Source organism: Erythrolamprus reginae, chromosome 3 (assembly GCF_031021105.1).
Source record: "Erythrolamprus reginae isolate rEryReg1 chromosome 3, rEryReg1.hap1, whole genome shotgun sequence".
Taxonomy (NCBI): Eukaryota; Metazoa; Chordata; class Lepidosauria; order Squamata; family Dipsadidae; genus Erythrolamprus; species Erythrolamprus reginae.
In genome coordinates this window covers 1,883,038-2,025,535 of record NC_091952.1, presented here as the reverse complement: position 1 = coordinate 2,025,535, position 142,498 = coordinate 1,883,038, and the positions used below count along the sequence as shown (strand labels likewise).

The window sequence follows — 142,498 nt, the reverse complement described above, 5'->3', positions numbered from 1 at the left end:
ACCTTTGTGACATAGTCAAAGAAATCAATGAGATTAGTCTGACATGATTTGCCTTCAGTAAAGCCATGCTGATTTGGGTCCAATAAGTTATTGTTTTTTAGGTGCTGATTTATCCTCTTTTTGAGTAGAGTCTCCATCATTTTAACTACCACTGATGTCAAGCTAACTGGCCTGTAGTTACCAGCTTCTTCTCTACTGCCCTTCTTGTGGATAGGCACAACACTGGCCATTCTCCAATCCTCAGGAACTTCTCCTGTTAACAAGGATTGGTTAAACAAATCAGTCAGGGGGGTAGCAATGACAGATCTGAGTTCTTTAAGAACTCTGGGGTGGATGCCATCTGGACCCATTGCCTTATTTATCTTTAATCGTTCAAGTTCTTCTAAGACATCGGCTTCTAAGATCACTGGAGCTGAATCCGTACAGCTGGAAGCAATGCTATATCCCTCTATAGTATTATTTTGTAAGGTGTCTTTTGAGAAAACTGAACAGAAGTAGCTATTGAAATGTTCAGCGATCTCCTTATTCCCATTAATGCATGTATTATTCCCAGTACTAAGCTTCGTGATGCCGCAGTTTTTCTTCTTCTTATCACTAATATATCTGAAGAAGGTTTTATCCCCCTTCTTTACAGATTTGGCAATTTCTTCCTCTTTTGAGGCTTTAGCAGCATATATTATCTGTTTCGCCTCCTTCTGTCTCATTTTATACACCTCTCTATCAGCTATACTTCCAGACTCTTTATACCTCCTATAGGCAGCCTTTTTTTTTTCATTGACTATAGCCCTTACATCATTGCTAAACCATAGCGGTTTCTTCTTCCTTTTACCTTTAGTTATTTGTCTTACATACAGTCCAGTGGCTTTTAAGATGGCCTTTTTTAATACAGTCCACTGGGTGCTCACTCCTGCCATTTTATCCCTCCCCTTTAATTCATTATCTAAATATTCCCCCGTTGCATTAAAATTTGTTTTTCTGAAATCCAATACTTTGGTTGCATTATAGGATTGCTCACAATGAGTTTTTACATCAAACCACAAACATAGATGGTCACTGCAACCTAAATTTTCTCCCACCTTGACCTCTCATACCCAATTCCCATTCGTAAAAACTAAATCTAGAATATTCTCCCCTCTAGTTGGTGTCTTAACCAGCTGTGCCAGAGCTGCTCCTGTAAAGGCCTCTACTATATTCTTACTCTTTATATATAATACTACATGTCTATTCTCTTCAATATGTATTGTGTATCGGACAAAATAAATAAATAAATAAAAAATAAATACAACTAGGAAAAGTTGGGTATGAGCCATTGCTGTTAACAAAGACAGAGCTGAAGAAGATGTTAAAGAGGTTGACTTTAGTTTTTTCGTCATTACATTCTTTATCGTTTGGTCCTTTAAGGGGTGGGATGGATCTGGAGTCTTTGAGTTTATTGTTTACAAAATTATAGAAGGCACAAGTGGACTTAGAGCATAGGAGGTTTTCTTCTTGAGTGCTGAGATAGTTGGTACATTTGGTTTTTATTTGATGACACACATTTTTATAGCGGCTTTTAAAGTTTGCAACATAGCCTGTTTTATTTTTGCACCACAGTAATCTTTTTTTCTTTCTTCTTTTGGATTGCAGCTTTCTTATTTTTATGGGTAAATTATTTTTTTCTGATTTTGGCGAATATTAGAAGTACATATAAATTTATGACTCTTTGGATTTCGAGCAGAAACATATTGTAATAGCCATCTGCAGTGATACAACCAGAGAATATTGTATTCCAATCAAGAGATAAGAAGTCAGATTCTATGTTATCGTAGTTGGCCTTTTTTAAAGTTGTAATTGAGTGTCCTGTCATTGAACTTGTTTCTGTGAGGATATACGTTGAGGCAAAAGTCAAATGTGCTGTGGTCACTGTTAGAAAAGGGTTCTTTTATTTAAAGTCCATAAATTTTGCAGAAGATGAGGTCTAGGCAGTTGTTGAGTCTGGTATTGTCAGTAACTAGTTGTTCTAGTCCTAGACGAGTAATATCATTGTAGAGAGTTGAGTGAATTGGTTCAGTTGTGCATTCATTTAGGGACCAGTTAATATGTGGTAGGTTTAGGTCGCCAAGAAATATGAGACGATGTGGGTATGAGGTTGCCCACGATAGTAATGAGGTTTGTTTGTTCACATGTGAGATGTCATAGTCAGGGGCTCTCTAGCATAGGATATCATAGCTCTTCTCATAAAGTATCTCTGAACATTTTCTAGAGTGTTTATGTCCGAAATGTGGTGTGGGTTCCGGACAGATGAGCTGTATTCGAGGATTGGTCTGGCAAAAGTTTTGTATGCTCTGGTTAGTAATGTGAGATTACCGGAGCAGAAGCTATGTAGGATTAGGTTAAATCTAATAAATGAAATGAAATATTTCTTGGGGGGCTCCTCGCTGGGACAGAACAGTTCTGGAAGACCAACAACACACACACACACACACCGTGGAAAGTGGAGACGGAGGTTCTGCAGAAGTCCTCTTGTCTCAGGGCTTCTCTCCATCCCCAAACTGCCTTCTGCAACTGAGCTTCCTTCTTTTTCGACAGAGGACTCCACGTACATGGAGGACGAGGAGGAGCGGGTTGAGTACGTGTTAACCCAACAAGGCCTGATCTACCAAGGATCGAAGGACTACATCATCTCCAACCCATGGAACTTTGGACAGGTGAGATGTTCCCTTGTCCCTCTATGGCTGGGGCCACCTTCCCCACCAGGTCAGGTGGGATGGAAGAATGTCAGTTCCCTTCCATTAAACATGACCACCTGGTAGGACCACTCTTTGGGTGGTGGCCAATCTTTGGATAGTCTCTTACCAAGATTTGAAGCTTCCTCTATGCTGCTAGCCTTCCAGAAGACCTGGATCTTCACCCAGGCACAAGGCTAGAAGTGAAGTGAACCCCCGAATGTGCTTTCAGATGTTTTATCGATGGGATGTTATGTCTCTGGGATGCGATGTGTGATGTTGTTGTGGGGTTTTCTGGATTTAGTTTATTCCGATTTTGTGCATGAAGTGGGAAGCGATGTAGGACTGTTGTACATAAGAGAGGAAGCCTCTCTTTCTCTTCAGAGGTAGGAAAGTGAGGACAAATCAAGGGAAATATTTCTTCACCCAGAGGGTGGTTGGTTGATGGAATTCCCTTCCAGAAGAGGTCGTGACAGCTGTCAGCCTGGAGAGCTTCAAGGCAGGATGAGACAGATTCATGGATGCCAAGTGTATCATAGGTGGTGATTGAAATGGATGTCCAAGTGCCGCCTCTATGTTGGTTGAGGCAGGCAGGGTTCCCTTGGGTCCCATTTGTTGGAGGTCAAGGGAAAGGGGGGGTCTTGCCTTCTCTTTCTGCTGAAGACCCCCATGGACAACTGGGGAGCCACTGTGGGACACAGAATGCTGGACTCGATGGGCTTTGGCCTGATTCAGCATGGCTCTTCTTAGGTTCTTATAATAATAATAACAATAATAAAAATAATAATAATAATAATTTATTAGATTTGTATGCTGCCCCTCTCCGAAGACTCAGGGCGGCTCACAAAAATAATAAAAACAATATTATAGTAGAACAAATCTAATATTAAAAACATATAAAACCCTATCATTATTTTAAAAACCAAACAACACATTCATACCAAACATAAAACAAAGTATAAAAGAGCCTGGGGGAAAGGTGTCTCTACTCCCCCATGCCTGGCGGTATAAGTGAGTCTTGAGTAGTTTACGAAAGACAGGGATGGTGGGGGCAATTCTAATCTCCGGGGGGAGTTGATTCCAGAGGGCCGGGGCCGCCACAGAGAAGGCTCTTCCCCTGGGGCCCGCCAAACAACATTGTTTAGTCGACGGGACCCAGAGAAGGCCAACTCTGTGGGACCTTATCGGTCGCTGGGATTCGTGCAGTAGCAGGCAGTTCCGGAGGTACTCTGGTCCAATGCCATGTAGGGCTTTAAAGGTCATGACCAACACTTTGAATTGTGACTGGAAACTGATCGGAAACTAATAAAAACATCATTAAAAAAGGCAGACTGCCCCCCCCACGCACTGTGCAATGGCAGAGAAGGTGCTCTTCCTGGATCCCCCCAAGTCTGAGTTTTTTAAGTGATGGAGTGTACAACATGCTCTTCTTGCCTGAACAGGTGAGATGGGGTGATGTAAAGGGAGAAAAAAGGCCCCGTAGACAACCTGGTGCTGTGCCATGGAGGACCTTCTGGGCACCTTGAAGGGCTGTTGAAGCAAACTGGCACCTCATAGTGTTTGCAGAGCAGTGAGAGTGTGTGTGTATGTGTGTGTGTTTATATTTGTCCTTCTCTGGGCCCTCAAAATTGTGTGCACAATTACATTCTGCTCCAGATGAAGCTTGCAAATACTCTTCAAGGGCAAGAACATAAGAACATAAGAAGAGGAGCCCTGCTGAATGGGGCCAAAGCCCATGGAGTCCAGCATTCTATGTCCCCGAGTGGGCCCCCAATTGTCCATGGGGATCTTGAGCAGAAAGAGAAGGCAAGACCCTCCCTTTCCCTCGACCCCCAACAAATGGGACCCAAGGGAAACCTGCCTGCCTCAACCAACATAGAGGCGGCACTTGGACATCCGTTTCAATAACCACCTATGATACACTTGGCATCCATGAATCTGTCTCATCCTGCCTTGAAGCTATCCAGGCTGACAGCTGTCACGACCTCTTCTGGAAGGGAATCTCATCAACCAAGGACCCTCTGGGTGAAGAAATATTCCCCTTTATTTATCCTCACTTTCTTACCTGTGAGCTTTAGGGAGGGGCCCCTCGTCCAAGTATTGTGTGATAGAGAAGAGAATTTTTCTCTCTCCACCTTTTCTATCCCATGCAGGATTTTATACACTTTGATCAAGTCCCCCCTTCAATGCCGTCTTTCAAGGCTGAAGAGACCAAGGCCTTGCAACCTGGTTTCCTAAGGGAGGGGCTCCATTTCCTTGATCATACTAGTTGCCCCTTTTTTCACCTTTTCCATTCCCATGTAGGACACGTTGAAGTAGCCAAGGCAGGACATGATCTATTTTGGGGAACGTGTTCGGTGTCATCTTGGCACCAAAGTAACCAACCAACCCAACGGTCCATTTAGGAATTTGGCCATGTGTCAACACTGTAAATTCTGGGTGGTGTTGACATTTTGCAGTGAACCTGGCTAGAACGAAGCACCATCAGCGCTGTTTCAGATGAGTGCCAACCAGGGTTGGGTTTTCTCTGCTATTCCTTTTTAATGTACTGGCAATGTAATGCTTTGACTTCCCATGCCACCTTCCTCTTCTTTATTTATTTTTTTCTTGTAGGCCAGTTTAATTTTGCCAGAATTCAGTAGACTCTCTGTTCCACTAGTTTCCATGCATCCTTTTCACTTTCCTTTGGATATTCTTTGACTATGTCAAAAAGGTGTTGGATGAAGGTGGTGCCGTGGATATTGCCTACCTGGACTTCAGCAAAGCCTTTGATACGGTTCCACATAAAGAGCTGATAGATAAATTAGTGAAGATTGGACTTAATCCCTGGATAGTTCAGTGGATTTCAAGCTGGCTGAAGCGTAGACATCAGAGAGTTATTGTTAATGGCGAGTATTCTGAGCAGAGACAGGTTACAAGCGGTGTGCCACAAGGGTCTGTTCTGGGTCCTATTCTTTTTAATATGTTTGTGAGTAACATAGGGGAAGGTTTGGTAGGGAAGGTTTGCCTATTTGCCGATGACTCTAAAGTGTGCAATAGGGTTGATATTCCTGGAGGCGTCTGTAATATGGTAAATGATTTAGCTTTACTAGATAAATGGTCAAAGCAATGGAAACTGCAGTTTAATGCACTTGGGCAAAAGGAATCCTCAATCTGAGTATTGTATTGGCAGTTCTGTGTTAGCAAAAACTTCAGAAGGGAAGGATTTAGGGGTAGTGATGTCTGACAGTCTCAAAATGGGTGAGCATTGTGGTCGGGCGGTAGAAAAAGCAAGTAGGATCCTTGGCTGCATAGCTGGAGGTATAACAAGCAGGAAGAGGAAGATTGTGATCCCGCTGTATAGAGCACTGGTGAGACCACATTTGGAATACTGTGTTCAGTTCTGGAGACCTCACCTACAAAAAGATATTGACAAAATTGAACGGGTCCAAAGACGGGCTACAAGAATGGTGGAAGGTCTTAAGCATAAAACGTATCAGGAAAGACTTAATGAACTCCATCTGTAGAGTCTGGAGGACAGAAGGGAAAGGGGGGACATGATCGAAACATTTAAATATGTTAAAGGGTTCAATAGGGTTCAGGAGGGAAGTGTTTTTAACAGGAAAGTGAACACAAGAACAAGGGGACACAATCTGAAGTTAGTTGGGGGAAAGATCAAAGGCAACATGAGAAAAAATTATTTTACTGAAAGAGTAGTAGATTCTTGGAACAAAATTCCAGCAGACATTGTTGGTAAATCCACAGGAACTGAATGTAAACATGCCTGGGATAAATATAGATCCATCCTAAGATATAATGCAGGAAATAGTATAAGGGCAGACTAGATGGACCAGGAGGCCTTTTTCTGCCGTCAATCTTCTATGATAAAGTTAGAATTTTTAAAGATTATTTTTATGTATATTAATTGGATTAATTGTTCTATTGTGTCTTTGTATATGCTGTGAGCCACCCCGAATCCTCGGAGAGGCACGGCATACAAATCCAATGAAAGTAACCGAAACTAAACGATGTTTCTATGTTCTTCCAATGCCCTTTAATTTATTCTTCAATCATCTCATGTTCTTGCAATGTTCCACGCCCACCGATTTTGCTGGTCATTTGCAAGGGCCTGATTCATTGTCATTATTTTTCTGGTCTCCCTAGCTGGGCCTTTTAATTCTGCTTGAGTCCACTGTTCCAGCTGTGTCTCTAATGACTGGAATTTGCTAAGTATTAATTGCCTTGATGGTGTTTCCTCCACTGAGTTTGGACTTTAAGATCTTCTTCGCTCTCTTGATCTAGTCACTTCTCTTCCTCAGCTTCTCTGGGCTTCCTGTTGTCAGTTTGAAGATGCCCAGTTGCAAATTTCATTCAGGCTTTTGATGTTATTTCTCCAGGGCATCTTGATTCCTTCAATTTTACTATTTTTCCCATTCGAGACGGTAAGCGTGGTGCATTTGTCCAGTCCAAACTCCACTGCAGTATCTTGGCTATACATACGGACAGTAACAGGATAGCAGAGTGGGAAGGGACCTTAGAGGTCATCTAGTCCACCACCCCACCCAAGCAGGAGACCCTACACCTGTGATGGTGAACCTATGGCATGCCATAGGTGGCACGTGGAGCCATATCGGAAGGCACGTGAAACTTTGCCCTGTGTCAGCTCCAATGTGCATGCACGCATTGGCCAGCTGATTTTGGGGCTTGGGAAAGGCCGTATCATCCTCCAGACGGAAGTTTGGAAAAACACACTTCTGGTTTGCCATTGTGCTGTTTTTTGTATTTCAGAGGGTTTGTTTATTTATTTTATTTATTTATTTATTTATTTATTTATTTATTTATTTTGTCCAATACACAATGAGAGTTTTAGTGTGTGTGTGTGTGTGTGTGTATATGTGTGTGTGTGTGTGTGTATACACATAGTAAAATACATGATGAAGGTTATAGAGGAGATACTCATAGAGAAATATATCTAAGAAAGAATAGAAAAGAAGATATAGGAATAGAACATATCAATGAAAGAATAGAAGAAGAGATATAGGAATAGAAAGGTATAGGAGATATAGGAGAGCAACAGGACAGGGGACGGAAGGCACTCTAGTGCACTTGTATTCGCCCCTTACTGACCTCTTAGGAATCTGGAGAGGTCAACCGTGGATAATCCAAGGGTAAAGTGTTGGGGGTTCAGGGAAGCTTCCTGAACCCCTGGCGGCAGTGGTGGGCAGCAGGCAGGATGGGGTGGAATGCAGTTCCAATGGCGGAAATGAAGATACATACGCAGCTCCAGCTGATTGGCGGCTGTCACTTCCTGGATTACTGGTCTCAGCTCGGATCTCCTTTTTTTCCCTGCTGCTGCTGCTGAGTCTGGGCTCCTTGCTTTTTTCCTCTTTCCTCCTTCCTGGCCTCGGACAAGCTTTCCTCTCTCCTGCCCAGCTCCCCTCCAGCCTCCCGTGGCCCCCTCCCGCCTGAGGTGCAAGCAGAAGGCCTGGGTGGAAGCGGCGCTGGTAGCATTGATGTTTCTGGCAGCACCCGTTGGCCTAGCTGCCCAGCCTGAGGCAGGGTGGTGACCCAGGAAGGAGAGCGCGGGAAATGCGAAGCAAAGTTGTCAGTCCAGTGAGCGACACTGGTAAGGCTGTAAGTCGAGGACTTAACAGTTTGCTTGAACGATGATGATAAATTTAGATTTAAATTTAGATAAATTTCTAAGATCCAATTATTTTATTTATTTATTTATTTTATTACTTGGACTTTTACGCCACCCCTCTCGGAGGACTCAGGGCGGCTCACAACATATAATAAAACAATGTATAACATCCTAAATACAATTAATTAAATATAAAATATAAAAAACCTAAAAAAAACCCCAAACCATAAAAAAATGTTCATTCCCATTCATCGGCCAGGGGGTCAGGATCTAACGGCCCCAAGCCTAGTAGCACAAATGAATCTTTAGACTCTTATGGAAGGTGAGGAGGGTGGGAGCAGTACGAATCTCTGGGGAGAGCTGATTCGAGAGGGCCGGGGCCCCCACAGAGAAGGCTCTTCCCCTGGGTCCTGCCAAACGACATTGTCTAGTTGATGGGACCTGGAGAAGGCCGACTCTCTGGGACCTGACCGGTCGCTGGGACTCATGCGGCAGAAGGCGGTCCTACAAGTAATCTGGTCACATGCCATTTTTTTTTAGTTGATGAAGATGTTGAAGAATGTTGGGCAGCAATTCCATTTCGGGTGATGTTTTTTTCCCCATACAGTTCTTTATTGGTTAGTTTCCATCCATTGTTTCATGGGGGATGAGGAATTCTGGCAGTTGAAGTCCACAGCAGGTGTGATGGACTATAAGTAGGTGGATGACAAGAGGGAGGAAGGCAGAACGATCTCAGCCCGGACGTCCCGTGTGAGAGAAAGAGGCTGGAGACAGTAGTTCCCAGAGTATATTGTAGGTGCAGATAATTGAAGTGTTTACTCTGGCGTGATTTTGCCCAAAGGTGTGAAATGATAAAAAATTCAACAGGGAAGAATTACTACTTGTCATCCTCAGCTGGAACAAAGGCAGAGTTTTTCCTACTTGTTGTATTTTTTGGCAAAAGACACCCGGAAGAGTTCAGCCTGGCTGACCTGACAATCCAATCGAAGCTTCCTCTCAACTCATATTTTAAAAGCAGCTAAAAAAATGTTTTCTCCAGGTTCTGGCAAACCACCAGTTTTCCGTGCTTAATCCGATCCAGAATCAGGAGATATAAATTGCATTTGCAGAAGATATAAACTGCATGTCACATTTTGAGATAGATGGGGAACTCATCAAATTTGCAGGTGACACCAAACTGGTAGGAATAGCCAACACTCCAGAAGAAAGGCGCAAAATATAGAAGGATCTTGATAGACTTGAACAATGGGTGCTATCTAACAAAATGAAATTCAGTGGTGAAAAAAGGAAGGTTCTACATTTAGGCAAGAAAAATATAATGTACAGGTACAGTCTATGTGGTACATTGCTCAACAGTAGTAACTGTGAGAGGGACCTTGGAGTCCTAGTGGACGACCATTGAAATAGGAGCCAGCCGTGTGCAGCAGCTGCCAAAAAAGCCAACACAGTTCTCGGCTGCATCAACAGAGGGAGAGAATCAAGATCACGTGAAGGGTTAACACCACTTTATTAGGCCTTGGGAAGGCCACACTTGGAATCCGGCATTCAGTTTTGGTCGCCACGAGGCAAAAAGGATGTTGAGACTCTAAAAAGAGTGCATGGAAGAGCGACAAAGAGGATGAGGGGACTGGAGGCTAAAACATAGGAAGAACGGTTTCAGGAACTGAGCCTGGCTAGTTTAATGAAAAGAAGGACCAGGGGAGACCCAATAGCAGCCTTCCAATATCTCAGGGGTGGCCCCAAAGAAGGGGGAGTCAAGCTATCCTCCAAAGCACTTGAGCGTAAGACAAGAAGCAATGAGTGGAAACTAAACAATGAGAGAAGCAACTTAGAACTAAGGAGGAATTTACTGACAGATAGAACAATTAACCAATGGAACAACTTGCCACCAGAAGTTGTGAATGCTCCAATACTGGAAGTTTTTAATATGTTGGATAACCATCTGTCTGAAGTGGTGTAGGAAAGAGTTCAGCGTAGGCAGGGGATTGGACTAGAAGACCTCCAAGGTCCCTTTCAAGTTCCAACTCTGTTGTTGCTGTTGTTGTTGTTGTTGTTATTATTATTTTATTTATTATTTATATATTGTTTGTTTGTTTGTTTGTTTGTTTGTTTGTTTATTTATTCATTCATTCATTTATTTATTTATTTATTTATTTATTTATTTATTTATTAGATTTGTATGCCGCCCCTCTCCAAGGACTCCGGCTCACAATATTATTATTATTATGTCAGTACAACACAGCAAACGAGATCACTATGCTGGATTTCGTATTTCATCACCAGTCGGGCGCTTCCCAAGCACCTAGGACTGCGTGATGTAGTGGCGAATTATGTTTGCCGATCCCAGTAAGCGGCCTTTTGCTATTATTATTATTATTATTATTATTATTATTATTATTATTATTATTATTACTATTACTACTACTACTACTACTACTACTACTACTACTACTACTACTACTACTATCATCCTTTCTATTTGCTTCCCTGGTGTTTCCCTTCCCTCCGAGTCCACAGAGAGGGGCAGCATATAAGTCCAATTCATAATTATCCCTTTATTTGGAATATTCAAGTGTCTAAAAAAACCCTTCCTCTTCCCCAAATGAGAGTAAACATCCCACCAGTCAAAGTCAGGACTGGCTATTTCAAAATGTTCTGTCCGGCAGAAAGAGACGTCCTGGTGTCCAGTGAAATTCCTCTTGTAAAAAGGGTAAATAAACTTTTTAAAAAAGAGAGCATTCGTACATCCTTGCCAAGGTTCGAAGGAGCGAAAGAAGGAAGAGATTCATAGAAGCAGGGGGTTATGGCGAGTTTGAGGTTTGCAAGCAGGAAGTTTAGATGTTCTTGGAGACATTTGGCTCTCTGTCCTCCTTTTCTGGACAGGGCCAATGAATGCAAGATCTATTTTTAAAAACCTGCCGATAGTCTCGCATCTAAATCCCTCTCTTAAATTTCATCCCCAGCTAATTTTTTTAAAAAAGCATTGAAAGGGCCTTTCATGGCCAGAGATAATCCTACAGAGGGAGCTTTGCTCTGTGTTTATTTTTTCATTCCACTCAGGTGACCTCTCCGTTGAAAATGCTGGGAGGAGGAGGAGGGGGATGAAGGAGGGAGAGGGAGGGGAGGTGGAGAAGGAGAGGAGGAAGAGCAGGGGGAAAGGGAGAGGAGGAGGAGAGGAAGAAAGGGAGAAGAGGAGGAATAGGGGGAGGAGAAAGAGGAGGAGGAGGAGAGGAAGAGGAGGCAGAAGAGCAGGAAGAGAGCAGGGAAAGAGGGAGAGGAGGAGGAGAGAAAGAGGAGAGGGAGAAAGAGGAGGAGGAGGAGAAAGAGGAGTAAAAGAAGGGGAGGAAGAAGAGGGGAGTAAAGAAAGAGGGAAAGAAGGAGGAGAGGAGAGGAAGAGAAGGAAAAGAAGAGGAGCAGAAGGAGAGAGGGAGGAGGAAGAGATGAAGGAGTGCGAGAGAAAGAAGAGGAAAAGGAGAAGAGGAAAAGAAGGGGAGGAGGAAGAGGAGGAGAGCAAGTGGAAAGGAAGAGGAGGAGGAGAAGGAGAGGAAGAGAGAAAAGAGGGAATGAGGAAGAGGAGGAGGAGGAGAAGTGTGGAGGAGGAGGCCTTGATTCCCAGAGGCAGGATGGAGTTTGAATCACTAGGGAACTGTGTGAACCTACTTAAGGACAGAAAAATCCCACCAGCCTGCAGGGCCTTCCACACTGTTTGCATTGGACACACAAAGCCTACACAAACATGTGTTTCCTGAAGGATGGATTTCCCTGGAGATTTTCTGATCTGGGATGGGAGTGGGAAATTCACCCTTTTGTGGAAGAATCCGTCTTTCTCAGCCTTGGTCCCATGAAGATGGGTGGACATCAACTCCCAGGATTCCCCAGCCAGGATCCTCCTCCTCCTCCTCAAAGGAGACCCATGTGTCGTTCCTGAAAGATCTCACCTGGCACCTGAGGACTTGCTCGGAGGAGAGCTGGGGGCCTGTTTGAGACTTGGTATCTCCAGGCCTTCAGAAGCAGCTTTGGTTCTTCTCAAAAATGCCCATGTGGGACTTTTGGTGACATATTTCTGTAACAAAAAGTTTTTTTATTTTCTTGGAGTCACGAGTAAAGATGAAAAACTATTGGTTGTTTTGTTTTCAAAGTTGAACGCACCACCAGCAGTCTGCTAATAAAATTGTTCATTATTTTAACTTACTAGGTTGGAAGACACTTTGGGGAAAGTATTAGAAGGTTCAAGAGGAAGTAGAAAGGGAGGAAGAGAAGGAGAGTTTATTTATTTACTTTATTTATTTATTTATTTAGTTTATATATATATATGATACTGGTAAGAGAGAAACATTAGGACAGGGGACGGAAGGCACGCTGGTGCACTTATGCACGACCCTTACTGACCTCTGAGGTCTAGTTGCATAGGGTATTCTGTTGCGAGTGGAGGATTGGAGGGCTCTTCTTGTAAAGTATCTCTGGACATTTTCTAGTGTGTTTATGTCCGAAATGTGGTGTGGGTTCCAGAGAGATGAGCTGTATTCAAGGATTGGTCTGGGGAAAGTTTTGTATGCTCTGGTTAGTAGTGTGAGATTCCCAGAACAGAAGCTACGTAGGATTAAGTTAACAACTCTTAAATAGTGATGGGCGAACCCGACGGTGTTCGGGTTCGGCAAGTTCAGACAAACTTTACTCAAAATTCGGCCGAACCCGAACCGAACCTGAACTCGAACGGGGAAACCCTCCCACGAAGAGATTCCGGGGGCGGAGCTTTGACGTCACTGGCAGGTTGCTAAGGACACCAAGGTGATCACTTCCTGGATTCCATGGAATCCAGGAAGTGATCACCTTGGCGTCCTTAGCAACCTGCCAGAGATGTCAAAGCTCCGAACGCCAAACACGACCCCGAACTTTGCCTGAAGTTTGAAAAAAGTTTGGTTTCGTGTTCGGCATACTGAACACCGCAAAATTCGGTACGGACCCAATTGTGCGGGTTCAGTTCGCCCATCACTACTCTTAAAGCCTTTTTGGCAATGTTGTTGCAGTGGGCTTTGGCACTGAGGTCATTGGATAGGAGTATTCTCAGGTCTTTTATGGAGTGAGGGCTGTCTGTAAGATCTTGTTTATTCAGCTTGGATTTGGAGTTCTGGTTCTTTTGCCAATGTGTAGGTTGAAGAGGAGTGAAGGGAAAGTAGGTAGGAGGAGGGAAGGGAGTGCGAGAGAAAACAGTCAGAGGGGCTGACTGCTGTTGGTTAAAAAATTAAACAAGATATTGGCTTATGAACAATGGTAAAAATGTATAATTATGAATTATGTATGGTGTATATAACATTGGAAGGTTATATGCATGTTACATTTTTATGTAAGAAGCCCGAGGAAAAAAAAAATTGGGGGGGAAATGCCGACAGGTCAAAGCCCCATTCTCTCCTGCAGGAAATCCGCTCAGCACAATGTTGTCTTTCAGCTGTAGGGAACAAAAGGCAGGTGAACTAACATTTTTTCTTTCCTGATGAAAAAAAAGTTGACTTTCTGCCAGAGAGAACTTGGCGGAGAGCGAGAAGAAGATCTTGTTTAAAACTGGAACAGGCCAATGGCTCTTCTAACTGGATCCATCAGATCCAGAGAAGCCTAATTTTTAAAAAATAAACTTTATTGATTTTCAAACTTTCCTTTTAAAAACAAATTGTTACACTATTTCTTAGAGTAATTCCACATTGGTACCAAGTTCTATTTTCTTTTTACCTATTCACATTATACTAGTTCTTCTTTATCCAACTTTATTTCTTCCTTTCAAATTTGTTCACCTATACTTTTATATCTTTTCTTCTATTTGTTTCTTTAGTTATATTACTACATATCTATTCTCTTCAATGTGTATTATGTATTGGACTAAATACATAAAAAAAATTATACATCTGCCTTTACATATTATACATTATACATGACGTAGCTGCATGTCATGGTTCTTATTTTTGCTTTGCTTTTTTTCTGCGTTCAATCCAATGATACCATTGTTCCCAGGTTTCATAATAAACTGAATATTTTTGGCCCCTTAGCTCTATTATGAATCTATCCATTTCAGCACATTCATATATATACTGTATATTAATTATTATACTTTCTGTCGGGATTTCTGGATTTTTCCAAAATTGTACAAAGACAATCCTAGCTGCAGTAGTGATAGCGGTAGGAAATTCCTGTTACTGGTTCAATAGAATTGGAAGCAACCCACTTCTGATCGTACCCCGTCTTCTTTGTGGCAGCCCCTCAAATGTCCTGCCTGTAAAAGACTACTTCAGCTTCAACCACAACAACACAAGAGCACACCACAGATTCAAGCTTAATATTAACCGCTCCAAACTTGACTGTAAAAAATATGACTTTAATAATAGAGTCGTGGAAGCGTGGAACTCATTACCGGACTCCATAGTATCATCCCCTAACCCCCAACATTTTACCCTTAGACTATCCATGGTTGACCTCTCCAGATTCCAAAGAGGTCAGTAAGGGGCCTACATAAGCGCACTAGAGTGCCTTCCGTCCCCTGTCCTATAGTCTCTCCTATATCTCGTATTTCTTCTCTACTATATCCTCTAGAACCTTCATTGTGTATTATTGTGTATTGGACAAAATAAATAAAATAAATAACTAACTAAAATAATCTTGGAAGACTGCTACAAATCCACAGGTCTCCCTTCTGGATCTTAGACCAGTGGACATTTTTTGAAGGGCTTGGAAGTGATCGAGGACACACTAAGTGACCGTAGATGACACAAGATTAGGAGATATGAGTAAGGCTTCCCAAAAGACGGAGAAGGTTCAAAATATCGAGTCAGATTTAAAGTGATCTCAGACAAACAGAAGAAAAAAGAAGGTCAACGTGGAAGTTTTTAAGCAGATGTTAGATAACCCATCTGTTTGAAGTAGTGCAGGGGGTTGGACTAGAAGACCTCCAAGGTCCCTTCCAACTCTGTTGTTGTTGTTGTTGTTGTTGTTATTTCAACAAGACAACACAGCAAATGAGATCACTATGCTGGATTTCGTATTTCATCACCAGTCGGGCGCTTCCCAAGCTCCTAGGACTGCATGATGTAGCGGCAAATTATGTTTGCCGATCCCAGTAAAGCCGCCTTTTGCAATTGACAGATGGAGATTTTGTCAATTCTGATGGTTTTCAAATGACCGCTGAGATCCTTTGGCCCTGCGCCCAGCGTGCCAAGGACCACTGGGACCACTTTCACTGGCTTATGCCAGAGTCGTTGCAGCTCGATTTTTAGATCTTCGTATTTCACTAATTTCTCTAGCTGCTTCTCCTCAATTCTGCTGTCTCCTGGGATTGTGATGTCAATGATCCCTACTTTCTTTTTCTCCACAAAAAATTGTTGTTGTTGTTGCGATGATGATGATGATGATGATGATCTGGTTCTATCTAGTTTAATGAAAAGAAGGGCCAGGGGAGATAGGATAGCAGCCTTCCAATATCTCAGGGGTTACCCCAAAGAAGAAGGAGTCAACCTCTTCTCCAAAGCACCTGAGGACAAGACAAGAAGCAATATTATTATCGAGGGTGAGAAAGAGGCAAAGCCTGAGTCCAATGTGGGTGTTTTTTCCAATCCAAAGCTGAAGCCAAGCCAGTCCTGGAAGGCCATTGCTAAAAAGGCCAGCCCTATTTTTAGATGTACCAACAAGTGCAGAAAGTCCACCAACTTCAGTAGGCTATTTTACCTTCATAGAAACATAGAGTTGTAGGGATGGAAGGGACCTTAGAGATCTTCTAATCCAATAAATTGATTTTAAAAAATATTATAAGGGCAGACTAGATGGACCAGGAGGTCTTTTTCTGCCGTCAATCTTCTAGGTTTCTATGTTTCTTTGTTGACCACAGGCTTTCTTCAGGGGTGTTTTTGTGGCAACTTCTCTGATTGGTCAACTTCTCTTAGGACTTGAAGCTACTTGGATACCCATTAAAAATGCATAATTTTTTTTTTAGAAAAACTTTCAAATTGTTTAATTGCTGATTTTAAATTGTTTCTGAACTGTTTTTCGTGGATTTGGTGGCAGTCTGTTGGGCAGGAAGTGTCTCAGTTTCTGGCAACGTTTTTGGACTTTGTGGTCAGGAGGGGATTTTTGGGTGAGATTTGTTGTTTCCTCCAGGTACGTTCCAGGTGATTGACAGAACAAAAGGCAGCTTCTTCTGGCTAATTGCTTACGAGAAACGCCAAATATTTTTCAAGTTCTGTCCTGCTCCACTCCGGAGGCAGCTTCAAATCCGTGTCTGAGAGGGAAACATCTGTAATCCTGGGCACACAAAGCGCTTGGAAGGAAATGTATATGTTAGGTGATGGAGTTGAACGCTTGGCTGCCCTCTCCCTCAGCCCGGTTTAACAGAGAATGAGAAAATGAAGGTTGGCTTGACAGATAGATTGACAGACAGATAGATATAAATCCCCCTTACAATAGCAATAGCATTTAGACATATACAGCTACCTAGTGCTTTTGCAGCCCTCTCCAAGCAGTTTACAGAATCAGCCTCTTGCCCCCAACAATATGGGTCCTCATTTGACCCACCAAGGAAGGAAGGGAGGGAGGGAGGGGAAGGAGGGAGGGAGGGAGGAAGACAAGAAAGAAAGAAATAGCAATAGCACTTAGACTTATCTACTGCTTCACAGTGCTTTTTCAGCCCTAAGTGGTTTACAGAATCAATCTCTTGCCCCCAACAATCTGGGTCCTCATTTTGTCCACCATGGAAGGAAGGAAGGAATGGAGGGAGGGAGGGAGGGTGGAAGGAAGGAAGGAAGGAAGGAATAGAAATAGCATTTAGACTGCTTCCCCAGTGCTTTTACAGCCCCCTCTAAGCAGTTTACAGAATCAGCCTCTTGCCCCCAACAATCTGGGTCCTCATTTGACCCACCTTGGAAGGAAGGAAGGAAGGAAGGAAGGAAGGAAGGAAGGAAGGAAGGAAGGAAGGGAGTGTGAAGTCAACTTTCAATGTGAGTGATGGATGATCGGAGATGGATGTGGGACTATTTAGTTTAATTATGTTGAATTACCAACCATGAAGAATGGAATTCTTATCTCAGGGACTTCTGCCGATTCTAAGGGAGTCAGTCAAAATTAGAGCTGTGAGATCAATGCTCCTCCTCATTCTCTGGCTATTTAGGGTTCAGCCGCAAGGTGAGGACTCCATTGATGAGTTTCGTGACTATCGGAGGACTCGATGTTTCTGTTTGAAGGCCACCAGCTCCATCTCACTTCTCTCATCTTCTTGTCTCCCCAAAATAGTTTGAAGAGGACATTTTGAACATCAGCCTGCAGGTCCTGGACACCAACCCCAAGTTCCTCCTCAATCAAGACAAGGACTGTTCTCGCCGCAACAGCCCAGTCTATGTCAGCAGGGTGGTGAGCGCCATGGTAAGACCACACAAATCTTTGACCTCCACTAAAGGACAAAGGGCAGAAGGGATTCCTGGGCCGGGTTGGACCAGCCCTTTGGTCCAAGTTCCAGGTCACATCCGAACTAAATCAAAGTCCGAGTCAAAGTGCTCTTCAAAAGTTCCAATTTATTTCTGGAGCCATCCTGGCCCCCACACTGGGAACAGTCCCCCCCCAGTTGAAAGTTCACCTCCCTTGTCTAAAGTGATCAGGTTTTAAGATTGGGAAAGAGGAAAGAAGGACACCATTGAGCGGGGGGGGGGGGGGGGGGGGGGCTGAAAAAAATTTAGCCAAAAAAAATTAGAAAAAAATTCTCTCTCTCTTCCTCCCTTTCTCTCTATTTCTTTCTCTCTCTTCCTTCCTTCCTTTCTCTCCCTCCTTCCCTCCCACGCTCTCTTTCTCTCTCTCCCTCCCTCCCTCCCTTTCTATTTCTCTCTCTTTCTCTCTCCCTCTTTCTCTCTCTCCCTCTTTTTCTCTTCCTTCCCTCCCTCTTGCTCTCTTTCTTTCTCTCTCTCTCTCTCCCTCCTTCCCTCCCTCTCTCTCTTTCTCTCTCTCCCTCCCTCTCTTTCTATTTTTCTCTCTTTCTCTCTCCCTCTTTCTTTCTCTCTCTCTTTCTCTCTTCCTTCCCTCCCTCTTGTTCTCTTTCTTTCTCTCTTCCTCCATTTCTCTCTCTTTCCCTTCCTCCCCAGTGCTGCGCTTTAAAGGTAGGCTGCTCTACTGAAAGGAACTTTCCTTGGGAATCATGTCCTGAGTGCGGACTCTCTCCTGTTGAGACACAGTCGGGGGGGTATGATGGGCTGACAAGCCCCCCCCCACACGCCTCGCACCCTCCCCTCCGCCCCAAGAATCCCCTGGCTCTGCACAGTGTTTCCCAGGAGGGGGCAAGGCGTGGGTGGGAGGGAGAGGTCAATTGGAAAGCCAGTTCGCTGACCTCAAAGGCGGCCATTTCCGAGTCGAGTGCTGCGGGGACCAAGGCTGCAAGTTCAAAGGCCTGGTTGTACTTCTGCCCATGTTACACCAACACTTTGCAGTCTGCATAGGTTGCTGATCAGTTTCTGGTCACAATTCACAGTGTTGGTTATGACCTATAAAGCCCTTCATGGCATCGGACCAGAATATCTCCGGGACCGCCTTCTGCTGCACGAATCCCAGCGACCAGTTAGGTCCCACAGAGTTGGCGTTCTCCGGGTCCCATCGACTAAACAATGCCGTCTGGCGGGACCCAGGGGAAGAGCCTTCTCTGTGGCAGCCCCGACCCTCTGGAACCAGCTCCCCCCCAGAGATCAGAATTGCCCCCACCCTCCTTGCCTTTCATAAACTCCTTAAAATCCACCTCTGTCGTCAGGCATGGGGGAACTGAGACATCTCCCCCAGGCCTATACAGTTTATGCATGGTATGTTGTGTGTATGTTTCCTTTTAATAATGGGGTTTTTAGTGTCTTTTAATTATTAGATTTGTTATATACGGTGTTATTACTGTTGTGAGCCGCCCCGAGTCTACGGAGAGGGGCGGCATACAAATCTAATAAATTGAATTGAATTCTCCAAAGCGCCCGCTAGCTTCTGTTTCTCCCGCAAGGCTTCCATTTTTCCAGCAAGCCGCCCAGCACCACATTTACGGGGAGGTCGGCAGGGGTTTGGCCAGCCATGCTGGGGGCCGTGGGAGAGGCACAGGTGGAGACGGGACACTGGACGGCACGGCAGGCACACTGGCCACCACCACCGCTCCAGGCGCTGTGCTCGTTGCAGGCACGAAGGGCAGCCAAGCGGAGGGCGGAGTGGGGAAGTGGGCCCGAAGGCTCAGCCCCTGCTTCCCTTCTCCCGCGGAGTCTCTGCCTAGTGGACCTGGACAGCCACCTGACCCGTCCTCCGAGTTCCTCACACGGGCGAGCCAAGACCCTGCACAGCTGGCCGGAAGTCAAGCCAAGCTGGGTTAGGGGTGGGGTGGGCGAGGCAGCAGCGGAGAGCCCAGAATCCCCTCCCTCCAGCCTCTTCCCAAGGGGGCTGGTTGGGAGAAAAAAAAGCGGGACATTTTTCAAACGGAGCGGGACGCGGGACAAATAATCAAAAAGCGTGACTGTCCCGCTGAAAGTGGGATGTCTGGTCATTTTACCCTTGTCCCACCCACCCACAAGCCTGTCACATTGCCCACTCAGGTTGTGCCAGTGGGGCCAGTCCTCCTTCCACTTCCACCCAGGTGGGTGGGCCTAGGATGTCCTTGAACCCCTCGAAAGGAGGCTTTGTGCCTGCATCTGCTCCCTCATGAAAATCCCCCTCCTAAATTCCCATCAACATCAGGCCTTCTACAGACAGTGTGTGATTGATCACCAATGTCTGCACGGGCTTGACACCTTCCTTGACGGAGGAGATCGAATTCAAAACCATCCTGCCACCTTTTCTCCTTTTGCTGAATTCCTCCTGCATTGAAACCCACAAGCTTTGACATTTATCCAAGACTGGACATGATGGACCCGCACAAACTATTTTTGTAAACTTGTTTGGAGGCAAATGTGTGTTGAGGGGTCCACAGACGGTCCTGGATGCTGCCTGAGCTTGCAGACATTTCATGACCAAACTAGGGAACATCATCGGTGGTGGAAGGGAGGGGGATTTGTGGAGAGGAGGGGGAGGGGGAGGCCAGTTACAGTCTCTCAGCTTGGTTGTTTTCTTGTAGACATTTCATTACCAAGCTAGAGAACGTTGTCAGTGCTAGAAGGGAGTGGGGTTTGTGGAGAGGAGGAGGAGGTGGAGGAAGAGGAGGTGGAAAAAGGGAAGAGGAGGAGGAGGATGAAGATGAAGAGGAGGAGGAGAAAGAGGAGGAAATGGAGGAGGAGGGGGAGGAGGAAGAGGAGGAGAAGGAAGAGGAAGAGGAGGAAGAGGAAGAGGAGGAAGAGGAGGAGGAAGAGGAAGATTAGGAAGAGGAGGAGGTAGAAGAAGAGGAGGAGGAAGAGGAGGAGGAGAAGAGTGAGGTCCTTGATACTAACTGAGCTTGGTTGTTTTCTTGTAGAGATTTCATTGCCAAACCAGGTAACATCACCGATTCTAAACAGGAGGGAGGTTTGCTATCAATTTACCCTAATCCCTACTAGAACTGATGACGTTATCTAGTTTGGTAGTGAAAGGTCTACATCTATGCTCAGAGAATACCAAGGACCCCTCCGTTCAACTCTGAGTTACAAACATTCTTCTTTCTCCGTCGCAACTTGCCTTGTGTCACACTGAGCCGTTGCTTCCTCGGCTGCAGGTCAACTGCAACGATGACCAAGGCATCCTGTACGGACGCTGGGACAACCACTACAACGATGGGGTCAGCCCCAGCACCTGGAGCGGGAGCGTGGACATCCTTCGCAGGTGGCAGAAGTATGGATGCCAGCCCGTCCGGTACGGGCAGTGCTGGGTCTTTGCCGCCGTGGCCTGCACAGGTGAGAAACCACAAACACCACCACGGTGGGGGCACCATGGAGACCTCCCCAACCTCCAAGGCAAAAGCCGCACGTTGGGTGCAGGGAAGCCGGTTTCGACAGGCAAATGCCCATGTACAACCAGGCCGGCTTTCCAGAGGGAGTCTGGGGTAGTGGGTGTAGTCTGCCCGGAGACAGGAGAGATGCTGACCATGGTGTTTTCTCTCTCTCTCACCACCCCCCCCCCCGCCTGCCCAGTGCTCCGCTGCCTCGGGATCCCTGCCCGCGTGGTGACCAACTACAACTCGGCCCACGACACGAACGGGAACATGGTCATCGAGATCTACTTGGATGAGAATGGGAAGCTGCAGAGGGGAACAAAGGACCTCATCTGGTGAGTGACCGACGGGAGGGGGGAGACTGGCAGGGGCGGGGGGACGAACTGCCCCTCCTCCTCTTGTCAAATGGCCCTTCCTATTGGCATGGATCATGTTACCTACTTGGCTCATGAAACGTCTGCAAAAAAATAACCCTACTTGGAGAGACCAAGGACCTATAGTTCTCCTCCTCCTCCTCCTCTCCACTGCAAATCCCACTCCCTTCTAGCACTGATCATGTTAGCTAGTTGGGTCATGCAAGGGAACAACCAAGTTCAGAGAGCTCCAAGGCCCCTACAGTCCTGCCACTCCCCTCCCTCCTCCCTCCTCCCTCCCTCCCTTCCTTAGTGAGTCAAATGAGGACCCAGATTGTGGAGGGCAAGAGGCTGATTCTGTAAACCGCTTAGAGAGGGCTGTAAAAGCACCAGGAAGTGGTATATAGGTCTAAGTGCTATTGCTATTCCTTCCTTCCTTCCTTCCATCCTCCCTCCCTCCCTGCCTCCCTCCCTCCCTTCCTTCCTTCCTATCTTCCTCCCTCCCTCCCTTCCTTCCTTCCTTGGTGGGTCGAATGAGGACCCAGATTGTCCCTTCCAGCTCTAATAATAAACAAACAAACAAACAAACAAACAAACAAACTCATCCTTTTCTGCAGGGAGCCACCCTTACAAGCTGCCCCTGTATTTCAGGACAGGGAGAAGCTGGGCTTGCCTGCACAACTCTCCGTCCGTCCTATCTGCACCGCAGGCGAGACAGAGTGACTCAGCCCCCAGACAGCCAACACACACAGACACTGTTCTCCCCCCACTTCCTCTCTCCCTTTTCTTCCTCCTCCCCCAACAAGGTTTTGCAGCTGCAGCCTTGAACTCAGCACTCTGTTTGCTCAATAGCCATGGCATTAGCAATAGTCCTTAGACTTATCTACTGCTTCCTCATGCTTTCACAGCCTTCTCTAAGGGGTTTACAGAATCAGCCTCTTGCCCCCAACAATCTGGGTCCCCATTTGACCCAGCATAGATAGGAAGGATAGATAGAAAGAAGGAAGGAAAGGTGGGAGGGAGGGAGGAAGCAAGCCTCTTGCCCCCAACCATCTGGGTCCTCATTTGACCCACCAAGGAAGTAAGTAAGCAAATAAGGAAAGAAGGGAGGGAGGAAGGAAGGAATAGCAATAGCCCTTAGACTTACATAGTGCTATTCCAGCCCCCTCTAAGCGGTTTAGAGAATCAGCCTCTTGCCCCCAACCATCTGGGTCCCGATTTGACCCACCTGGGAAGGATGGGAGGCTGAGTTAACCTGGAGCCAGTGGTGAGATTTGAACTGCTGAACTACATCTGGAAGTTAACTGGAGGAGCCTGCGGCACTGCACTCTAACCACTGCGCCATCTCAGCTCTCAAACCTCCCACGGCTGTCCAGTGGGTGGCAAGCCCCAGTCGGAATGCAGAAAAGTATTAATTTCCCCCCCCAGATGTGTGATTGATAATCTCCTAGTCCATAAATTTTAACATCTGTTTCATGAGTTGGTGTAAGAGCCGGGGGTGGTGTTGCCGTTCCCTCCCTAAGCGATGGAAGCTCTGTGTTTAATTTGCATATTTATTTGTTTGTTGTTTGCTTTATGCCTGTTTACTCGTCACCAGGGAATTTTCTCTTCCCCCAAATCGATCTTGCCAGCATGAGGCCTCTGCTACCTCCGAATCGCCTTCACCATCCTGGATAACGTCCTTTTTCTCTAAACATTTTTAAGAAAATGTCAGGGCTTCTTGGAAATCAGCACCGTTGCTTTTTATTTATCCTTTTTTTAAAAAAAAATATCTTTATTAGATATTTGCATATAAAAACAGACAAAAGATCATCAAATGCAAATACAAAAACAGGCAAAATGAAAAGAGGGAAGGAAAAGAAGAAAAGAAGAAAGAAAGAAAGTATAGAGAAGGAAAGAAAGAAAAGAGAAAAAGAGTATTGTATCTGAGTATTGTATTGGCAGTTCTGTGTTAGCAAAAACTTCAGATGAGAAGGATTGAGGGGTCGTGATTTCTGACAGTCTCCAAATGGGTGAGCAGTGTGGTCGGGCGGTAGGGAAAGGGATGCTTGGCTAAATAGTTAGAGGTATAACAAGGAGGAAGAGGGAGATTGTGATCCCGCTGTATAGAGTGCTGGTGAGACCACATTTGGAATACTGTGTCCAGTTCTGGAGACCTCACCTACAAAAAGAGATGTATCAAATTGAAGGGGTCCAAAGACGGGCTACAAGAATGGTGGAAGGTCTTAAGCATAAAACTTATCGGGAAAGACTTCATGACCTCAACCTGTATAGTCTGGAGGACAGAAGGAAAAGGGGGGACATGATCGAAATATTTAAATATGCTAAAGGGTTAAATAAGGTCCAGGAGGGAAGTGTTTTTAATAGGAAAGTGAACACAAGGACAAGGGGACACAATCTGAAGTTAGTTGGGGGACAGATCAGAAGCAACATGAGAAAATGTGATTTGACTGAAAGAGGAGTAGATGCTTGGAACAAACTTCCAGCAGACGTGGTAGATAAATCCACAGTAACTGAATGGAAACATGCCTGGGAAAAACATAGATCCATCCTAAGATAAAATACAGGAAATAGTAGAAGGGCAGACTAGATGGATCAGGAGGTCTTTTTCTGCTGTCAATCTTCTATGTTTCTATGCTTATTCTGCTGTTTTGAAGAGGTGGCACTTGCTGTCTGTTGGTGTCTTCTCAGTTCTGGTTTTGTATACATTTGTTCTAAGGTCTTGGTCTTATTATTGCTATTTTGTCTTTATGGATACCAGGAGGAGGAGGAGCACCAGTATTTTCTGTCCTTTTCTTTCATATTTATGATGAGAGCACTTTGTTCTGTAGATCAATGTTTCCCAACCTTGGCAACTTGAAGATATCTGGACTTCAACTCCCAGAATTCTGGGAGCGAAGGCTGGCTGGGGAATTCTGGGAGTTGAAGTCCAGATATCTTCAAGTTGCCAAGGTTGGGAAACACTGCTGTAGATGATGGAGGATGTGCAATGAATCCAGGCTTCTTATCACTGGGACATACCTGGTGGACATTTCCACCCTGTATAACCTCAGAAGGAATGTGGAAGAGGAGGAGAAGGAGGCTGTCCAGGGATGTCCTCAATCCTCCTTTCTCCTTCCCTTCTTGACCCAGGAATTATCACTGCTGGGTGGAATGTTGGATGACCCGTCCAGACCTTCCAAGCGGCTATGACGGCTGGCAAGCCTTGGACCCAACTCCGCAGGAAAAGAGTGAAGGTAAGAAGGGATGGAAAGCTCATGTTACCAGGTCTCTCCTATTTTTTTATTATTATAATTTTTATTCATTTTAAAATATAGAATATAAAACACACACAAAACATACTCAGTAATTGGTTACCACCACCAGACAAACATTCACACCCCACCAACAAATTGGGGGTATTTCTTATCTATACCATTTTAACTGAAGAGCAATATATCTATTTACATATTATAAAGTGATTCCAATTTATTCCTTGTAGCTTGGTCTCGGATTCTGCTGACCATACATCATCTTACCTTGTCCCATCATCCCAACAGTTGTCGCAAATCAGTTTCATTAACCGAGTTCATCCTTTTGTCCATAATCTCAAATTGAATATGATCCACCATGTACCAGTACCAATTTTGCATTGTCCATTTTGTCGCATCCTTCCAACCCAAGACTATGACCGCCTGAGCGCTTTCTGTCACTGCTTGTTTTATTTCTCTAAATTCTCCCGTCGCATTGCTTTTAACTAATACAGTGATACCTTGTCTTACAAACTTAATTGGTTCCGGGACAAGGTTCTTAAGATGAAAAGTTTGTAAGATGAAACAATGTTTCCCATAGGAATCAATGGAAAAGCGATTAATGCGTGCAAGCCCAAAATTCACCCCTTTTGCCAGCCGAAGCGCTTGTTTTTGCACTGCTGGGATTTCACTGAGGCTCCCCTCCATGGGAAACCCCACCTCCGGACTTCCGTTGCCAGAGAAGCGCCCGTTTTTACGCTGCTGGGATCCCCCTGCAGCATCACAAAAACATGGAAGTCCAGAGGTAGGGTTTCCCATGGAGGGGAGCCTCAGGGGAATCCCAGCAGCGCAAAAACGGGTGCTTCGCTGGCAACGGAAGTCCAGAGGCAGGGCATCCCAGCGGCAGCAGTGGGTTTGTAAGGTGAAAATAGTTTGTAAGAAGAGACAAAAAAATCTTAAACCCCGGGTTTGTGAACCTATGGCGTAGGTAACACAGGTGGCATGCAAAGCCATATTTGCTGGCACATGAGCCATTGCCCCAGCTCAGCTCCAACGTGCATGTGTGTGCCGGCCAGCTGATTTTTGGCTCACACAGAGGTTCTGAGAGGGCGTTTTGGCCTCCAGAGAGTCTCCAGGGGAAGGGGGGAGGGCGTTTTTACCCTCACGCAGCTCCAGGGAAGCCTTTGGAGCCTGGGGCGGGCGAAAGACGAGCCTACTGGACCCACCAGAAGTTGGCTTAAAGGCCATTTCCAGCCTCCAGAGGGCCTCCGGGGGACAGGGGAAGCTGTTTTCGCTCTCCCCAGGCATTGAATTATGGGTGTGAGCACTCACACATGCATGGTATCACATGCCCATGCTCTTTCGACACCCGAGGGAAGAAAGGTTCTCCATCACTGATACAGGGCTTCCTGCTCCAGAAGAAGGTGAGACTAGCAGACCTCCATGGTCCCTCCCAACCCTCTCCTTCTGTGTCCTACGTGCTCCCCCCACAGGCGTCTTCTGCTGTGGGCCAGTCCCGGTGAAAGCCGTCAAGAAGGCAGATCTGGATTTCAAGTACGACGCGAAGTTCGTTTTTGCCGAGGTCAACGCCCAAGTTGCCTACTTGATGCTCCAGAGTGACATGTCCCGGAAGAAGACCATGCACCCCACCCTTGTGGGCAAGAACATCAGCACCAAGAGTGTGGGCAAGGACACCAAGGAAGACATCACGCACACCTACAAGTATCACAAAGGTACTCGGAGGGGGCCGTGGGAAAGCTGGGTGGTGTTGTGGTTGGCTCTGGGCCAGCTCCTGCTCCGAAGACAGTGGGGGTTGGTGTGGGAGAATCCTCACATTATCAGAGGCCGGTTTTACTGCCAACAGCTTCCGACAGTAAAGCTTTTGTGTCAGGGGAAGAGGGTGGAGTCTCCGGAGAGGGGTGGCATACAAATCCAATAAATAATAATAATAATAATAATAATAATAATAATAATAATAATAATTATTATTATTATTATTATTATTATTATTATTATTATTATTATTATTATTATTATTATTATTATTATTCTGGGAGTGAAGCGGGATTGGATGAGGAGGTAATTACAGGCAGCCCATTAGCTAATTACCCCATTAGTGAGCCATAGATGCTCACAGACGCAGGTTTATGACAAGGAAGGAACAATGGCGCAAGTATTATAGAAAATAAGGGAGAACACCTGTGGCTGGGGCAATTAGGCTAATGGGGCTGCTGATAAATTGCCAGCGTTGTTGCCTCTCGGCGTGGGAGATTATCTGTTTGGTGAGAGAGAGACTTGTGGTTTGCTTCAGGATTTCCAAAGACTTTTGTGAACGGCTTCAGGATTTCCAAGGACTTTGTGGAACAATTCAAGTGTGAGGACTCTTGAAGGGGGGTGGCTGTGACGTCTTCATAGCTGCCTTTGATCTGCTTTGCTTTTGTTTTATGTTTTTCACAGCCTTCAAGGCTTGTGGGTTGTGGGAGAGCACTTTGGCTGATTAAAGTGCGTTTGGACAATATTTTCCTTTTGATAAACCAATTTTGTTTACTTTACAACCGTGTGTGTTTGAATTTCTACTTTGGACTTAATTGGGGGTTCGTAACGTGTAGCCCGGCATAACAGGTGGGCACCCTTGAACGCATCCTGGTAGGAAAGGCGACCGTAATTGAGCCTGGAATTACAGTCATAACTCATGCCAATCCTTATGAACAGGATCGAATTTGTTTATTTATTTTTAAAGTTTTTAAAAAAGAAAATATAATCTTTATTGCAGATAAATAGGGGAGGGGATACATAAAGCTAAAGGACTATGCGAATATTAGTACAAATGTATATGAATTTAGAGTTATAGAACAAAATACACACTTACATAAGGGAAGAAAATAAAGAAGAAAAGCTAAAGAGAGAGAAAGAAAAAGAGAGGAAAGTGGGAGGGAAAGAGAAGAGGAAAAATTAAAAAGAAAAAAGAAAGAAGAGATAAATTCATATCTATAAATTTATCAGATGTCGTAAGTAGTGTCAACTTATCAGTTGACACAATTACTCTACAGCTTTTAAGATCTTTACTATCAATATAGATGAAATTTTTAGATTTCTAAACTTGAGTTAGAATTTGTTCACCCCTTTTTTCAATGATTCATAATATTATTTTATAAGTTTGTCGGATAATTGTTTGGGTGAAGGGTAAAAAGATCATGATGGAGTTATACATTGTCTTTCATCCAGCCAGATGTACCATTTATTCCACGCTTTGTAGAACTCTGATTCCTCTTTGTCCTGTAGTTCAAGGGTCATTTTCGTCATCTCAGCACATTCATGAGTTTTGTTAATACATTTAGAGTAGATGGAGTGTGATCCAATTTCCAAGATTTATTTATTTTCTTATTTTTCTCCACCATACATCACATAATTACATCCATATAAACCAAGCATAATAATAATAAGAAAGAAAGCAATAATACCAACAACATTAAACTTTATTAATAAATTATACGAAATGGCTGAAATAAGCAAATTAACTCTAAAAGACAAAGATGACAGGGAATATCATAAAATATGGGACAGGTGGTCCAACCGGTTGAAACAAAAGAAGTATCTAAAAACATTAAAACTCCCCTATAGCCTAACTGCTATTCATAAGAAATATTGACCATAAACTTAGATATGTAATCTTACAATTCTACTGATAGGAATTAATTTGAAAAACAACTACTGGGATAAACATAGATCCATCCTAAGATAAAATGCAGAAAATAGTATAAGGGCAGACTAGATGGATCATGAGGTCTTTTTCTGCCGTCAGTCTTCTATGTTTCTATGTTAAATTCACGTAATACAGTACTTGTACAAAATGAAAAAATAGTTACGAGGATTAAAATATTTCTCTTTAAATAATAACAAAGAGTTAAGGAAAGATATATTATGCTACTAAAAGGCTGTGTATCATTTTATATCTGATGGATAATTATATTGTAGTTTTATTTTTCTTTTCTTATTTTTAACCATTCATAAAATGTGTTCCAGGTTTTATAATATTCTGAGTCTTCTTTGTTGTTTAGTTTTAATGTTAACATATCTACTTCTGCACAATCCATGATTTTCTTAATCAATATTTGTTCATCAGGTAATTTATTTTGTTTCCAATTTTTTGTAACTTTGAAAAACAGTCACAGATAAGTCACTTTCCCCTTTGAATGGTCACTGTTGTAAGTCAGGGACATAATTTGAGTAATACAGTGGTACATCTACTTACGAACTTAATTTGTTCAGTGACCAGGTTCTTAAGTAGAAAAGTTTGTAAGAAGAAGCAATTTTTCCCATAGGAATCAAAGTAAAAGCAAATAATGCGTGCGATTGGGGAAACCACAGGGAGGGTGGAGGCCCTGTTTCCTCCCAGGAGATTCCTAGAGGGGCCCCATGGAGGCTTCTCCCCACCTTTTGTGGCCCTGTTTCTGCCCAGGAGATTCCCAGGGAGGCCCCACGGAGGCTTCTCCCCACCTTTTCTGGCCCTGTTTCCTCCCAGAGAGGCCCCACAGAGACTTCTCCCCACCTTTTCCAGCACTGTTTCCTTTCAGGATATTCCTAGTGAGGCCCCACGGAGGCTTCTCCCCGCCTTTTCCAGCCCTGTTTCCTCCCAGGAGATTCCTAGAGAGGCCCCACGGAGGCTTCTCCCCACCTTTTCTGGCCCTGTTTCCTCCCAGAGAGGCCCCACAGAGGCTTCTCCCCACCTTTTCCAGCACTGTTTCCTTTCAGGATATTCCTAGTGAGGCCCCACGGAGGCTTCTCCCCGCCTTTTCCAGCCCTGTTTCCTCCCAGGAGATTCCTAGAGAGGCCCCACGGAGGCTTCTCCCCACCTTTTCTGGCCCTATTTCCTCCCAGAGAGGCCCCACAGAGACTTCTCCCCACCTTTTCCAGCACTGTTTCCTTTCAGGATATTCCTAGTGAGGCCCCACGGAGGCTTCTCCCCGCCTTTTCCAGCCCTGTTTCCTCCCAGGAGATTCCTAGAGAGGCCCCACGGAGGCTTCTCCCCACCTTTTCTGGCCCTGTTTCCTCCCAGAGAGGCCCCACAGAGGCTTCTCCCCACCTTTTCCAGCACTGTTTCCTTTCAGGATATTCCTAGTGAGGCCCCACGGAGGCTTCTCCCCGCCTTTTCCAGCCCTGTTTCCTCCCAGGAGATTCCCAGGGAGGCCCCACGGAGGCTTCTCCCCACCTTTTCTGGCCCTATTTCCTCCCAGAGAGGCCCCACAGAGGCTTCTCCCCACCTTTTCCAGCACTGTTTCCTTTCAGGATATTCCTAGTGAGGCCCCACGGAGGCTTCTCCCCGCCTTTTCCAGCCCTGTTTCCTCCCAGGAGATTCCTAGAGAGGCCCCACGGAGGCTTCTCCCCACCTTTTCTGGCCCTGTTTCCTCCCAGAGAGGCCCCACAGAGACTTCTCCCCACCTTTTCCAGCCCTGTTTCCTCCCAGGAGATTCCTAGAGAGGCCCCAAAGAGGCTTCCCCCTGCCTTTTCCGGTTACAATTTTGGAGGCTGGGGTTTATAAGTGGAAAATGGTTCTTGAGAAGAGACAAAAGTATCTTGAACACCTGGTTGTTATCTAGAAAAATTCGTAAGTAGAAGCGTTCTTAGGTAGAGGGGTCACTCTATTGGGATTTGGCAGCATTCCTGCTCCACTGGTGGAGGGAGAGAAGCTGCCCTCTGGGTGCCCTTCCACACCTCAAAAAGAGGACATTTCCCAGGTTTCTCTGCTCCTGTCTTGGCTGCAGATGCGGAGGAGGAGAAGGAGCAGCAGGTGAAGACTCAGGTCTCCATGGAGGAAGGTTTGGCCCTCAGGATCAAGGCCTCCGAGGGGATGAACAACGGCTGTGACTTTGACGTCTTCGTGGTCATCAACAACAACACGTCCGAGGAGCGGATCTGCCGGCTGAAGATTTCGGCCGCCAGCACCAGCTACAACGGGAAGTTGGGCCCCGAATGCGGCTACAAGGACCTGTTGAATGTCAGCCTGGAGCCCAACGCAGGTAACCATCAGAGAGGAAGAATGCGGGCTTCCAAACCCAGCAGGGGATTGTGCAGGAGTAAATCAAAATGAAATCCAGACAACTGACACAAGGACAGTTTTTGCCCAAACGCCCTCACTCTGCTAAGCAAATAATTCCCTCGACACTGTCAGACTATTTACTAAGTCTGCACTACTATTAATACTAGTTTTTTCTCATCATTCCTATCACCCATTTCCTCCCACTTAGGACTGTAGGACTAACTTGTTGCTTGTATCCTCAAGATTTTTATTATTTATTATTATTTATTAATCAGATTTGTATGCCGTCCCTCTCCGCAGACTCGGGGCGGCTCACAGCAATAATAATACAATGTAAACAAATCTAATATTTAAGTTAATTTAAAACTCCAATTTTAGAAACCAATCATACATACTAGCATACCATGCATAAATTTTATAAGCCTAGGGGGAGGGAAAGTCTCAATTCCCCCATGCCTGACGACAGAGGTGGGTTTTAAGGAGCTTATGAAAGGCAAGGAGGGTGGGGGCAACTCTGATATCTGGGGGGAGTTGGTCCCAAAGGGTCGGGGCCACCACAGAGAAGGCTCTTCCCCTGGGTCCCGCCAAACGACATTGTTTAGTTGACGGGACCCGGAGAAGGCCAACTCTGTGGGACCTAACTGGTCGCTGGGATTCGTGCGGCAGAAGGCGGTCTCGGAGATAACCTGGTCCGGTGCCATGAAGGGCTTTATAGGTCATAACCAACACTTTGAATTGTGACCGGAAACTGATCGGCAACCAATGCAGACTGCGGAGTGTTGGTGTGACATAATTGGTGTGAAATAATTTATTAATATTGTTTCCTCTTTGCTTATTTGCTTAATAATAATAATAGTAATAATAATAATAATAACAATATTAATAATAATAAAGGACCCCTACATGAATCTCAACAAGCGTCCCACAAACATGCAAGGTATCGAAACATAAAATGCCACGAAAGGAAATTTAATCTTGATGAAAGTCCCACCGTATCCCTCCGTTTCCTCCTCTGCAGAAAGGACGGTCCCCCTGCGCATCCTCTACGAGAAATACGGACACTGCCTGACCCCGGACAACATGATCAAGGTCACAGCGGTCCTGCAGCAGGCGGAGAACCAGAAGATCCTCCTCGGGGTGCGGGACTTCCACGTCAAGAACCCCGACGTCAAAATCAGGGTAGGGCAGTTTGGGGGGAAAGCTGGGCAGGCAGGGAGGGTCCCTTGCATGAGGAGGAGGAGGGAAGGGGGGCTGAGGCACGTCAGGCAGCTGGTGGGGGAGGGGATGAAATTATGGGATGCTCACTCTCATCCATCCATCCATCTCTAGACATCTGTCCATCCATCCATCCATCCATCCATCCATCCATCCCTATCATCTATCCATCTATCCATCCTTCCATCCTTCCATCCATCTATCCATCTATCCATCCATCTATCCATCTCTGTCCTTCTATCCACATCCATCTATCCATCTCTATCCATTTATCCATCTATTCATCCTTCCATCCTTCCTTCCATCCATCCATATCATCTATCCGTCTATCCATCCTTCCATACATCCATCTCTATCCATCTATTCATTTATCCATCTATCCATCCATCCTTCCTTCTTTCCATCCATCCAACCATCTCTATCCATTTATCCAACTATCCATCCATTCATTCTTCCATCCTTAATTCCATCCATCTATCTCTATCCATCCATCCACCTGTCCTTCCTTCCTTCCTTCCTTCTTTCCTTCCCTTCCTTCCATGTCTGTCTGTCTGTCTTTCTGTCTGTCTGTCTGTGTCACTTAGCAAGAGAAAATCTGGGGCAGGATTCGCACTGAGGGCGCTGCTTTCCTTCTTCCCGGTCTGCAGGTTTTGGGGGAGCCGATGCAGAAGCGCAAACTGGTGGGCGAGCTGACCCTGAGGAACCCCCTCCCCACCCCCCTGACCGGCTGCGTCTTCACCATGGAGGGGGCCGGACTGACCGGGGGACAGAAGGTCCAGCCGCTGTAAGTCTGACCGTGAACATCCCAAGGGGCTCTGGGTGCGAATGGCGGACTGCCCGGGAAGCTTTCCTTGCCTTAATAAAACAAAAAAAAACAAAAATTAAAATAAATAGAATAAAATAAATAAAATGAAAATGAAAAACCTATAATATAAAATAATAAAACACTGTAATAAAATAAAATATTTTTTAAAAGAAATGAAATAATAAATAACATTTAATAACAATGAAATAATAAAATGTAATAAAATAAAACAAAACAAAATAAATAAAAATAAAATAAAACTATAATATAAAATAATAAAACATAAAATAATAAAATAATGAAATGAAATAATTAATAACATTTAATAACATAAAATGAAACAATAAAATGTAAGACAACAAAACCAAACCAAGCAATAAAATAAGTAGAATAAAATAAAATAAAAGTATAATATAAAACAATAAAACATTAAATAATAAATTAAAATAAAGAAATGAAATAATAAATCACATTTAATAACATAAAATAAAATAGTAAAATGTAATAAAAGAAAACAATAAAATAAGTAGAATACTTATCCATCCATTCTTCCTTCCATCCATCTATCTCTATCCATCCATCTACCCACCCACCCACCCACCTGTCCTTCCTTCCTTCCTTCCTTCCTTCTTTCCTTCCCTCCCTCCCTCCCTCCCTCTCTCCCCCCCTCCCTCCTTATCTGCCTGCCTGCCTGCCTGCATCTATCTATCTATCTATCTATCTATCTATCTATCTATGTCACTTAGCAAGAGAAAATCTGGGGCAGAATTCGCGCTGAGGGCGCATTGAGTACTTATTCTGTACTAGAATAAGTAGAATAAAATATAACTATGATATGAAATAATAAAACATTAAATAATAAAATAAAATAATGAAAAAAAAAGAAATAATAAAACGAAAGAATGAAACAAAACGATGAAAGAAAGAGAGTAAAACAGAAGTAAGGGAAATAAGAGGAACTAAAGAGAAAACAGGTGACCCCACCCAGGAGAGGAATGATCCAGGACACATATTCCGACAACACCACCATCGGATGTTCCAGATGTTAAAGTTAAAAATAGGCCCAATTAGGAGAGGCGAAGAAAAGGACAAGCAGATGTTTGCAACTAAGCAGTGGGTGGGTGGGTCAGCCCCTGAGCGTGCAACGGAGGGGCTGCCTTCGCTTGCGTCATTTCCTAAAAATAGTCAATAATGCATTTTATTTCCAATTTCAGTCCCGTTATTCTTTTTCCAAAATTCTTTTATCACTATTTATTTTTTCTTTCTTTAAAAAAGTATATAAATAAATAAATAAATAAATATTTACAATTAAAACATGTAATGTAAAGAAGCACATAGATACAGACTAAATAGAGACACGGAAATAAAGTATAGGTACAATACATGCAATATATCTCTATCATATTGGGAATGTAACACAAACCAAACAAGGTGTCAGTTAATGAGTTGACTAGAAACATAGAATATTGAATCCTGGTCCATCTAATCTGCCCTTATACTATTTCCTGTATTTTATCTTAGGATGGATATAGGATGGACTATCGTTTTGAACGGCCTATATGAAATACCCTTTTCTCCTTTATTGTACTATTTTTGTTAATTAGATATTTGCCTTATCCATTCTAGAGTAGAGTAGAGTAGAATAGAATAGAATTTTATTGGCCAAGGGTGATTGGACACACAAGGAATTTGTCTTGGTACAGATGCTCTCAGCGTACAGAAAAGAAAGATACATTTGTCAATACTAGTTATGAAAAAAAGGAGCATTGAAGTAAATTTAATAGCAACTAATATTAGTATGTATCAATTTATTGTAAGGATTGTAAGATTACGTATCTTCATAACTTTTGGCAATTCTTTTCAAATCATGCGGGGATTAATAAAGCTTTTATTTTTCCATATTTTTCAATAACCTTTTTGCTTCAATCATGAATGAGCCAATTTAAGTAATAAAGTACTGTACACCACGTAGCTGAAATGAATGTCACTAGAGCTTATGGATAAAGAGGTTATTTAGTCTTCGGAGAGGGGTGGCATACAAATATAATAAACTATAACTATTTTTTTTCTTATACATGCTCATTATCACATATGTTGATATGACTACTTCACCTTTAGGAACAACAACACAAGAGCGCGTAATAGATACAAACTGAATGTAAATCGCTCCAAACTTGACTGCAGAAAATACGATTTCGGCAATAGAGTGGCCACTGCCTGGAACTCATTACCTGACTCTGTTTATTTATTATTTATTATTTGGATTTGTATGCCGCCCCTCTCCGAAGACTCGGGGCGGCTGTTGTTGCTTCCCCCAACCCCAAAACCTGCAACCTTACATTATCTACAATCGACCTCTCCCCTTTTCTAAGAGGTCTGTAAGGGGCGTGCATAAGTGCACTTATGTGCCTAATGTCCCTGTCCTACTGTCTTATTATCCTTTTTATTACTACGTTCCACTTATGTTATGTTATGTTAATATGTACTATAATACTATACTTGATTGACAAATAAAATAAATAAATAAAATAAATACAATGTTGCTAATTACCGCCACTACTGGTGCAATGCGCGTGGAACTTTGGGCTGCTGGCGTGCACATGTGCGCATCCCAGCAAGATTTTGCTCCGGCCCATGCGCAGGAAGCAACCTTTGGTGAGAGGATGCGCATGCAAGATTTCGGTGAATTTTTTTTGTTTCCACACATGCACAGAAGCAAAAAATTGCCAAAATCTTGTGCGCACACGTGCACAAATCTCGTAAGATTTTGCTTCCTGTGCACGCGCAGATAATAATAGTAATAATAATAATAACAATAATAATAATTCATTAATTACTTATTGATCTTATTTCAATTGTACATACACAAAGAATCGCTTTTCAAACAATTTTTAATACAATTCGTTTTCTTCTCCAACATACTCAAAATCACTACACCATTATATGCCCTTAATTTTCTTATCTCGCTTGATAACCAATTATTTCACACATTTTCCATCCCTCAGTGATAGCTTACTTCACTTTAACATCAATATGGACCTCACTTCCTACTTCTTAATTTTAGTATTATTATTATTGCTATTATTCTTCTGGTGACAAGCTGTTCCACTGGTTCATTGTTCTAACATTTCTATTTCCCCCTCCTGCTCCAGAGATTCGCCCGTTGAGCCTGGCGAGGAAGCCAAAGTGAAAGTCGACTTCGTGCCCCAACAATCCGGTCTGCGGAAATTGGTGGTGGATTTCGAGAGCGACCAATTGAAGGGGGTGAAGGGCTACCGGAACGTCATCATCGCCCCCCTGCGCAAATAAAACCGGAAGCCCCCCAGCTGAAAAAGCCAAACGACTCCAGGAGCCCCCCCAGATGTCCAGGGAGGGTGGGGGTCTCTTCTTTCCTGCAACCCCAGCTACACCCAGATGCTTCTTCTCTGCTCCTGCCACCACCAAAGCCTGGCACTGCCACACCCCACAGCTGGTTGGAGGGCACCAACCAAATACCTTAAACCTGACAGGCTGCTATTGGGGAGGGGGTTGCAAGTCCCTACTCGGGATGGGCCCCTTTGCAATGTGACTTCAAGGGAGTGTCCTGCTGTGGGTCCTTTCGATCCTATTCAGATGTTGAACCTCAATCCTGGTTACCTGAGCTAGCTGGGAGGTGAGTCAGGTTGAAGAGGGAGGGCAGGGAGGGTCCAACCTTGGCAGCTTTAAGACTTAAGGATCTCAACTATGAGACTATAAGCTTCAACTCTAGAGTTGAGACTTTCAACTCAACTATAAGTTGAATTTCTAGAGTTGAGAATTCTCAACTATATAGTTGAGTTGAGAATTTCAACTCAACTATAAGATTGGTGAATTTCAACTCTAGAGTTGAGAATTTCAACTCAACTATAATTTGAATTTCTAGAGTTGAGAATTCTTAACTGAACTATATAGTTGAGTTGAGAATTTCAACTCAACTTTAAGACTAGTGAACTTCAACTCTAGAGACTCTGGATTGTTCCTTTCTAACTGCCCTCCCAATCATTGGTACCCTTTGAAAGCCTCCAGAGAAAGACCCAGAAACCCTCCACTACGAGAGGACCATGTCAACAACCCAACTCATGCCTCCCCCTGGCACAACAGCCCATAGAAACAGGGAGTGAGGTCAGCTGGGGAGAACAATCTGCCTTGTCCATTTGGCTTTATCATCTCCTTCTTCTCTTATTCCTCCCCCGGCAAGCTTTGGCTATGATGGCACACTGGCATGAAAAAAACCCACCATTGCTTGCATGACTACACAATCCCTAATGCACTCCGATGGCTTATTGTTTAGAGAGGACCTATCTTTTCTCAGAGCCTGAAACTCCTGGGTTTGCTTGTTTGACCGTCAATGGATTTTTTCCTGTCAGAATTTGATGGCTGGTCACCAGTTCTTTGACCACAAAGTACCAGTCTTTGGGGCCTCCACAAACCATGTTCCCTGAAGCAACCTGGTTATAGAGCAGTCTTTCTCAACCTTGACCGCTTGAAGCCAAGATGGACCAACTCCTAGCATTCCACAGCCAGCAGAATTCTGGGAGTTGGAAATCCACTCGTCTTCACGTTTGACCAATGCCGACTTAGAAAGACAGCAAGATCTCAAGAACCTCTACTTGGAAGAAGAGGGAGAAATTTCCTAATTTTTTTGACAGTTGCCTGTCTCCTGAGGGTGTGTATATCTTTGGTTCCTTCAGTCCTTGGGAATTGAGCAGGCAATTGAGCAGGCAAAGGACTAGGAAGCAGAATATAAATTAACCATGGCTAGAGAGCATCTAAACCTTCATCAAACTATCTACCAGAATGTATATTTGAAAGAAGGAAGGTGTCACATGGTGCATATTGCTATTTGGCCTCCTCACTGAGACCCATGGAGGGGGTTTCTTCCTTTTAAAGCCTCATTTAAAAAACAACTGTTCCAGGCAGACAACAAACCCATCATGGCTTGCAGAAGAGTGCCATCAAAGCTGTTGGCAGTTGGTCAACCCTGTCTTGACCACCTTCAGAGTTTTTCACAAAAAACATTTGTGAAGATGGGTGGATTTCGACTCCCAGAATTTGCCCTGGGGCCTCTGCAAACCATGTTTCCTGAAGATCTAAACCTGGTTAGATCAGTGTTTCTGAACCTTGGTCACTTGAGGATGGGTGGACTTTAACTCCTAGCATTCCCCTTCTGGCAAATCCTGGGAGCGGAATTCCACTCATCAAGTGCTGGGCTGAAGAGATAGCAAGATGCCTACTGGACTCCAGTGGCTCTCTACTACCAACAACCATGCTGGATGGGGAACATGGAGCCTGAGAAGGCAACAGAAAAAAGGGGTAGAGATGTGAAAAGTTTAGGAGTGTGTCTAAACCATTTCTGGACAAGATCAGACTAGGTTTTTGGGGAAGCCGGTAGTCACTTGCCTAAGGTGTGGCTTATTGTGAATGCCAGCTGTTTGGGCACCTGTGCTTTTCCAGCTGTGTTACTGGTTGTGAGTCAAGTCAGCGTGTTTTAGTTCCCTTATCAAGTTAGGTGCTTGGCAACCATTCAGCAACACACCCAGAGATGGGCAAGGCAAGCACAAATGATGGATGGATGGATAGATGGATAGATAAATTAGCAGAGGAGATCAGGGATGGGTGGCCAACCAACCAAGAAGAACCAGTTGAGAAGATCCAGACCAACCTTTTCCAGTTCTGGTGGTCTACAGGATGAGTAGAGGAGGTGAGGGACAGTTGGCCAATTAAAAAAGACCAGTTGAGAAGATCCAGGCCAACCTTTTCCAGTTCTGGTGGTCTACAGGATGAGCACAGTTGGCCAACTAAGAAAGACCAGTTGAGAAGATCCAGACCAGCCTTTTCCAGTTCTGATGGTCCACATGATGAGTAGAAGGGGTCAGGGATAATTGGGCAACTAAAAAAGACCAATTGAGAAGATCCAGACCAGCTTTTTCCAGTTCTGGTGATCCACAGGATGAGTAGAGGAGGTCAGGGACACTTGACAGTTGAAAGACATAAGAACCTAAGAAGAGGTATGCTGAATCAGGCCAAAGCCCATCGAGTCCAGCCTTCTGTGTCCCACAGTGGCCCACCAATTGTCCATGGGGATCTTGAGCAGAAAGAGAAGGCAAAACTCTCCCTTTCCCTTGACCCCCTAAAAATGGTACCTGAGGGAACCTTGCCTGCCTCAACCAACATAGAGGCGGCACTTGGACATCCGGTTGAGAAGATCCAGAACAGCCTTTTCCAATTCCGATGGTCTAAAGGATGAGTAGAGGAGGTCAGGGACAGTTGGCCAACTAAGAAGGACCGTGTGGGCAACCTTTTCCAGCTCTGGTGGTCTACAGCCATTCTTCTCAGATGGATTGGGGGGAAATGAGCCCAGCCCAGGCCAGCTGGGTTGTATCAAGTGGTGGAGTCAGCCTCTAGGTCTCCACCTCTTTCAAGCTTCCAGGGAACGTGATGTCCCTTCTTTCTTGGGGCTGAGTAGAGCCCAACCACGTTACCTTTTGGCCCGAGCTCTGGTACTTTCTGCAGGCTCTGGTTTCCTAATCGCTTGGCTGCTGCTGAGCCCCACCCTACTTAGCCCACATTTCCAAACCCATCCTGAGAACCTCCACAAATGCATTTATAGAGAGACGAGAGGCAGATGTGGTTTGTAAGCCATCAAAAGTTGTGTTTTTTAAACAAATCTTGTCAGATGTTTACTTGCACTGCGGCTCTTCTGGGGCTAATCACCTTTGCGAATGTACGGAGCGCTAATGGGAAATTTATTTTGCAATCACTCAATAAAAAAGTTTATATTTTTCTCCTTGCAATTGTTTAGAGGTTTCTTTTTGTCCAGCCGATACTCCACTGGCTCTCTGCTGCCAACAGCCCTGCTGGGTGGGGATGATGGGCGCTGTGATCCAGCAGTTCTATCCCTGAAAGGACCCCCCAAGTCTTCAAGGGTAGCCACCTCGGAGGGCCTTCTGCGGCAGGCAATCCAGTCGCCAGGACTCTTCTGAAGTGGAGCTGTAGGAGAGAACGTTGGTGCATCCATTGTAAATGGTAGGGCCCTTGGTGCTCCTGGAGCTTAGTAGGTTTTTTTGTACAGGGGAGAGGAAGACCAGGAGGAGGAGGAGGAGAAGGAGAAGAGGAGAAGGAGGAAGAAGAGGAGGAAAAAGAGAAGGAGGAGAAGGAGGAAGAGGAGGAGGAGAAGGAGGAAGAGGAGGAGAAGGAGGAGGAGGAGGAGAAGGAGGAGCAGGGGAGGAGGAAGGAGGGGAGGAGGAGGAAGAAGAGGAATAGGAAAAGGAGAGGAGAGGAGGAAGGAGAAGGTGGAGGAAGAGGAGGAGGAAGAGGAGGAGAAGGAGGAAGAGGAGGAGAAGGAGAGGAGGAGGAGAAGGGGAGGAGGAAGAAGAGGAGGAGGAGGAGCAGAAGGAGGAAGAGGAGGAGAGGAGGAGGAAGAAGGAGAGGAGGAGAAAGAAGTGGAAGAGGAAAAGGAGAGGAGAGGAGGAAGAAGAGGAGGAAGAGGAGAGGAGGAGGAGAAGGTGGAAGAGGAGGAGGAGTTGAGGAGGAGGAGAAGAAGGGGGGAGGAAGAAGAGGAGGAGGAGGAAGAAGAGGAAGAGGAAAAGGAGAGGAGGAAGAGAAGTAGAACTGCGGGGTCATTTGTGATTTCTGAGCTCGGTGGTTTTCTTCCAGAAGTTCCATCACTTGACTAGCTAACATCAGTGCTAGAAGGAAATGGGCTTGATAGAGGAAGGAGGAGGAAGAGGAGGGAAGAGGAGAACTATGTGGGTGCTTTCTCAGCTTGGTGGTTTTCTTGCAAGTAATCATGTATCACAATGGTCTGATAACTGGCAACTTCAAAACTCGATGTCTTGCACATTGGCAAAAAGAGTCAGAACACAGAATACAAACTTGAAGGATAGGAATTTCTAGACGACCCTCACTCTGTTAAGGACCTTAGAGCACTCATATCTAATGGCCTGAGTGCCAGAGCCCATTGTAACAACATTGCCAAAAAGGCACCAAGAGTTGTTAACCTAATGTTGCATAGCTTCTTTCTCTGGCAATATTCCACTGCTAACCAGAGCCTACAAAACATTTGCTAGACCAATTTTTGAATACAGCTCACCAGTCTGGAACCTACACTGCATATCAGACATTAATACAATCGAGAGAGTCCCGAAATATTTCATGAGAAGAGTCCTCCACTCCTCTGCTCACAACAGAATACCTTGAAATTTTGGGCTTGGAAAACCTAGAGCTAAATCTCCTCCAATCTAATCTAAATGTAATTCATAAAATCATCTACCACAATGTCCAACCGGTCAATGAATACTTCAGCTTCAACCACAACAACACATGCTCACAAAATAGATTCAAACTCAATGTCAACTGCTCCAAACCCGACTACAGAAAATACGACTTCAGCAACAGAGGGATCAAGGCCTGGAACTCACTCCCTGACTCGGTGGTTTCTTTATTATTTTATTATCTATTATTTATTAGATTTGTATGCCGCCCCTCTGCGTAGACTCGGGGCGGCTCAAAACAACAATAAAACAATTCAAGACAAATCTAATAATTTTAAAACATTTTAAAAACCCTGTTATTAAAGCAGACATACATACAAACATACCATACATGAATTGTATAGGCCCGGGGGAGATGTCTCAGTTCCCCCATGCCTGATGGCAGAGGTGGGTTTTAAGGAGTTTATGAAAGGCAAGGAGGGTGGGGGCAATCCTAATCTCCGGGGGGAGCTGGTTCCAGAGGGTCGGGGCTGCCACAGAAAAGGCTGGGTCCCGCCAAACGACATTGTTGAGTCGACGGGACAAATAACCCTCACTCGGTTAAAGACCTCGGTATACTAACAACAAAAGATTTAAGTGCCAAAGCCCACTGCAACAACATAGCCAAGAAGGCTTCAAGAGTTGTAAACCTAATCCTATTTAGCTTCTGCTCTGGCAATCTCACACTACTTACCAGAGCTTACAAAATGTTTGCCAGACCCATCCTCGAATACAGCTCATCTGTTTGGAACTCATACAGCATCTCAGACATCAACACCCTTGAAAATGTCCAAAGATACTTCACCAGAAGAGCCCTTCACTCCTCCACTCGAAACAGAATACCCTATGAGACTAGACTTTCAATCCTGGGCCTAGAAAGCCTAGAACTAAGACACCTTAAACATGATCTAAGTATTGCCCACAAGATCATATGCTGCAGCATTCTACCTGTCAATGACTACTTCAGTTTCAACCACAACAACACAAGAGCACACAACAGATTTAAACTTAATATTAACCACTCCAAGCTTGACTGTAAAAAATATGACTTCAGTCACCGAGTTGTCGAAGCGTGGAACTCATTACCGGACTCCATAATGTCACCCCCAAACCCCCAACATTTTACCGTTGGACTGTCCACGGTTGACCTATCCAGATTCCTAAGAGGTCAGTAAGGAGCGAGTACAAGTGCACTAGAGTGCCTTCCGTCCCCTGTCCTATTGCTCTCCTATATCTCCTATACCTTTCTTCTATTCCTATATCTCTTCTTCTATTCTTTCATTGATATGTTCTATTACTATACCTTCTTTTCTATTCTTACTGTCAATGACTACTTCAGCTTCAACCACAACAACGCATGACCACACAACAGATACAAACTTAAAGAAAACCGCCCCAAGCTTGACTGCAGGAAATATGACTTTAGTAACCAAGTAGCTGATGCATGGAACTCACTATCTGACTCCGTGGTTTCTTCATCAAACCCCCAAAACTTGACCCTTCGACTCTCCACCATTGACCTCACCCGATTCCTAAGAGGTCAGTAAAGGGCATGCATAGGTACACCAGCGTGCCTTCCGTCCCCTGTCCAATTGTTCCCTCTTATTATTGGAAGAGCCTCGTTGGTGCAGTGGTTAGAGTGCAGTTCTACAATCGACTTCTGCTGATCACCAGCTGCCAGCAATTTGGTAGTTCGAAGGGGGAGGAGGAAGAAAGATGGAGATGAGGAGAAAGAGGAGAAGAAAAGAAGGTAGAGAAGGAGAAGGAGGAGAAAGAGGAGGAGGAGAAAGAGAAGAGGGAGAAGAAAAGGTGGAGACAGAAGGAGAAAGAGAGAAAGGAAGGAAGATAGAGACAAGAAGGAGGAGGAGAAAGAGGGAGAAGAAAAGAAGATGGAGACAGAAGGATAAAGAGAAGAAGGAAGAAAGATGAAGGCAAGAAGGAGAAGGAGAAGTAGGAGGAGAAAAAGTAGAGGGAAGAGAAAAGAAGATGGAGACAGAGGGAGAAAGAGAAGAAGAAAAATGGAGACAAGGAGGAGGAGAAAGAGGGAGAAGAAAAGAAGATGGAGACAGAAGGAGAAAGAGAAGAAGGAAGGAAGATGGAGGCAAGAAGGAGAAGAAAAGAAGATGAAGATGAGGAAAAGAAAAGAAGATGGAGAATGAGAAGGAGGAAGAGAAAGACTGTGAAGATCTTGATGCTTGAGCTTGGTGGTTTTCTTGAAGGCCCAACTAGGGAACGTCATCAGTGCTAGAAGTGGGGTTTGCGCAGAGGAAACTACGAGGACTTTGGTACTATCTGAGCTTGGGATTTCCTCCCCCCCGCCTTCAAACATTTTATGACCCAACTAGACGGCAACATCAGTGCTAATCCTCCTCTTCCTCCTTTCTTCAAACCCCATGTCCTTCTAATTATTTTTCTTAATTAAAAAAGGTTTTTATTTTAAAAACATTTAAAAAACATAACACATACATCACAATATAACACAATACGGATGGATAACGAAAAAAGAAAAGGTACATGATGGTCTATTCAGTATTCACTTTGAACCAAGATTAAAGGCTAGAAATTATGAAGAAGAAATTACAAATTAAAATGTAAACAGATATTGCTGGGGGTTGGGGAAGGGAACAATCCTTTTCCTTCTCAGGATGATCTCACACGAAGAACACAAGGAATCTGCCAGGTCAACAACCCTGAGCTACAATAGAAGAGAGTTCTTTCTTGGCCAAGTGGGATTGGACACACAAGGAATTGGTCTTTGGTGCAGATGCTCTCATTGTACATCAAAGGATAAGATACATTTGTCAAGAATCATGTGATACAACACTTAATGATCATCATAGGGGTCAAATAAGCAATGAAGAAACAATCAATATTAATAAAAATCTTAAGGATACAAGCAACAAGTGACAATCACACAGTCCTAAGTGGGAGGAAAAGGGTGATAGGAATGATGAGAAAAAACTAGTAGAAATAGAAGTGCAGACTTAGTAAAAAGTTTGACAGTGTTAGGGAATTATTTGTTTAGTAGAGTGATGGCGTTTGGGGGGAAAACTGTTCTTGGGTTTAGTCTCTTCTTTTGATCTAAATTTATCCTCGTTTTGCTTTGAGATGGTGCCTGAAGCTCTGTGTTGTGTCAACGTGACCCTCCGTCCCAGCCCATAAATAATCCAGATGTTCTTCTTCAACCCACCTCACCTCCTTTCCATTGGAATTCCTCCTCCTCCTCCTGTGCTGGTGACTGAACCTTGAGTTTTTTTGGCCCAGCCTCTGCCTTGCCTCTTCAAAGCGGGGTGGGGTGGGGTGGACCCCATTGGATGGGCTTTCCTGGACCCACCAGCTCATGCTCATGCTTTTGAACCTTGTGAGGAGGACACTATCAAACCCACATTTAACAGAATAGCAGAGTTGAAAGGGACCTTGGAGGTCTTCTAGTCCAACCCCCTGCTTAGGCAGGAAACCCTCCACTACTTCAGACAAATCATTGTTCAACATCTTCTTTAAAAATTTCAGTGTTGGGGCATTCACAACTTCTGGAGGCAAGCTGTTCCACTGATCAACCGTTTTGTCAGGAATTTTCTCCTTAGTTCTAAGTTGCTTCTCTCCTTGGTTAGTTTCCACCCATCGCTTCTTGTTCTACCCTCGGGTGCTTTGGAGAATAGCTTGACTCCCTCTTCTTTGTGGCAACCCCTGAGATACTGGATACTATCATGTCTCCGCTGGTCCTTCTCTTCATTAAACTAGCCATGTCCAGTTCCTGCAACCGTTCTTTGTATGTTTTAGCCTCCAGTCCCCTAATCATCTTTGTTTATTTTATTTATTTATTACTTAGATTTGTATGCCGCCCCTCTCCGAAGACTCGGGGCGGCTCACAACACGTGGAAACAAATCATAAATAATCTGACAATTTAAAATATTAAAGATTTAAAAAAGACCCCATATACTAACAGACATACACACAAGCATACCATACATAAATTAAACATGCCCAGGGGAAGATGTTTCAGTTCCCCAATGCCTGACGGCAAAGGTGGGTTTTAAGGAGTTTACGGAAGGCAGGAAGAGTAGGGGCAGTTCTAATCTCCGGGGGGAGTTGGTTCCAGAGGGCCGGTGCCGCCACAGAGAAGGCTCTTCCCCTGGGGCCCGCCAACTGACATTGTTTAGTTGACGGGACCCAGAGAAGGCCCACTCTGTGGGACCGAACCGGTCGCTGGGATTCGTGCAGCAGAAGGCGGTCCCGGAGATATTCTGGTCCAATGCCATGAAGGGCTTTATAGGTCATAACCAACACTTTGAATTGTGACCGGAAGTTGATCGGCAACCAATGCAGACTGCGGAGTGTTGGTGTAACATGGGCATATTTGGGAAAGCCCATGATTGCCCTCGCAGCTGCATTCTGCACGATCTGAAGTTTCTGAACACTTTTCAAAGGTAGCCCCATGTAGAGAGCATTACAGTAGTCGAGCCTCGAGGTGATGTTGCTCTTTCCCTGCTCTCTTCCTAGACTGTCAATATCCTTTTTGCATCGTGGTAAGCAAAACTGAATGCAGGATTCCCAGTGTGGACTCACCAAGGCCTTATAAAGTGGTTTTAACCCTTCACATGATCTTGATTCCCTCCCTCTGCTAATGCAGCCTAGAACTGTGTTGGCTTTTTTGGCAGCTGCTGCACACGGCTGGCTCCTATTTCAATGGTTGTCCACTAGGACTCTAAGATCCCTCTCACACTTACGACTGTTGAGCAAAGTACCACCTATACTGTACCTGTGTGTTTTGTTTTTCTTGCCTAAATGTAGAACCTGACTATTTTCACCACTGATTTTGTTAGATAGCGCCCATTGTTCAAGTCTGTCAAGATCCTTCTGTATTTTGTACCTGTCGTCTGAAGTGCTGGCCATTCCTGCCAGTCAGGTGTCATCTGCAAATTTGATGAGTTCCCCATCTATCCCCTCGTCCAAGTCATTGATGAAGATGTTGAAGAGTCCTGGGCCTAATACAGAGCCTTGGGGTTCTCCGCTGCAGTGTGTGTGTGTGCATAAGCGTACGTATTCCTGTTATCTTGTACATGTTTGACAAACTAACTAACTAAATAATAAATGTACCCTTGTTGTGAAATGTCTGCAAAAAAAGCAGTTTTTTGATGTATCCCCTTTTGGCCGGTAAGATTTGTGTGTGGTTATGATTGGGTAGTGTTGACTATTTTTAAATGATAGGTTTTTAGCTTTAATTATTGGATTTGTACCACATTGTTCATTGTTGTTGTGAGCCTCTCCGAGTCTTCAGAGAGGGGCGGCATTCAAGTCTAATAAATAATAATTATTATTATTTTTCTTGGCCTGCCTTCTGACGCTTTGGAGAATAGCTTGAGCCCCTCTTCTTTGGGGCAATCCCTCAAATATTGGAAGATGCCCTCATGTCACCCCCTACTCCTTCTTCTCACTAGACTAAATATACCTAGTTCGTGCTACAGTTCATTATATGTTATACCTGTATCATTTTTAGGGATATTTTTCCCTTAAAAAAAAAAATAAGAGCAGAGATTTTTGTCCCAAAGTTGTCCTTTTTTCAAAAGAAATTGGACTTTCTTGTCCTCGGCCCCCTCTTCTTCGAAGACATGTCTCTTCCCATTCAAGAAACGTCTTCAGAATCAAATAAGCTTCTTGGATAAGAAGGGAAACATTTTCAAAGAAAACCTCAATACAGTCCCATCTGCCTTTTGGGAAAAAAAATAACCTTTATGATGGGTGGACTTGCATCCTGGGAGTTGAAGTCCACCCCTTAGTTGACTAGGGAATTCTGGGAGTTGGAAATCTGTAGGTCTTTTTAAGTTGCCAAAGTTGAATATTCTTGCTTTAGATTTTGAAAAGCTATGACTTCATCTTCAGGGTCTGTTTGACCTTGAACTATTGGGGCACAGTGGTTAGAGTGTAGTACTGCAAGCTGCTTCTGCTGACTCCTAGCTGTAGTTCAGCAGTTCAAATCTCCCCACCGGCTCCAGGTTGACTTAGACTTCCATCCCTCCGAGGTGGGTCAAATGAGGACCGAGATTGTTGGGGGCAAGGGGATGATTCCTTAAACCGCTTAGAGGGCTGTAAATGCATTGGGAAGTGGTATATAAGTGGTATAGGTCTAGGTGCTATTGCTATTCCTTCCTTTCTTCCTCCCTCCCTTCTTTCCTTCCTTCCTTCCGAGGTGGGTCAAATGAGGACCCAGATTGTTGGGGGCAAGAGGCCGATTCTGTGAACTGCTTAGAGAGGGTGGGAAAGCACTAAGAAGCAGTAGATAAGTCTAAATGCTATTGCTATTCTTTCTTCCCTTTTTCCTTCCTTCCATCCTCCCTCTTCCCTCCTTTCCTCCCTCCCTCCTTGCATCCATCCTCTCTCCTTCCTTCCTTCCTTCCTTCCAGGGGTGGCGCAGTAGTTAGAGTGCAGTACTGCAGGCTATTTCAGCTAACTGCCAGCTGTAGTTCAGCAGTTCAAATCTCCCCACCAGCTCCAGGTTGACTCAGCCTTCCGTCCTTCTGAGGTGGGTCAAATGAGGACCCTGATTGTTGGGGGCAAGAGGCGGATTCTGTAAACCGCTTAGAGAGGGCTGGAAAAGCACCAAGAAGCAGTATACAAGTCTGAGCGCTATTGCTATTGTTTGGCTACAGGACGGAGGGAGGGGGGAGTAAAAAAGGAGGCACGGAGGCGGCTTTCTTGCCCACCGAACGACACCCTCTTTATTCAAAAATATATTTATGAGACATTTCAGAATATACCGCGTCTAAGAGGACAGACAGCCTGTCCCTCTAAATCTCTAAATCGATTCATGTACAGGTTTAAGAAAATGCCTCGTGGAGGAGGGGTGGGAACGGATCAGATCTGAGCCAAAAGACCACCCAGTGCAGAGGTTGGAGGGGGGGTGTAGGGAGAGGAAGGGTCTTTGTCACAGGTCCCGCCTCGACCTCAAAAATCAAGTGGAATTCAATTACCGTGAAACCCAAGGATGGGGAGCGTCTGGGCTGGTCCGAAGTGGGAACACGGAGATTTGGAAATGCTCGGTCACATATTCACGTGCACAAATGGGGAGGGGGCGTAATGGCTGTTTTTTGGGGGGGTTGTCTACGAAGGAGGATCAGCCCCACTTGCTTCCTGACTCAAAAGCCCCCTGGACGTTGTGCTTCTTCCACCAGGGACCGCTGGACAGACTTTTGGGGGCCACGTCTACCAAATTGGGCTGAGCTGACGGAGAAAGTGGCGTCTCATGTCCCAAACTGCCCACCCCGAGAAAGGGATTTGAGACTGGATCCGGACACCAAGCAGAAACCCCAACCCTTCCGCGGAAGGAGAGCCAAAGGGATTGGATCAACAGGTCTTCTAAAGCAGGAATCTCTTGTAATCCTTTCCTCTGCAATCTCTCCGCTCAAAGAGAGCCAGCAGCTGGGGAATTCTGAGAGTCGAAGTCACTTTATAGGACTGGTGGACTTTGAATTCCCAGAATTCCTCAGCCAGCTGTGGCTGGTTGTTTGTTTTTTTTTTTCCTGCCAGTGGAGAGATTGCAGAGGAAAGGATCGCAAGAGAGTAAGCAGGCCACAAGGAGGGGCGGCGTGGGAAAAGGAATGCATTTGTGCCGAGGAATTCTGGGAGGTGAAGTCCACAAGTCTTTCAAGTTGGCCAGGTGTGGAGATCCCAATCTAAAGCTTGAGCGGAGAGATTACAGAGGAAAGGATCACAAGAGAGTAAGCAGGCCACAAAGAGGCCCTGGGTGAAAAGGAATGCATTAGTGCCAGGGAATATTGGGGAGGTGAAATCCATAAGTGTTGACAGTTGCCAGGATTGGAGACTTTTTGCTCTAAAGAAGAGGGGAGATGACAACTCCTATGGCCCCCCAAATATGCACAAAAAGAGCAGAAGCCCCCCGCCCCATCCCAGGGGTGACGTTAATGCTTGGCTACGTTGCAAAAAGGAAACCGCCCGCATACAGGGCATAGTCAGACCTGGGGAGGGGGTAGATCCAGGGCCATATCCTTCTGTGCTGACCCTGTTTTGATGCTGCGGAAGGCGAGACCTGAGAAAGTGGGGAGGGGGAGGGTCCTAGGGCTGCAAGCAGGGGAAGGGGTCCCCCCCCCCGAGCTGATTTGGGGGAAGGGAGGGGTAAGTGATCTGGGTGTCCCACTGAAGCAGCTGCCCGGGGCTGATCCGTCAAAAAGCTGCCTCTACCATCCCTGGCTCAAAGGGGGTCCCTCCCCACCAACGCAAAAAAAAAAAAAATCGACACTGACCCACCCCTCAAAACAATCCAGTTTTTGTTTTTGCTTTTTCTCAAATACAGAAGAAGGAAAAAAATAAAAAAATAAAACCAACACAGAACTCCAAAAAAAAATAAAAGATTCTTCGAAGGCCCTGGGCACACATGATTTGCGACTCTCGCAAGGGCCCAGAATTTTCCTCCAGGAACAAAAAAACTTTCGGGGGGGCCCCTCCCGAAAGAAAAAGGCGGTGCCCCTTTGGTGCCCGCCTTCCTTCCCCCTCCCCTGTGGTCGCCTGGCTGGCCACCAGCCCCTGTGGAGATGGAGATGGGGGCACGGAGGGGTCTCCGCCATTCATTCCTTCGGAGCTCAGCTTCCCGCCAGGATCTCTCCTCCTGGCGTTGGGGGGGGGGGATCTGGTACCGGTGCCGGTGGGCAGGCAAATCAGACCCTCCCCCTGGTTTTGTGTCCTAGTCAGTAGAGAAAAGGTCCCCGGCAGAGGGGAGAGGCGCCAACCCGCCTGTGACGTTGGGCAGAAGCGACAGGTCCGGCAGGCTTTGGATGTGGGACTTCAACTCTTTGCGCACCTGAGTTACTCGGGCGAGTTTCTGCTTGTATTCCTGCGAGAGAGAGAGAGAGAGAAAGGAGGAGAAGGTGTTGCATTGGTAATTCTGTGTTAGCAAAAACTTCAGAAGAGAAGGATTTAGGGGTCGTGATTTCTGACAGTCTCAAAATGGGTGGACAGTGCGGTTGGGCGGTAGGGAAAGCAAGTAGGATGCTTGGCTGCATAGCTAGAGGTATAACAAGTAGGAAGAGGGAGATTGTGATCCCCTTATATAGAGCGCTGGTGAGACCACATTTGGAAGACTGTGTTCAGTTCTGGAGACCTCACCTACAAAAAGATATTGACAAAATTGAACGGGTCCAAAGACGGGCTACAAGAATGGTGGAAGGTCTTAAGCATAAAACGTATCAGGAAAGACTTCATGAACTCCATCTGTAGAGTCTGCAGGACAGAAGGGAAAGGGGGGACATGATAGAAACTTTTAAATGTGTTAAAGGGTTATATAATGTTCAGGAGGGAAGTGTTTTTACTAGGAAAGTGAACACAAGAACAAGGGGACACAATCTGAGGTTAGTTGGGGGAAAGATCAAAAGCAACATGAGAAAATATTTGACTGAAAGAGTAGTAGATGCTTGGAACAAACTCCCAGCAGACGTGGTTAGTAAATCCACAGGAACTGAATTTAAACATGCCTGGGATAAAGATATATCCACCCTAAAATAAAATACAGGAAATAATATAAGGATAGACTAGATGGACCATGATGTCTTTTTCTGCTGTCAATCTTCTATGTTTCTATGTTTCATTTAGGTATTTATTTTGTCACACTTCTGAACTTCGGGGGGGGGGGGGGGGGAGTTCCGAACTGCCCACCTCCCTGAAAAAGAGAGACTCTTTAAGCCCTAAAACATCTGAATGCAAAAACAGTCCCTAAAAATCAAAACCTTGTTTTGTTAACTGGGTAGGCTAATTATTATGGAAACTGGCTGGTACAAGCTGTTGGGTGAAGGCAAAGCGTCGTCTTCTCTGTGCTCGAGAGAACTGGAAGTCTACTTGTTTTGTTGGTCGTTTGTGTTGGGAGGAACCCAGGGGCAGGGGACCCTATTCCAACCCAGACACATGATGGTCCCGTCTCTTCTTGACGGTCTGCAGTCTCTAAGGAAGAGGGGGACAAAGGGGGGAAGAAGAAAAGAATGAAAGAAAGGAGGAGAGGGAAAAGGAAGGAGAGGAAAGGAAAGGGAAAAGGAAAGAGGAAAGGAAGAATGGAAGGAGAAAGGAAAAGGAAAGGAGGGAGGGAAAAAGGAAAGAAAGGGAACTGGAGGAAGGAAACAGAAAGGAGGAAAAGAAAGAAGGGGAGGGAAGAAGGAAAGAAGGGGAAAAGAAAGGAGGGAAGAAGAAAAGGAAAGAAAAAGGAAGCAAAAGAAAGATAGATAGGATCATCCGCTTCTTAAAATCAGCAGCGGAACCTATGGATAAATCACTCAGGACAGAGGGCAGCCTACAGGGACTCCTCCTCTTGTGAATTACACCCTCCAAGAAGCCTCCATCCTTCAGACCAAGCACACACACACACACACACACACACACACACACACAGGCTTCCTCTGGGCTAAAGTGGGTCTATTAACGGCAGCTCGGAAAATATTCTTAGCCGTTGCAGCCGCAAACAGTTCCTGAGTCCTCTGCCTGGTTCTATTTCGGCTGCGGCAGGGAGCCAGGGGTCAAGGTTTTCCAACCCAGCCCAGCACACACATCTCTCCCCGCAAGCCGCCCCCCCCCCCCCCGCTCAGTGTGAGGCCCGTGGGGGCAGAACCGAGCAGCCCCCGTCCCTGCAGGCGGAAGAGGGATGAGTTCATGGTTGATTTTGGAGTTTTATTTGGGGAGGAGGGAGATCTCTGGAGACTCTCAATCACCCAGGCCACGGCTGTCCCAGGGGGGCTTTTTTTTCCACCCCCCCCCCAACACAAAAAGGCAACTGGGTTGTGTTTTCCTTTTCCTTAGCAAAGGAGACGCTTCAGAACTGAAGAAGCTTCCTGGCTGAGAAGCGAAACATCTTCAGGGAAAAAACAGAGCCCGGTTGCCTTTGGACACAAGGCCCCTTTGGGACCCTCTGGACACCTGGGGAGACAAAAGGGCGGATACAGCTGAGATGACCCGTCGTCCCCCACCTGAAACTGCCTTTCTAGACATGACCTTGATCCCCAAGCCAAGATGGAGGCTGCCCTGGGACACGGAGGGCAGGAAGGAAGCAAGGAGGGAGAGAAGGAAGGAAAGGAGAAAGAAAAGAAAAGGAGGTGCAGAGAAAGGAAGGAGGGAGATAATTAATGAAGCAAAGAAGGAAGAAAGGAAGGAGGGACAGAGGGAAGGAAGTAAAGAAGAAAAGAGGGAGAGGAAGGAAGGAAGTAAAGAAGGAAGGAGAGAGGGAAAGAAGGAGGGACAGAGGGAGGGAAAGAAGGAAGCAAGCAAGGAAGGAAAGGACACACAGAGGAAGGGGGGAAAGAAGGAAGGAAGGGAAGTGGGAGGAAGGGAGAGAAATAAGAGGATGAGTGGATGGAGGCAGATGAATTTATTGCTCCTGCTTGACCCAAATCCAAGAGGACGGAGGGTAAATCAGGCGGAAGGGCTTGAGCGCATCTAAAATAATAGCAAGCCTTCCATTGGTACGTCTTCCCTAAATCTGCATCCTGTTTTTGTTGGAGAACAGCCCCCCCCCCCTGCTTCCCCCATAAAAGCACCAGTCAGCAGCTTTGCGGGGTGTGTGTGTGTATTAACGGAGACCCTCACTTCCCTCTCATCTCATAAAGGTCTTTTCTTAACCTTGACAACTTTAAGGTAGGCAAGAGTTCAATTCCCAGAATCCTCCAACTAGTTCTCTCCCTCCCTCCTTCCTTCCTTCCTTCCTTCCTTCCCTGCCTCCCTCCCAAAGGGAAATGACATGAAGGCTTTGTCCTGAGAGCTTTTCTGGAGTGTTTAGATGGGATGACCTCTGTTTAGCAGACGAGCAGAGTTGGAAGGGGCCTTGCAGGTCATCTAGCCCACCCCCCCTGCCCAAGCCAGAGAATGCTCTTTCTAATGAAGAAGACTGAAGGCGATGGAACAGAGCCCTCCGTTTTCTCACCTTCCATCAGCTTCATTTTTATTTCTTTAGAAAGAGCCCGTGTTTTTCTATCCTATATGTTGTTTTTGGGATGGTTTCTTTTCAAATAAGGCTTCAATTTCATCTGGTCCACTTGACAAAGAATGACCCAGCTGGAAACAGGCAGGAAAAACTCACGGTGATGACCGGGACTTCCCTTTCTATTGAGCTTTCTGATCCAGTCTCAAAATTCCCAACTCCACAAATACAAATAATAAAAAAAGGCAGGGATGATCCTTGGAAACCCTCACGGCACCGATGGATTCCTCCCCTGAGTCTGAGTCTGGGATAGTTTTGGTCTCCATCCACGAGAGGCTTCAAAATCCCCTTAAAAGGAAGCAACTGCAGCAGGCGAAGCGAAGCCCCAGGATGGCAGGTGTTCAGAGTCCATGGGTAACAATGGGGCCCCTTCCGCTTCATAGCCCCAGCCGGAGCCCTTAGGTTTACGTGCTGCTTCACGGGGCTTTTACAGCCTTTTTCTAAGCAGTTTACAGAGTCTTGCAAACCCCAATAATCTGGAAGGATGGAAGGCCGAGTTGATTTTTATGAAGAAGGAATGAGGGAGGAGGAAGGGAGGGAGGGATGGAAAGAAGGAAGGAAGGAAGGAAAGAAGGAAGGATGGAAGGAAAGAAGGAAGGATGGAAAGAAGGAAGGAAGGAAGGAAAGAAGGAAGGATGGAAGGAAGGAAGGAAGGATGGAAAGAAGGAAGGAAGGATGGAAGGAAAGAAGGAAGGATGGAAAGAAGGAAGGAAGGTAGGAAGGAAGGAATAGCAATAGCATATACTGCTTCATAATGCTTTTCCAGCCCCGTCTAAGCAGTTTACAGAGAGCAACCATATTGCCCCCAACAATCTGGGTCCTCTTTTTACCCACCAAGGAAGAAGGGAGGGAGGGAGGGAGGTAGGGAGGGAGGAAGGGCAATATCCCTTAGACCAGAGGTCCCCAAACTTGGCAACTTTAAGATTTGTGGACTTCAACTCCTAGAATTATCCAGCCAGCATAACTGGCTGGAGAATTCTGGGAGTTGAAGTCCACAAGTCTTAAAATTGCCAACTTTGGGGACCCCTGACTTAGACTTACCTACCACTTCACGGTGCTTTCCACCCTCTCTAAGCATCTGGATTTTGATCACGTGACGGAGGGGATGATGCAAGGGTGAGGGTAAGTGTGAAAAACAAGTGACCTTTTTGGTGCAATTGTTAACTTTGAGCGGGGGTTAAATGAAATGTTATAAGTCAAGGGCTCCCTGTGGTCAACTGAGGCCAGAATTACGATCTTTAGCTTGCAAGCCGTCATAAAGCAGGAGTCCTGGACTTACAAACGTCACACCAATATATCAAAAGGGAGTCCAGCATTTCTTCAATGTTGCTCCCGTAAAACGAGGCCCCTTCCCATGCAATCCCAGCTCTCCGCATTGCAGTCACTATGCAGAGCATGGGCTGGTTGAGGGGCTGGCAGAGGGCCTGGGTTGCTGGATGAATGGTCGTTAAGTCGAGGATGTAAGTTGAGCCAGGGTGGCGCAGTGGTTAGAGGGCAGCCCTGCAGGCTCCTTCCGCTGACTGGTAGCTGTAGTTCAGCAGTTCAAATTTCACCACCAGCTACAGGTTGACTCAGCCTTCAGTCCTTCTGAGGTGGGTCAAATGGGGACCCAGATTGTTGGGGGCAAGAGGTTGACTCTCTGTAAACCGGTTAGAGAGGGCTGGAAAAAGCACTGTGAAGTGGTATATAACTCTAAGTGCTATTGCTATTCCTTCCTTCCTTCCTTCCTTCCTTCCTTCCTCCTTCCATAAGGCGTTAAGACAGAGCAACCTTGGTGCAGTAGTTAGATTGCAGCACTGCAAGATACTTTTGCTGATCACTGGCTGCCAGCAGTTCAAATCTCACCACTGGCTCCAGGTGGACTCAGCCTCCCGTCCTTCCCAGGTGGGAAAAATGAGGAGCCAGATTGTTTGGGGCAAGAGGCTGAAACTGCTTAGAGAGGGCTGTAAAAGCACTAGGAAGCGGTATATAAGTCTAAGTGCTATTGTTCCTCCCTCCCTCCCTCCTTCCTGACCCAGATTGTTTGGGGCAAGAGGCTGAAACTGCTTAGAGAGGGCTGTAAAAGCACTAGGAAGCAGTATATAAATCTAAGTGTTATTGTTCCTTCCTTCCTCCCTCCCTCCTTCCTGACCCAGATTGTTGGGGGCAAAAGGCTGATTCTGTCAATCGTTCGGAGGGCTGTAGAAGCAGTATATAAGTCTAAATGCTAGTTTTTACTTCTGGAAACCGGATGTGACCCTCTCACGTTTTTCTTGATCTGGTTGCAACCCAGAGTAAATAATCCCTGCCTCATTTTCTCCACCAGGTCCTTTCCAACTTTCCAAAAGGAAATGCATGCAGCCCTCCCTTCTCCTGTCTGTGGCTTACATGGATGCATTTCTGAGCCCCCCCACCCCCAGCCCATTTGGGGCAGACCCCCACCCGCCTCATTCACCCACCCAGGAGCGAATCCAAGCGTGACTCACGCCTGGGAAAAGCAGCGGTCCCAGTCCAGAGGGGCTCAAGAGTTCAGGAACAGAATAAACCCACGGGAGGCATTTGATGGGAATCCCAGGGATTTGCAACTGGCCTGGGCCAAGGAATGACCAAGCCACCAGCAGCCTCTACATTTGAATTTTAACAATTAAATCGCCAGCCCCAAGAGGCTTCCTGAAGCACACGAAATTGACAGAGTCAGGGCCGCCCGAGAATTTCTTGACCATTTGGAGATTGAAGGTGAGGCTTTTCTCCACTGGAAAGTGACAGGAGATGAAACCTGGGCTTATCCCCCTACTCCAGAGTCAATGCAGTGGCGCCTTATCCATTCTCCTTCAGCTCCCAAAAATTCAAAACTCAGCAATCGGCAAGAAAAATCTCGGGCCCCCATCGCAGCAGCATTCCTGCCCTTCGCATTCAGGTAGCGCATGTATGACAGCGCGCACTTTGCCCTTGGAGGGAAATGGACCGAGGACGCTCATCTCTAACCTTAACTACAATGTCAGTCGATGACCTACTGACCTCTGGCCCTGCTCTTCCTCTTCCGCTGGCTTCCCACTACACGATAGTAACACCAACCTCCCCTGCGGAAATTCCCCGCCAGAGCTACATGCTTTGTAACCTGAAAAAGACCTCCAGGTCCATCTAGTCTTCCCTTATACTATTTCCTGTATTTTATTTTGAACGGGTCCAAAGACGGGCTACAAGTATGGTGGAAGGTCTGAAGCGTAAAACGTATCAGGAAAGACTTCATGAACTCAATCTGTATAGTCTGGAGGACAGAAGGGAAAGGGGGGACATGATCGAAACATTTAAATATGTTAAAGGGTTAAATAAGGTCCAGGAGGGAAGTGTTTTTAATAGGAAAGTGAACACAAGAACAAGGGGACACAATCTGAGGTTAGTTGGGGGAAAGATCAAAAGCAACATGAGAAAATATTATTTCACTGAAAGAGGAGTAGATCCTTGGAACAAACTTCCAGCAGACGTGGTTGGTAAATCCACAGTAACTGAATGTAAACCTGCCTGGGATAACCATAGATCCATCCTAAGATAAAATACAGAAAATAGTATAAGGGCAGAACTAGATGGACCATGAGGTCTTTTTCTGCTGTCAATCTTCTAGGTTTCTACGTTTTCTGGATAATCCTCTGTTCTTTGTGGCAACTCCTCAAATATCGAAACGTAACCATCGTATTAGCTGCACATATTAAAAAACAGTTGAGTTTATTAGGTAGGTCGTATTTTGGGGACAACATGGTATTTTAATAACTGGATAGCTGAACAATTACTTGGGAATGTTGGAAACTGTAGACAATGGACGGCAGAAAAAAAGAGCCAGCGGTCTGCTGAGCTTGACCCTTTTTCAGTTTTGAGTTTATTCTTTTAAAATCCTGGTCGGATGAGGGTGTGCGTTTTATCCCGAGTGTGTTTAGGCTCAGTTGATGATAAATGACCCCGCTATCTCTGCTGGAAGTTGGCTCTGAGCTTGGTCTCTTTCTTTGAAGTCCTGTTTTCTGAGATCTGGGACGATCGCAAGATCTGCAGAGGTTTCCCTTATTTGGTCAAGGTATTAAGCACCCTGGCGAAATTAATGGGAGCCTGCTAATGTCTGCTGGGCGCTCATCTCGCAAGGGATGTTTCGGGTGCAGGTAGAGGCAGTTCTCGACTTACGCCGTACCCATAAGGATCGTTCGGAGGCTACAATTAACGTACAGAACGAAACAAGGGTGTTTAGCTTTATTAAAACGTGTAAAGAGATGAAGAAGGCACCATGGCTTAATGATTAATAAGCTAGAACGGTTTTGATTTGTATTAAATGTTGGAAGAAATATTAAAAATGAAATTTAATTATAAGATAATGGGCCTAACGGTGAAATAAATTAGAAGACAATTGGTGAATCCGGAATGCAAAATTAGATCGGGGGGAAAAAAAAAGTTATTGATACCGACATTAAACGGAGTTAATGATTTTTTTTGTGATTTTTATATGATGTGCTAATCAAATTGCCTTTTGTCGTACTAAAAAGAGAAGGTATTTTGTATGGTATGTTTTGTGATGGAGGAGAGAAAAAATGCACCCACACAACACCCACACTCTACGAGCTGCACCGGCTTCCAATTGGTCTCCGGATGCAATTGAAGGTGTTGGTTATCACCTATCAATCCCTACATGGCTCAGGGCCAGACTACCTACGGGACTGGCTTCCCAGCAACTGATGAGAGCTCACAGGGCTGGCCTTCTCTGGGTCGCATCGGCCAAATAATGCCGACTGGCTCTCAGGAACCAGCTTCCCATGGAGACCTGTACTGTCCCCGCCCTCCTGGAAAGCCTTAAAAACGTGACTCTGCCAGCAGGCCTGGGGTTACTAAGCAACAGCATCTAGAACCTAAGAAGAGCCCTGCTGAGTCGGGCCAAAGCCCATTGCGTCCAGCATTCTGTGTCCCGCAGTGGCCCCCCAATTTCCATGGGGTTCTTGAGCAGAAGGAGAAGGCCAGGCCCTCCCTTTCCCTGGACCCCCAACAAATGATACTCAAGGGAATCCTGTCTGCCTCAACCAACATAGAGGCGGTACATGGACATCTGTTTTAATAACCACCATGGATACACTTGGAATCCATGAATCTGTCTCATCCTGCCTTGAAGCTCTCCACGACCTCTTCTGGAAGGGAATCCCATAAACCAACAACCCTCTGGGTGAAGAAATTTCCCTTTATTTGTCCTCGCTTTCTTACCTGTGAGCTTTAGGGAGGGGCCCCTCGTCCTAGCATTGTGTGAGAGAGAAAAGAATTTTTCTCTATCACACAATGGAGGGAAATATTTTTTCTCCGTCCACCTTTTCTATCCCATGCAGGATTTCATACCCTTCGACCAAGTCCCCCCTCAAACGCCGTCTTCCAAGGCTGAAGAGACCAAGGCCTTGCAACCTGGTTTCCTAAGGGAGGGGCTCCATTTCCTTGACCATTCTTGTGGCCCTTTTTTCCACCTTTCCCAGTTCCACTATATCCTCCTTGAGGTGCGGTGACCAGAACTGTACACGTGGTCCAAGCGTGGTCTCCCCATCGATTTGTACAGAGGCAATACAACGCTTGCTGACCTGTTTTCGATTCCCTTCCTAATCCTGCCAAGCATGGAATTTGCTTTTTTTACTGCTGCTGCGCACTGGGTTGACCTCTTCATTGAGCTACGACCTAGAAGCGACGAATGTTCTTATTAAAGGGGTTTTTTTTAATTGTTGCATATTATTTTTATTTGTTGTACACAGCTGAGAGTCCGACAGGAGTGGGCAGCCTATAAATGTAATAATAAATTAATGAAATTAATTAAACAGAGGCCAAAGTTTCTGTTGTTCAGCGAGACATTTGCTAAGTGGTTTTTGTTTGCCCCGGTTCACGGCTTTCCTAGCCATGGTCGCCTTTCGTAAAGTTCTTAAGACCCCGGGCCTATACAGTTTATACATGGTATGTTTGCTTTTAATAATGGGGGGTTTCATGTTTTTAAAATTATTAGATTTGTTCTTATATTGTCTTTGTTATTGTTGTGAGCCGCCCCGAGTCTATGGAGAGGGGCGGCATACAAATCTAATAAATAATAATAATAATAATAATAATAATAATAATAAGTGGATCATTGCAGTTGATAAGTCAATAACCTGGTTGTTAAGGGGGTGCGGCTCCCCCATTGACTTTGCCTGGGCAGTGCAACAGTTATACATAGGAGTCGGCTACCAAAGGCTTTCAGATCATGGGACCACGCAGGGATGCTTCAATGCCGTTTGTAATCTTAAACAGTCACTAAAGCGAACCCTTGTAAGTTGAGCACTGCCTCCTGGCAGAGGGTCCAGGCAAGCAGGACAATGGAATGCCTTCCAATGCCTGCTACAATGCGCCATGGAGGCCAGGCCTGTTTCAGAGCAAATGACCCAGGGCCAAAGCAATGTCCTGTCCTGCTTCTCTTAGAGCGCCCCCCCCCCCAAAGCAGCCAGTTTTGACCATTTCCCTCCCAGGGGCTTCTGCAAGGCCTGGGGAGGCTGGGACGAGGCCACCCTGGCCTGGATCTCAAAGGCCGGGAGGGTGGGCAAGAGGACACTGTTGTGGCTGGTCATCAGCTGGGAGTCAGGGTCAGCATCAAGGCACCCAGAGAGGAAGGAGTTAAGGGGGGAGTGGAGCTAGCACAGAGAGAGAGAGAGAGAGGAGAGAGAGAGGCAGAGCCTGGACTGTCTGTCAAGACTGGAGGTGGCGGATGAGGAAGAGGAGGAATGGCTGGGTCCTGTGCCTGATGCACAGATTGACAGAAGGCAGAGTAGAGGAGAGCAGGGGAAATCTATGGGTCAGTCCTCGGGACCGAAGAGCCACTGCTGCTAGCAAAGCCCCACCCTGGCTCTGGGGACAAAAGGCAGGGGGCAGAAATGAATAGATGGGTCTGTCTCTGGCGGACAGACTTGTTAGCCTGCAGTGAGAGAGAAACCTTTTGCCAACCCCAGAGGGTTTCCTGTGTTTGGGTTGGTGGTCAGAAGAGCCCAGCTCACCTCTAGCTTCTTCTCCTTCTCCGTCAGCACATCCTTCTGGGTCTGCGTGTATTCAATCAGCATGCGGGCCAGCTGGCGCCGGTCTTCCAGTTCCGCAGCTAGCCGCCCGTTGTATTCCGCCAGCAGCAAACACGCCTCGTCCACCGTCTTCGACAGCCGCTCCGCCGCCTCTTTGTCTGCGCACGGAAGCAGTAAGCGTGTTACGGGGGGGCCACAACGCACCTTCTGCGTGGCTATCAAGCGGCAGCCGTCCTTCTCTACACACCCACAATCGGACAGCAGAGGTCAGTGGTGGCGAACCTTTGTTTCCTCGCATGCCGAAAGAACCTGAGTGTGTGCTATGGCACATGTATGAGTGCTCACACCCATAATTCAATACCTGGGGAGGGCAAAAACAGCTTCCCCCACCCCTGGAGGCCTTCTGGAGGCCAGAAATGGCCTGTTTCCCAACTTCTGGTGGGCCCATTAGGCTCGTGTTTTGCCCTCCCCAGGCTCCAAAGGCTTCGCTGAAGCTGGGGGGAGAGTAAAAACGCCCTCCCCTGTTCCCCCGGAGGCTCTCTGGAAGCCAAAAACGCCCTCCCAGAGCCACTCTGCAAACCAAAAATCAGCTGGCCGGCACATACATGCACGTTGGAGCTGAGCTAGGGCAACGGCTCACGTGCCAGCAGATATGGTCAATGACTACTTCAGCTTCAACCACAACAACACAAGAGCACACAACAGATTCAAACTTAATATTAACCACTCCAAACTTGACTGTAAAAAATATGACTTTAACAATCAAGTTGTCGAAGCGTGGAACTCATTACCGGACTCAATTGTGTCAACCCCTAACCCCCAACATTTCTCCCTTAGACTCTCCACGATTGACCTCTCCAGGTTCCTAAGAGGCCAGTAAGGGGTGTACATAAGTGCACTGGTGTGCCTTTCGTCCCCTGTCCAATTGTCTTTCCTTTCTCTCACTTATCATATATATTTTCTTCCTTTCATATATCTTCTCCTCTATTTTTACATATTATCTTTATATATACAGTGGAACCTCAAGATACGAACCTAATTGGTTCCAGGGGGAGGTTCGTAACACAAAAGGTTCGTAAGACGAAACATTATTTCCCATAGGAAACAATGTAAAGTCAATTAATCCGTGCAACCAAAAAAACCCCGCAAAAAAACTGCTGCCGCCAGGCTGTGACCTTTTAAAACAGCCGCGCGGCTTCCCAGCCGGCCTGGGGGGCTTCCCAGCAACCCCCCAGCCCGGCTGTGACCTTTTAAAACAGCCGCGCGGCTTCCCAGCTGTCTCCCGAAGCCGAACGCCAAAGCCGAACTTCCGCGTTTGGCGTTCGGAGAGAGATGGGAAGCCGCGCGGCTGTTTTAAAAGGTCACAGCCGGGCTGGGGGGCTTCCCAGCAACCTCCCGAACCGAACCCGGGGTTCAGAAAAATTTTGTCTCTTCTTACAAACTTTTTTCGAGTTACGAACCGGCGTTCGGGAGGCTGCTGGGAAGCCCCGCCGCCCGGCTGTCACCTTTTAAAACAGCCGCGCGGCTTCCCATCTCTCTCCGAACGCCGGTTCGTAACTCGAAAAAAGTTCGTAAGAAGAGGCAAAATTTTTCTGAACCCTGGGTTCGTATCACGAGTTGTTCGTAAGACGAGGGGTTTGTATCTTGAGGTACCACTGTATTACTTCATGTCTATTCTCTTCCATATGTATTGTGTATTGGACAAATGAATACATAAAAAATAAATAAAAAATAAAATAAAGTACCACCTGTGACACCCGTGCCATAGGTGCGCCATCACTGGCATAGGTAGTCCTCAGCTTACAGGAGCTCAAAATATAGGTTGCTAAATGAGACATTGGTTAAGAGCCTTGGTGGTGGAGTGGTTAGAGTACAGCCCTGCAGGCTCCTTCAGCTAACAGGCAGCTGTAGTTCAGCAGTTCAAATCTCACCACCGGCTCCAGGTTGACTCAGACTTCCTTCCTTCCTTGGTGGTTAAAATGAGGACCCAGGTTGTTGGGGGCAAGAGGCTGATTCTGTAGATGACTTAAAGGGGGCTGTAAAAGCACTAGGAAGTGGTATTTAAGTCTACGTGCTATTGCTATCCTTCCTTCCAACAAATATATACAACCTTTATAACATTTCTACAGTAATTTGTCTTTATGTTAAGTTAAGCTGTATTTACTTTACTTTATTCAATTAACATGTTGATCTTCATATATAGTATATTGTTCCTAATGTTTATATATCCTTACTTATGTATATACATTTTTAAATCTAAGACATATATTTTCCTTTAAGATCATATTTATAAATCCCCCGTTTCCTCCCCCCCAATCATTTCTAAAACCTATTGCAAACTGTTTCAACCCCTACCCTCAAAACGTCACTACAGAGCCCTGCACACCAAGACAACTAGACACAAGAACAGTTTTTTCCCGAACACCATCACTCTGCTAAACAAATAATTCCCTCAACACTGTCAGACTTTCTACTAAATCTGCACTTCTATTCTACTAGTTTTTCTCATCATTCCTATCACCCATTTCCTCCCATGTTGACTGTATGACTGTAACTTGTTGCTTATATCCTAAGGTTTTTATTAATATTGCTTCTTCATTGCTTATTTTACCCCTATGACAATCATTAAGTGTTGTACCACATGATTCTTGACAAATGTCTCTTTTTCTTTTATGTCCACTGAGAGCATCTGCACCAAGATAAATTCCTTGTGTGTCCAATCCCACTTGGCCAATAAAATTCTATTCTATTCTATTCAAACCTTGAAGTATTCTGTATCCTCATTTTGATTGTTTGGTTTGTCTAGTTCTTCACATTCCAAAACTCTTAGCCACCCAGAACCCTTCCAAAGTTTTTTTGGGTTTCTCTCCACTGGCCGGCTCTGGCCCCTGGATCCAGAGGCTCACCTGTGATCTTCTCCAGCAGGGAGACATCCTGGACCTCCTGGGGAAGAGACGCGATCTTCTGCCGCACGGTGGCATCGCCCGAGGCTGCGTTCTCCAAGTCCTGCAGAGCTTTGACCAAGTCCTCCGCCTGCCCGGGTGAGAGAGAACAAGGTGGCCGCTGTGGCTTCCCCAAAGACCCCCAGCACCCTCCTTCTCTGGGGCGCCTTCCCCCCCACCCCCAAATCACTACCTGCCCCACAGGCCCCTTGGAGGCCTTCTAGTCCTCCTTGTTCAAGCAGTAGACCCTAGACCGGGAGTTTTAAGAGTTGTGGACTTTAATTGTAAACCAGTGGTGCAGTGGCCTAGTGGCGGAGCTCTCGCCTCCCAATCAGGAGACTTGTGAGTTCGATCCTAGGTAGAGACAGATATTTCCTCTCTCTGGGCACAATGAGAATATATATCTGCTGAATGAAATTGAACGGGTCCAAAGACGGGCTACAAGAATGGTGGAAGGTCTTAAGCATAGAACTGATCAGGACTTCATGAACTCAACCTGTTTAGTCTGGAGGACAGAAGGGAAAGGGGGGACATGATCGAAACATTTAAATATGTTAAAAGATTAAATAAGGTCCAGGAGGGAAGTGTTTTTAATAGGAAAGTGAACACAAGGACAAGGGGACACAATCTGAGGTGAGTTGGGGGAAAGATCAGAAGCATCGTGAGAAAATATTGTTTTACTGAAATAGTAGTAGATGCTTGGAACAAACCTCCAGCAGACATGGTTGGTAAATCATACATCCATCCTAAGATAAAATACAGGAAATAGTATAAGGCAGGGATGGGGGGGGATGGGGACACAGATGGACGGACGCAGTGGGGTAACGAAAATGGAGCTCCATTTGAACTTGATGTGTATGTCTGTATATGGAGTCTTTAACACTTAGCAATTTGTATCATTTTTAAAAAAGTAAATTAGATTTCTTTTATATATGGTTGCATTTATAATATTGTACACCGCCCTGAGTTGCTTTGAGAAGGGTGGCGTGGAAATCTAATTAATAAAATAAATAAATATTTAAACGATCCCAATGAGCTGCTCAATTCCTTTCTCAAAAACTCTTAATATTCCACCCCTCTGGCCAGCTATGAGCAAAGCCTTCTCCGGCCTGCTGCTCGGGAGCCTGGGCTTCCTCGCCAAGAGGTTCAAAAGTTGTGTTTCTACAGGGGGAAAGCCAGAACTTTAGGCGTGTGTGTGGGTGTACACGTGCCAGGTGCCTGCCTAGAAAGTTCAAAGGAAGATGGGTGATGCTTTTCAGAGATACGTTTTGTGCCAAATACGTGTGGTATTCCTTTGAAGCCAAGGGCCCTCCTCCTCCTCCTCCTCGGTGGAATAAATGGAATTTAAGGCCAAGGTTCCATATCCCAGGAAACCTACATACACCGAGAGCATCTGCACCGAAAGACAAATTCCTTGTGTGTGCAATCACCCTTGGCCAAGAAAGGATTCTATTTCTAAGAGACCCTTCCCTCCAAGGGGGAACCAGAGAGAAGCTGCTCTCCTGCTTAACGGAAGGACAGCTGTATTTCAAGCCTTCTGCCCCTTTGAAGGGGAGATGGGGGGCTGGGGGGGGAGATGGGGGTGTGTGTTAAAGGCTCTGCAAAGTGCTCCAGATTGGCCAGGGAACGCAGGGCAGGCAGCCAGACAAGCAACTGGGAGATAACTGGACTTATCTGGCCAGCTCTTGAAATTCCAGCCTCTGTTATTTTGGGTGGGGGGCTGGGGGGGGATGCCAGGGATGAGACTGGGCTGCCCTCAATGCTCAGCCAAGTGGCAGCTGCCCAGCCGAAGGAAAAGGGAGAAGCTGCTTCCCAGAATCCCCACCACCCCCTGCTGGGCCCTGATGGAGACTACATGGGTCACTCTCCCCCCCTCCCTCTCTCCCCCCCTCTCTCATCTAGCCACACGTATCTTTATGCCTATCTCTAGCATCTAATCTAATTCATATAGGAAAGATGGATGGTATAAAATATTTTAATTAAAAAGGAAAACCTAAAGCCATCTCTATCACTTATTTCTCTCTCTCTTTATCATCTGCCTAACTACCCACCTACCTACCTACTGCCTCTCTCTCCATCCACCCATCCATCCACACACCTCACACTAGATCTGTCTGACTATATGTCTTGCTTACCTGCCTATCTGTCTATCTATCCATCTATCATCTACCTACCTGTCCTCTGCAACTATCTATCTATCTGTCTGTCTGTCTACCTATCTATTCATCCATCCACCCATCCACACAAGTCTCACATTATATCTGACTATTGCCTGCCTGCCTATCTGTCTGTCTATCCATCTATCCGATCTATCATCTACTTACCTACCTTCCTGTCATATCCATCCATCCATCCTATAATCATCTCTTTCTCTCCCTCCCGCCTTCTCTCCACCTACTTTGTCTGTCTGTCTGAGGAAGGGAGGGCGACCCCCTCGTCTGTCCTCCTGCTGCGCGTATTCAGGGCTCCCCCTGGTGGCTGCTTGTTGACCCATCCTCCCCGTGGGGCTGCCCTCTTGCCAGCGTACCAGAAGGGGCCCGGGGTTGGCGTCCTGCGGGGAGTAGCTCCCGGGGTAGTCGTCGTCCTCCTCTTCCTGCATCTGCTGGAACGTCCTCTTCAGGGACTTCTTCTCCTCCGTAACTGAGAAGGAAGCGAAAGAGGGGCTTTGTCTTTGCAACATGGAAAGGTTGGGGGGACAGGATCGAAACACTGAAATATGTTAAAGTGTTAAATAAGGTTCAGGAGGGACGTGTTTTTAATAGGAAAGTGAACACCAAGAACAAGGGGTCACAATCTGAAGTTAGTTGGGGGAAAGATCAAAAGCAACGTGAGGAAATATGATTTGACTGAAAGAGTCGTAGATGCTTGGAACAAACTTCCAGCAGATGTGGTTGGTAAATCCACAGGTTCAAATCACCAAGGGCAGAGCTCACACTACACACTCTTCCCCTGAATGTCACACATTTTAATTGCAATCCAGATCTCATAGAAACATAGAATATTGATGGCAGAAAAAGACCTCCTGGTCCATCCACTCTGCCCTTCTACTATTTCCTGTATTTTATCTTAGGATGGATATATGTTTATCCCAGGCAGGTTTACATTCAGTTCCTGTGGATTTACCAACCATGTCTCTGGAAGTTTGTTCCAAGCATCTACGACACTTTCAGTAAAACAATATTTTCACACGTTACTTACCGGACCCGGATTGTAGGGGCAATTTATTTATTTATGTATTAGATTTGTATGCCGCCCCTCTCTGTAGACTCGGGGGCGGGGCAATAGTCTGGCTCTGTTAAAAAAGTGCTATTGCTAACATGTAAGCTGCCCTGAGTCTAAGGAGAAGGGCGGCATTAAAAAAAATTGAATAAATGAATAAATTTCAGAGGAGCGAGTAGGTCATTAGTCAAAGCCTCAAATTAGGCAGGAGACCACCCCATCCACCCTCCCTCCCTCCCCCCAATAACCCCTGCATGAGAATTTGGAGGCTTCTGGGCAGGTGTCAAGGTGGACGGAGGCAGATGGCTGGCAGCTGTAGCAGGAAGCGATGCCAGGAACCAGGCCTGGCAGAGAAGCCGCGGCAGCAGCTGGCAAGCGCCCAGGGAAGAGGGAGCCCGAGCTGGTCCAGGGAGCATCTGCTGCCACTTTCTACAAAAAGATTTGGTGCTCCTGGCTGCCTTCCACAGAGGCAGGCGGCTTCGTCGCTCACCCAACACACAGGCAAAGCCAGATGTTCTAACGCCATTCTCTCTCGAGCACTGATAGAGGCGCCGTGGAGGAGGAAACATCTGCGTCTCAGGTCCAAGCACATGTCAATAATAACAATAATAACAACAACAGAGCTGGAAGGGACCCTGGAGGTCTTCTAGTCCAGCCCCCTGCTTAGGAGGAACCCCTACACTACTTCAGACAAATGGTTATCCAACATCTTCTTAAAGACTTCCAGTGTTGGAACATTCACAACTTCTGGAGGCAGGCTGTTCCACTGGTTAATGGTTCTCACTGCCAAATAATTCTCTCAACACTGTCAAACTATATACTAAGTCTGCGTTACTATTACTTTTCATCACTCACCTCCCTTGACGTATGACTGTAATTTGTTGCTTGTATCCTTAAGATTTTTATTAGATGTCTGACAGCAGAAAAAGATCTCCTGGTCCATCTAGTCTGCCCTTATATTACTTCCTGTATTTTATCTCAGGATGGATATATATTTATCCCAGGAATGTTTAAATTCAGTTCCTGTGGATTTATCTACCACGTCTGCTGGAAGTTTGTTCCAAGGATCTACTACTCTTTCAGTAAAATAATATTTTCTCACGTTGCTTTTGATCTTTCCCCCAACTAACTTCAGATTGTGTCCCCTTATTAATATTGTTTCCTCATTGCTAATTTGACCCCTATGACAATCATTAAGTGTTGTGCCTCACGATTCTTGACAAATGTATATTTTCTTTTATGTCCACTGAGAGCATCTGCACAAAAGACAAATTCCTTGTGTGTCCAATCACCCTTGGCCAATAAAGAATTCTATTCTATTCTATTCTATTTATTCTATTCTACTCTATTCTATCTTCTCCTTTTATGTACACTGAGAGTATATGCACCAAAGACAAATTCCCTGTGTGTCCAATCACCCTTGGCCAATATTTTATTCCTATTCTATTCTTCGCTATTTAAATTCTATTCTATTCTTTATTCCTTATTCCATTCTATTCTATGAGGGCTCCTGGATTGGGCCCGAAAGGTGAAAACGAAAGAGGAACCCCCCACTCGACCTACCTTTGGGTTGGGGGCTATTGGAGTCCTCCATGGATAGCTTCAGCTGCTGTATGAACTCCCCGCCATAGACGCTCCTCTCCTGCCAGATGTTGAGCAGCCGTTCCAGGGGCTTCTTGCAGCCCTCGTCTGCCTCCCTGGAAGGTGGGGGGAAGGGCAAAGCTTAGAAAGCAGGAACAGGACATGGAGAGACCAGTGGCAAAGGGATTTTAGAAACATAGAAACATAGGAGACTGACGGCAGAAAAAGACCTCCTGGTCCATCTAGTCTGCCCTTATACTATTTCCTGTATTTTATCTTACAATGGATAGATGTTTATCCCAGGCCTGTTTCAATTCAGTGACTGTGGATTTACCAACCACGTCTGCTGGAAGTTTGTTCCAAGCATCTACTACTGTTTCAGTCAAAGAATATTTTCTCATGCTGCTTTTGACCTTTCCCCCAACTAACCTCAGATTGTGCCCCCATGTTCTTGTGTTCACTTTCCTGTTAAAAACACTTCTCTCCGGGACCTTATTTAACCCTTTAACATATTTAAATGTTTCGATCATGTCCCCCCTTTTCCTTCCGTCCTCCAGACTCTACAGATTGAGTTCATGAAGTCTTTCCTGATACGTTTTATGCTTAAGACCTTCCACCATTTTTGGAGCCCGTCTTTGGACCCGTTCAATTTTGTCAATATCTTTTTGTAGGTGAGTTCTCCAGAACTGAACACAATGTTATTCCAAATGTGGTCTCACCAGCATTCTATATAGCGGGATCACAATCTCCCTCTTCCTGCTTGTTATACCTCTAGCTATGCAGCCAAGCATCCTACTTGCTTTTCCTACCGCCCAAGATACAGCCACAAAGCATCCTTTCGAGGGGTTCAAGGCCATCCTATGCCCACCCACCTGGGCGGAAGCAGAGGGAGGACTGGCCACGCTGGCACAATCTGAGAGGGCAACTTGACATGTTTGTGGATGGGATGTGAACTTTCAACTGGGTGAGAAACTGAGATCCAGGTTCCCCAGCGTGGGTGCCAGGAGGGCTCTGGAAATAAATTGGGACTTTTATTTATTTATTTATTTTATTTATTTATTACTTAGATTTGTATGCCGCCCCTCTCCGAAGACTCGGGGCGGCTCACAACATGTAAAAACAAATCATAAGCAATCAGACAAATTTAAAATATTTAAATATTTTAAAAAAACCCCATATGCTAACAGTCACACACACAGACATACCATGCATAAATTAAGGACTTTGAGGAGCACTTGGACTCAGACCCTGATTTAGTTTGGATGCTACCTGGAACCTTGACCAGGGGAACCACAGAGTCCTGGGGCTGGAAGGGACCTTGGTGGCCTTCTAGTCCAGTGTTTCCCAACCTTGGCAACTTGAAGAGATCTGGACTTCAACTCCCAGAATTCCCCAGCCTACTACTACTACTACTACTACTACTACTACTACTAATAATAATAATTTATTATATTTGTATGCCGCCCCTCTCCGAAGACTCGGAGCGGCTCACAACAGTGATAAACGTGAGAAATCTAATACTTAAAAACATCTAAAAACCCATATTTATTTATTTATTTTATTTTATTTATTTATTTATTTATTTTATTTATTTTTTATTTATTCATTCATTCATTCATTCATTCATTCATTCAATTTTATTTTATTTTATTTATTTATTTATTTGATTTTTTTATGCCGCCCATGTCCTTAGACTCAGGGCGGGTTACAATATGTTTACATAACATGCAATATGATATTGCACGTTATGTATCTGTGGAGAAAAATAAAAGAAATCTTTTCATGAGGACCGACTGTAAATGCGGAGGTCTCTCCAGACACCTGGCTTTTCCTAATCTTTTCTTTTTTTGTGCTCTACACGGCGTGTCCTTCCTGAAAGCGGAGGGCCTTCTCTAAATAATGTCGCACAAGCCTTTAACTAGCTGGTAATATATTAGCTGCCAGGAAAGAACATGGAGCCGCTCGCTTTATAGCTTGCCCCTCAGTGAGGGAACCGTCACCCAGTGACAGATGGAACGAGCCAAGCAGAAAGGCAATCTGGGAAGGAGGGAGAGAGAGAGAGAGAGGAAGGAAAAAAGGGAAGCCTCGGATCCATCCCCTCCACTTGGGATGCTGACCTCGCTTAAAAGCCTGTCCAGATACAGCCCAGAGTGCGGAATAACTAACAACGATGCAAAACTGCCAGCTGGGATCTGAAGGAGGCGCACTGATATTTTTCATAGGGGGATTATTGGCACTGACAACCGGCTGGATGGTTTTTTAATTCTCCAAATGTATCGAGGAGCAGGAAGAGGTGGAGGTGGAGAAGGAAGAGGAGGAGGAATAGTAGTAGTAGTAGGAAGAATAGGAGGAGGTGGAGGAGGAAGAAGAGAAGGAGGAAGAGGAGGTGGAGGAGGAGGAAGAGTAGTAGTAGCAGGAAGAGTAGTAGTAGTAGGAAGAATAGGAGGAGGAGCAAGAGGAGGAGGAAGAGTAGTAGTAGTAGGAAGAATAGGAGGAGCAAGAGGAAGAAGAAGAGAAGGAGGAGAAGGTGGAGGAGGAAGAGTAGTAGTAATAGGAAGAATAGGAGGAGGAGGAAGAGGAGGAGGAAGCGTAGTAGTAGTAGGCTGGTTCTGTTAAAAAGTGCTATTGCTAACAGGTTGTAAGCCACCCAGAGCCTAAGGAGAAGGACGGCATAAAAAATTGAATAAATAAATAAAATAAACCTGGGAGGGTTGTGTCGATTGTTGCCTTCTGGTGGATCTTTTTAAAGTCTTTTTCACCATATTAATTGGATTCTAGATGTATTGCTGTGTTCTTTTGATATGTTGTGAGTTGCCTTGAGTCCCCACAGAGGGGCGGCATACAAATCCAATAAGTAAATAAATATTTCAGGAATGGAGAAGACCTCCACAGCCTCGCGCTGCCTTCCTTCCTTCGGAACAGCTGCAATAGCAATGTGTTCCACAAAAGGCACCAATGCAAACTTGGTTTCCACAGCCAGCAACACCCAGCACAGACAAGGAAGGAAGGAAGGAAGGAAGGAAGGAAGGTGTTGTACCTACCTGGCCACGTGTGAGAAAGCATCCACGAGCACCGATTCGAATTCCTTCGTAAACTCCGGTCCCTTCTTTTTACTGTTCTGGATGACATCGTTCGCCAGGTATAAGAAGGTCAGCTTCCGGCTTGATTTGGCTGGAAAGGAGAAAAAGACGAAAACTCTAAGTAAGGCGGCATGGGGACCACCTCTCAGGTTATCATATTCATATACTCCTCCTCCTGTTAATGTCACCTCTGCATGTCTTCTTCATGTCCTGCTTACACCGGCTTCTTCCATGGAAATGGCAGGAGGGGGGGGGGGGGAAACTGGAATTTTGGGAGGGGGGGAGATGTGGGAGGACCCTGCTGAGAACTCTGTCGCCAGGCATGGGGGAACTGAGACATCTCCCCTTGCCTATGCAGTTTTATGTATGGTATGTTGTATGTACGATTTTTAAACAATGGGGTTTTTAGACTTTTAATGTTAGATTTATTATTATAGACTTTTAATATTAGATTTGTCATTGTATACTGTTTCTATCACTGTTGTGAGCCACCCCAAGTCTGTGGAGAGGGGCGGCATACAAATCTAATAAATAATAATAATAATAATAATAATAATAATAATAATAATAATAACAACAACTTTGAAAAGTATTAGGGAGCGGATAGCACCACCATCCTCCTCCTGGCACAGCAATGCATCATGGACTTGTTTATCCCAGGGGCTCAAGGTCAATGGCTATCGCACACCAGATGTGGAGAACATAACGGATGATGTATTCACCTGACACCTAAGGATACTGGGATTGTGTGGATGGCGGGGGGGGGCAACTGGGAGGGATTTGGGGTCTATGTAATATGCCATTCTGCAGGCCTTTTCCCTCAAACTTTGCTCTGCTTTTGTTGCGTTTACTTCTTAACTAGTAAAAGTGTTCTTTCCCTACATCCTGAAGGGAAGCAGACCCGACAATTATTCCCAGCGAATATGAATAAAATAAATAGGTGCCAGCTGTGTGCAGCAGCTGCCAAAAAAAGCCAACACAGTTCTAGGCTGCATCAACAGACGGAGAGAATCAAGATCATGTAAAGGGTTAATGCCACTTTATAAGGCCTTGGTAGGGCCACACTTGGAATATTGCACTCCGGTTTGGTCGCCACGATGCAAAAAGGATGTTGAGACTCTAGAAAGAATGTAGAGAAGAGCAACAAAGAGGATTTCCAGACTGGAGGCTAAAATACATGAAGAACGGCTGCAGGAACTGGGCCTGGCTAGTTTGATGAAAAGAAGGACCAAGTGACATGAGAGCACTCGTCCAGTATCTCAGGGGTTGCCACAAAGAAGAGGGAGGCAAGCTATTCTCCAAAGCAACTGAGGGTAGAACAAGAAGCAATGGGTGGAAACTAAACAAGGAGAGAAGCAACTTAGAACTAAGGAGGAATTTCCTGACAGTTAGAACAATTCATCAGTGGAACAGAAGTTGCCTCCAGAAGTTGTGAATGCTCCAACACTGGAAGATTTTAAGCAGATGTTATTACATTATTATTATTATTATTATTATTATTATTATTATTATTATTATTATTATTAATTAGATTTGTATGCCGCCCCTCTCCGTAGACTCGGGGCGGCTCACAACAGTGATAAAAACAATACATAGTGACAAATCTAATAATTAAAATCTAAAATAACAATTATACATATAAAAAATCTAAAAGAAAAACCCCAGTAAATAAAAACATACATACAGTCATGTTGTGCACAGAAACTACATAGGCAAGGGGAAAGTGTCTCAGTTCCCCCAAGCTTGACGACAGAGATGGGTTTTGAGGAGTTTACGAAAGGCAAGGAGGGTGGGGGCAATCCTAATCTCTGGAGGGAACTGATTCCAGAGGGCTGGGGCCGCCACAGAGAAGGCTCTCCCCCTGGGTCCCGCCACACAGCATTGTTTCATCGACGGGACCCGGAGAAGGCCAACTCTGTGGGACCTAACCGGTCGCTGGGATTCGTGCAGCAGAAGGCGGTCCCGGAGATAATCTGGTCCGGTGCCATGAAGGGCTTTATAGGTCATAACCAACACTTTGAATTGTGACCGGAAACTGATCGGCAACCAATGCAGACTGCGGAGTGTTGGTGTGACATGGGCATACTTAGGGAAGCCCATGATTGCTCTCGCAGCTGCATTCTGCACGATCTGAAGTTTCCGAACACTTTTCAAAGGTCGCCCCATGTAGAGAGCGTTACAGTAGTCGAACCTCGAGGTGATGAGGGCATGAGTGACTGTGAGCAGTGACTCCCGGTCCAAATAGATGTTGGAAAACCATCTGTCTGAAGTAGTGGGTTGGATTAGAAGACCTCCAAGGTCCCTTCGGACTCTGTTGTTGTTGTTGTTGCTGTTGTTATATAATTTAATAAATTAAATTAAATTAAATATGTATATATATATATATTTTTTTTAAGCACGGTGCATTGAATCGGTCTCCTACCTGAAACCTGATAAAGGAGTCGGGCTGGAAGGGAAATGGTCCCCTAACCAGGCTGCCTTGAGGCTTTGATTTAAGCAAGGCCTCCTCCGAAGGGCAGGGCAGACCTGTATCCGAATGGGATCTGCCGCTAGCAGTGCCATGACAGAGGTTCAAGAACGTCCTACGACCTCCTTTAAAACAGCACAGTTAAAAGGCCGAGGAAAACTGGGGCTGTGGGGGAGCTAAACTGATGTTGTGACAGTAGTTATTTATTTACACTATTTACACCCTGCCCAAATCTGCAAGCACGGATTTTTAAAACCGCAATTATGAGAGCGGCAGGCTGTCCTTCGGATTTGCCATCGTTCATTTGCTGACCTTTCAAAGTTACAATAGCAATGGGAAAAAAAGTGATTTATAAACACTCCTCACACGTACAAACAGTGCAGCATCCGGAGGGTCACACAATTAGAATTCAGGCACTTGATTGGCAACACTGCAGGTATTTAAGAGGGTTGCATTGTCGCAGGATCACAGGGTCCCCATTTGACAGCCTCCCAACAGGAAAAGGCAATGGGGGGAATCCAGATTCGCTTAACGACAACATGATTCACTTAACAACTTGCTTAAAAACCGTTGATAGAGTTCTACAGAGGAATCACCGAGTCTTCTGCAACCCAACAGAACCGACCCAGACTTCAGAGGAGAATCAGAACTGCAGAAAAAACAATGGCTGCCCACCTGCCTTCCATTGAGGACCTGTAGACTGCACGAGTCAAAAAGAGGGTGGGGAAAATATTTACTGACCCCTCACATCCTGGACACAAACTGTTTCAACTCCGACCCTCAAAACGTCGCTACAGAGCCCTGCACACCAAGACAACTAGACACAAGGACAGGTTTTTCCCGAACGCCATCACTCTGCTAAACAAATAATTCCCTCAACACTGTCAGACTTTTTACTAAATCTGCACTTCTATTTCTACTAGTTTTTTCTCATCATTCCTATCACCCTTTTCCTCCCACTTAGGACTGTATGACTGTCACTTGTTACTTGTATCCTAAGATTTTTAATAATATTGATTGTTTCTTCATTGCTTATTAGTCCCCTGTGACAATCATTTGTTGCACCTCATGATTCTAGACAAATGTCTCTTTTCTCTTATGTACGCTGAGAGCATATGCACCCGAGACAAATTCCTTGTGTGTCCAATCACACTTGGCCAATAAAATAATTCTATTCGATTTTATTCTATAGTGCCTCTGAGGACCATTTGCAATGAAGCAAGGGTCCCTGGAATACGACGAATTTTGTTTATTTCTGAACCCAAGCTGGATGGGAACTGTGCAGAAAGGGGCAAGAGGACATTTTAAAGGGTTTGGGGGCTGCCACAAAGAAGAGGCCGGTCATCCAGTCTGTGTCCATACTTTTTTTCAATGTTCAATTCCGGGAGTTGAAGTCCAAAACTCTTAAATTTGACCAGCAGAGATTAATTTCAAGGTTAACTTCAGACCAGCAATCCAGTAATAATAATAATAATAATAAATAATAATAATTTATTAGATTTGTATGCGCCCCTCTCCGAAGACTCGGGACGGCTCACAACAACAATAATACCAATGTTACAATGGGAAACAAATCTAATATTAAGTAACACCCCAATCGAGAAACTGCCAAGGAGCCAACAACAAAAAGCCCAACCAAAGAATCTCTAAGACCACCAACCCACACTGACAGGGGGAAAACAGCAGAATATAAACAGGCAGCAAATCACACTCCCTCCAAGCACTGATGTTGTTACCTAGTTTGGTCACAAAACAACCCAATTCAGTGAGCATCAAAGATCCCAGTCCTCCTCTCTACAAATCCCTCTCCCTTCTAACACTGACAATGTTACCTAGTTGGGTCATGAAACGCCTAGCAAAACCCCCCACCAAGCACAGAAAGCACCAACCCTGAGCTACAAATACTCACCTTAAAAATCACCACTCTCTGAAATTTGTTTGTTTGTTTGTTCATGTGTGTGTGTGTGTGTGTGTGTTAACAAAAAAGACAAGTTTCAGAGAGTGGTGGAGATAAAAAATAAAGACGAATCAGAATATTATGAATGTTGGAATAGATTTTATTGTTGGTTGAAGAAAAGGAAAATATAAAGAGCCATAGTATTTGTATTTGTATTTATTAGATTTGTATGCCGCCCCTCTCCGAAGACTCGGGGCAGCTAACAACAATATAAAAAGACAATGTAAACAAATCTAATATTAAAAACAATCTAAAAAACCCCAATTTAAAGAACCACTCATACATACGAGTCTACGGAGAGTGGCGGCATACAAATCTGATTAATAAAATAAATAAATAAAAATAAATACAAGCATACCATGTATAAATTCTATAAGCCTAGGGGGAAGGGAAATAGTCAAAAGAGAATGAAAAAATGGATTTAATAGAAAGTGAATCCATTAGAAAGGTAAGGAAAAAAAGGGTGGTGGTGATAATGAAATAAGATCAGTGTATATATACTGTATATATTGTATATAATGATAGTTATGATGGTAGTTTAAGCACAGTAAGAAATGTAAAGTAGGTATATCGCACGGTCCAATGTTTTTAAATATTTTGTGTTTTTATGCCTGTATTTAAATAATTTTTTTTTTTAAAGTGGTGATTTTTAAGGTGATATATTGATCAATATGTAGATGTAGATCTGTCTGTCTGTCTGTCTGTCTGTCTATCTATCATCCATCCATCCATCCATCTCTATCATCCATCCCTCTCTCCATCCATCCATCCATCCATCCATCCATCTAATGCTATCTATCTATCTATCTATCTATCTATCTATCTATCTATCTATCTATCTATCTATCTAATGCTATCTATCTATCTATCTATTGCTATCTATCTATTGCTATCTATCTATCTATCTATCTATCTATCTATCATCTATCTATCATCTATCTTTGTCATTCATCCATCTCCCTCTCTATCCATCCGTCTAATGCTATCTATCTATCTATCTATCTATCTATCTATCTATCTATCTATCTATCTATCTAATGCTATCTATCTATCTATCTATTGCTATCTATCTATTGCTATCTATCTATCTATCTATCTATCTATCTATCATCTATCTATCATCTATCTTTGTCATTCATCCATCTCCCTCTCTATCCATCCGTCTAATGCTATCTATCTATCTATCTATCTATCTATCTATCTATCTATCTATCTATCTATCTATCTATCTCATCTCTCTATCTATCTATCTTGCAGCTGCAGGTAGGGAGAACTAGCAATGGTGAAAGCCGCCCGTTGGCTGTGCTTTTCGCTGGAGTGTGGCAATTGCAGCATCTGGACTGCATTATAACACGGACACACACACAGTGTTAAAAATCTTTTTAAAGCCGATCAAGCCAGTTATCAGACGAGGAAGGGGGGGGTGGGCTGCTCTTCAACACCCTAAAGGAGGCTGGAACGGAGAGGGAGCTGCAGGGAAGCCACTGCGGAGGTTGAACTGGCATTGTGAATTCACAAAGAGGCCATTGAAGTGGAGGAGCTCAGCACAAGCTCGGCTGGGCAGAGCGACAACCCAGCCAAACCCCACAGCTGAGGAGGGCCTGGTTATAAAGCCTCCAGGTTGGCATCAGCCTTCCATCCTTCCGAGGTGGGTCAAATGAGGACCTGGATTGTGGGGGCAATAGGCTGGCACTGTTAAAAAAGGGCTACTGCTAACATGTTGTAAGCCGCCCTGAGTCTAAGGAGAAGGGTAGCATAAAAATCGAATAAATAAATAATAAATTAGCATCCCCCTAAGCTGCATCAACAGGGAGATACACTCCAAGACCAGAGAGGTCTTAATACCACTCTATAACGCCCTGGTCAGACCACATCTGGAGTACTGCATTCAGTTCTAGTCACCCCACTTCAAAAGAGACATAGAAACTCTGGAGAAGGTGCAGAAAAGAGCAACCAACATGATCAGGGGACTAGAAACCAAGACTTATGAAGAGAGATTGCGGGAACTGGGCATGGACAGCCTAGAGAAAAGAAGGGCCCGAGGGGGACATGATAGCAATCTACAGGTACTTGAGGGGTTGCCACAGAGAGGAGGGGATCACGGTGTTTTCCAGGGCACCAGAGGGCCGGACAAGGAACAATAGTTGGAAGCTGACCAAGGAGAGATTCAACCTGGACATAAGGAAGAACTTCCTGACGGTCATAGCGATCAACCAATGGAACGGCCTGCCAGCGGAGGTTGTGAACGCCCCAACCTTGGACGTTTTCAAGAGGAGATTGGACGGCCATCTGCCTGGGGAGGTGTTGGGTTTCCTGCTTGAGCAGAGGGGTGGACTAGATGACCTGTAGGGTCCCTTTCTATCCTAATAAAATAAGTAAGTAAGTCAGTAAATAAATAAATAATTTGCAGGCCCACAAGAGTTACCCTGGGGAAAGAAGATTGATTAATATATTCTTCAAATAAAATATAAAATAAACATAACAGATGTAACGGATTAATAGAATTGGAAGGGACCTTGCAGGTCATCTAGTCCAACCCCCGACTAAGCAGACCCTACACTATTTTTGATGGCAAACAAAACCAAAACAAAAAAAAGTACAAAACAAAACAAACTTGTTCCCGTTATTCTTGAACATGTAGTCCTCAATTTACAGCCATTCATTTAGTGACCAATGTTATAAAGGAAGTGAAAAAAACGAGTTATGACCAGTTTTTACACTTATGATGGTGGCGTCAAGAAAGGTCTAAAACAGGGCAGAACTCACTTAGCAGCTGTTTTGCTCTATTGTGGGTGAATTTCGGGGCTCAGTTTTGGTCACTAAGTCAAGGACTAACAGTAAAAGCATCTTAAGGAAGAACCCAGGAAAACCCATCACCCGCATGCTGCATCCAACACCCACTGAGCCCTTTGTGGCCAGCAGCAAAATCCACTGAACGTTTCCCAAAATGCCATCTATCCAACTGGCAAAGCGAGAGAGAGAAACTGGAAGCTACGGTCACTCTTGGCCTCTCTTTTAGGCTTGAGCAGTTCAGCTGAAGGAGCTCAGAAGAACCGGACTGGTCACTGCCAGGCACCACTCACCACATTGAAGGACCTGCAAGTCCACAACCTCCTCAACGCAAAACCGGCTACAAAGAGCATTTAGACTTATATACCTCTTCCTAGTGCTTTTACAGCCCTCTATTAGCAGTTTACAGAATCAGCCTCTTGCCCCCAACAATCTAGGTCCTCACTTGACCCACCTCGGGAGGAAGGAAGGAAGGAAGGAAGGAAGGAAGGAAGGAAGGAAGGAAGGAAGGAAGGAAGGAAGGAAGGAAGGAAGGAATAGCTTTTAGACTTATATACCGCTTCACAGCCCTCTCTAAGCAGTTTACAGAGAGTCAGCATATTTCCCCCAACAATCTGGGTCCTCATTTGACCCACTTTGGAAGGATGGAAGGCTGAGTCAACCTTAGAAACATAGAAAACTGACGGCAGAAAAAGACCTCATGATCCATCTAGTCTGCCCTTATACTATTTTCTGTATTTTATCTTAGGGTGGATATATGTTTATCCCAGGCATGTTTAAATTCAGTTACTGTGGATTTATCTACCATGTCTGCTGGAAGTTTGTTCCAAGCATCTACTACTCTTTCAGTCAAATCATATTTTACATAGAAACATAGAAGTCTGACGGCAGAAAAAGACCCCATGGTCCATCTAGTCTGCCCTTATACTATTTTCTGTATTTTATCTTAGGATGGATATATGTTTATCCCAGGCATGTTTAAATTCAGTTACTGTGGATTTATCTACCACGTCTGCTGGAAGTTTGTTCCAAGGATCTACTACTCTTTCAGTAAAATAATATTTTCTCATGTTGCTTTTGATCTTTCCCCCAACTAACCTCAGATTGTGTCCCCTTGTTCTTGTGTTCACTTTCCTATTAAAAACACTTCCCTCCTGGACCTTATTTAACCCTTTAATATATTTAAATGTTTCGATCATGTCCCCCCTTTTCCTTCTGTCCTCCAGACTATACAGATTGAGTTCATTAAGTCTTTCCTGATACGTTTTATGCTTAAGACCTTCCACCATTCTTGTAGCCCGTCTTTGGACCCGTTCAATTTTGTCAATATCTTTTTGTAGGTGAGGTCTCCAGAACTGAACACAGTATTCCAAATGTGGTCTCACCAGCATTCTATATAGCGGGATCATAATCTCCCTCTTCCTGCTTGTTATACCTCTAGCTATGCAGCCAAGCATCCTACTTGCTTTCCCTACTGCCTGACTGCATATTTTCTCACGTTGCTTTTGATCTTTCCCCCAACTAACTTCAGATTGTGCCCCCTTGTTCTTGTGTTCACTTTCCTATTAAAAACACTTCTCTCCGGGACCTTATTTAACCCTTTAACATATTTAAATATTTTGATCCTGTCCCCCCTTTTCCTTCTGTCCTCCAGACTCTACAGATTGAGTTCATGAAGTCTTTCCTGATACGTTTTATGCTTAAGACCTTCCACCATTCTTGTAGCCCATCTTTGGACTCGTTCAATTTTGTCAATATCTTTTTGTAGATGAGGTCTCCAGAACTGAACACAGTATTATTCCAAATGTGGTCTCACCAGCACTCTATATAGCGGGATCATAATCTCCCTCTTCCTGCTTGTTATACCTCTAGCTATGCAGCCAAGCATCCTACTTGCTTTTCCTACCGCCTGACTGCACTGTTCACACATTTTGAGACTGTCAGAAATCACTACCCCTAAATCCTTCTCTTCTGAAGTTTTTGCTAACACAGAACTGCCAATACAATACTCAGATTGAGGATTCCTTTTCCCCAAGTGCATTATTTTACATTGGGAAACATTAAACTGCAGTTTCGACCATTTATCTAGTAAAGCTAAATCATTTACCCTATTACAGACGCCTCCAGGAATATCAACCCTATCACACACTTTACAGTCATCAGCAAATAGGCAAACTTTCCCTACCAAACCTTCCCCTATGTCACTCACAAACATATTAAAAAGAATAGGATCCAGAACAGACCCTGAGCCTGGTGAGCAGCTGGTGATCAACAGAAGGAGACTGCAGTACTGCACTGCGCCACGAAGGCTTAGCAGAGGTTTTGTTTGTTTGTTTAATTTATTTATTTAATTGGACTTGTATGCCACCCCTCTCCGTGGACTCGGGGCGGCTCACAACATATACCAAAATACATAACAATAGTTTGTCCAATTAATGTTTGTTTGTTTGTTAGTTGGTTTGTTTGTTTCGACTTCTATGCCGCCCAATCCCGAAGGACTCAGAGCAGCTTACAACAATATAAAGTACAAAAAATACCAAAAAAACCCCCAATTAAAAAGAAGTCAAATATACAATTTTAACTATAAAACCCAGATTAAAACCCATAACAAACAGTCAAGATGCCTTCATAAGCATTCATACTATTTGGCCAGGATGACTGTTAATTCATAGCCCCCAGGCCTGCCGGCAAAGCCAGGTCTTCGTGGCCTTACAGAAAGCCAATAGGGTGGGAGCAATATGGACCTCGGGCAGCGAAGAGCTGATTCCATAGAGCTGGGGCAGCCGCAGAGAAGGCCCCGCCAACCTGCATTGCTCAGCCGATGGGACCTGGAGGAGGCTGACTCTGTGTGCTCTTGTAGGTGTCTGGGAGGTCTGTGGAAGGAGACGGCCCCGTCTCTTGAGGCTTTAGGACAGTGTTTCTCAACCGTGTCTTGAAGTCCACACATCTTCAAACTGCTGAGGTTGAGACACATTGCTTTAGGACCGAATGCTGCATTCCAGAAAGGATGCCTGTACCAGAATTTTTTTATTTATTTATTTAGCGTATTTATTCAATTTTTTTTTTTATGCCGCCCTTCTCCTTAGACTCAGGGCGACTTACGACCTGTTAGCAATAGCACTTTTTAACAGAGCCAGCCTATGGCCCCCACAATCCGGGTCCTCATTTAACCACCTCGGAGGGATCAAAGGCTGAGTCAACCTGGAGCCGGGGGTGAGATTTGAATTATTATTTAACATAGGAACCAGGTGCAATTAAATCTAGAAACAAACAGAAAAAACAATGGCTGCCAACCTGCCTTCCATTGAGGACCTGTAGACTGTATGAGTCAAAAAGAGGGCGGTGAAAATATTGACTGACCCTTCGCATCATGGACACGAACTGTTTCAACTCCTACCCTCAAAACGTGGCTACAGAGCCCTGCACACCAAGACAAGTAGACACAAGGACAGGTTTTTTCTAGAATGCCATCACTCTGCTAAACCAACAATTCCCTCAACACTTTCAAACTATTTACTAAGTCTGCACTTCTATTTCTACTAGTTTTTCTCATCATTCCTATCACCCTTTTCCTCCCACTTAGGACTGTATGACAGTAACTTGGTGCTTGTATCCTAATATTTTTATTAATATTGCTTCTTCATTGCTTATTTGACCCCTATGACAATCATTAAGCGTTGTACCACATGATTCTTGACAAATGTCTCTTTTTCTTTTATGTACGCTGAGAGCATCTGCACCAAAGACAAATTCCTTGTGTGTCCAATCACACTTGGCCAATAAAATTCTATTCTATTCTATAACTTTCTAGATCAGTCAATGCTGGGCAAGGTGTGCAGCCAAGGACTAATTAATAGGAGATGATTCGTCTCCCAAGGTTGAACTCTGTGGTCCTTGGTGCTCGCTGAGGTGATCCACTCAACTAGATAACATCTTTCCTGCTCGAAGGGAGGGAGGTTTGAGAGGAAGAGGAAGAGGAAGATAAAGGAGTGTTTATGCATATGTTTTGGGGATGCCCGATAGTGCAGGAATTTTGGCAAAAAGTGAAAGAGGACATCAATAGAATGCTAAATATACAATGGACAGTCACTAAGGAAATGGCAGTACGAGTCAAAAGCAATGCGATGGGAGAATTTAGAGAAATAAAAAAAGCAGCAATAGAAAGCGCTCAGGCAGTAATAGTCTTTGGTTGGAAGAATGCGACAAAATGGACAATGCAAAATTGGTATAGGTACATGGTGGACCATATTCAATTTGAAATTATGGATAAAAGGATAAATTCGGATAATGAAACTGAGTTGGGACAACTGATGGGACGGTGGGACAAGGTAAGACGATATATGACGAGCAGAATCCGAGACCAAGCTACAAGAAATAAAGTGGAATCCCTCTATAATATGTAAATAGATATATTGCTCTTGGGTCAAGTGGACTATACAAGAAACACCCCTGATTTGGTGGTGGGGAAGGTGTGTGTGTCTGGGTGGGGGGCACTTTTCACTATGCACTGTTTTATGTTGTGTGTAATATAAATTTGTTAAAAATTAATTTAAAAATTTTTTTTTAAAAAAAGGGAAGAGGAAGAGGAGGACTGGGGGCTCCTTGGTGCCTTTTGAATTTGGCCTTGCAGACGTTTCATTGCCCTTCCTCCTCTCTGCAAAAAACCCCCTCAACATCCAGGCCAATGGAGCGGCTCCTTTCCCCAATAGCACCTGCTCCCATTTCTAGGCCAGCTGCAAGGACAGGCACCAGAGCAACAGGGCCGGGTGAAAAGTTATCAGCACGCCTGCAACCACAACATGACTGGGTCCAAAGGAAGTTTATCTCCTCTAACAGCTTAAGCTTGAGAAAAGTGTGGCCGAGGCTCTTGGGACGGGGGAGGCTAGTTTAGTGGCACTGGCCCCATCAAATCCCAGTGCACCGGTGCCAGCAGAGAGGAGACAACTAAGAAAGCTTCATTTCTGCCAAACGCTCCAGGGGGATTTCAGGAATCATGGGTTGGCAAAGCAAACAGTTATTACATAGTAATTTACCGATCAGCCTCTGTCCCCTATGGAGGTTTCCATGTCAAAAACAAGACCTAAAACCCAATTCATGGACTTATAAACTACCGCCACAAATGTTATGACTCTCTTAATGACATCGATTTAATAGCTGCCAAATGCCAGTTCTTCATTTTTTTTAATATACCGTACATAAAGCAGGCAGTTTATTGGGAGAGGTTGTTTTTGGGGGGCAGTTGTACAAATTATACTAATGGATGGGGGCTCTAACAGTAATAGCAATAGCATTTAGACATATACCGCTCCCTAGCGCTCTTACAACCCTCTCTAAGCAGTTTACAGAGTCAGCCTCTTGCCCCCAACAATTTGGGTCCTCATTTGATCCAGGATAGATAAGAACATAAGAACCTAAGAGGAGCCCTGCTGAATCAGGCCAAAGCCCATCGAGTCCAGCATTCTGTGTCCCACAGTGGCCCCCCAATTGTCCATGGGGATCTTGAGCAGAAAGAGAAGGCAAAACCCTCCCTTTCCCTTGACCCCCAACAAATGGTATTCAAGGGAACCCTGCCTGCCTCAACCCACACAGAGGCGGCACTTGGACATCTGTTTCAATAACCAATTGAAGATAAGAAGGACAGATAGAAAGAAGGAAGGAAAGGAGGGAGGGAGGGAAGGAAGGAAGGAGGCTGGAAGGAAGGAATAGCAGTAGCATTTAGACTTATATCCCACTTCCTAGTGCTTTTCCAGCCCTCTCTAAGCAGTTTACAGAATCCGCCTCTTGCTCCCAACAATCTGGGTCCTCATTTTACCCGCCTCGGAAGGATGGATGGATGAATGGATGGAAGGAAGGAAGGCAGTGATAGCAATAGCACTTAGACTTATATACTGCTTCACTGTGCTCTACAGACTTCTCTAAGTGGTTTACATTTTACCCACCTCAGGTGGATGGATCGATGGATGGATGGATGGACAGCAATAGTATTTAGACTTATACACCGCTTCACAAAACTTTCCAGCCCTCTCTAAGCGGTTTACGAGAGTCACCCTCTTGCCCACAAAAATCTGGGTCCTCATTTTACGAAGGAAGGAAGGAAGGAAGGAAGGAAGGAAGGAAGGAAGGAAGGAAGGAAGGAAGGAAGGCTGAGTCCACCTTGAGCCTGGTGAGATTCGATCTGCCAAACTTCTGGCAGCCAGCCGGTGATCAGCAGAAGCAGCTTGCAGTATTGCACTCTAACCACTGTACCACCGAGGCTCTTAATGAATGACTGTGCGTTGTAGAGAAGTGGAGAAAAACTGTGTACCTTGACAGAATATTTGAGGAAGTGGGAAACTCAATGTCGGACATTCATGAAGTGTGGTTGAAAGAAGCGAAAACAGCGGCATCTCTGCAGGTGTCCTTTGGGTTGTGTTTTTACTCGACAAATGAGAAGTCGAGAGAAAAGCTGAATGCAGGTGTTAGATTAGGCTACTTGGGAGGGGGGTGGAAGAGAACAAAAGACAAAAGGCCAAGAATAAACGGGATCTGAGTGAAAAAGAGGGAATTCAAAAGTAGCCCGTGGAGACGGTGGCCTGGCCATGAGAGGAGAGGGACGGAGGACGGAGCGTGTTAATTGAAAGGAGGAATTGCAAGAGAGAAAGAGGGTCACTTGAAAGAATAAACGGCTGTGCAGGACAGAGGTGGGTGGACAGGAGCCCAAGGAGGAGGACTGAAGAGTGGCAAAGCATAGAGAGACATTTCCTATCTTCATTTCGTGTCCTTTGGTTCTGGGCCCTGGCCACACCAGCTGTTATAGGTGTTCCTTGATATACCCATATGCTCCGCGCATTGCACTGGCTGCCAACTGGTCTCCGGTCACAATTCAACGTCCTGGTTATCCCCTATAAAGCCCTACATGGCTTAGGACTAGACTATTTAAATTGTTTTTTTAAATATTGGATTTGTAGACTGTTTATTATTGTCGTGAGCCGCCCCGAGTTTTCGGAGAGGGGCGGCATACAAATCTAATAAATTATTATTAATTATTATTATTATTTATGAGACCATCTCCTGCCGCATACCTCCCAGAGACCAATCAGATCACACCAGGTCCTGTCAACTAAACAATGCAGGTTGATGGGCCTGTGGGGGAGGGCCTTCTCTGTGGCTGCCCTGACAGTATGGGAAACTACCCCCCCCCCCCATGTCTGTATTGCTCCCACCCTTCTGTCCTTCCAAAAGGCTGTGAAGACCTGGCTTTGCTGGCAAGCCTGGGGACTGTGAATATAACATGTTATCACGTCCGATTTGCAACTGATTCTGTATGTATGTGGGTTTGATTGGATATTTTCTTAGGATTTATTATGGGTTTTTACTGTTGTTACTACTAATATTTGACTTTGTTTACTGTATGTATTATTTACCACCCTGACTCCCATTAGGATTGAGCAGCATAAATTAAATTCTTGCTTTGTTATTGACTGGCTGATTAGGGGTCACCAGGTCAGTGCTGATTCTAAGCAACCACATAGGACTGAGGTGGGGAACTAAAATAGAATAACCTTGGCTTGTTATGTATTAGGGTTTGAGTAGGCTAATTGCTACATCTGGCTCCATTTTGCAGAGTGGGAGGATGAAGACTGCTAATTGGTCAGCCCCGCCAGCAACCCTGTATTTAAAGAGAACTTTGCTCGACTTGTTTCAAGCCGGTCACTTTTTACTGAACAAAGAAAGGTTTTAATTTAATTTAATTTATTAAATTTATAAGCTGCCCAATTCCTTGCGGACTCTCAGCAGAGTTCAACAAGTAAAACAATATAAAAACAGTTTAAAACCCTTAAAACAGAAGCATTCATTACTACTGACTCAGCCTTCCATCCTTCCGAGGTGGATAAAATGAGGACCCGGATTGTGGGGGCAATATGCTGGCTGTTTTTTTAAAAAGTGCTATTGCTAACATGTTGTAAGCCGCCCTGAGTCTAAGAAGGGCAGCATAAAAAAAAATAGAATAAATAAAATAAAATAAATAAATAAATACTAGGCCAGAGTTGGATGATATCACTCAACGGCCCCAGGCCTGAGGGCAGAGCTAGGTTTTCAGGCTTTACGGAAGGCCAGGAGGGTGGGGGCAGTACAAATCTTTGGGGGTAGTTGGTCCCAGAGAGCCGGTGCTACCACAGAGAAGACCCTCCCAGGCGGTCCTGCCAGTTGGCATTGTTTGGCCATGGGGACCTGGAGAAGGCCAACCCTGTGGGCTCTCATCGGTTGCTGGGAAGTATGAGGCAGAAGATGGTCCCGTAACTACTCAGGCCCTAAGCCATGTAGGGTTTTATAGGCCTTAAGTTGTATCCGTAGACCAACTGGAGGCCAGTGCAGCTCGCAGAGTGATGGAGTTACACGAGTGAATCTAGACACACCCACAACAGCTCACCCGGCTGCATTCTGGACTAATTGTAATCTCCGGATGTAGAGCGCGTTGCAGTAGTCACTGCACTGCTTCCAGCCTCCTCAGTCCCAGGATCCCACATGTACAACTTCTAGAGCAGACCTGGGCAAAGTGCGGCCCGAGGGTCGGATGCAGTCCGCCCGCTGTCTGTGACCGGCTCGCGGAGGTAGGAAGGAAAGAAGGAAGGTAGGAAGGAAGGAGGGAGAAATGAAGGAAGGAAAGAAGGAGAAATGGAGGGAGGGAGGGAGGAAGGAAAAAATATCTTTCCATGCCCCTTTGCAAAAGTCCAATAAATGCTCATTTTTTAATTGTTCATTGGTTTCATTGGCCTTTCCAAAAAATTTAAAACAACACCCCCACCCCCACCCCACGTCTCGGGGGAAAAAAGGGAGGAGGAGGAAGAAAAGGAATCCAAAGCTACTTTCAGGCAAAGCCTCCACTATGTATTCTCAACTGACAATGTAGGTCAGTTGAAGAGAGGCAGCTGAAAGGAATATTTTGAAAGAGAAATAAAGAACTGCCCCAAAGCAGAAATAAAAGACAGACAAAATCAAGAGACAGAAGCTTCTCTCCATCTGGAGAAGGATGGAAAGAGAAATGGAGGGAACAAGGAAGAAAGGAAGGGGTGGGCAATTAATTTATAATTATAATATAATTATAATATATAATTACTGTATATATATATATATAATAAATATAATATAATATAACATAATTATAATTTATAATTATAATATAATTAACTCAGTTCTACCCAATAATATACAGTATTGGGTAGAACTGAGTTAATTATATCAATCCGGCCCCCTAAAACCATCCCGATTTCTCATGTGGCCCCATAGCAAAATTAACTTCCCACCCCTGTTCTAGAGGCAAGTAGTTACATAGAAACATAGAAGACTGACGGCAGAAAAAGACCTCCTGGTCCATCTAGTCTGCCCTTATACTATTTTCTGTATTTTATCTTAGGATGGATATATGTTTATCCCAGGCATGTTTAAATTCAGTTACTGTGGATTTATCTACCACGTCTGCTGGAAGTTTGTTCCAAGGATCTACTACTCTTGTGTTCACTTTCCTATTAAAAACACTTCCCTCCTGGACCTTATTTAACCCTTTAATATATTTAAATGTTTCGATCATGTCCCCCCTTTTCCTTCTGTCCTCCAGACTCTACAGATGGAGTTCATTAAGTCTTTCCTGATACGTTTTATGCTTAAGACCTTCCACCATTCTTGTAGCCCGTCTTTGGACCCGTTCAATTTTGTCAATATCTTTTTGTAGGTGAGGTCTCCAGAACTGAACACAGTATTCCAAATGTGGTCTCACCAGCGTTCTATATAGCGGGATCATAATATCCCTCTTCCTGCTTGTTATACCTCTAGCTATGCAGCCAAGCATCCTACTTGCTTTCCCTACCGCCTGACTGCACTGTTCACCCATTTTGAGACTGTCCCACTGATTAAGTGTCCTCACTGTCAGGAAATTCCTCCTTGGGTTGGAGGTTGCTTCTCTAGAAGGTAAGTATGGCAACTTTACCACCGGTGCTGTTCAACTGCCAGAATTCCTGAGCCAAGAGGGTTTCCCAGTTCCTCCAACAAGGCACCCAACAGCATGAAATCCCTCCGCTTGCTGGCTGGGGTGGGAAATTGTATCTCAAAATGTATTTTGTTCTTTGTGCTGTTCCCAGCTTCCCTAGAGACAGCAACACAACCGACAACAGACTGGGAATATGCGTCTGGGTTAGATAATTGACAGTCAAACTGAAACTAGGCTGATCGAGTGAAAATAGCAAATGGGGGAAAAATATTTTACTCAAAACTTCATCATAAAAGTTATGCAGGAAATGATCCGTAAACAAAAATACCGGTAGTTCAGATTAAATTGGTTGCCCAGAGGAACCATTTGTTTAATTAATTAATTAATTAATTGGATTTGTATGCTGCCCCTCTCTGCAGACTGGGGCGGCTAACAACAGTAATAAAAAAGTATACAGTGATCCCTCGAGTTTCGCGATCTCGATCTTCGCGAAACGCTATATCGCGATTTTTCCACCCGATGACGTCACTCTCTTCCTTCCTTTCTCATCTTTCTTTCTCTCTCTCTTTCTCTATCTTGCTTCTTCCTCTCTCACACTCTCTTCCTCCCTCTCTCATCTCTTTCTTTCCTTCTCTCTCTTTCTCTATCTCTCCCCCTCTTGCTGGCGGGCAGCAGGCGGCGGGCGGGCGAGCGAGCGGGGGCATTAGCGAGGAGCCGGGGTTTCCCCTTTGCGTGGGCGGCTGGGAAACCCCGATCTTCGTCTGCTTGCTGCTGCTGCGCCGAGCAGATCAGCTGCTGGGCGGCCGAAGGAACCTTCCCTGGGTCTTCCCCCTCTTGCTGGCGGGCGGGCGAGTGGCGGGCATCAGCGAGGAGCCGGGGTTTCCCCTTTGCGTGGGCGGCCGGGAAGACCCAGGGAAGGTTCCTTCGGCCGCCCAGCAGCTGATCTGCTCGGTAGCGCAGCAGCAGCGAGGAGCCGAATCGGGGTTTCCCCGCACGCAAAGGGGAAACCCCGATTCGGCTCCTCGCTGCTGCTGCGCTACCGAGCAGATCAGCTGCTGGGCGGCTGAAGGAACCTTCCCTGGGTCTTCCCGGCCGCCCACGCAAAGGGGAAACCCCGGCTCCTCGCTGATGCCCACAACGCAAACTCCACCATCTACGCATGCATGGCCATAGAAAAAAGGGCGTGCATGCGCAGATGGTGTTTTTACTTCCGCAACCCTACATCGCGAAAAATCGATTATCGCGAGGGGTCTTGGAACGGAACCCTCGCAATAATAGAGGGATCACTGTATAACAATAATCCAATACTAAAACAATTAAAAACCCAATATATAAAAACCAATCATACATACAGACATACCATGCATAAAATTGTAAAGGCCTAGGGGGAAAGTGTATCTCAGTTCCCCCATGCCTGGCGGCAGAGGTGGGTTTTAAGCAGTTTACGAAAGGCAAGGAGGGTGGGGGCAATTCTAATCTCTGGGGGGAGCTGGTTCCAGAGGGCCGGGGCCGCCACAGAGAAGGCTCTTCCCCTGGGACCTGCCAAGCGACATTGTTTGGTTGATGGGACCCGGAGAAGCCCCACTCTGTGGGACCTAACGACCATCCTAATGACCATCCAAAGTTACAACAGGACTGAAAAGAGTGACTTATGACCAGTCATCACACTTATGACCGGTGTAGCATCTGCGTGATCAAAATTCAGGCCCTTGGGGCAACTGACTCACCCTTGCGACGCTCACAGTGTCCCTGGGTCATGTGATCCCCTTTTGCGACCTTCTCACCAGCAAAGTCCATGGGGAAGCCAGGTTCACTTAACAATCCAGTCAATGATTTAACAATTGAAGCAATTCGCTTAGAATAACATTGTTACTTTGAATGTACACTAGTCAGCATCCATTAAAATGAAATGTTGTTGCATATGACTCTCACCTACTATATATCACATAGCCATGACATAAGAGCCGGGGTGGCGCAGTGGTTAGAGTGCAGCACTGCAGGCTACTTCAGCTAACTGCTAGCTGTAGTTCAGTAGTTCAAATCTCACCGCAGGCTCCAGGTTGACTCAGCCTTCCTTCCTTCCTTCCCAGGTGGGCCAAATGAGGACCCAGATTGTTGGGGGCAAGAGGCTGATTCTGTAAACCACTTAGACAGGGCTGTAATGTCTTCAAGGGAAAACCAAGAAAGTCCAGTTGCCTCAAAAGGGGGCAACCAGAATCAGGAGGACAGAGAAGCTCTGTAGACCAGGGGTCACCAACATTGGCAACTTGAAGTCCACAAGTTCAAGAAATGTTGACAAATATATTCTGGAACAGAGTTCAAAACTGGTTAAGAGGAGATAATGGAAAAGAAAATTGAAAGAAAACCGGAACTATTCCTACTGGGAATAACCCATGAAAGATACGAATCATATCAAACTTATTTAATTCTGCACATAACAACCACGGTGAGATTAATTTTTCCACTACAATGGAGAAATGAAAACATACCAACTGAAGGGAGATATTCCAACTATTAGAAAAAAAATATGATCTGTGCAGAAATAGATAAATTAGCAATGGAAATAAAAGATAAAGATGAGTCAGAATACTACCAAAGCTGGAATAATATTCTTGGTTAGAAAGTCGGGAAAAACAAAAAATAAAATAAAGACAACCAATTAAACAGTCAACTAACTTCAATAATAGGGAAAGGAAGGAAAAGAGGATCAGTTGAATATGGGAATAAAAGAAATACCAATGTAAGACTATGTAAATTAAAATGTATATAATATTAGAAATATTAAATGATGGTAATATAGAAATATCACTACAGAAAATAAGAAACAGGACTGCCACACTTTGTCCAATGTTTTATAATGTTTTGTTGATGTATGTTTATAATAAAATAAAATAAAATGTAAAAAAAAAGGTTCAAGAGATGTTTACCGCCCAACAAAATTCAAACATTGCAAGAGCTTGGCAACAGCATGTATTCACAATGGTTGTGGCTTCCCAGGGTCACGTGACACCCCACCATTAACAACCACCGGATTAGAAACATAAAGACATAGAAGATTGAGGGCAGAACAAGACCTCATGGTCCATCTAGTCTGCCCTGATACTATTTCCTGTATTTTATTTTAGGATGGATCTATGTTTATCCCAGGCTTGTTAAAATTCAGTCACTGTGGAAGTCTGCTGGAAGTTTGTTCCAAGCATCTACTACTCTTTCAGTCAAATAAATTTTCTCATATGGCTTCTGATCTTTCCTTCAACTAAACTCAGATTGTGTCCCCTTGTTCTTGGGTTCACTTTCCTATGAAAAACACTTCCCTCCTGAACCTTTTTGAACCCTTGAACATATTTAAATGTTTCGATCATGTCCCCCCTTTTCCTTCTGTCCTCCAGAGTCCAGACTATACAGGTTGCGTTCATGAAGTCTTTCCTGATACGTTTTATGCTTAAGACCTTCCACCATTCTTGTAGCCCATCTTTGGACCCGTTAAATATGATCAATATCTTTTTGTACGTGGTCTCCAGAACTGGACACTTCCTGCTTGTTATACCTCTAGCTATACAGCCAAGCATCCTACTTGCTTTCCCTCCCGCCTGACCGCACTGTTCACCCATTTTAAGACAGTCGGAAATCACGACCCCTAAATCCTAGTCTTCTGAAGTCGTAACTGCGAGGACCGGTCACAAGACCCTTTTCCGTTGTAACTTCGGGCAGGTCACTAGACGAAGCGTTCTAAATCGAGGCCTACCTGTATCCGAACGAAGCCATTGAGACGAATCCCTTCAGGTCCCCCTCCACACCATGAGGGCTCCTCCTCACCCCCTCCTCGCCCACGAAGCCCCTGGGGACCAGAAGGAGCTCGGCTACCCTCCTTTACACAGGGGGGAGGCCGGCCGGAGACGATGGCCCCCCCATATGGGCTTCTCCTCCCGCCTCAGCCCCGGGAGAGGAGGGGGAGGCCGGCTGGGGATGATGGGCCCCCAATATGGGCTTCTCCTCCCCCCTCAGCCCCTCCCCGCCCCGGGAGAGGAGGAGGAGGCCGGCCGGGGACGATGGGCCTGGCGGTGGGACGGCTTTTACGCGGCGCTTGGGGCTCGCTGGCCTCTCTCACCCTTGCGGAGCTCCCGGTGCCAGACGACCACGATGGGCCCGGCGTGCTTGCGGTGGTGGATGAGCCACAGGCTCAACGTCTGCACGCTCTGCTGCGAGTTGCTCAGCTCCGACAGCTTCCGCTCCAGCGCCGACTCCGAGAACGACGACATGGCGGGATAGCTGCCCGACCCGGCCTGGCCTGGCTGGACCAGGCCCCCGGCCTCAGGGGCGACCAACCGCCACAAAATGGCCGCCCGGCCTTTCACCCCGGCGCCGCCGAAGGTCAGAGGGCGGCATGCTACGGGTCGCCGGAAGGGTCAAGCAGCCGGGAGGAGGGGCGAGTTGCCGAGTGACCGCGGGGATGCTTTTGGAGCGACGTCTGCGTAGTACGCCCCGGGGGAAAAAAAAAAAAAAAAGGACACCACGCCTGCGCAGTCCGCGTCCCGCGCTCGAGGCGGCAGCCGGGCGGAAGGCTTCGGGCATGCGTGGATGGGAATTCGCGCAGGCGCTTTGAGCGTCCGGCAAGGTAACGGGGCCGCGTTTCCCGCCAGGCCGTCCGAGCGGGGTGGGGCCTTGTTGGGCGGAGGTCCCGGCCGAATCGGTTGGTCTGCCCGTTCTCCGCTTTGGGACCCTGCCTGGCCCGGGCTTTCGTGGTAGGAGAGGAAGGCCCAACCGGTGGGAGGAGGTTTCTGTGGAGATATCTGAGATATTTCTGAGGAGATTTTTAAGGAAATTCTGAGGAGATTTCTGAAAGATTCTTGAGTTTTCTGAGGAAATTCCGAGATTTCTGAAGACATTCTGAGGCAAAACTTTGCCCCTGTGGGGAGGGGGCTTGAGGGGCAGCCGCCCAAATACGGGCTAGGAGTTCTAATCCTGCCCCAGGGACGGAAGGCAGGCCTTCTTTCCCACCTCACAGGGTTGTGTTTGAGGGAGAAAAAAAGGAGGAATATAGGTAATCCTCGACTTACTACCATGCTCGAGCCCAACATTTCCTCTTGCTGAGCAAAATCAGTGAGCTTTGCCCCATTTTCCGACCTCTCAGGTCATGGTTGTTACGCGAATCCCTGCAGTCTTTAAGCAAATCGTGTGGTCATTAAGCGAATCTGGCTTCTCCCGTTGACTCTGACTTGTCAGAAGGTTACAAAAATGGTGATTCCATAACCCTGGGACAATGAGCCTGTCATAAATACAAAAAAATTGCCAAGCGCCTGAGTTTTGATCAGGTGACCACTGGGGAAAATGGTGTAAAAGTTAGTATGAACAGTGGTCTTAAGTCACTTTTTTCAGTAACATTATAACGGTGACTAAATAAATGATTGTAAGTCAAGGACTACCTGAATTAGCTACGTTCACTGCCATGCAATTTCTGAAAACAATATAGGCAGGATATTTTGGCGCTAGAGTAGTAGATGCTTATAACAAATTTCCAGCAGACGTGGTTGGTAAATCCACAGTGACTGAATTGAAACATGCCTGGGATAAACATAGATCCATCCTAAGATAAAATACAGGAAATAGCATAAGGGCAGAGCCGCCCCGAATCTGCGGAGAGGGGCGGCATACAAATCTAATTAATAATAATAATAATAATAATTTTTTAAAAAAACATATCCATTGTAAGATAAAATACAGAAAACAGTATAAGGGCAGACTAGATGGACCATGAGGTCTTTTTCTGCCATCAGACTTTTATGTTTCTATGTTTCTAATAATAATAATAATAATAATAATAATAATAATAATAATAATATTAGATGGACCATGAGGTCTCTTTTTCTGCAGTCAATCTTCTAGGTTGCTAAGGAGAAAGGGAGAAAGAAATAAAGAGAAACTGAGACAAAGAGTGAAAAAATGGAGAGAGAGAGAAGGAGAAAGAGTGAAAAGGGAGATGGAGTGAGAAAGTGTGTGGGAGAAAAAGAGATAGAGAAAGAGAGATAGAGAAATTTTCTCTACTAGGTTTCTATGAGCTGAGTCTGCACAAACACTTGTCTGAAATGTTATAGGTTCTGCTTGAGCAAGGGGCTGGACTAGAAGACCTCCAAGGTCCCTTTCAGCTAATATTCCTATTCTATTCTATTTTCTGTCATATCCTACCTCTACCCATAACCCGTGGATATAACTAAGTAAATAAAAATGTCCTTTTCTTTTGCTGGCAGGAGGATGGATGCCAAATGAACCAGAGAGCAGAGCAGCGGCAGGAACAGCAGCCATGGCCATTTTCGACACCCCCCAGGAGGCCTTTGGAGCCCTCCGCCCCTCCTGCATCGAGCTGACCAAAGCTCAGACGGTGGAGAATGTGGAGCGCCTCCACACCCAGCTGCGGGTGGTCAGCGACTCGGCCCTGCAGGAGCTCCAGGAATACGTCCTTTTCCCCTTGAGATTCGCCCTCAAGACCCCCGGACCGAAGCGGGAGGGTGTGGTCCGGGGCGTGGTCCAGTGCGTTGGCTTTGTGCTTTCGTCCACGTGCGTGAAGAAGGCGGATCTCCTCCTGGAGCTGTTCTCCGAGCTCTGTGTCTGCCTGGTGTCTCCCTCCAACCCATCCCAGCCGGCCCCATTGTCGGAGGAACTGAAGCAGGACGTGGGGCAGGCGTTGCTCGCGTTGCTCCACTCTGCTTATGGAGACGTTCTGTTGTCTCTCTACCAGCCCTCCAGCCTCCCCCAGCTGGGCTTTGCCGTGTCTCTGCTCTTGACCCTTGCAGAACAGGAGAAAGCCCGGCAGGTTAAGACCACGGCCTTACGATGTCTGCAGGCTCTCCTTCTGCAGTGCGACTGCCCAGAGGACCACCAGTCCCTGGAGAAAGAGGAGAGGAGGCAATGTGGAGATCTCTTTGCCTCCTTCCTCCCAGGGATCTCCATTGCTCTGTCCAAGATTATCACAGCAGACGCCAAACAAAGTCACACCGTCACGGTCTTGGCCATCAAGCTCTTCTCTAGGGCTGTTGGCCTGGTGATGGCCGATGAACAGCTGGCGGAGATCCCAACGGAGAGGAAGAAACCTGCCTCGGAGCAGAGCAAAATACGGGAACTGGTGATCCACCGAGACGCGGCCTGGGCGAGGAGCACCGCACCCAAGCTCTCCATCCTTATCAAGAAGGTGGCTGGGTCTGGGTCTACTCATCCCCACTGGAAGGTGCGACGGGAGCTGGTGGAAATGGCCCAATTCCTGCTGACAATGTGTGGGCGATCTTTGGTGGACTCGGCCGGCCAGTTGTTAAAAGCCTTGGTCGGCCTTGTGAATGACGAGAGCCCTGAGGTCCAGCGTCTGAGCGAGAGGGCGTTGAAGGAGATCGCCGCACAAGAGAGAGTGGCCGGGAACAGGCCCCTGGCCGACATCCTGTCTGAGGACCTCCACTCTCTGGCCACTGCCCTGCCCCGCTTAATGGCCTCCCAGAACGACCAAGGCAAGATGGCCACTTTAAACCTGATCCTTGGGTACCTGAAGCTCTTGGGCCCCAAGGTGAGTGTGGTTCTCCACTCTGCCTCCCACCTTCAGCGTCTGTCCAAGGCCCTGATGCAGGTCCTGGAGCTGGAGGTGAAGGACGTGAAGGTTGTGGAGGAGAGGAGCTGGGCCCCAGAAGCTTCTCCTCAGCCCTCGCTGGGCAGCCTCCAGAAGAAGTACTTCCGCTTCTTCACAGACGACCGGATTTTCCCCCTCCTGCAGCAGATTTGCCGGGCGCTGGGCACTCACGGGAATCTCTACTTGCTTGTGGATCACTTCATGGACCTGTACAGGGAATCCACTACGTACCGGAAGCAAGCCGCCCTGGTGGTCAATGAACTGATCGCTGGAGCTGCAGGGCAGGAGGTGCAGAACCCTTTGCTGAGCTCGGAGGATCTCGTGGGGATCGTGACCTCTGTGCTGGAAGAATACGTGGACTCGGGAAACTGGCATCTGGTCATCCGCTTGGAGGGCCAAGAGCCCCGGGCCGAACCCACAGCCGCAGATCCCAGCGCTCTTGCCGTTACATACGGAGCAGCTCACGGACCTCTGGTGTCCCCAGGTTTGAGCCCCACCATCCGCTGCATGAACAGCAACATTTGGCAGCTCTGCATCCAGCTGGAAGGGATCGGCACCTTTGCCTCGGCCCTGGGGAGGGACTTCCATTGGCTCCTGATCTCTGCTTTGTACCCTGTGCTGGAGAAGGCCGGGGACGGCACGCTCCTGGTCAGCCAGACAGCCCAGAGGACCCTGGCCAGCATGTGCCAGGCCTGTGGCTACCCCTCCGTCCCTGAGCTGCTTCGGCAGAATGCAGACTACCTGGTGAACGGGGTCTCTCTGCACCTGAGGCACCCGGACGATGAGCCCCACGCCTTGCAGGTCCTGGAGGCCATGCTGCGACACTCGGATGCCCGGGAGTTGCCCCTGGTGGGGGACCTGGTGGAGGACGTTTTGGCCAGACTGGACCAGTGTCACAGTGAGCGGGCATCTTCGTTCCTGGGGGTTCTACGGACGCTAATGGCCTCGCTAGGTAACTACAAAGAAAAGGGGGGACAGTGGGTTCAGAATGCCTCTGCTTCGGAACTTGTTGAGCACTCCTGCTTGTTAGGATAAACTTAGGTTGCTTGCCCCAGTAGCCTTCAGTTCTGTTGGGCATCAATTCCTATGTTCCCCAGCCAACACAGGCAGTCTTCAACTGACAACTGGTGGCTTAATGTTTAAAGTTACCACCAAGTTAAGGGGAAAAAAATACTTGCCACTTCTCCAGCAGCCAGTTTTGACTGCTATAGTACCCCCACCCCCACCCCCACCGGTCACGTGTTCACATTTTGGAAATTTGGAAGTTAGCATTTTCAACCAGTTGCAGTGTCCCGTGATAGCATTTTGTATATGTATATGTACATGTATATACTCTCTCTCTGTGTGTGTGTGTGTATATATATGTGTGTGTGTATGTGTCACATGTTTTTTTTTTTGCTGAATTTGAAAATTAAGGGAGACTAGGATAGATCTATTTCGGCCTTATTTTGGCCTCATCAGCTAGCCATACCCTCACAGGGACTTGAACCTGCAACCTTTGCCTTGTAAGGCAGAGAATTATCCTCTAGGCCAGTGATTTTCAACCTTTTTTGAGCCGCGGCACATTTTTTACATTTACAAAATCCTGGGGCACACCACCAACCAAAATGACACCCTAAGACACTCTCCTCTCTTTTTCCATCCCTGTCTACTCCCCACCCTTGTGTGTGTGTGTGTGTATACACACTCTTGAACCATTTCCAAAAACAGGTGAGGGCTGGGTTTTTTTCTCTCTTATTCTTTGGGTGCTTTTTATCATATGCTTTAAATCAAGAGTCACTTCTCTCTCTGTCTTTTGTTTCTCTCTCTTTCCTCTCATTCTCTGTCTCAATCATTTTCTCATTTCTCTTTTTTCTCCCCTTTTTGCTCATTTCTCTCTCTCTCTCTCTCTCCCTTCCTCTCCTTTTCTCTCTCTCTTGCCTTCTTTCTCTCTCACTCTTGCTTTCTCTCTTTTCTTTCTCTCTTGCTTTCTCTGTCTCTTTCTCTTGCTTTTTCTCTGTCTCTTTCTCTCTCTTTCTCACTCTCACAGCAAAAAGTTGTGAGACCGGAACCTGAGCTTCCTTCTTCACGGCACACCTGACCATGTCTCGCGGCACACTAGTGTGCCACGGCACACTGGTTGAAAAACACTGCTCTAGGCTACAGTATCCAATCCCTTCAGCTCTGCACCAGGGAAGGGTTACGTGTTTTTGTGTCAAATCACCCTGGTGTATTGAAGGAACATCACAGCTCCTTATTTGCCTCTCTCTCTCTCTATGTGTGTGTGTGTGTGGGTGTGTAGGTCTTGGTGTATTTGGGTCTTTTCCCGTGTAAGCTTGATAGTATCTTGGTAACATTTCGACGAAGGCCTACTCGTCATCTTCAGGGTGGTGTTTTCATCTGTGTGCTAGGGTGAACAAAGCATGACTGGAGCTGCCATCTTTCTATAAATATTGTGTGTGTGTGTGTGTGTGGAGTTCTGGCTTAATTGCTGTAAGTGGGTTGGTTGGCTGTGTTGTAACCCCAACCTGAAGATGACGAGTGGGACCTCGTCAAAATGCCACCAAGATACTATCAAGCTTACATGGCAAAAGACCTGAATAAATACCTATACCTGTGAAAATCTACAAAAACATTTACGTGCGTGTATGTATGGTTGTATGTAAAATATTTTTTGCAGATAATGAAAAGGAAGGGAGACTAGTATAGATCTATTTTGCTCTCATCTCAACAACTACGTGGTTCAGTTATTGAGTTAGGGGTTATTGACCTTCATACCAATGAACACAAATTCAGGTCAGATTGCATGCTGGCTTGACCTATGACTGCAGCAACTTACAACCAAAATTCCTGGCTCTGTTTTGGGTCGTAAGTCGAGGACTCCCTGTATGGTTTTTGGCTGCGCTGGAATCCCCCACCTCCAAAGCATTGGGAAGAGCAAAGCAAGGAAGCCTGCGTTTAGGTCTGAGTTAAGAAGACTCTAGACCAGGTGAGGAGGGGTGGTTTGGTGCAGTGCCTGGGTGGTGGTGTCCAACTTTGGCAACTTTAGGACTTGTGGGCTTCAACTGCCCGAATTCCCCAGCCAGCATTGGAGGGATGGTTTATTGGTTGAAGGTTGCATAAAATGTGAATGTTGCAATTGTGTTTTGCTAATTTGGGCTAAAACCCTTGTGTGTTCATCTCTTCAGCCTATTTATCTTAACTAATGAAACTCTGAACAGTGAACAAAGAGTGTTGCTTAGCAGGAAGCATTTGGGATGCTGGCTATCGCCTCTAAAGCCCTACAGGTCATGGGGTTTAGAGGGAGCCCTTGTCTTCCAGTTGAACCTGGAATGTTTGGCCAGGGAGGGGGACAGAGGTCTAGCCCCCTCAATTCAATGTTGCCTTGTGAGAATCAGGATGTGTGCCGTCTCTGTCATGGTCCTTCTTTCTGGGACCACAAAATCCTCCTTCACCTGGGTGAGGTCATCCACTGGTTTAAGATTCGAATACGCAGTACAGTGATGATATCTTTCAACTCCAGGCCAACCAAGCCAGGATGGGGAGATTCCTCCCCTGTGCCAGGAACCTCTGTGGGTTTGCGTGGGGAGGACCCATCTCCAACGCACTCCTGCTGTACCAACATGGGAGGACGGGTTGTTAGGCCTGCCCAGATCTGGGGAGATTCCACCTTTGGCCAAGGACAGGAAGACACTGGACTCACCGCTCCTGGTTCTCAAGCAGGTGGCCACTGTGCAGTGATGTGGTGCTAGCTGCCAGCGCTCATGGTGTGCTCCATGCGCACGCACGGCACATGCACTTGCATGCTCGCACGAGATTTGGCTGACATGAGCATCCTTGTGTGTGTGGTATTTGGCCGATTTTTGGCTTTTTTTGCTTTTATGTATGCGTCCAAGTGCCGCCTCTATGTTGGTTGAGGTAGGGAGGGTTCCCTTGGGTCCCATTTGTTGGGGGTCCAGGGAAAGGGAGGGTCCTGCCTTCTCTTTCTGCTCAAGATCCCCATGGACAATTGGTGGGCCACTGTGGGACACAGAATGCTGGACTCAATGGGCTTTGGCCCGATTCAGCAGGGCTCTTCTTAGGGTCTTATGAAATCTCACCCAAATCTCCCTTCGCGCCTGAGCATCATCGCATGTGATTTTATCAATTTTCGCCTATTTCTTTGATTCTGCACATGCACCGAAGCCAAAAAAGCCAAAAATCACCGCTATCTTGCCGGTTGCGCATGTGCACAGCCACTGACCTACCAGAGCCACGCACCTCGGTGCACCGGCTGCTGCCCACCACTGCCACTGTGGCTAGGAAGGTCTTTGCATGGCTTCATTTGGTGCACGAGGGGCGCCATGCCCAGATCAGGAACCCTTCAGACAGTCATCACAGAGGTGTTCTCCCTCCCCCACCCCCCCAAAAAAGTCAACTGGGTTTTCTTGGTGTTTTCTTTGAATAACATTTTCACTTCTCATCCACGAAGCGTCTCCAGAATTGTAGATGAATGAATAAGTTAAGATGGGCAGGCAAATAAATGCGCTTCATAACTCTGACGATGCTTCTTGGATGACAGGTGAAATGTTGTCAAAGAAAAACACCGAGAAAGTCCAGTTGCCTTTTGGGGGCTGGGAGGGGACCCACCTTTGGGACACCCATGGCGTGGATGATTGATTGAGAGTCTCCACAGCCCACCTGACTCACAGTCCGACTCCTGCTCTGCTCTCTGCCTGGGCTGCCCTTGGACGAGGCTGCGATTGGCCCAGAAGGCAGCAACACACCTCTTGCTTCCCCAGCTGCACCGGTTGCCAGTTTTGCTTTGGACGTGATTCAAGGTGCTTTTTTCCGGGAGCCAACTGGACAGTCGAGTTGCCTCCCGGTAAAAAAAAAAAGCACTTTGGGGGACAACCCTTCTGCTGCACGAATCCCAGCGACCACTTAGGTCCCACAGAGTGGATCTTCTCCAGGTCCCGTCAACTAAACAATTTCACTTGGCGGGACCCAGGGGAAGAGCCTTCTCTGTGGTGGCCCCGGCCCTCTGGAATCAACTCCCCCCAAAGATTAGAATTGCCCCCACCCTCCTTGCCTTTCGTAAGCTGCTTAAAACCCACCTCTGCCGCCAGGCATGGGGGAATTGAGATGCTCTTTCCCCCTAGGCCTTTACAATTCTATGCATGGTATATCTGTATGTATGTTTGGTTTTTATATTAAAGGGTTTTTAATCGTTTGTAGTATTGAATTACTATTGTACACTGTTTTATTTTTGCTGTTAGCCGCCCCGAGTCTCCGGAGAGGGCCGGCATACAAATCCAATAAATAAATAAATAAACCCTGCTCTGGATGACTGAGAATCTCCATAGGCTTCAAAGTGCCAGTTGCTACCTCGAAGACCCCCGTGGCACAGGGCCTGCTTACTTGAGGGACCACCACCTCCCATAGCATCGGCCTGGTCCATTTAATTTTGCAAGGCTGGTGCTCTCCTCATTCTTTCTGTTAAACAAAGCCACCTATCCGTATCCACAAGCATCCCTCCTTGCTAGCACCCGCTGGCCCTCTGGAATGAGTGCCTTCCCCCCCCCCCCCCATGAACAGCCCTCACTGGTGCTTCAAAGGCCCTGCACCCCTGGCTGTTTGCAAGGGTGATTGAAGCCCCCATTGCTGCTTTTTCTTTGTTCCCATCTGGATTTGTTATCTCTCCCATCGTTGTTCTTTTTGTGTATGTGCCATTTTCTTAAATGTTTTCACATTTTGTAAACTGCCCAGAGTCTCTGAGAGTCAGATGGCATATAAAATTATTATTATCATCATCTGCAGTAGACCAGAAAACGAGCAGCTGCTAACTACAAGCTTCAAGCTATGTGTGTGTTGGGGGGGGAGAGGGAAGGGGGGGGTTGTATATCAGTCTTGCACCTTTTTGTCCAGCCTGACAGTCTTTATATTCCGAGCGCAGGTTGTTCCTTGGCAGAAACAAGCTTGACATCCTTGCATTTTTATTTATTTTAATGATCATATTTCCACACCACCTACCTCATGTATATGACTGGGCGGTTTTACAAATAAGAACAGAACAACAGAGTTTGAAGGGACCTCGGAGGTCTTCTAGACCAACCCTCTGCTCAAACAGGAGGCCTTATACTATTTCAGACAAGCAGCTCTTCTTAAATAAGTTCCAGTGATGGAGCACCCACACTGGTTCATTGTTCTCACTCTCAGGAAATGTCTCTTTATTTCTAGATTTGTTCTCCTCTTTGATGGATCTCCACCCATTGTTTCTTGACCGGCCTTCAGGGGCTTTTGGAGAATAAGCTGACCCCCCTCTTCTTTGTGACAGATCCTTAGATATTGGACCTTAGATATTGGATGAGTCATTTAAAGCGAGACTCAGTTTAAAACCCACCTCTGCCGTCAGACATGGGGAAATTGATTCCCCCGGACCATTTCCGCTTTATATATGGTTTGTCTGGGAGGTATGACTGTTTTTATATTAAGGGTTTTAAATGGTTTTTTAATCATTGGATTTGTACTGTGTTTTGTTATTGTGAGCCGCTCTGAGTCTTCGGAGAGGGGCGGCATACTAATAATAATAATAATAATAATAATAATAATAATAATAATAATAATAATAATAATAATCATAGCAGAAGGGGCAGCCTGAAGCCACCAACCTCCCCCAGGGCTGCCTGTCACTCTTGGACCCTGTGCCAGTTGGCAGAGGCCAAAATTGATGTCCAGGAAGAGTGGGGCCTGCCTCCCCTCTGGAGCAAGAGGTTCCATAGGGCAGAGGCAACGTCTCTGTCCTCTTGTTCATCTCTCTCCTTGGTGCTTGTAGCCCTCACCCAAGGATGATGTTCCGAGGGCTTTTTATCACCAATCCATCTCTGAGCCAGGTTTGCGCTTTTGAAACAGGGAGCTAATTAAATGGAGAGAATTTCCTTCAATCGGTGGCTTTACTCGCAGAACTGCAGGTCAGATGGGAAGCAGTTGTGTCTTCCTTCATTGCGGGAGAAAAGCCTTGGCTGCCTTCCCCATGTTCTTTGCACCAGACTTCGATCCTCCCGTGTTATGTGGCAAATCCAGTGGCAAGGGATCTCCAGCATTTTTGGTGTACAGTGTTCCCTCGATTTTCGCGGGGGATGTGTTCCGAGACCACCCGCGAAAGTTGAGTTTCCGTGAAGTACAGATGCGGAAGTAAATACACTATTTTTGGCTATGAACAGTATCCCAAGCCTTCCCTTAACACTTTAAACCCCTAAATTGCAATTTCCCATTCCCTTAGCAACCATTTAGATCATTACTCACCATGTTTATTTATTAAAGTTTATTTAAATTTTTTTTATTAAAGGCAGATGAAAGTTTGGCGATGACATATGATGTCATCGGGCGGGGAAAATCATGGTATAGGGAAAAAACCCGCGAAGTACAGTGGTACCTCATGATACGAACTTAATTGGTTCCAGGAGGAGGTTCATAAGGTGAAAAGTTTGTAAGATGAAACAATGTTTCCCATAGGAATCAATGTAAAAGCAAATGATGCCTGCAAATCCTTCAGGAAAATCCCAAACTTTAGAAGGGAGGCGAACAGAGGGCAGGGAGGAGCAGCTAAAGGGTGAGTGGGAAGGAAGAAAGGCAAGGGGGGCGCCCCTCCCTTTTCTTTCTTCAAAAGTTACCCTTTCAGTTCCTTTGCAAGCACCTTGTTCTCTGCAAAATGTTTCCTCCCCCAAGCCGCCCCTCCCTTTTCTTTCTTCAAAAAAGGGGAAAAAAGAAACCCCTTCATCCCAGCAGCAGCTGCTTGGGTTTGTAAGGTGAAAATAGTTTGGAAGAAGAGGCAAAAAAATCTTAACCAGGTTCGTATCTCGAAAAGTTCGTATGATGAGGGGTTCGTATCATGAGGTACCACTGTATTTTTTAATTAATATATTTGAAAAACCGTGGTATAGGCTTTTTGCGAAGTTCAAACCCGCGAAAATCGAGGGACCACTGTACTTCAGTGTCCTCCCAGGTGATGTTTAGAGTCTTAAGTCTTTGCCATGTACAGCATCTTGAGAGCCTCCCCTTGGTCCTTTGGCCTTGTGTGTGTGTTTGTGTGTGCATTCCTCTCATTTCCACTTTGGGGATTCAATTGTTCTCCATGCAGAGAATGTGCCCTGCAAGTTGGAATCTCCTGCACGTGACAGTGTCATGTAGTTTGCAAGGGAAACTCCTCTGGAGCACCTTTTCTTTAGCAATATGGTCAAAATAGAATTCGGCAACGGCATCTTCTCTATGTTGGAAGATGTCGAGTCTATTGTTAATACTTGCTGACACCTTCCATGTCCTGCTGGCATAATTGGCTGTCAGGATCACTACTGGCATAGAGCTCAGCAAAGGGAGTTTAGGTTTAAGTGGATGGAAACTAATCAAGGAGAGAAGCAGTCTAGGATTAAGGAGAAATTTCCCGACAGTGAAGACAATTATCCGGGACCGCCTTCTGCCGCATGAATCCCAGCGACCGGTTAGGTCCCACAGAGTTGGCCTTCTCCGGGTCCCGTTGACTAAACAATGTCGGCTGGCGGGACCCAGGGGAAGAGCCTTCTCTGTGGCAGCCCCAACCCTCTGGAACCAGCTTCCCCGGAGATTAGGACTGCCCCCACCCTCCTTGCCTTTCATAAACTCCTTAAAACCCACCTCTGCCGTCAGGCATGGGGGAATTGAGACATCTTCCCCAGGCCTATATAATTTGTGTATGGTATGTTGTATGTTTTTTAATTATGGGTTTTTTAGTTTTTAAATATTACATTTGTATTTTACATTGTGTTTACTATTGCTGTGAGCCGCCCCGAGTCTACAGAGAGGGGCGGCATACAAATGTAATAAACAAATAAATTAGTGGAACTGCTTGTCCCCAGAAGTTGTGGGTGCTCCAACACTGGAGCTTTTAAGAAGAGCTTGTAGGGTCTTCTGAGCAGGGAGCTGGACTAGAGGACCTCCAGGGCCCCTTCCAACCCTGTTGCTCTGTTCGCTTTTGTTCTCCAAAGCCCCTGAGGGCAGGGCAAGAAGTGACAGGTGGGAGCTTATTAACGAGAGATCTGGAAAGAAGGAGAGATTTCCTGACAGTGAAAAGAATTAGCCAGTGGAACAGCTCGCCTCAGAAGTTGTGGGTGCTCCATAACTGGAGGCTTTTAAGAAGAGATTGGACAGCCACTTACCTGAAATGATATAAGATGTATGTTTTATATATATATATTGGGTGTTCTTGTTTTTTAGACTTTTTAAATGTATTATTGTTATTTTAGATTCTAACTATTAGATTTGTCATTATATATTGTTTTTATCATTGCTGTAAGCCGCCCCGAGTCTACGGAGACGGGCGGCATACAAATCTAATAAATAATAATAATAATAAAATAAAAGATCTCCTGCCTGAGAGCAGTGTTTCCCAACCTTGACCACTTGAAGATATTTGGACTTCAAGTCCCAGAATTCTGGGAGTTGAAGTCCAAATATCTTCCAGTGGCCAAGGTTGGGAGACACTGCTCTAGGGGACCTCTAATGTCTCTTTTATTGGCACGGAGGATGAGGACTAGATTGTATTCAGAGGTTTTCCCCAAAGGTTGGTCTGAAATTCTCACCACTGCCCAACCTCTGTCTGGCAGCTTCCTGGTTTGGGCCGGAGCAGCAAACCCACCCTAATCTGGAAGGGGGTCCCTCCTGCCCGCCGGTACCAAGGCCGACCCACCTGCCCACTGCAGCCGAAATGGAAGAGTTCTTCTCGGCGTACGTGAAGGAGAAGCAGATTGCGGAGGGGGAGGAGGAGGAGGAGGAGGAGGAAGGTTGGTACAGCCGTATTTCCTGACCTCCGTTGTATGATGAACTGGGTTGAGTGTGTACGATTGTGTAGTTGGTGACCTTATGACACTGGTTGTGTTTATTAATGTTTTTTAAATGATTTTTAAATTTTATTATTAGATTTGTAATTATTGTATTATTGTTTTGTTGTGAGCCGCCACTAGTCTTCGGAGAGGGGTGGCATACAAATCTAATAAATTATTATTATTATTATTATAAACATCTTGGCCTGCGGTGGGACAGGAGGAAGGGCAATGCCCCCTCATGGAGTGGCTGAATTTGTGCCTGGACTCAGCACCACCCACAGCTGTTGGGTGGACGGTACAAGGCTGGCAACACACTTTCCCTCCCCCTCTTGCCTTCCCAGATAATCTCGCAGAGCAGCCCGAAGCACCAGAAGGGTCTCCTGAGGCAGACAGGCCGTTGCCCTTGCAGGCCAAGATGGCAAAAGACGTCCTGGAGAGGGCCGTCCACTTGCTCCCCAGCAAGAGCCTCGTTGTGCGACTGAAGGTAAGGGGGGCCATGCCATCGACGCAACCAGCCATTCTCTGATGCTGCCGAGCGCTCAAGGGCCCCGTGCCCCACAGGGGGAGGCTTGCCCTTAGCTACAGCGGGTGACCTCTTCTTCCACCTGCTCAGGGGTCTTTAAGATCTGCTCCAAAGCCCAACCGGAGATACTAAGCAGGGAATGAGGTGTGGCTCAGTGAGGAGGATGAGACAGATCTCTCATGATAAACCCTTTTATGTACCTGAACAATGGTGAGTCCTCCGTGAGGCTAGAAGGACCCCAAATGCAGTGAGAAGCAAATATGTATAGATTTTTTTTTGTTTTATATACTGCTCAAAAAAATAAAGGGAACCCTCAAATAACACATCCTAGATCTGAATGAATGAAATATTCTCATTGGATACTTTGTTCTGCACAAAGTTGAATGTGCTGACAACAAAATCACACAAAAATCATTAATGGAAATCAAATTTATTAACCAATGGAGGGCTGGCTTTGGAGTCACACATAAAATTAAAGTGGAAAGTGTTAAAGTGTTCCCTTTATTTTATTTTTTTTGAGCAGTGTAGTTCGTTATCTAAGAAGACCCTAGCACACAACAGATAAGAATAGAAGTTATGAAAAGACTCACGCTTGCCTCCTGTGGTCGTGAACACACGTTTAACCCACAAGCTTGTGGTTTCCTCTGGGACTTTCCACAATTCTTTCATCTCAACATATGTCCCTTTTAACCGGTCAGCAGAGTTATCAGAATCCTGGCCAACAGAGTGGCAGATGCTTGTCAGGCTCAGGAGAACCTAACCTTGGGAAGGAGAAGGCAGCCTGGAGCAGAACCCCCAAGCTGCCCTTGTCCCAAGCCCCTCTGTCCTTGGCCCTGAAGCCCCTCGTAGGGCTCTCTTCCTCTTTTCTCACTGAATTGGAGCTGGAGGAGAAGGAGGGTGGGCTGCTCCAACCAAGGCATCCCATGACTCCCCAGCTTCCGTCTTGCTTGGTCTTTGTTTAAAGCTCTTACTGTCCCAAAGGATCAAGTGCATTATAGATGGTGGCGTCCTTGGTGCTCTCCGGACTTGGTTGTTTTGTGGCAGATGTTTCCTGACTCAAGTAGGGCACATCATCAGTGCTAGAGGGGAGTGGGATTTGTGGAGGGGTGAGGGGGAGAGGAAAAGAACGCTGAGGTCCTTGATGGTCTCTGAGTTTGGCTTTTTTCTTGCAGACATTCCATGACCCAACTAGGGAACATCATCAGTGCTGGAAGGGATAACAAACAGAGAGCAAATCCCACTCTTCTAGCACTGATGATGCGCCTTACTTGGGTCATGAAATGTCTACAAGCAAGCTATGCTCAGAGACCACTAAGGAGCCCACATTTCAATCCTGAGCCACAAATATTCTGTTCGTACATTATGAATTAGACAGCCAGTCCTCCGTTTCCCCAATATCACCGCTAGTCTCCCTTAATCCTGGCATGTTCACCTTCTGACTCTGAGGCCTCTCCTGATAGGCCCTCGAAGTCCTCGAACTCGGCGTGATAGTCCTCGGTCCACACGAAAACGTGCTCCTCCCACTGGCACATCGGGCGTGGCCTGCTCTTGTTTGCCGCTTGATTAACGATGACCCCTTGGCTGTTCTCAGAGCCTTTGAGGTAAGGCGAATCTCTACCTGTCCCATTATAACCTTGCAGGATCCAGTCTGGGTGGGTTCAGGATTGTGATGGGGAACGTCTCTCTCTCCTTGCTTCTTTCTCTCTTCTTTTTCTCTGGGAGGAAGGAGAGAGGAGGAAACAAGAACAGGGAAGTGAATCCCAGAATCCCAGAAAATGTTTTCCAGTTCTCTTTGTTGCATTAATTTTGTATAGTTATCTTCTTTAATTGTTGCAAATCTGTCTGTTAGGTTAATTCCCAAATGTTTTACTTTCTCAAACAACTGACGGTCTATTTTCTTCATCAGTTCATTTTTTTGTTTATTTGAAAGGTTTTTAGCTATGGTGAAATAATATAGATAGAAATTACAAATTGGAAGGATATCATTATATACAAGTAAAGCAGGGGTGAAATTTTCCCTACCGGTTCAGTGGCCATGGCTTGGTGGACGTGGCTTGGCCATGTGACCCGGTGAGCTCAAAAACCAACTTTCACACATCACACAAAAACAACACAAATGCCACACTCACCTACCCAGGCACAAACAACAAGCAGAAACCTCAGAGCCACAGAGAGCTGAACTATCACATTTTACACAAAAGCTACACAACTGACTCATGCACAATGCAGAAGCAGCTTCACTTCACACAAAATGGCCCCTGCAACGAGCAGGAACCTCACAAAGTCACAGTTCGGGCGAATAGGGTAGTAAATAATGGTTTTGAAAAAGCTTTTTTTTTAAAGGTTCTACAGCTATGACAATCCCCTGTGACACCCGATCATCAGAACTTTGTAAAAGTATCTTTTACTACCAGTTCGGCAAACCGGAAGCATTTGTTAACTGGTTTGGGTGAACCTGGCCGAATCAGCATTTCACCACGAAGAAAAGAATGTTAATATGTATTTGCAAACTGACTCAGACTATATACCACTTGTTAAGCACATATATGTTAAAGAAAAATATATAATTTTTTTTTTAAAAAAAAGAAGAATCCTGGAAAAGGGCTTTCTCCTTCAGTTCAGTTCGTACAGGAGATGAGTGACCATATATTTGCTTATATATTTCTTGGCAGGTGCTGTGCACTCTCGGAGCCCACAGTGGGGATTTCCTAAGGAGCCGCTTCTCCAAAGACGTCTTGCCAAAGCTGGCTTCCTCCCTTATCACCCAGGCCTCCACCAGTGGCCACGCCGGACCCATCTACAGCCACACCCTGGCCTTCAAACTGCAGCTGGCTGTGCTCCAGGGCCTTGGGTCCCTCTGCCAGGCTCTGGATCTGGGTGAGTAGCAGGGGTGCCACGCAAGGCCCCTTGTATTGTTCCATGCTGGGGTTTCTGGCCCAGGCAGTTGATGCTATTGCTTTTCCCGACTCCTCCTCCCTCGGTTTTCCTGGCAGTGCTCCTCTTCCGCTGCTCCCTTCCTGCCAGAGAAGGCAGTTAGAGGCAGGACAGCAGGTGGGCTCAGACAGCAAAGCTGGCTGTGGAACTCTGGGAGTTGAAGTCCACAAGTCTTAAAGTTGGCAGGGTTGGAGAGCCCAGAAGTAGAGGAGTAATGTTGATCCATCTCTCTCCCTCTCTCTTTCTTCCTTTACAGCAGGGGTCCTCAACTTTTTTAATGGTGCAACCTCTTAATATAGTTCCCCATGTTGTGGTGACACCCAACCATTAGTCTAGTGCCAATTCTCCCAGTAGAGCTTGAAGCCGATTGGCAGGAAGGTCAGAGGGACACTCCCACTGTAAATGCCTGATTGGTTGGATTGTAAAAATATATTCCAAGGCACCAGAATAGAAGCTTTAGTTCCTAACACCATGGGAAATTTGTCTTTTCCCTTGGTCTTGAGTGACCCCTGTGAAATGGTCTTTCAACCCCCAAAGAGGTCCCGACCCCCAGGTGGAGAACCACTGCTCTAAGCGGTTTACAGAATCAACCTCTTGCCCCCAACAATCTAGGTCCTCATTTGACCCACCTGAGAAGGATGGGAGGCTGAGTCAACCTTGAGCCAGTGGTGAGATTTGAACTGCTGAACTACAGCTGGCAGTTAGGAGCCTGCAGGGCTGCACTCTAACCACTGTGCCATCCCGCCTTTATCATGTGTACATAGGGCCCTATCCTGGGGGATTCAGCCAGGGGTGGGATTCAAAAATTTTATCAATATAATGGGTGTTGACAAATGCTTCTTCCAGTTTGCTGAACTGGTAGTAAAAGATACTTTTAAAAGGTTTAAAAAAGGGTCTGATGATCGGGCGGCACAGCTGATGAACCTTCTTTTAAAAGAACTTTTCTAAAAGCATTTTTATTACCTATTCGTGGACTCAGAGTGACTCACAAGGGTGAAAATGGATAAAAGATATAAGTTTTTACTATTGTACGCCGCCCAGAGTCCGTGAAGAGTTGGGTGGCCTATAAATTTAATATAAAACTTAAGCTTAAAGTGCATCATGGACTGGAGCTGGCTGACCATCTCTGCCCACTGAGCCTCCAGGCGCCGGTATCAGGACTTGCACTCCTCCAGGTCTTCCCTCTGCTTGGAAAGCCTATGCTCCTAGTCCTCATTGAGGTGCTTCTGCTGAGCCTCCTTCTCAGCCATATCCAATTTCAACTCAGCCATCTATTTTGCCAACTCTTTTGTGGTGGCTTCTTATTGGGGCCCTAATGACCCCGAGTGGGGAGGGGAAGGGAGGCTGCTGAGATGCCCTTTGATGTGAGTGACATCGAGTTGTCTACACCTACCCAGTCACATGACCACCTAGCCACGCCCACCTGGTCATTAGGTAGATCATATTAGTGGTCCGTGGAATTTAAAATTATGAATTCAGTGGTCCCGGAGGTCTGAAAGGTTGTGGACCCTTTCTCTAGGGAAATGGGGGGCGTGGAGTGTGTGTGTGAAAGGGGTGTGTGGCTGAGGACCCCCTCCTCTGAGCCACCCATCTTCACTGTTTCTGCAGGTGAGGACGACCTGAATACGGTGGTGGATGCCTGCCTGCCCTACCTCAGCGCCAGGCAGCCTGTGAGGCTGCAAGAAGCTGCTCGCAGGTAAGACAGGTGTGCCCACAGGCGGCAGGGCCTCAAGGCCACCATAGGAAGAGCTTTCCTGGCTTGGGATCCATTCTCCAGCCTCTGGAACTCCCCTCTCGTGCAGTGTTGTCTGTTCCCTAGAGACCCTCGCAGGCCTCTTTCTAGCTTTCTTAGAAACATAGAAGATGGACGGCAGGAAAAGACCTCCTGGTCCATCTAGTCTGCCCTTCTACTATTTCCTGTATTTTATCTTAGGATGGATCTGTGTTTATCCCAGGCTTATTTCAATTCAGTTCCTTTGGATTTACCAACCACGTCTGCTGGAAGTTTGTTCCAAGGATCTACTACTCTTTCAGTCAAATAATATTTTCTCACATGGCTTGTGATCTTTCCCCCAACTCAGCTCAGATTGTGTCCCCTTGTTCTTATGTTCACTTTCCTATTAAAAACACTTCCCTCCTGGACCTTATTTAACCCTTCAACATATTTAAATGTTTCGATCATGTCCCCCCTTTTCCTTCTGTCCCCCAGACCAGTGTTTCCCAACCTTTTTTGAGCCGCGGCACATTATTCACATTTACAAAATCCTGGGGAACATTGGGGTGGGTGGGTGGGTGGGGTGGTAAAAAAAAGTTTGGACAAAAATATCTCTCTTCCTCCCTTTCACTCTATTTTTCTCTCTTCCTCTTTCTCTCTCTCTCTCCCTTCCCTCCTCTTTCTTTCCCCTCTCTCTCCATCTCTCTTTGTTTCTCCCTTCCTTCCTCTCTTTTTTGCCCTCCTTCCCTCTCTCTGTCTTTCCCTCACCCTCCTTCCCCCCTCTTTCTCTCTCTCTCTTGCTTTCTCTCTCTTGCTGTCTTTCTCTCTTTCTCTCTTCCCCCTCTCTCTCCCTCTCTCTTTCTCTCTCTCCCTCTCTCTTGCTATCTCTCTTGCTTTCTCTCTTTCTCTCCCCCCTCTCGCTCCTTTCTCTCCCCCTCTCTCTCCTTTCTCTCCCCCCTCTCTCCCTCTCTATTTCTCTCTCTCCCTGTCTTGCTATCTCTTTCTCTCTCTCCCCCCTCTCTCTCTCTTCTTCTCTTGCTATCTCTTTCTCTCCCCCCTCTCTCCCTCTCTCCTTCTCTCTCTCCCTCTCTTGCTATCTCTTTCTCTCTCTTTCTATCCCCCCCTCTCTTCCTCTCTCTCCCTCTCTTGCTATCTCTTTCTCTCCCCCCTCTCTCCCTCTCTTTCTCTCTCTCCCTCTCTTGCTATATCTTTCTCTTTCTCTCTTTCTCTCTCCCTCTCTTGCTTTCTCTTTCTCTCCCCCCTCTCTCCCTCTCTCTTTCTCCCAGTAGCCGTGGGGCGACGGCAGGGTGATCAGCTGTGAGGCGGAGCTCCAGAATGGAGGCACAGACGGCGGTGGCTAGACGCCGTGCATTTCTGGCGTTGCGCTGGGCATGGACGTGGGGCTTGAGTCTCCGTCCTGGTCCAGCCAGCAGGCAAGTGCCAGCCACGCAATTCCAGCATTTCCAGCCGCCGCCGTCGGTGCCTCTGTTCCGTAGCTCCGCCTCACAGCTGATCACCCTGACGTCGCCCCACGGCTACTGGGAGAAAGAGAGAGGCAGAGAGGGGGGAGAGAAAGAGAAAGCAAGAGAGGGGGAGAGAGAGAGGGACCACCCTGCCACCGCCCCACGGCATGGCTCCTGCCCGCTGCCGCTGCCGCCGTCATCACCCTCCCGCTGCGCGCTGCCCTCCCACCAAACCCCAAAGCTCACCTGCTGACAGGGAAGCTCCAGCCGGGCGGGGCGCCGCAGCTGCTGGAAAACTTGGAAGGCGCAAAGAAGCAAGCTCAGCTTCCGGTCTCACAACTTTTTTCTCTTCGCAAAAAGTTGCGAGACCAGAAGCTGAGCTTATTTCTTCGCGGCACACCTGACCATGTCTCGCGGCACACCAGTGTGCCGCGGCACACCGGTTGGGAAACACTGCCCCAGACTATACAGAGTGAGTTCATGAAGTCTTTCCTTGATAGGTTCTATGCTTAAGACCTTCTTAATTTCATGCTAGATTAAAAAAAATAATGTGACACTGTTACTCCAGCCAACCATGGAAAATTTGGGGAAATTTGAAGTCCACATATCCAAAAGTTGCCAAGGTTGAGAAATGTTGAGCGCTCAGGCAAGTGATCCAAGGGGCAGGGCAGAAATTAGAAGAAGATCTAAATCTGAGGTCTCCAAACTTGGCCACTTTAAGACTTGTAGACTTGGGCTCCCAGATTTCCCCAGCCAACATAATTCCATCCTCTGGTGGCCTAGAAGTGGAGCACTCACCTCAAAATCAGGAGGCTGTGAGTTCAATCCTAGGTAGTGCTGTGGCAGATATTTCTCTGGGCACACTGAGAATATATCTGCTGAACAAAACTCCGCATTGGCAACAGGAAGGGCAATGGGCCAGTAAAACATTCAGTTGCCCAGACTTCACTCCCTAGGCAAGGGATTATGGGGTCGATAAATGAAGATGATCATTCTGAGTCAAGCGCTATGTACCAGTTGCTAAGGAATCTGAATTTTGATGACACAACCATGGGATGCTGTGACGGTCATTAAGTGTGAAAAACTGACTCTTGCCAGCGCCACTGTAATTTTGAACGGTCAGTAAACAAATGATGGTAAGTCGAGGGATAACTCCCTGTATGGTCCCACATCCTTCTGGTGGAGACAGCCGTTCAGATGACAATCGCCCTGCCACCCTGCTTGATCCCTTGGAGACATCGGGGCACAGCAGCTGACTGAGCCAGTGGAAGCCCCTTGCCTGTCCCCAGCTGCCCCCCTGTTCACTAGGGCTCTAGTGAAGACCACACCTGAGACTGCTGCAGTCAGTTTTGGTCCCCCCACTACAAAAAAGACATTGACACTCTAGAGAAAGTGCAGAAGAGAGCAGCCAGGATGATAAAGGGTCTGGAAACTGTTCAGCCGGGCTCTGTGGTATGAGCTTCCCGAAAATTCAAGGGTAAAAAATTCAGACACACACACACACTTGAAAATTCAAAAACAATGTCCTTTATCACAAAATTCAAAAGAAACAAAGCACCCTTTTTGTATTGCATGGAGCACTCTTCCCAAAACAAACTTGTAGGCTGTAAAAACCCCTTGAGCAGTCCTTAACTACTTAGCTAGCAGCTGTGAAGAAACGTCACAGCCCTCCTTCTTCCACCAGTTGAAACACACACGCTTTGCTCTGTCTTGGTTTCAAAGACTTGAAAAATCAAGAGTCCTGAAACAGCAAGTCACGGTCCAAACCAGTACGATCAGATAATCTCCACACTGCGTGGCCAGCACGCTGCCAATTTAACAGCAGCCCTAATTACTTGAACCCCACCCAACTCCAGGTGGACTCCATTATCTCCTGTAATACTTGTGAAGCTGTTCATTCCTATGCATAGCTCTACGCACGCGTGGGTCTATCATTAGTTCCTCATCCGAATCTAAGGAAGATAAGGAGGATTGACTTCTTCCTGGGCCCCCTTCCAAGCCCCCCTCCTCCATCTCACCGTCACTTCCTTCTGCAGAGGACAATTCACCGTCTGACTCTGTCGGCAGCAAAACAGGCCTATGGCATGTTGATGTTTCCCCCGCATCCCCCTCCTCAGTCCTTGGGGCAGGAGCTGGGCCAGAGCCAACCACAACAGAAACTAAAACATGTGAAGAACATTTGCAGGAACTGGGCATGGGGTGGCGCAGCAGGTAGAGGGCTGTACTGCAGGCCACTGAAGCTGACTGTAGATCTGAAGGTCAGCGATTCAAATCTCATCACCAGCTCAAGGTTGACTCAGCCTTCCATCCTTCCGAGGTGGGTCAAATGAGGACCCGGATTGTGGGGGCAATAGCCTAGCTCTGTTAAAAAAAAGTGCTATTGCTAACATGTTGTAAGCCGCCCTGAGTCTAAGGAGAAGGGCGACATAAAAATTGAATAAAATAAATAGATAGATAGATAGATAGATAGATAGATAGATAGATAGATAGATAGATAGACAGACAGACAGACAGACAGACAGACAGACAGACAGACAGACAGACAGACAGACAGACAGACAGACAGACAGACAGTCTAACAGCGAGAAGGACCAGGGGAGACAGGAGAGCATCTTCCAATACTTGAGGGGCTGCCCCAGAGAGGAGGAAGGGGGTCCGGCTGTTTTCCGAGGCACCAGGTGGCCAGACTGGGAACAACGGATGGGCGCTGACCCAAGAGAGAAATAAAGAGGAACCTTCTGACGGTGAGAGCGACCAACCAGTGGAACAGACGTTGCCTGCGGAGGTTGTGGGAGCTCCAACACTCGAGACTTTCAAGGGGAGATTGGACGGCCATTTGTCCGATATGGTGTAGGGACTCCTGCTTGAGCGAGGGGTTGGGCTAGATGGCCTACAAGGTCCCTTCCAACTCTAGAAACCTCATCTAATCACCCAGCCTTGGTTGTGAGCGAGCCGCAGCCCCCGGGTGAGCAAAAGGCACGCTGGAATCGATCAGGCCTGAGCGAACCAAGTGCATGGTGGGTTCACCCTCCCCGGAATCTTTTGCCATGGAAACAAACGCAGGTTGCCTGGAAACTGCCAGAGTCATTATTTTAAAAGAATACAGAAAGTGGCCAAGCCAAGGTTCTCTTTTCAAGCTTCCAAGCCAATTGAAAGAGAGGTTGGTCTCTGACCCCAGCCAGCCCTCCGCTCCTCCTTGGTGAGCCCTCTGGACCCCCTGCCTGGGGGAGGCAGGACCTTGAACCTCAACCACTGTGCAGGGCGAATGGGACGGCCTCCCTTCAGAGGTGGTGGGTGCTCTGTCAATCAAGGTGTTTAAGAAGAAATTGGAGAGCCCTTTGTCTGGAATGAGATAGGATCTCTGCTTGAGGATGGGGTTGGACTGGACGACCTCCAAGGCCCCTTCCAACCCCAGTTCTGTACAGTTCTCCAAAGCACCTGAGGGCAGATCCAGAAGCCGTGGGTGGAAGTTGGTGAAAGAGAGACCCAATCTGGAAATAAGGAGGAATTTCCTCATTGCCAGCCAGTGGAACAGCTCGCCTCCAGAAGTTGTGGGTGCTGCAACACTTGAGGTTTTTAAGAAGAGGTTGGACAGCCAGTTGTCTGGAGTGGTGTAGGGTCTTGAGCAAGGGTCGGGTTAGAAGACCTCCAAGGTCCCTCCCAATTCTATTCTGCTAAGCAAATTGAAGACATGTGGACTTCAACTGCCAGAATCCCCCAGCCAGCACAGTGTTGATCAGTTTGGGCAATTTGAAGACTTGGGGACAATGCATTGGGCTTCTCTCTTTCTCTGGGTTCTGTTCTGTCGGGCTCCCTGGTAGAATCCTCCCAAAAATTCACAGGTGCAAATTTCAGACACACACACGTTTGAAAATTCAAAACAATGTTCTTTATAATGAAAATTCACTTAAACCAAGCCCTCTTTTGGGATAGCAAAGAGCCCTCCTCTCCAAACAAACTGGTAATTTGTACAAGTCCCTTATCAGTTCTGAGATACTTAGCTTGCAGCTGTGAGGCAATTCACAGTCCTTCTTCTTTCACAAAGTGAAACACACTTTGCTCTGGTTTAGTTTCAAAGCAGGGAAAAATCAGCACACAAAGGTCAAAGTCAGTAAAGCAGTCACGAAACACAACGATCAGATAATCCTCCACAATGGCCAAACCCACAGGCTGCTATTTATAGCAGCCTCACTAATGACCACAGCCCGACCCAACCACAGGTGGCCTCGTTTTCTTTGATAATAATCTCTCAGTTGTTGCTGCCTATGCATCGCTCTCCGCATGCGTGGCTGTATCATTAACTCTTGTTCTGAATCCAAGGAGGAGCTAGATAATTGATCTCCTCCTGAGCTGTCTGCCCCACTCTCCTCCTCCCTGTCACTCATGTCTTCTTGGTCAGAGGAGCCTTCATCAGCAGATTCCACCGGGGGCAAAACAGGCCTGCAGCATGTGGATGTCTCCCCCACATCCACAGTCCTTGGGGCAGGAGCTGGGCCAGAGCTAAGCACAACAGGTTCAAGGACCCAAAGCAAGCAGAAAGGACCCAAAACCCCTCTCGAAACGGGGGGCAGGAACAAAAGGAGGCTACGGTGGGGGGGCTCCCAGGAATCAAATGCCTGGTGTCCCCCTCGGGCATCTTTGCAAGGCGTACGTTTGGCACTCCTTCACACAGGCTCGAGAAGCATTTTTGGACATTGGGAGCTTCAAGACGGATAGACTCCAACTTCCAGAATTCCCCAGGCAGTCTTGCAATAAAAAAAGATGAATAACTATTTTTTCCCAACTTGGTGCATAATTGTCCATGAATAAATTCTTACTATTTGCCCTGAAGAAGATTCCTAAATATTTCACAGTTTTCACAGTAAAATCTATCAGCGCACAAATTGTTTTGCATTTTCTGTCCATATCGGCCTCTCCGTTTTCTCTTCGTTAATTTGATTGCTTAACACTGAAGCTTATTGTTGTATATGTCCCATCAATGTTATTAAAGAGGCTCTAATAGCAATGGCAATATCACTTATATACGACTTCATAGGGCTTCACAGCCCTCTCTCAGCGGTGTACAGAGTCAGCAGGTTGCCCTCAACAGTGTGGGTCCTCATTTGACCCACCAAGGAAGGATGGAAGGCTGAGTCAGTCTTAAATGGTCCAAACTGGTCAGTCAGCATAATTAGCCTGCAATACTTTTCTAACCACTGCACCACCAGTGCTAGAAGGAAAGGAAGGGGAAGGAAGGAAGGAAGGAAAGAAAATGGATGGTGGAAGAAAGGAAAGAAGGGTGCTGCACGAATCCCAGCGACCAGTTAGGTCCCACAGAGTGGGTCTTCTCCGGGTCCCGTCAACCAAACAATGTCGCTTGACGGGACCCAGAGGAAGAGCCTTCTCTGTGGCGGCCCCGGCCCTCTGGAACCAACTCCCCCCAGAGATTAGAATTGCCCCCACCCTCCTTGCTGCTTAAAACCCACCTCTGCCACCAGGCATGGGGGAACTGAGATACACGTCTCCCTAGGCCTTTACAATTTTATGCATGGTATGTCTGTATGTATGATTGGTTTTTTATATAATGGGTTTTTAACTGTTTTTTAGTATTGGATTTTGTTATATACTGTTTTATTGTTGTTGTTAGCCGCCCTGAGTCTGTGGAGAGGAGCGGCATACAAATCCAATACATAAATAAATAAATAAAACATATTGCAATGGAAATAGCACATATACCATCCCATAGTACATAAGAACATAAGAATCAGGCCAAAGCCCATCGAGTCCAGCCTTCTGTGTCACCCAGTGGCCCCTCAATTGTCCATGGGGATCTGGAGCAGAAAGAGAAGGCAAACCCCTCCCTTTCCCTTGACCCCCAACAAATGGGACCCGAGATTCTTACATTGCAGAAATGAGCCGTTTTGCATAGTTGCAGGTGAAGAGACTCAAATGCGGGAACCAAACCACAGCTAATAATTTTCTGGAGCTTCTTGCTGGCATTTTCCAGGTGACCTCAGAATAATGCAGCGCAGCTAATTTCATGTCGCTTCAATTTTTGTGGACGTGGTTGACAAGAAAAAGTCACCTGATGTTAAGTAGAACAATAACGGGGCACGTTTGGAAAGTGGGCTGAAAGGAGCCGCCCAGTATGAGAATCCTCAGCTCACAGTGACCGTTTGAAGTGACAACTGCGTTGGAAATAGTGACTGACAGTCATTTTTCACACATGACTCTTGCAGCATCCCGGGGGTCACGTGGTCAGAATTGGAACCCATGGCAACTGCCTCGCATTTATGACGGTCGATTCCCCTTTTGCGACCTTCTGACGAGCCAAGTCCGTGGGGAAGCCAGGTTCACTTAACGGCCGTGCTAGTCATTTAAAAACTGCAGCGATTCACTTCCCGGCCGGCAGGAAGAGAGCTGGTAAAACAGGCAAAACTCACTTAACAACTCAGCAAGAGAAAAGGTTAGGCTCAGTCTGGTCGTAAGTCGAGGATTGTGCTTATGCAGAAGAGTCCAGGTAAAAGGGGGCCCAGAGGGGCCCAGGTGGGAATCGGAGGCCCATGCATTCAGCTTCGTGTGTCTCGATTGCAAAGCAGCCCGTCCGAATTTCCATCCGACAGCCGCATCGATCGGGCAGTAGCAGCCTGACAGGGGAAACCTCTTCCGTGCTCCCCGGTTGTCCAATCAATTGACCAAAAGGAAAGAAATCTCTCTGGCAGGAATCGCAAGCAGCAGCAGCACTCCGCTTGGACACAGGCGTCCTAGGAGTGGGGGGTCGGGAAGGTTTGATGGATTGATGAGGTGCCATCAAGTTGTTTTGGATGCCCAGCAACCACATAAGTTGATTTTCTCCACCTCGACCTGTCCTTCACCTGTGTTGTTTCCCCACCTGCCCACCCACCCCGATCTTCCTACTCCGTTGGGGGTTAGGGGGCAGCCCCTGTAAGAGAAAAGTTGGCGATGGGATGCTCGGCTCCTTTGCCTTCGCCCTCCTTTCTCTTTCTTTCTGTCTTCCTCCCTTCCTATCATCTTCCTTTTGCTTTGCTTTCTTTCTGTCTTCCTTCCTCCCCTCTTCTTTCTTTCTTTCTTTCCTCCATTCCCTTCTCTTCCTCTTTTCTTTTTCTTTGTCTTCCTTCCTCCCTTCCTTCCTTCTTTCCTTCCTCCCTTCTTTCCTGCCTTCCTTCCTCCCTTCTTTCTTTCCTTCCTTCCTTCCTCCCTTCTTTCCTTCCTTCTTTCCTTCCTCCCTTCCTTCCTTCCTCCTTTCTTTCCTTCCTCCCTTCGTTCCTTCTTTCTTTCCTTCCTTCCTCCCTTCTTTCCTTCCTCCGTTCCTTCCTCCTTTCTTTCCTTCCTTCCTTCCTCCCTCCCTTCCTTCCTCCCTCCCTTCCTTCCTTCTTTCTTTCCTTCCTCCCTTCCTCCCTTCTTTCTTTCCTTCCTTCTTCCCTTCTTTCCTTCCTCCCTTCCTTCCTCCCTTCTTTCTTTCTTTCCTTCCTCCCTTCCTTCCTTCCTCCTTTCTTTCCTTCCTTCCTCCCTTCTTTCCTTCCTCCCTTCCTTCCTCCTTTCTTTCCTTCCTTCCTTCCTCCCTTCTTTCTTTCCTTCCTTTCCTTCCTTCCTTCTTCCCTCCCTCCCTTCCTTCCATCCATCCATCCATCTTACTGGAATTTAAGAGCTCCATGTGTCTGTCGGCTGGTCTCTTTAAGGAAAAAGGCTTACAAAATAGAGAAACTCTTCTCACTGCGAAAAAATGTTCATTGCAAGAAGGGTCTCTGTATTTTGCAAGGTTTGTTCCCCTAAAGAGACCAGCCGACACAAACATGCAGCTGTTAAACTCCAGTAAGACGCCTGTCTCGTGGCTTGCCCAGCCCCCGTTGGGAAAAGAATGGCAAGAAAAGGGACAAGTGGACGATTGGGTGGACATGGGCGGCGAGCAGGGACAGGACCGGCAAGCCACCTGCTTTCCCCCTGGCCACACTTAGAGCCCCTCTAAGGCACCCCATTGTTGTGAGCCGCCCTGAGTCTGCGGAGAGGGGCGGCATACAAATCTAGTAAATTATTATTACTGTATTACATTATTTTTATCCCACCGCCCCCCTGAGGGCAGGACCGCCCACTTTGAGAACCCCTTCTCTAGAGCAAGATATCCAAAGGCAATTTTCATGGTTTGAAAATGCTTCCCTGTCAGGGCATCTGGGAATAGGAGAGGGGGGGAGGGAGGATCTGAGGAGGGAAGGAAAGAAGAGAGGGAAGGGGAAAGGGATAAGAAGGAGGGAAGGAGTAGAGATCTGAGGAAGGAAGGAAGGAAGGGGAGGGAGGGAGGAAGAGATCTGTTGGAGGGAAGGAAGGATGGATGGAGAGATCTGAGGGGAGGGAGGGAGGGAGGAGAAATGGAGGGAGGGGAAGGAGCAAAGAGACAAGAAGGAAGAGGGATGGGCAGCTCTTTACATCTGAGTGCAGCACATTCTTGCAGGGCTTTCTAGTAGTGGACTGTGCCTGTTTCTCTCCTCTGGTGGCCTTAGCCAACTGCGAGATTTATGGGCCTTGGAGGGCTTTAACTGTCTCCCTTTGTCATTCCTTAATTTACACAGATGTTGCTTTACTCTGCCTGCTCTCTCATTCGTGGCAGCTTAAAAATCCTTCAAGCTCCTTTTCAGTTAGAATCTTGTCTTTGCCGTTAATGGGTGTCGTCCAACTGGAGGGAGCATTGAAGAAGTGGAAAGTGCCCTAAAAACCGGGTCCTGGGGGCAGCATTGAAAAGGGGGCTGTTGGAAACCCAGAGGAGGGAAGATTCGGGGGGAGGCAGTAGCAGTCAGGATCAGAACAGAGCTGGAAGGGACCTTGGAGGTCCTCTAGTCCAGCCCCCTGCTCAAGCAGGAGACCCTGTAGTGCCATTTCAGACAAGTGAATGTCAAGTCTCCTCCTAAAAGCCTCCTCTGATGGAGCACCCACAACGTCCGGTGGCAAGCAGTTCCCCTGGGGAATTGCCCTCCCTGTTAGGACCATGAAATAAGGGAACAGCTTGCCTCCTTCGATCTTTAAACCCTAGAGCAGTGGAGCAGGGCCTTTCTCTCTGGCTCCAGGCTGGACCCGGCAAGTTCACAAGGAAACCGATTTCAGCCAGGGGGTTAAGTTAAGCAGGGCCAGAGATGGGGGGCTGCCCTGCACAGGAGGTGTCGAACGGAGGCTGGGGGACCGTTTGGGGATGGATGCTGAGACCCACCTGGCCCTGGTGGCTCCTGCCTCAACTTGGCCCTTTCAACAAGGACCATCCTTGACTCCCCAAGTGTTGAGAAAGGCCTAGCTCACTAAGGGCCAAGTGAACTGAAGTTTGCACACCAAATCCCTACATATAACTTTCCTCCTCCCATTGCTTGTTCCCCCAACCACCCCCACCACCCCCAATCATCCAATCAGTTTCATAGAATAGAGTAGAACAGAATAGAAATGAATTGAATTTTATTGGCCGTGTGATTGGACATACAAGGAATTTGTGTTTGGTGCAGAAGCTCTCAGTGTACATAAAAGAAAAAGATATATTAGAACAGAATAGAATAGAATAGAATTTTATTGGCAGTGTGATTGGACACACAAGGAATTTGTCTTGGTGCAGATGCTCTCAACATACATAAAAGAAAAAGAGACATTTGTCAAGAATCATGTGGTACGACACGTAATGATCATCATAGGGGTCAAATAAGCAATGAAGAAACAATATGAATAAAAATCTTAGGATACAAGCAACAAGTGACAGTCACACAGTCCTAAGTGGGAGGAAAAGGATGAAAGGAATGATGAGAAAAAACTAGTAGAAATAGAAGTGTAAAAAGTCTGACAGTGTGGAGGGAATTATTTGTTTAGCAGAGTGATGGCGCTTGAGGAAAAATTGTCCTTGTGTCTAGTTGTCTTGGTGTGCAGAGCTCCGAAGCGACGTTTTGAGGGTGGGAGTTGAAAATAATAATAATAATAATAATAATAATAATAATAATAATAATAATAATAATAATTTATTAGATTTGTATGCCGCCCCTCTCCGAAGACTCCAGGATGCGAGGGGTCCGTCAATATTTTCCCCGCCCTCTTTTTGACTCGTGCAGTCTACAGGTCCTCAAGGGAAGTCAGGAGGGCAGCCATGGTTTTTGAAAGCAGTGGCTCTGAGCACGGGCAGTCTTGCAGCTGCTTTTTTCTCACAGGGAAAGGACCTTGAAGCACCGCCTGTGAGAGGGCTGCTCCGTTCCATCAGCTTCACTTTCTCCCCCCAAGCTTTCACCCTCCACTTCCCCCAAGGCCCACTGCAGACTGGCACGGAAACGATGGCACGGGGTGGGTGTAACGTAGCAATTCTAGTTTTGTACATTTGCCTGCTCTGCTCCATGGCTTACCCAAAAAATAACCTTGCAGAGGAGGGGGAAAAGTCAGAGGGGAAGAATTGCAGCTAAAAAAAATAAAACTTCCTTCAGCCACCCGACGGTCGATGAATAGATAAACCGTTTTGGAGGTTCTCATCAGACATGGACTCATAAACTTAATGGCGCGCGTTGGCTTTGCACAAGATAATGGAGCCACACAATCAACCTTGGCATGTTTCGAGAATAAATTTTTACTTATTTAGCATATGGCATTTACATATGGTCATGCAATCACTGGTAATGTAAGCGTAAGTTTAAAATTAAGCATCAGAAAATATATCAGGTATCTAGATAATATAATTATATACTAAATGAGGATAAAGCTGAGTCCAAGGCCCGGATAGCAGGGGCTGCCCATGGGTCAGAGCTGGGCCCGGGCCTTGCTTGCCCTCCCCAGCCCTTGGCCTGCAACTTCTCTCCCCTCCTGCTGTTGCAGTGTCTTCCTTCGCCTGATGGAGGTCGATCCGGATGCCGTCTGGCTCTTCCTCTGCGATGTTTGGTGTCCCGGAAACCCGGAGCCCCCCCACCCCTGCCTGCGCCCTGTGAAGCTAGCGGGAAGCGAGAAGGGACGGAACGAGTTCACGGACAACGTGCAGAGCCTCTTGGACCAGCTGGGCGGTTGAGGGCAAAGGAGGGACGGCCGGGCACACTCGCACACCTATGGAGGTAGGAGGCTCTGGGGAGAAGGGGGAGGGGGGTGCCAGTCCAACTGGTAACAGCAAAGCTGGAGAAGATCCCCACCCCACCCCACTATCTTTTTATTATTATTTATTATTATTTATTAGATTTGTATGCCGCCCCTCTCCAAGGGTCAGCAGTCACAGCTGAAGGATGTTGGGACTTCTTCCTACTTTGAGCCATTTTGGAAAATATTTGTAGGTCAGGATTGCAATAAAGAGTCCTACGTGGCATCGGACCAGAGTATCTCCGGGACTGCCTTCTGCCACACGAATCCCAGCGACTGATTAGGTCCCACAGAGTCGGCCTTCTCCAGGTCCCATCAACAAAGCAATGTCGTCTGGCGGGACTCAGGGGAAGAGCCTTCTTTGTGGCGGCCCCGGCCCTCTGGAATCAACTCCCCCCCGGAGATTAGGATTGCCCCCACCCTCCTTGCCTTCTGCAAGCTCTTGAAAACCCCCCTATGTCGCCAGGCTTGGGGAAATTGATATACCCCTAGCTGTCTTATTTTATGCATGTTTTGTCTGGATGTATGACTGCTTTTTTATAGTGGGTTTTTAATAACTTTTTAATATTAGATTTGTATTTGTATTATTTGTTGTGAGCCTCTCCGAGTCCTCGGAGAGGGGCGGCATACAAGTCTAATAAATTATTATTATTATTATTATTATTATTATTAGTTCTCAGCTTAGTTGTTTTCTTGCAGAGGTTTCACCACTCAACTAGGGAACGTCATCAGGTGCTACTCCATCCCCTTCTGGCGCTCCATCCCCTTTTAGCCCAGGTTGGAGAAGGTGCCCAGTGGCCACTCAGATGTGACTTTTTAAGACGAGTGTTTCCCTTCTGCACCAAGCAGTTCACATCTTTTAGGCCACAGCTGCAGAACACAGAGACTTATTTGTGGGTTGACAGAGCTCTGGAGCAGAGAACTTGATTTAGCTCCAGGGTTTTCATCAGTGCTTCCCAACCTTGTCCACTTGAAGACGGGTAGGCTTCAACTCCCAGAATTGTGTGGTTCTAATGCTTTCATATATAGCCCCATTGTGGCCTGCTTACTCTCTTGTAATCCGTTCCTCTGCAATCTCTCCACTCAAGGGGCTCAAAGGGAAAAAAACGGCCGTGGCTGTCTGGGGAATTCTGGGAGTTGGAGTCCTCCCATCCTCAGGTGTCCAAAGTTAAGAAGAACACTGTTCTAGATTATCTAAAGCAGAAAATGAGTCAGTAGTCGGCTACATTTAGTAAACAAGCTGTGAACAGAAACGTAACATCTAGATCAGGGGGCCCCAAGTTTAAGACTTGTGGACTTCAACTCCCAGAATTCCTCAAGCAGTCAGGCCTGGTGTGGTTTTTTTCCCTCCTCCCCTTCCCTAGAGTGGGGTGTTTGCAGAGGGAAGGATTACAAGAGAGTAAGCTGGCCACAATGGGGTTACACATGGAAAGGCATGCACTAGTGTCGGGGACTCCTGGGAGTAGAAGTCCACAAGTCTTAAAGTCGCCACATTTGAAGACCCTTGATCTGGATCACAAGAAGAATGCTCCTCCCTGGAGGAATGAAGTTTGGCGGGACCCAGGGGAAGAGCCTTCTCTGTGGCGGCCCCGGCCCTCTGGAACCAACTCCCTCCAGAGATTAGAATAGCCCCCACCCTTCTTGCCTTTAGTAAGCTCCTTAAAACCCACCTCTGTCGTCAGGCATGGGGGAACTGAGATATTCTTTCCCCCTAGGCTTCTACAATTTATGCATGGTATGTTTGCATGTATGATTGGTTTTATAACAAGGGTTTTTAGCTGTTTTACTATTGGATTGTCACATGCTGTTTTTACCACTGTTGTTAGCTGCCCCGAGTCCACAGAGAGGGGTGGCATACAAATCCAATAAAATGAAATGAATAAATGAATGCTGAGAAATAGGTTTGTGTTCCTAACCCCGTCCGTCCATTCATTCACCCGTCTTTCTGTCCATGTCTGTCCTTCATTTGCGGTCTAGGTCAAAGCCCCCAGGAGTCCCACCACCAGCCATCCCTTCCGGCACCAAGAGAGAAGCCACTGCCTGCAGCCGGTCCCTGCCTCTCTCCCCCAAATGCTCTTTGAAAAATAATGTTAAAATTCTTGGCCCCCCTGTCTTCAGCGGGCGATTGTTTCATGGGATGGAGGCCACCATGGAGAAGGGACTTCTAAACGTCCACAGGTCCATCCGAACCTAGAATCCAAATCGTTTGGGGGGGGGGGGGGGGCGCTGGCAGACGAGACATGGAACCTGATTTCTCCAGAAGTTTGTCGGGGGCGGGGGAGGGGGGGCTGTGTGATTCTCTGCAGTCACAACCAGCCACAAAACGGAGAGCCGGGTGCTAATCCAGGTTGGAGACCAGAATCCCAGGCGCCTCCGTTTCCTGGTTGGCCCTGTGGATTAAGCTGCAGGTGGAGGAACCAAAGACCCCCAAACCACCCGCCCTTCCTTTGCCCCAGAGCCAGATTTGAGGTGGGGGAGAAGCTCAGCCTCCTGCCATGGGTGGAGCCCCAAAGTTTGTGGCCTGGCCCCCTGCAAAGAGTGCGGACTTAATATGCAGAGCACCAGCCGGGAATTAAGCAGGCAGCGTGGAAATGCCATTTGCCTCCCCTGACCATTATGCGGCTTCAGACAAAAGCAATTTGCTCTGCCTGTAATAAAGCCGAGGTGATAACGAAGCTCTTGAGCCTTGTGTCTCCCCACCACACGGGTGAACACACACACACACACACACAGAGACACACACACACACCCTCCCCTTCCCACTGCCTTGGTCTCCACCAGGCACCCTGTAAGCCCTGGCTGCAGCCTCCCAGGGAGCAGGGAAGACTTTGTCCTTTGCCAGGATAGGGTGTGGTGAAGGGGGAGGGGTTTATTAATTAATTTATTTATGTATTAATTTAATTTATATGCCGCCCACCCCCTAAGGACTCTTGTCAGCCAGTTCCCTTATGGGCCAGACGCCCCTCGTTTGCTTATTTATGTCAGAAAATTCATACAGCTGCCTACTCACTCACAGCGACGCTAGGCGGCTTACGGACATTCCCCCCCCCCAATAAAAAACCACTGTAGAAAAAAATTGAAAATAATTTTTAAAAAATCAAATTAAAAAAGAGTCTAATTACCCATCTCCTTGGCGATAACACACCACTCAAACCAGCCATTTAATGGGCTCCACACACACACGCACACTGTCTTCTCTGTTTAAGGGGGCAGGAGGGGTAGCCCATCTCAGCCTTCAGTTTGGGGACCCCCAGAAGGTGCGGGTTGGGGGCAGCCCTGGAGCTGCGGAAACCCCCTCTAGCCCCTCTGCCAGCCAGTGGATTTCCAGGGGCAACCTCTTTGCTGCAGGGGTCTCTCTCTTTTTTTTTTTTTACCTCTGAAAGGTACCGTATTTTTCAGAGTATAAGATACACACACACCCAAAAGAGGATAGAAATGTTGGTGCACCTTATACACTCAATAGAGCCGCTTTTGGCCAACTGTTTTTCACAAGAAAACGGGATGGGCAGATGGTTTGGGAGGCCTGGAGACGGACCCTGGCGGCTGGGGAGGGCAGGAAAACTTTTTTTTTCCTTGTTTACCTCTTCGAAATCTTTTAGTGCATCTTATGCTTCGGTGTTTCTTATAGTCTGAAAAATACGGTAAATGGCAAGGCTTTCGACAAACACACACACAAACCCAGCCAGAACTGCACCCTGGGTTGGTATTCATGGTTACTGTCCATTGGAATCAATGGGTCCTCTCTCTTTATTAAAAAAATGTCTTTATTAATTTTCCAAGGTTAAAAAAGAAAAATACAAAAAAAAAATCCCCAAGACACAGAAAAATAAATAAAGGTAAATAATGATAAGACAAAAATCAAATGGAACAGATACAGAATACGTAGAAATGTAAACATTAAGAACGCTATACAATATATTTTACAGTACAGTGGTACCTCGAGATACGAGTTTAATTCGTTCCGGACCTGGGCTCTTAAGTCGAGCAGCTCTTATCTCGAACGACTTTTCCCCATAGGAATTAATGTAAATAATTTTAATTGGTTCCAGCCCTCAAAAAACTCACAAAGTTAGTCTAAATTATGCAGAAAGACATGTTTTTAATGAAGAAATGTACATGTACATATAAATGAATAATGAAGTTTCTTTCACTTAACTTGTAAACTTTCTTAAACTTTTAAATTTACATATGTTCAACTTCTCTGCCACCCAATCCTGTAGGACAGAGGTCCCCAACCCTTTTTGCACCAGGGACCGGCTTTAAGCGATCAAGAGAGGAATGGGTGAATGAATGGACGGAGGGTGGGAAGGAAGGAAGGAAAGAGGGAAGGGACAGGAACAGAGGAAGGAAGCAAGGAAACTTATGAAAAGGGAGAGTAAGAGAGGAATGAGTGAAGGGAGGGAGGGAGGGAAGAAGGTGGGAAGGAGAAAGAAAAGAAGAAATAGAGGAAGGGAAGGTAAAAGAGAGAAAGAAAAAGAGCAAGAAAGAAAGCAAGCAAGAAAGAAAGAGGGAAGGGACAGGAACAGAGGAAGGAAGCAAGGAAACTTATGAAAGGGGAGAGTAAGAGAGGAATGAGTGGAGGGAGGGAGGGAAGAAGGTGGGAAGGAGAAAGAAAAGAAGAAATAGAGGAAGGGAAGGTAAAAGAGAGAAAGAAAAAGAGCAAGAAAGAAAGCTGCAAGCCCCCCCCCCCCGAGCCCCCCAGGCCGGCTGCAACCTTTTAAAACACGCGCGCCGCTTCGCGGCTGTCTCCTGAAGCCGAACGCGGAAGTTAGCGTTTGGCTTCAGGAGACAGCTCCTTGGCGCTTGTATCTCGAATTTGGGCTTGTAAGTAGAACAAAAATATCTCTCCCCTCCCAGCTCTTATCTCGAGTTGCTCTTAAGTAGAGCAGCTCTTATGTCGGGGTTCCACTGTATTTCGTGTCAAAATATATATGCCACTCTCCTACTTCACCCTTTAAGTTGGGACGTGTTTTTTGCCATTAGTAATTTTAACTTATAGTTTTTATACATACATAGATATTTTGTCATTCAGATTTTGATTTTTTTTTCCTCCCCTGTTCCTTACTTTGGTTCCCATTTTCTACCCAATGGTGAAATCTATTCCAAATTCTACAATAGTCCGATTCTTCTTTTTCTTTTAGTTCCATCGTCATCCTATCCGTCTCAGCACGTTTTAAAATCTTACTAATCGCATTTCCATCTGGAGGGAACCTTTATTTTTTTTTTGCTTCCAGTATTGTGCAAAGGTAACTCTGGCTGCAGTTAGTAGGTGAAGAGTTTAGTTCTGTTTATCTTTTTCCATTTTCAAATCCAATATCCCCAATAAATATAGTAAACTGGCTCCTCCCTTATTAGACCACAATCACACACACACACACACACACATGCAAAAAAAAATACGGGTAGTCCTCGACTTACACCCACAATTGAGGCCAAATTTTATGTTGCTAAGTAAGACATTGGTGAAGTGACTTTTTACCCTGTTTGATGCCCTGTCTTGCCACTGTTGTTAAGCAAATCCCTGCAGCTGTTAAGTTAGTAACTGTTCTGTCAGGCTCTCTGGTAGAATCCTCTCAAAAATTCACAGGTACAAATTTCACACACACACGTTTGAAAATTCAAAACAATGTTCTTTATAATGAAAATTCACTTAAACCAAGCCCTCTTTTGGTATAGCAAAGAGCACTGGTCTCCAAACAAACTGGTAATTGGTACAAGTCCCTTATCAGTTCTGTGATACTTAGCTTGCAGCTGTGAGGCAATTCACAGTCCTTCTTTCATAAAGTGACACACACTTTACTCTCGTTTAGTTTCAAAGGGGGGAAACATCAGCAAACAAAAGGTCAAAGTCAGCAATGCAGTCACGAAACACAAGGATCAGATAATCCTCCACAATGGCCAAACCCACAGGCTGCTCTTTATAGCAGCCTCACTAATGACCACAGCCCCACCCAACCACAGGTGGCCTCACTTTCTTTGATAATAATCTCTCAGTTGTTGCTGCCTATGCATCGCTCTCCGCATGCGTGGCTGTATCATTAACTCTTGTTCCGAATCCAAGGAGGAGCTAGAGAATTGATCTCCTTCTGAGCTGTCTGCCACACTCTCCTCCTCCCTGTCACTCATGTCTTCTTGGTCAGAGGAGCCTTCATCATCAGATTCCACCGGGGGCAAAACAGGCCTGCAGCATGTGGATGTCTCCCCCACATCCACAGTCCTTGGGGCAGGAGCTGGGCCAGAGCTGACCACAACAGTAACAGGGTTGTTAAGCGAATCTCCCTCCCCCATTGACTTTGCTGCTATTACAAAATGGGATTATGTGACCCTCGACCGTCATAAATAGGAGACAGTGGCCAAGCATCTGAATTTTGGATCATGTGAGGATACTGCAGTAGTTGCAAGTGTGGAAAATGCCATGAGTCCCTTTTCCCCCCAGTGCGGTTACTAAATGAATGGCTGTTAAGTCGAGGACTACCTATACATGGGGCTTCCTTTGAATTTATATATATATACAGGCATGAAGGTCTTGGCGTATTTGGGTTTCTTCCCGTGTAAGTTTCAGAGATTTCTGGTGAAGTTTTGTCATCTTCAGGCTGGTGCTTGTGTCCTTGTTCTAGGGCGAACACAGCGAGACCTGAGCTGCCTCCCCTCTATAAATACTGGTGGGTGGGTGAGGAGTGTTGGCTCAGCAGCTGCAGGCTGTGTTGAAACTTCCTGGTGAGTCAGTGGGGTAACACCTGGGGTCCTTGATGTAATTGATGTAAGCTGATAAATTGATGTTTGTGGATTGGGGGTGAGATCCTGAGCAGTTGGAGCTTGCAGGCTACTTAGCTGTTTTGTAATGTGTGTCTGGGGTGTTATACCCCAGCACAAGTGTGGTTGGAGACACAAGGAATTTGTCTTTGGTGCAGATGCTCTCAGTGTGCATAAAAGAAAAAAAGACATTTGTCAAGAATCAGGAGGTACAACACATTTAAGGATTGTCATAGGGGTCAATTTTTTTTATGGACATACACAAAACAACACAAACAAAAAACATACTATATACAAGGGCTTTTATCTGCCCTGCTCTTTTTAGAAGTTGTTCTTTGGACAGCAGGAGCCGGGAGGAATTGCCCCCCTTCCCCACGGTGGGCCTGCCCGTGGAGCCAGACGGGGAGAGGGCTCCAGATGGTGGCTGAGCAGAGCAGACCCCCCTCCCCTTCTCCCTTTCTCTCCACCCCCCAACCTGGAGCTTCTGCCAGGGGTCTGTATTTCATTTGTGACAAGACAATCGGGCTCCTTGCAGGGTTCTGCACCATTTAACCTTGTATTCGGATGTGCGCTAGCTGGGGAGGGGAGGGGAGGGCGGGAGAGAGGCGTGATGCGCTGCACGTTGGTCTGCGCCTCTTCCGAGCACAGCACTCGGGGATGTGGCGGTGCCAGGCAAGACGCTCCCTCCCTCCCTCTCTTGTGCCCTGTTTCGGGGACGGGGGTGGAGTGGAGAGGAAAGCCCCCCCGCCCCATCAAAAGGACCAGCCAATGAGGCACCTCTGGGCTAATGCAGAGGGTGGGCCTGCAACTGAAGGAGCCACCCACCCACCCACTGGCCTTCCATCAAGGGGGCTTCCAAAGCAGGAGTCTGGAGGGAGAGGAGAGCCCCCCCCCCCAAGCTGGATTCCCTGGCAGTGGGTCTCTGGGAGAGCCTTCCAAAGGAGGGGGGAGTTGGAAGCCAGGTAGGCATGAGCTCCATGGGTCAGCCAGTGCTTTCTTTCCCTTCCCCCCCACCCCATTCACTTGCACTGGAGACCCTTGGCCTTGAGTGGGTGTCAACACCTGGTTAGCTCCCCTTCCCTCCCTCCCCCTTTTTTCTCTTTCTTTCTCTCCCCTCTCCCTTCCCTTCAGTTCCCATTCCCTTCTCCTCTCCATCTATTCTCTTCTTATCCCTTCTTTTCATCTCTTCTCTTCTGGTCCCTTCCCTTCCCCTCTTCATCTGTTAAATTCCATTCCCTCCCCTCCTTCATCTATTCCTTTTGTCCCTTCCCCTCTTCATCTATCTCTTTTCATCCCTTCTCTTCTTCATCTATTCCTTTCTTGTCCCTTCCCCTCTTCATCTATTATCTTCTTATCCCTCTTCTCTCCATTCCCTCCCTTCCATTCCCTCCCCCCTCATCTCTTCCCTTCTCATCTCACCCCTTCTCTCCCCTCTCCACCACCACCTGCCACGTGCCAGGTCTCTGCAGGTCTCAGAGAATCCAGAGGTGGAGGGGGGCTTATTGCTTATGGCCCCAGCCGATCCTTTCCCAGGGCTGTCCACATGCCCATCCGAGCTCCAGTCCTTGGGCGCATTGAGTAAAGCAGATTGTCCTGTGTGGGTTCTTATGTCCTGCGGGTGATTTGGGAGCTCTAGCAATGGCCACTGAACCTGCTAAGCCAGATCCCCTTGTTGCTTGGTAGGTGAGCTATGAATTGGGCTCTTATAGAACAGAATAGGATTCTTTATTGGGCCAGTGTGATTGGACACACAAGGAATTTGTCTTGGTGCAGATGCTCTCAGCGCACATAAAAGAAAAAGATACATTTGTCAAGGATCATGTGGTACAACACTTAATGATTGTCATAATGATTAGGATACAAGCAACAAGTGATAGTCACACAGTCCTAAGTGGGAGGAAAAGGATGATAGGAATGAGGAGAAAAACTAGTAGAAATAGAAGTGTAAAAAGTCTGACAGTGTTGAGGGAATTATGTGTTTAGCAGAGTGATGGCGTTTGAGGAAAAACTCCTCATGTCTAGTTGTCTTGGTGTGCAGGGCTCTGTAGCGACGTTTTGAGGGTGGGAGTTGAAACAGTTTCTGTCCAGGATGCGAGGGGTCAGTCAATATTTCCCCCGCCCTCTTTTTGACTTGTGCATTATGAAGGTCCTCAACGGAAGGCAGATTGGAAGCCATTGATTTTTCTGCAGTTCTGATTCTCCTCTGAAGTCTGTGTCAGTCCTGCTGGGTTGCAGAAGCAAGAGGTGCAGATGACAGACTCAGTGATTCCTCTGTAGAACTGGATCAGAAGCTCCTGGGGCAGTTTGAGCTTCCTGAGCTGGCACAGAAAGAACATTCTTTGTTGTGCTTTTTTGATGATGTTTTTGATGTTAGGTGACCATTTTAGGTCTTGAGATATGACAGACCTAGAAATTTGAAGGTCTCTACTGTTGATACTGTGTTGTCTAGTATTGGGAGGGTGGGAGGGTTTCTCCTTTTAGCCAAGAAAAGCAGCTCTCTCCACCACCACCACCACCCCACCCTGGAGTGATTAGCTGCTGTGGAAATGGATTCTCTGGCTGCTCTGATGGTGGGCAAGGACCACAGCTGGCTCCAGGGCCTCTGCCGCCTTCCGATTATTCTGTCTGGCCTGGCTGGTTTCAGACAACGAGACGGAACGGATCAACGCCTGGGGGAGACCAGGAGAAGTTCCCAGTCGCTGGGCTGAACCTCAGAGTTGAGAAAATAGCAAGAGCCCTCCGACTTCGATGCCGCTTCACAGTCTTTTTCAGCCCTCTAGGAGCGGTTTACACAGGGCCTCCTCTCGCCCCCAACAATTGGGGTCCTCATTTTACCCACCTCGGACAGACGGAAGGCTGAATTGACCTTAAGCCGGTCAGAATCGAACTCCTGGCAGCCGGCAGAATTAGCTGGCAATGGTGCATTTTATCCACTGCGCCACCAATGCTCAAGGGCACCAAATCTCCCCTGCAGGGCGGTTGTGCAAATGACAGGAACTCCTCAAGTTTACATTTGTTAAGTGACTTTTGCTCAATTTTACAACCTTTCTGGCAACAATTGTCATTGTCGAGTTGGTATCGTGGCTGTTGATTGAATCTGGCTCACCCCATGGATTCTGCTTCCCAGAAGGTCACAAAAGGGGGTCGTCATAAATAGAATCAGCTGCCAACATCCCCGAACCTCTATCATGTGACCCTGGCAGATGCTGCAGTGAGGTCATAGGTGTAAGTCTCTTTTTCACTGCCATCACTAAATGAACTGTTGTAGCTGCACTTGGCAAAGTGAGAGTAAGCGACTGGAAGAACATTTTGCCATGAGATAGTTTGTATATTTGGAGGATATATAACAGGCTATAGAGACTATTCTGGAGGACAGAAGGGAAAGGGGGGAGGGGACATGATCGAAACATTTAAATATGTTAAAGGGTTAAGTAAACATAGAAGACTGACGGCAGAAAAAAACCTCATGGTCCATCTAGTCTGCCCTTATACTATTTCCTGTATTTTATCTTATAATGGATATATGTTTATCCCAGGCATGTTTCAATTCAGTTACTGTGGATTTACCAACCACGTCTGCTGGAAGTTTGTTCCAAGGATCTACTACTCTTTCAGTCAAATAATATTTTCTCACGTTGCTTTTGATCTTTCCCCCAACTAACTTCAGATTGTGTCCCCTTGTTCTTGGGTTCACTTTCCTATTAAAAACACTTCCCTCCTGAACCTTATTTAACCCTTTATCATATTTAAATGTTTCGATCATGTCCCCCCTTTTCCTTCTGTCCTCCAGACTATACAGATGGAGTTCATTAAGTCTTTCCTGATACGTTTTATGCTTAAGACCTTCCACCATTCTTGTAGCCCGTCTTTGGACCTGTTCAATTTTGTCAATATCTTTTTGTAGGTGAGGTCTCCAGAACTGAACACAGTACGTATTCCAAATGTGGTCTCACCAGCGCTCTATATAAAGGGATCACAATCTCCCTCTTCCTGCTTGTTATACCTCTAGCTATGCAGCCAAGCATCCTACTTGCTTTCCCTACTGCCCAACCACACTGCTCACCCATTTTGAGACTGTCAGAAATCAAGTTCAGAAGGGAAGTGTTTTCAATAGGAAAGAGAACACAAGAACAAGGGGGCGCAATCCGAGGTTAGTTAGGGGAAAGATCAGATGTGAGAAAATATTATTTTATTGAAAGAGTAGTAGATGTTTGGAACAAACTTCCAGCAGATGTGGTTGGGAAATCGACAGGAACTGGCTTGAAACATGCCTGGGATAAACACATATCCATCCTAAGATAAAATACAGGAAATAGTAGAAGGGCAGACTAGATGGACCAGGAGGTCTTTTTCTGCCGTCAATCTTCTATGTTTCTATGAGATCTGGATTTCAGTTAAAATGTGTCGTGTGAGCTCTGCCCTTGGTGATTTGAACCTGTGCCCGGCCTCTTGCACCACCTCTGTGTAAAGGACTAAGATCCTTGGGAGAAGAGGAAGAGATGCTGCCTAGGATACCACCAGAGAAGGGGAGCAGGAGCCCTCAGCCGCTATAATAGTTGGAGGGTAAAATTTAGGAGTGGCAAAATTGGAGTGGGAGTCAAGAGAGGAAGCAGTCTGGAATCCATAACATAGCTGCAAACTGTGATTGGAAAACTAATCAAAAAGAGAAGCGACCTGGAATTAAGGAGAAACCACCTTGCATTGAAGACAGTGAACCAGTGGAACAGAAGTTGTCTTCCGAAATTATGGGTGTTCTATCACTGGAGGCTTTTAACAAGAGACTGGACAGTCACTTATTTGTAAATTTAGCATATCCCCCTGTTTGGGCAGGGGGCTGGACTAGAAGACCTCCAAAGTCCCTTCCAGCTCTTTCGTTCTGTCCTATTCTAAACCCTTCTTGGATTCCATTGACCTCTATCTCCCACCCAAGCAGTGCTAACTTTCAATGCTAACTTGTGCATAGGCACGAAGAAGGAATAAATCAGTTTAATTGGAACTTCACTGTGTGGTTCTGGGGTTTTTTTGCACCTGACTGGGATCCACCCTAATGGATCAAGCAGTTACAAGTGACAGCAGTGTATGTTTAGACTTACAAGATTGATGCCAAGTCCTTCCAGGTAAACCAGGCAGGAAACAGGACTACACGAAGCTCATTCTACTTTTTTTGCATAAGGCCGTGGTGACAGAATCTTCCCATTGGGAAAGTACAAATCTCCCATTGTCCCTTTTACAATCTAAGAAGTTGGGGTGGGGGTTCCTTTCTGAAGGTCTTTCCCCACCCATTAGGCAGCATCTCTTTCCCAGCTAGAGGTCATCTACACAATCCACCGTACTCTTGTTGTATGTATCAGTACGTGTAGGTAATTGGAATGGAAACTAAAGAAAGAAGCAACCTGGAATTTAAGAGGAGCTTCCTAACAGTGAAGACAACCAGTGGGACAGCTTGCCACCAGAAATTATGGGTGCTCCAACACTGGAGGTTTTTAAGAAGAGATTAGACAGCCATTTATCCAAAATGGCATAGTCTCCTGCTTGAGAAGAGGGTTGGACTAGAAGACCTCCATGGTCCCTTCCAACTATTCCGTTACAGCTCACTTTTTGTCAAAGAATTCCTCTTTGCTTCTCTCTTTGATTAGTTTCCATCCATTGCTTCTTTTCCTGCCGCTTTGTGCGTTGGGAAATAGCTCGACTCCCTCTTCTTTGTGGCAGCCCCTCAGATATTTGATTATTGCTATCATGTCCCCCTCCCTCTCCTCTTTGTTAGCCTCGAGGACTTAAGGAACCATCTTATCTAACAGTGTCTGGCCTGGGGGAGGAATTTCATTAACCCAAATGCAGTGAGATGGACTAGAAGACCTCCAATGTCCCTCCCAGACCTGTTCTGTTCCATTCCGTTCTCTGTTCTGTTCTGTTCCATTCTATTCCATTCCATTCTATTTACTTTCTATTCTATTTTCAATTAGTTCTACTCTACTCTACTCTATTCCATTCCATTCCATTCCATTCTTTCATTTTTAATACCTATACTATTCCCTGGGTTGCTCCCGTTTCAGACCTATGCATGCCTGATAGCAAAAATATTTACAGCCCATCCCTGTCCTGACATTTTTCTATCCCTCCCTCCTCCTTCTCCATCTTCCTGAAAGCCCCACCCCAACCCCACAGAAAGCTCATTTTGTGTCCAGGCAGGGCTTTTAATTTACGTTTGCTTAGGGATATCGATGGTTTTGTTTTGGTTTGGGTATTTTTTTTAATCCATGAGGTTGGGCCTTTGGTCTCTCTCTTTCCCATTTTTATGAGTTTGGCTGGCCACATTGATTTTTTGTTTTACGGTGCTTATCTCCCTCCACCGCCTGGAAGGTGGGGAGGGGGGGGTGAGGAACAAGAGGGGACATTTATTAATTAATAAAAGATCCCCTGGGAGAGAAGGAGCTGGATTTAAAGGGGTCTCAACCTTTAAACATCAGATCTGCACCCAAAAGGGCCCTGGGGGGGTGACACAAACATTGTTTTGCAGTGTTATTATTTTCACAGGTTGTTTATGCAGTGTCACGACAGAGTAGTGGTGCTACTCTGACCTTTAAACATAGGTGCTGCTTTTGGAGATTGAAGGATGTGTGTTTGTGTTTTATTCCAATGTGTATATGTGTAAGGTGGGGGAATGGTCTTATGCTCCACTCCTTTGGCGAAACAGAGTAAAACTAAGACAGCTGTTGAGGCTCAAAGATCCAGCAAAATGGATTAAGTGATGGTGAACCTATGGCATGGGTGCCACAGCTGGCACGCAGAGCCATATCTGCTGGCACGCGAGCCATTGGCCTAGCTCAGCTCTGTTGGGTATTTTGATTACTATTAATATTATCAGTATTAGCAGAGTTCAGCCGGCTTAATTTGCAGCGGATTTAGCATGGCAAGAAATCAACGCGTGGCTCAGAATCCCATTTGTTAGCAATGAACGACCACTCCTTCATAAGGATGAAAAGTACAATCTTTACTTACAATTCTGTTGATTCATGCAATTACAGATGGCAGGCAGGTAAGCTTATATTCCAGTCCATAGTAATAGCTTCTGGATGGTCCCATGTGTGAGGATGGCTTTGGATTTCATCTCACACATGTGTCCTCAGCCGAGGGCAATGGAGCACACAGGAGGTAGAAGGAGGTGAAAAGGGAAGGGTCATCAGGGCCAAAAGAGGATCAGAAGGGGAGGAGCATCTACGTTTAGTCTGTAGAGTACCTGCCCCTTTTGGTCATCAAAAGGTGACACACTGGTCAGTTAATTGCGACCTGACCATAGAGATATGTTTACAAGACAGTGCAAGCATGTAGTAGAGTGGTTAAACCCAACAAGATCCAGCGTGCAGGTGTGTGCCAGCCAGCTGATTTTTGGCTCACAGAGGCTCTGGGAGGGTGTTTTTGCCTTCCAGAGAGCCTCCAGGGAGATGGGGGAGGACGATTTTACCTTCCCCGGTTCCAGGGAAGTCTTTGGAGCCTGGGGAGGGCAAAACACGAGCCTACTGGGCCCACCAGAAGTTTGGAAATAGGCCGTTTCCAGCTTCCAGAGGGCCTCCGGGGGGGGGGGGGGAAGCGGTTTTTGCCCTCCCCAGGCATTGAATTATGAGTGTGGGCACTCGCGCAATTACCTACATGTGCGCACACACTCTTTCGGCCCCCGAGGAAAAAAAGGTTCGACATCACTGGACTAAGAGGAGAATCCAAAGCCAGTTCACTTTCTCCAAATACTTTAAACTCAACATCCCCCCCCCCAGAATGGAAATGGGCAATTGTTTTTTCCATCAGGTATTGCAGAGATATAGCATGGCTGTCTTCGGAGGGTGTGTGTGTGCAAAACTGATCACCAGAGAACAAACTAATCACGACCAAGTCGTCTCTTTTTACATCCTCTCAGTGGGTTCTTTCTTGTTTGTTTGTTTGTTTGTTTGTCTGTCTGTCAAAACATGTACAAGATGATAGGTATGGTATAAACATAAACAAAAGCAAGTAGGTACAGGTAAATTTGGACAATAGGACAGCAGGACAGGGATGGTAGGCACATTGGTGCGCTTATGCACCCCCCTTTCAGACCTCTTAGAAATGGGGAGAGGTCGACTGTAGACAGTCTAAGGTTAAAGTTTTTGGGGTTTGGGGAAGAAATCCCACAGAGTCAGGTAGCACATTCCAGGTATTGATCACTGTTACTGAAGTCGTATTTTCTGCAGTCGTTTGGAGCAGTTGATATTTTTTCCAGCGACTCTGCCATGACTGGTACGCGCCCTGGAAGGTGTCTTCGGGGACCTCTCGCAAGTCTTCATCATGGCTGATTGGATCTCTTCCATGGACGAAAAACGGGTTCTTTTCAGGGCTGCCTTAATCCGAGGGAACAAAAAACCCTCTGCTGGGGTGATGTCAGGATTATTTTTTTTTAATTTATTGTTAGAATTGAAAGGGACCATGCAGGTCATCAAGTCCAACCCCCTGCGTGAGCAGGAATACTAAAGCACCCCAGCCAAGTGGCAGTCCAATCTCCTCTTGAAAGTGTCCAGAGTTGGGGAGATTATAGGGGGGGCAGCGTTGGCATCTGGTGTTTGGCCAGGAACTCGCAGACTCGTAGCGCGTTGTGGCAAGGCACGTTTTTTGTCCATAGAACAGATCCAATCAGCTGTGACGAAGACTGTGAGAGGTCCCCGAAGACGCCTTGCAGGGCACATGCCGGTCATGGCAGAGTCACTGGAAAAAATGTGTAGAGGCCCAAGGACAGAACTTTGAAGAAATTTAAGTGTTTGTGCAAATCTGTTCAATAAATTACTTTAAAAATAATTGCATTACTTTTGGAACGCGCCCTGTAAGAAGAATATACCTTAAAACAACAACAACAGCAACTGCATGCTCTGCCAATCCCACCAGGTCTGGCTGGGAATGATGGGAGAATTTACTGGAAATTTACTGGAAAGGTTCCACCAGCTCCCACTGCCTTAAGAAAGTGCAAACTGTTCTTAAAGATCCATCCCATCCTGGGCACCTTTTTTCTTTCTTTTAACTATTACCATCTGGCAGACGGTACAGGAGAATGAAACCGAGGACAAATAGGCCGAAAAACAGCTGCTGTCCCAGAGCTGGAACTACCAATATATTGCATTCTACTGTATAAATAGTGCAACATTAATGCCGTATTGGGTTTTCAATTCAATTGTGTGGAATGCGAAGGATGTGTGATTGTGTTTTATTTTTTATAACGTACAATGAAATTTAATTTTGGTAGACAAGGTGCAATGACAATGAAGTAAAACTAACATTGAAAAATGATACTTGAAATGGTTACTTGAAGCCAGGTGGAGGGGAGGGGCATGGACTTCAACTCCCAGAATCCCCCAATCCCAGGCACAGGAATTCTGGGAGTTGAAGTCCACTCCAAATCACACAGCTTGGGGGGGAAAACCATAGAAACATAGAAGACTGACAGCAGAAAAAGACCTCCTGGTCCATCTAGTCTGCCCTTATACTATTTCCTGGATTTTATCTTAGGATGGATCTATGTTTATCCCAGGCATGTTTAAATTCAGTTACTATGGATTTACCAACCACTTCTGGAAGTTTGTTCCAAGCATCTACTCCTTTCAGTAAAATCATATTTTTTCAGGTTGCTTCTGATCTGTCCCCCAACTAACTTCAGATTGTGTCCCCTTGTTCTTGTGTTCACTTTCCTATTAAAAACACTTCCCTCCTGAACCTTATTTAACCCTTTCACATATTTAAATGTTTCGATCATGTCCCCCCTTTTCCCTTCTGTCCTCCAGACTAGACAGATTGAGTTCATTAAGTCTTTCCTGATACGTTTTATGCTGAAGACCTTCCACCATTTGATTTAGATGGCTGGAAATGTTCTGTAAGCCCCATGGTTTCCCCTGATTGATGTCTGAGTTACAGGACGAGTCCTCACCTTACGTATCCAAGACCAGGGTTTTTTTGTTGTTGTTAAGCAAGCAGCTTAAGTGGTTCAGATTCTGTGACCTCTTTTTTTAGCCCTGGTTGTTAAGCGAATCGCATGGGGGTCCCGCAAATCTGGCTTCCTGCAAGGGTGATCCATATGAGTCCCAAAGAAACGGTGGGTCCCTGGGCATGTCCAGAGTGCTTCCAGGCCGCTCTTCGCTGCCCCTGCCTTGGTTTTGCAGGGTTCCCGAGCGTTGAGGGCTAGGAGGTTTCAGGAGGAAAGGAGACCACAAAGCAATATCCGCTTAAAAGATCTTTTATTCATTTCAGCTGGTCACAAACTACTTCACACAGTGCCAGGGTGCTTCGTAGTCTGCCCGCCAACCCCTCCCATATCCCCCCCGCCAGCTTCCATGCTTAACAGCCAGTGGAACATTTTGGGGGGGGGGGGCTCCCTTGGGGTGATCCCCTGGCTGGATCTCCTGGCCTGCGGGGTGCTCGCTTCATCTTCATAAAAAGTTGGTTTCAATTGTACAACAACTGCCATTCAATCAGAGTTTCCAAAATCTTAGCAGCCTTAAGATGTGGGTGGACTTCAACTCCCAGAATCCCCCAATTGGTTATGCTGGCTGGGGAATTCTGGGAATTGTCACCCACCCTAAAGTAGACATTACCCCCCCCCCCAATAGAAATATATACAAGCAAGGGATGCAGAAGGGAGGAAGGAGGAGGGTGGACTGATAGAATCAAACCAACCATGATTGTCTGTTCAGGGTCAGTCCCCCCTGATTGCCAGTCAAACTTGCCTTCCCATCTTCCTAGTTGCCGTAAAGACCCCCCCCCCATAAAGCAAAACAAGGACTTCCTTAAAGTGGGGGGGGGGGAAATTGTCCTTCGCACCCAAAGAAATACGGGTGCGAAAGGCAGAGGCCCCTCAGATCGCACCCTTTCTAAAAAGGGGGTGGGCTTCTCTCTTTGCAGCCATGCTGGGGACCCCCCTCCCCTAAATAGAACACCCCCCCCCCAAATCTGAGCTTCCGAAAGGAGCCTCCCCGGTGGGTTTTTGTCTTTTTGTAAAAACGAATAAAATAAAACCCTCGGAATACAAAGCAGTCCTGAAAATTTGACCCCCAGCCCCAAAAGAGAAAACGCCCCCTCCCCCTCCCTTTTTTAATCCCCCCCCCTTCATCTAAAACAGTGTTTCCCAACCTTGGCCACTTGAAGATATTTGGACTTCAACTCCCAGAATTCCCCAGGCAGCGAATGCTGGCTGGTGAATTCTGGGAGTTGAAGTCCAAATATCTTCAAGTGGCCAAGGTTGGGAAACACTGATCTAAAACAACCCCCCACCCCCCAGGGCCTGGGTGCTGCCTGGATTTATTTATATTTCTCTGCCTCTCTCTCTCTTTTGGAATAGAAACACGTCACAGGTATATTAATAATAATCATCATAATCAGAAGATGGGAGGAAGCGTAAATATTCCTTTGGGGGGAAAATAATAATATATAAGCACAAGCAATGTTGAAAAGTCCAAGGCAGGCTCTAAGGGCTGAGTTCACACAACATGCTGACCCTCCCCGCAGCAGGACGGGAAAAACAAACTGACCATCCACGGGGAGGGAGGGGGGCAAGGGGCGCACAAGACACACGCAGCGACGTGGAATCCTAAGGAAAGCCGAACACGCACCGACCAGCATGTTGTGTGAATGCAGCCTGGGATGAAGCCCCCTCCCCCTTCACCCCGTCCCGCAGAAGAGGAAGCCGCGGGGGGGGGGGGGCATCTTCCCAGCCCTCCCCCCCTACAGCCCTCCCCCTCCCCCAATGGTCCCCACCTCTCAGAGGGGGGCTGCTAAGGTGGAACGGCGAGAGGTGCTCACCTCCGTGGCATTGAGTGATAGCAGAGTCCGGCGCAACCCTGCTACCGCACCTGGGCAGGTAGGGAAAATCGCGTGTGGACACGCAGGGGCGCCCGTGTTTTGGCACGGTAACCGTGGAGCCCACTGTAATTCTGCTACTGCACCTGGGCAGGTGCGTATCCGCGCGCGCTTTCCCTACCTGCCCAGGTTCAGTAGCAGAATCGAGCCCCGGGGGCGAGCCCACCTCCCCGTCCCACCTGAGCACCCACCCATCCCCGCCGCCTCTTGCTTTCCTGCGGGACGCCCCCAACCCACATCGGGGAATGGAAGCGTGGAGCCTCGGGGGGGGGGGGGGTTATTTACAAGCGAGCCAGTTGCGCCAGTGTCCGTTACGCACGATCCTCCGCAGCAAGTTCGTGGTTGCGCGTGTGGTCTAGGAGAGGGGGAGACCCCCACTTCCCCAAGTCCGGGGACGCCGGGGAAGGAAGGCGGGCGCGAGGAGAGGCTGGGGACCCTTGGGACGCAGGCTCCTCCGCGCGGCTCCGGCGGTCCGGGGGGGGTTAGCGGGGGGGTCTCTAGCGGGCGCAGGCGGCGGGGGCTCCGTCCAGGGAGCGCTTCCTGAGCTCCTTCGGGGCCGGGCGGGGCGGGCGGGGGGGCGCTGGGCGGCCTGGTCTGCCCGGCGGCCAGGAGCAGCAGCTGCGCGTCTTGCGGCGGGGGGGCGTCGGTGGGCGCCGGCCTG

The 142,498-nt window shown here is 46.4% G+C and overlaps 4 protein-coding genes across 11 annotated transcripts in view; 2 read left to right on the top strand and 2 right to left on the bottom strand.

Moving 5' to 3' along the window:
* TGM2 (transglutaminase 2) overlaps positions 1 to 39,654 on the top strand; it is a 53,564-nt gene extending 13,910 nt beyond the window's left edge. Inside the window, exons 3-12 of the mRNA XM_070744335.1 lie at positions 2,569 to 2,687; positions 17,593 to 17,721; positions 20,987 to 21,164; positions 21,402 to 21,537; positions 24,688 to 24,791; positions 26,279 to 26,518; positions 30,548 to 30,802; positions 31,841 to 32,001; positions 32,685 to 32,821; positions 35,995 to 39,654. Coding sequence (XP_070600436.1) covers positions 2,569 to 2,687; positions 17,593 to 17,721; positions 20,987 to 21,164; positions 21,402 to 21,537; positions 24,688 to 24,791; positions 26,279 to 26,518; positions 30,548 to 30,802; positions 31,841 to 32,001; positions 32,685 to 32,821; positions 35,995 to 36,151 — 1,616 coding nt within the window. The 3' untranslated portion in view covers positions 36,152 to 39,654. The remainder of the gene's footprint in view (positions 1 to 2,568; positions 2,688 to 17,592; positions 17,722 to 20,986; positions 21,165 to 21,401; positions 21,538 to 24,687; positions 24,792 to 26,278; positions 26,519 to 30,547; positions 30,803 to 31,840; positions 32,002 to 32,684; positions 32,822 to 35,994) is intronic.
* An 8,148-nt stretch (positions 39,655 to 47,802) lies between these two features.
* RPRD1B (regulation of nuclear pre-mRNA domain containing 1B) lies at positions 47,803 to 92,607 on the bottom strand. 3 transcript variants are annotated; one of them, XM_070744332.1, is made up of 7 exons: positions 92,209 to 92,607; positions 70,884 to 71,013; positions 67,825 to 67,958; positions 65,570 to 65,682; positions 63,007 to 63,133; positions 60,083 to 60,258; positions 47,803 to 49,958 (listed from the first exon to the last, which is right to left on the bottom strand). In XM_070744332.1, the coding sequence occupies exons 1-7, from the start codon at positions 92,357 to 92,359 to the stop codon at positions 49,809 to 49,811; spliced, it is 981 nt and encodes a 326-aa protein (XP_070600433.1). In that variant the 5' UTR covers positions 92,360 to 92,607; the 3' UTR covers positions 47,803 to 49,808. The 3 variants fall into 3 exon arrangements, with proteins under 3 accessions (XP_070600433.1, XP_070600432.1, XP_070600434.1); XM_070744331.1 differs by having other exon boundaries at positions 65,441 to 65,682; positions 92,209 to 92,605; XM_070744333.1 differs by lacking the exon at positions 47,803 to 49,958 and adding an exon at positions 58,777 to 58,845 and having other exon boundaries at positions 92,209 to 92,461.
* A 25-nt stretch (positions 92,608 to 92,632) lies between these two features.
* Positions 92,633 to 125,897, top strand: TTI1 (TELO2 interacting protein 1). 6 transcript variants are annotated; one of them, XM_070744326.1, is made up of 9 exons: positions 92,633 to 92,715; positions 94,346 to 96,658; positions 105,303 to 105,479; positions 105,863 to 106,005; positions 107,505 to 107,645; positions 108,717 to 108,921; positions 110,587 to 110,674; positions 122,974 to 123,203; positions 125,200 to 125,897. In XM_070744326.1, exons 1-8 carry the CDS (start codon positions 92,679 to 92,681, stop codon positions 123,158 to 123,160), a joined length of 3,291 nt encoding a protein of 1,096 aa, XP_070600427.1. In that variant the 5' UTR covers positions 92,633 to 92,678; the 3' UTR covers positions 123,161 to 123,203; positions 125,200 to 125,897. The 6 variants fall into 6 exon arrangements, with proteins under 6 accessions (XP_070600427.1, XP_070600426.1, XP_070600431.1 ...); XM_070744329.1 differs by having other exon boundaries at positions 92,708 to 92,842; XM_070744325.1 differs by lacking the exon at positions 122,974 to 123,203.
* Positions 125,898 to 142,192: 16,295 nt separating this feature from the next.
* VSTM2L (V-set and transmembrane domain containing 2 like) overlaps positions 142,193 to 142,498 on the bottom strand; it is a 58,961-nt gene continuing 58,655 nt past the window's right edge. Inside the window, exon 4 of the mRNA XM_070744259.1 lies at positions 142,193 to 142,498. This exon is cut by the window's right edge and continues 174 nt beyond it. Coding sequence (XP_070600360.1) covers positions 142,193 to 142,498 — 306 coding nt within the window.

Coding starts and splice junctions, on each gene's coding strand:
- TTI1 (XM_070744325.1), top strand. CDS start 92,679: ATGGGAATTCGCGCAGGCGCTTTGAGCGTCCGGCAAG. Junction 92,716..94,345: donor CGCTTTGAGCGTCCGGCAAG/GTAACGGGGCCG, acceptor TTTTGCTGGCAG/GAGGATGGATGCCAAATGAA. Junction 105,480..105,862: donor GGAGGAGGAGGAGGAGGAAG/GTTGGTACAGCC, acceptor TTGCCTTCCCAG/ATAATCTCGCAGAGCAGCCC.
- RPRD1B (XM_070744331.1), bottom strand. CDS start 92,359: ATGTCGTCGTTCTCGGAGTCGGCGCTGGAGCGGAAGCTGTCGGAGCTG. Junction 65,683..67,824: donor CAATAGCCCCCAACCCAAAG/GTAGGTCGAGTG, acceptor CTTCCTTCTCAG/TTACGGAGGAGAAGAAGTCC. Junction 49,959..60,082: donor AGAAGGAGAAGAAGCTAGAG/GTGAGCTGGGCT, acceptor TCTCTCTCGCAG/GAATACAAGCAGAAACTCGC.